The sequence below is a fragment of the Mobula birostris genome, chromosome 19 (assembly GCF_030028105.1).
Source record: "Mobula birostris isolate sMobBir1 chromosome 19, sMobBir1.hap1, whole genome shotgun sequence".
Lineage (NCBI taxonomy): Eukaryota > Metazoa > Chordata > Chondrichthyes > Myliobatiformes > Myliobatidae > Mobula > Mobula birostris.
The window spans coordinates 827358-943174 of NC_092388.1; the positions used below are offsets into that span (position 1 = coordinate 827358).

A 115817-nucleotide genomic window follows, 5' to 3' on the forward strand; every position below is an offset into this window, starting at 1 on the left:
TTTCAAGGTGTTTGGAGGGGAGTATAGGGGGATGTCAGCGGTAGGTTTTTTACACAGAGTGGGGGTGCGTGGAATGTGCTGTCAGAGGTGGTGGTGGAGGCAGGTACTTTAGGGACATTTAAGATACTCTTAGATAGTAAAATGGATGATTGAAAAATGGAGGGTTATGTTCTCTAATTTGAAAGGGAGAAACATAACTCGTGTGTATCAGTATCACAATGGAATAAAGGGAATTACAGAGCTATGAGAGAGGTGGATTGGAGGAGGATACTGGCGGGTACAATGGCAGAGCAGAGATGGCTGAAGTTTCTGGGAATAGTTCACAAGGTGCAGGATAGATATGTCCCACAGAGGAAGAAGTTCTCAAATGGCAGGGGTAGGCAACCATGGCTGACAAGGGAAATTAAGGACTGTATAAAAGCCAAAGAAAGGGCATAGAAGATGTTGGATGATTGAGAAACTTCTAAAATCGAACAAAGGGCAACTAAAAAGCTATAAGAAGGGAAAAGATGAAATATGAGGGCAAACTGGCCAATAATATAAAGCAGGATACCAAAACTTTTTTTTTAATTATGTAAAGAGTAAAAGGGAGGTGAGCATTGATATCGGACCACTGGAAAATGATGTTGGTGAGGTAGTAATTGGGAGCAAAGAAATGGCAAATGAACTTAACGAATACTTTGCACCAGTCTTCACTGTGGAAGACACTAGCAGTGTGCCAGAAGTCTGTGAGTGTCAGGGAGCAGGAGTGAGTGTCATTGCTATGATAAAGGAAAAAGTGCTAGGCAAACTCAAAGGTCTTAAGGTGGATAAGTTACCTGGACCAGATGGACTACATCCCAGAGTCCTGAGAGAGGTTGCTGAAGAGATAACAGATGCATTGGTCATGATCTTTCAAGAATCACTTGATTCTGGCATGGTCCTGGAGGACTGGAAGATTGCAAATGTCACTCCACTCTTTAAGAGGGAGGAAGGCAAAAGAAAGGAAATTATAGGACAGTTAGCCTAACCTCAGTGGTTGGGAAAGTGTTGGAGTCTAGTATTAAGGATGAGGTTTCGAGGTACTTGGAGACTAATGATAAAATAAGTCAAAGTCAGCATGGTTTCTGTAAAGGGAAACCTTGCCTGACAAATCGAGGAAGTAACAAACAAGGTGGACAAAGAAGAGGCAGTGGATGTCATTTACTTGGATTTTCAGAAGCCATTTGATAAGGTGCCAACATAAGTTGCTTAACAAGATAAAGTCCTACTGGCATGGATAGAGGAATGGCTGACAGGCAGGAGGCAGTGAGTGGGAATAAAAAGGCCCTTTTCTGGTTGGCTGCCAGTGACTAGTGGGGTTCCTTAGGGGTGAGTACTGGGACTGCTGCTTTTCACATTGTTTGTCAATGATTTGGGTAATGGAATTGATACATTTTGGTAAAAGGAACAATAGTGTGGACTATTATCTAAATGTGGAGAAGGTTCAAACATCAGAGGTGCAAGGGACTTAGAAGTCCTCATGCCAGACTCCTCGAAGGTTAATTTACAGGTTGAGTCTGTGGTAAAGAAGGCTAAAGTAATGTTGGCATTTATTTCAAGGGGAATGGAATGTAAAAGGAAGGAGATAATGCTCAGCCTTTATAAAACACTGGTCAAGCTGCACTTGGAGTATTGTCAACAGTTTTGGGCCCCATATCTCAGAAAGGATGTGTTGTCATTGGAGAGAGTCCAGAGAAGGTTCTTGGGGATGATTCTGGGAATGAAGGGGTAAAGATAGGATCGTTTGGCAGCTTTTGTCATAGTCCGGTCTGTTAACCACTCATTTCTGTTCATTTCTTTTTCCCCGTGTTCCACCAGGCTCCTTGATTAGAGCACCTGATCTTCATCCGAACCAGCAGAATAAAAACCCCAGCTTACAGCTACTCGGGGTTGGTCTGTCACCGTAGCCAAGGCGGCGATGAATGTTCCGGGCCGCCAAGAATAGGAGACTGTCTTCATGAGCTTCTCTGTGTCAAGATTCGTATTGACTGTTGTTGTTTGTTTTTGTCGTCTCATGTCCGGCTGAGTGTCTCTGGCCACTTTGCCGCTGCTCCGAGCCGGGATGCAAGTGGTCTGTCGTTGTTTGCTGTTTGTCATCTCATTTCCAGCTGAGTAGGTCCGGCCGCTTTGCCACTGCTCTGAGCCGGGATGCAAGTGGTCTGTCGTTGTTTTGTTTTGAAGGCTTCAAGTCCCAGTCCAAGTCAAGGCTTCGTGTCCAGTCAAGTGATTGCCGGCTGTTGGCCACTTCATGAGATTCTTCGTGTCAAGGTATGTATTGTCTGGTTTAGTCATCTCGTTTCCAGCTGAGTAGGTCCAGCCGTGTCCCACTACTCTGAGCTACGCTGGACCTACTCAGAGCAGACTGTTCCAGTCAAGCCCAAGTCCAGGCTCTGAGTCCAAGTCAAGTCTGTCTCCATGCCTGTGTCCTGCACTTGGGTCTGCTCCCAAACACAGCTTTGGGCCTGTACTCACTGGAATTTAGAAACAACCCAGAAGGATCTCATTGAAACCTACCAGTTAAGGTGGATTTGGAGAGGATGTTTCATGAGGTGGGTGTATCCAGATCTAGAGAGCTCCGCCTCAAAATTGAGGTGCGACCTTTTAGAACAGAGTTAAGGAGGAATTATTTTTAGCCAGAAAGTAGTGAATCTGTGGAATGTTCTGCCACAGACTCTAGCAGAGGCCAAGTCCATGGGTATATTTAAAGCGGAAGTTGATTGTTTCCTGATTAGTCAGGGCAACAAAGGATATGGCAAGAATGTAGGTATGTGGGGTTGAGGGGGATCTGGGATCAGCCATGATGGAATGGTGGAGGATACTTGATGGGATACTGACCTAGTTCTGTTCCTACATCTTATAGTCTTTTGGTCTTATGGTTTGGAATTATCTTTGAGTAAGTTAAAAGGTCGGCACAACATTGTGGGCTGAATGGCCTTTACTGTACTGTACTGTCCTAAGTTCTATGTTTTAAACCCTAAAGCCGACCTGACAAGAAAATATTTGCAGTACAAGTTTATCATGCTTCTCCATAATTGGAATTAAAAGGGTGGAAATTTGGTGACACTGTTCATTTCCATGACCACGGCAAATCCAGTTTGACTTCCTAAGGCTCCAAACAGTCCTTCCAGGCGAAGAAACAAACTAACTTGCACTCTAAGTTCCTTGATCCCTGTTTGTCAAATGTCCCACTCAAAAAGACTACACGTTTTTGATTTATTTGGTTTTTGGAAACAAAATCAAAAGCCTCAGCTCCATCTTTCGATGAAGGAGCCCAGTTCTTTCCGCCGGCGCCTTCTGCCGTGATCCATATCCCTGGGGCATGAAGACAAGGCATTCCGTCTTATCAAAAGGTATCAGAGAAAGCATGCGGACAATGACTCAGACCCGGGAGGAGAACTGAGCGCAGTTTTTAATAGGCAGTCAAGTGGTTTTTATTAAACTCATCACATGATTAGGAAAGAGATGATGAGGCAGTGACTGTACGAGGAGTGAATTTTACTGTCTTATTAAGCAGTGGCTTTGCGCGGAGTCCTGAGAAAGTGTTCATCCCTGGACTCGCTATGAAGGGCTGTCTCTTGTTCAGTCTGTTCGCAACCACCTTCCTACTCGTCCTCGAAACAGCTGCCAGCAAGCGTAAGTGTTATTTTTAAACTTGTCAAGACTTAACTCAAAATTCGGTGCTATTACAATGCACACCTTGTATTTAAAAGAAAGCGAAATCAAGCAAGATGAGGTGTGGGTGTGTGTCTGATGGACATGGACCGTCAGTTAATAAGGGATAGCTGCGCTCCGGTAAAAAGTTCGGATCCTGGTTAAACATATTTAAGCCGAAGAATGTGTGAGATACCATAAAACATTTTTTAATAAAATAAAATCAGCAAGAACCATTTTCAGAATGTCTGCAGCTAAACCACTGTGGTTCTGCTATTAATACAAGTCGCCTGCCTTACCGACCCGGACTGGGGATGAGCAGAGAGAACTCCTTGGCATTCTTTATGTCCACTGATGTGGCAGATGGGGTTCCCTTCCTTAGGCGTCTCACTTGAAGCACCTTTGACACAGCACTGCTCCATCAGTATAGCACAAACTTTCTGTTCTAGAGCCTGAAGTCGCGATTGCGTGGGTAGGAGACGATATGATTGATGGTCCAGTCTTGTGCCAGAGTGGATGAATTGCTAGTCTTAAAACTTGATATGGAACTTTTGGAGACAGAGGCTCTTGTTTCTCTGTCTTTGAGTTAATGCTCGGGGTAAAGAGAGGGTAAATGCTACTCCACAAAAACTGGGCATGCTCTCTGCAGCCGTGACTTTCAATAGGATTATATCAACCGGAGATGAGAGAAAGGTGGCCCGAGCAAGCAAGAATTGTCACAGACAGAAATCACAAAGCCTTGATTCTAATGAATTTAATAATTTTGCAGAAGTGAAATAGAGTTTTATACATAACTATTGAATTAGGGTAGAATCTGAAAAATTATGAAGAAACTTTGATAATTGTTTTTATTATATTTTTATTATGGAATAGAGAGAATGCCATTTCACAGTAATAAAACTAAAGATTTTACATTGGTAATTTTGGCCATATGCAAATTTAAAAAAAACTTATAGCTTACCCTTCAGTAAATTTTATACCAAGAACAACGTGCTTAAGGTTGCAATTCATATTATATAATTTGAAATTGCATATACAGTGAGTTTGTCCATGAATATAATTTTAATAGACAGGCTATCCGGGCATTGGAACCTACTTTATGTGCAGCTACAGAGATTAACAACTTTGAAAACATTCAAAGCACCAAATATGCATCATATTTTCAAGCTTCCCTCATAGTTCCATAACAGTTGTATTAGATTCCAATGATCAATATTGACTGATAATTGTTCATTACTGATTCGGATAAGGATTTGAAGATTGAATTGAACTTTCTACATTTATCTCCAACTTTTTGCCCTATTTGTATCCCTTTTGGTTCCTCCTTTTCTGAGATAACAATGTGCTGAGTGGCCTAATTCTGCTCCCATGTCTTTAATGTGATAGGATGTTTAACCTTTATTCTGCTGGTTCACCAACATTCTGGGAGAACCAATGCTGACTTTCACTGGTACTGGCTTCAATTCTTTTCTCTCCTCTCAGCAACAGTGTAACGTCCATAGTCCTAACGAAGGTCTTGTCCTGAAACATCACTGTTTATTCCATTCCATTGATGCTGCCTGACCTGCTAAGTTCCTCCAGCATTTTTTTGGGTTACTCTGGATTTTCAGCATTTGCAAAATCTCTTGTGTTTGTGGAATATCCATGTTCTATTTTTCTCTTAAAAAAACTGATCCCTTACAGTACCATATTGAAACAATAACTGGATTCTGGCTTGTATGGTTGGTTGGTACCATGCCCTGGCAGGCAAATGCAGCTACCTTACTGGTACACTGCAATGGGGCAGAGCTCTACCCACCACCGCTCAACAGCAGCACCAAAGAACAGCATTACCACAGCTGCAGACGTCCTTCAGTGTCACATAGCTGTGGAGCTGTAAAGACTAGCTGAGCTAGTGGAATTCAGAATTGAATCAAACTACATATTGGATAACAACCACCTGATTCACAACATTTCAAATAAACTGGCTGAGCACAACGTCAAGTGTAGTTGAAAGATATTACCATTGGCAGTGCTACAGTGCTAGCTCCCTGCTGTTCTATCCTGTCAACTGATAGTCACATGAATAATGATTACTGTGTTTGCCCTCTCTTAGCTGGGCGGTATCTCATTATCTTTAATTCAATCTTTTTTTAAAAAATCTGTTATTTTTTTTTAGAAGGTTTGTGATATTTTTCAGATGGTCCCCACATTGTTTTAATCAAGTCCTCACAGTACTATTTGAACTTTCTAATCTCTTTTGCGTACATTAAAATTTTTGTGTTCATTATGGACACTAAAACAAATAGAATTACAGGTGATTACAATTATCCAAGTGGGATAAGTAATATACAGGAATGCTAGGAGGGTTTTGAACAGAATAGAATGATTGACATGGTACTTTTGACATCAATAATTTTTACTTAGTCATTGTTAATAAGTACTTGTTAAGATAAAGATGACAAGGAACTGCTTTTTCCAGAGATCAAAGTTAAAAGTTCAAAGTACATTTATTATCAAAGACTATGCAGTATACAACCCTGAGATTTGTCTTCCCACAGACAGCCACGAAACAAGGAAAACCATGGTACCGTTTAAAGAAAAGCATCAAACCTCCAACGCACAAAAGAAAGAAAAAAATTGCACAAACGGCAAGAAAAAATAATAAGCAATGAACACAGAATACAAAACAACAAATCACAAAGGCATTGAAAGAGCCCAGACATATTCAGTTAAGCTCAGTTCAGTCCAATCCTGTGTCACGTCTCTTGCTATCTGCAGGCCGCATCACTAGTTTGCCCTGACCAAAAATGCACAAAACAGCAACAAAAAAAGGAGAGACCAGAGAACAGAAACACATTATAATATGAACTGCAGAGTCCAATCCACAAATCTTGTCGATTAACTCTTGCCCGAGGTCCATGGACTCTGGCACCATCTCCAGCAGCATTGTTGAGAGATAGAGATATATGCCTTCTTAACCATAGAGTCAACCTGCTCTCACCTTACAGCTGGCCCTCTAGTCTTTGACATTTCTACCCTGGTGCTCTGACTATCTGTCTTGTTTAATCATTTTATAATTTTTTATCAAGTTGCCCCTCAGCTTCCAGAGAAAGCATAAATCATGCATTACAGCACAGTACAGGCCTTGGCCCATAATGTTCTGCTCACCTTTGAACCTCCTCCTAACACTACCCGCCCACGTAGCCTTCCATTTTTCTATTCTCCATGTGTTGATCTGAGAGTCTTTTAAATGTTCCAGTGTGTCTGCCCATTCTATGCACCCTGTGTAAAATAGCTGTCTCTGACACCCACCCCCAGATATTTCTCCAAAAGTATGTCCTCTCATTGGACAAATCCAAGTGTGTCTAATCTCGCTTTATAGCTAACACTCTCCAATCCAGACAACAACCTGAATAACTTCTTCTGCACTCTCACCAAAGCCTCCAACTTTTTTTCCATAATGTGGCAATCAGAACTGCACAGCTTACTCCAAAGTTTTATTCTCAACACCCCCATTAATATGCCATTTGTCCTTCTTGCCTATTTGTGTTGCCACTTTTGGGGATCTGGGGCCCTGCACCCCGAGATTCCTCTGGTTATCAACATTCTGCCAGTTACTTTCACCTTTTATTTGACCTCCCAAAGTGCAGCACTTCAAACCTGTGTCCATTAGACTCCATCTGCTATTCCTCTACCTGCATTTCCGGCTGCAACCTATCGACTCACTTTCAAAGACACTTCATCTCATGTTCTCAATATTTATTGTTTATTTATTTATTATTATTTCTTTTTTTTTTTTCTTTTATATTGCACAGTTTGTTGAATTTTACACACTGGTCATTTGTCTACCCTGTTGGGTGCTGTTTTTCAATAATTCTTTTGTGCAGGGTTTCAGATTTCAGGATAATTGGGACCTCTTCTGGGGCAGGTGGGACCTGTACAAGAGAGACGGGTTACACTTGAACTACAGGGGGACCAATATCCTTTCAGGGAGGTTTGTTAATGCTATTGGGGGGGCTTGAAACTAGATTTGCAGGGGGATGGGAACCACAGTACCAGAGCTGACAGTGTGGCTGGGGTGAAAATAAATGATGTTAAAAGTTCAAGCAAATCCACTGATAGAAAGGTTGTGAGTGGTGGTAAAAATCTTCTGAGGTGTATATATTTCAATGCTAGGAGTATTGCGGGGAAGGCGGATGAGTTGAGGGCGTGGATTGACACGTGGAATTATGACGTTGTAGCAATTAGTGAAACTTGGCTACAGGAGGGGCAGGACTGGCAGCTTAATATTCCAGGGTTCCGATGTTTCAGATGTGATCGAGGCAGAGGAATGAAAGGTGGGGGAGCGGCATTGCTTGTTAGGGAAAATATTACAGCAGTGCTCAGGCAGGACAGATTAGAGGGCTTGTCTACTGAGTCCTTGTGGGTGGAGCTGAGAAACAGGAAAGGTATGGCCACATTAGTGGGATTGTATTACAGACCACCCAATAGTCAAAGAGAATTGGAAGTGCAAATCTGCAGAGAGATAGCAGGCAACTGCAGGAAACATAAAGTTGTGGTGGTATGGGACAAGGATAGATCTGGTCCTAGGGTTGAGGTTCTTAACTGGAAGGCCAAATTTGAAGAAATGAGAAAGGATCTAAAAAGCGTGGATTGGGACAGGTTGTTCTCTGGCATGGATGTGATCGGTAGGTGGGAAGCTTTCAAAGCAGAAATTTTGGGAGTGCAGAATTTGTATGTTCCTGTCAGGATTAAAGGCAAGGTGAATAGGAATAAGGAACCTTGGTTCTCAAGGGATATTGCAACTCTGATAAAGAAGAAGAGGGAGTTGTATGACGTGTATAGGAAGCAGGGAGTAAATAAGGTGCTTGAGGAGTATAAGAAGTGCAAGAAAATACTTAAGAAAGAAATCAGGAGAGCTAAAAGAAGACATGAAGTTGCCTTGGCAGTCAAAGTGAAGGATAATCCAAAGAGCTTTTATAGGTATATTAAGAGCAAAAGGATTGTAAGGGATAAAATTGGTCCTCTTGAAGATCAGAGTGGTCGGCTATGTGTGGAACCAAAGGAAATGGGGGAGATCTTAAATAGGTTTTTCGCGTCTGTGTTTACTAAGGAAACTGGCATGAAGTCTATGGAATTAAGGGAAACAAGTAGTGAGATCATGGAAACTGTACAGATTGAAAAGGAGGAGGTGCTTGCTGTCTTGAGGAAAATTAAAATGGATAAATCCCCAGGACTTGACAGGGTGTTCCCTCGGACCTTGAAGGAGACTAGTGTTGAAATTGCAGGGGCCCTGGCAGAAATATTTAAAATGTCGCTGTCTACAGGTGAGGTGCCGGAGGATTGGAGAGTGGCTCATGTTGTTCCGTTGTTTAAAAAAGGATTGAAAAGTAATCTGGGAAATTATAGGCCGGTGAGTTTAACATCAGTAGTAGGTAAGTTATTGGAGGGAGTACGAAGAGACAGAATCTACAAGCATTTGGATAGACAGGGGCTTATTAGGGAGAGTCAACATGGCTTTGTGCGTGGTAGGTCATGTTTGACCAATCTAGTGGAGTTTTTCGAGGAGGTTACCAGGAAAGTGGATGAAGGGAAGGCAGTAGATATTGTCTACATGGATTTCAGTAAGGCCTTTGACAAGGTCCCGCATGGGAGGTTAGTTAGGAAAATTCAGTCGCTAGGTATACATGGAGAGGTGGTAAATTGGATTAGACATTGGCTCGATGGAAGAAGCCAAAGAGTGGTGGTAGAGAATTGCTTCTCTGAGTGGAGGCCTGTGACTAGTGGTTTGCCACAGGGGTCAGTGCTGGGTCCATTGTTATTTGTCATCTATATCAATGATCTGGATGATAATGTGGTAAATTGGATCAGCAAGTTTGCTGATGATACAAAGAGTGGAGGTGTAGTAGACAGTGAGGAAGGTTTTCAGAGCCTGCAGAGGGACTTGGACCAGCTGGAAAAATGGGCTGAAAAATGGCAGATGGAGTTTAATACTGACAAGTGTGAAGTATTGCACGTTGGAAGGACAAACCAAGGTAGAACATACAGGGTTAATGGTAAGGCACTGAGGAGTGCAGTGGAACAGAGGGATCTGGGAATACAGATACAAAATTCCCTAAAAGTGTCGTCACAGGTAGATAGGGTCGTAAAGAGAGCTTTTGGTACATTGGCCTTTATTAATCAAAGTATTGAGTATAAGAGCTGGAATGTTATGATGAGGTTGTATAAGGCATTGGTGAGGCCGAATCTGGAGTATTGTGTTCAGTTTTGGTCACCAAATTACAGGAAGGATATAAATAAGGTTGAAAGAGTGCAGAGAAGGTTTACAAGGATGTTGCCAGGACTTGAGAAACTCAGTTACAGAGAAAGGTTGAATAGGTTAGGACTTTATTCCCTGGAGCGTAGAAGAATGAGGGGAGATTTGATAGAGGTATATAAAATTATGATGGGTATAGATAGAGTAAATGCAAACAGGCTTTTTCCACTGAGGCAAGGGGAGAAAAAAACCAGAGGACATGGGTTAAGGGTGAGGGGGGAAAAGTTTAAAGGGAACCTTAGAGGGGGCTTCTTCACACAGAGAGTGGTGGGAGTATGGAATGAGCTGCCAGACGAGGTGGTAAATGTGGGTTCTTTTTAACATTTAAGAATAAATTGGACAGATACATGGATGGGAAGTGTATGGAGGGATATGGTCCGTGTGCAGGTCAGTGGGACTAGGCAGAAAATGGTTTGGCACAGCCAAGAAGAGCCAAAAGGCCTGTTTCTGTGCTGTAGTTTCTATGGTTTCTATGGTTTCTTGGATTTACTGAATATGTCACAAGAAAAGGAATCTCAGGTTTATATATGGTGACGTATATGTACTTTGATAATAAATTTACTTTGAACTTTGGATCTTTGAAAACCTTGCTCACTATCCACTAAACACCAATTTTTGTCTTGACTGCAAACTTACTAATCAGACCTCTGCATTTTTGTCCAGATCATTAACATACTATATGTCAGAAACAAAGAGGTTTCAGACTCGATCCTTAAGGAACACCATTGGTCACAGACCTCCAGTTCAAATAGCATCCCTCTATCACAATCCTCTCTCTTCTATGGCCAGACTCCCATGTCCTTATTATTCCGGATCAGCCACCATGAGGTATCCTGTTGAATTCTTACTGAAGTCCATGTGGACGGCAGAGAGTTGTGGACACAGCTCAGTTCATCACAGAAACCAACCACCACCCCCCCACGAACTTTGTCAACCTTTCCCACTGGCTTGATAGAGCAACCAGCATGGTCAAAGACACCAGCACTATATGAAACAACTTAAATCTCTAATCATATCTGTCTTACACAAACTTTACAATTTCCAGTTGATTGTTTAGGAGCATTGTTTAGCTTTCAACTGGTGAAATAAGCTTTCCTCCACATTGACTAATAGTGTTCCATGATCTTAGGTTTTCGAGATGTTTTCGCTCATTATCATCCAACTAAATTATCATCCTCATTACATCCAGGCCATCTGGCTGGATGGCTCTCTGACAAGAATGTCTGGAATGAGCAAGTCTACCCCTACTGGAAGAAGAATGACATCCAGTGGAAAAGTTGCTGGAAAGGTAAGTGTGTCTCCTGGTCATTTCTATCCAACCTTCTGTCAGGTCTGTTCGTGACTCTTTCACATGCAGTCTAACAAAACAACGTTTCCAATCGTCGTGGTTTCCATGCCATTGGAATCAGTTGGTTGATTTGTGAAGTATTGTGTGCTTCTTGGAGTGCAACATCAAGTACACGTTAAACAAATACACACACAGGCGTCTGCACTCTGCACGGAACGAAGACCATCATCCTCGACCTTGAGGGATAGCCACGACGATGAACAAAACAACACAGTAATACCTTCCACCTGTGATTCCCTGCATTCATGAAGAATATCCACAGCTTGTGATAAGTGGTGATAGAAACGGGTGCCTCTGTGAAAATGAGCATTGGAGTGACTCATGCTGCATTTTGAAGTTTTTGACAAATCTTTCAGCCATAGAGTCAGAGAACATAGAACATAGAAATCTACAGCACATTACAGACCATGTAACCTACACTAGAACCTGCCTAGAATTTCCCTACTGCATGTACCTATATAAGAGTCTTTTAGAAGACCCTATTGTATCACTTCCACCACCATCATTGGCAGTGCATTCCATGTGCTCACCACTCTCTGTGTGAAAAATTTACCTCTGATATCCCCCTTGTACCTTCTTCCAAGCACCCTAAAACTATACTCCCTTGTGTTAGTCATTTCAGCCCTGGGAAAAAGCCTCTGACTATCCACATGATCAATGCCTCTCATCATCTTATACACCTCTATCAGGTCACCTCTCATCCTCCGTCGTTCCAAGGAGAAAAGGCCAAGTTCACTCAATCTATTTTCATAAGGCATGCTTCCCAATCCAGGTAACATCCTTGTAAATCTCCTCTGCACTCTTTCTATGGTATCCACATCCTTCCTGTAGTGAGGTGACCAGAACTGAACACAATACTCCAAGTGGGGTCTGACCAAGGTCTTATTTAGCTGTAACATTAACTCACGGCTCTTGAACTCAATCCCATGGTTGATGAAGGCCAACACACCATACACCTTCTTAGCAACACTGTCAACCTGCCCAGCAGCTTTGAGTGTCCTAAGGACACAGACTCCAAGATCTCTCTGATCCTCCACACTGCCAAGAGTCTTACCATTAATACTATATCCTGTCTTCAAATTTGACCTACCAAAATGAATCACTTCATATTTATCTGGGTTGAACTCCATCTGCCACTTTTGCATCCTATCGATGTCCCGCTGTGACCTCTGACAACCATCCAGACTATCCACAACACCCTCAACATTTGTGTCATCAGCAAACTTACTAACCCACCCTTCTACTTCCTCATCCAGGTCTTTTATAAAAATCACAAAGAGGAGGAGTCCCTGAACAGATCCCTGCAGGACACCACTGGTCACCGACCTTCATGCAGAATATGATCCATCTACAACCACTCTTTGCCTTCTGTGGGCAAGCCAATTCTGGATCCATAAAGCAAGGTCTCCTTAGATCCCATGCCTCCTTACTTTCTGAATGAGCCTCACATAGGAAACTTTATCAAATGCCTTACTGAAATCCATATACACTACATCCGCTGCTCTACCTTCATCAACGTGTTTTGTTACATTCTCAAAGAATTCAATCAGGCTCGTAAGGCATGACCTGCCCTCCAACCCTCCAATCCTCTGGTACTTTTCCTGCCTCTATTGATGATGCAAAGATCATCGCCAGAGGCTCAGCAATCTCCACCCTGCTTCCCTCAGTAGCCTGGAGTATATCTCGTCCGGTCCTGGTGACTTATATAACTTAATGCTTTTCAAAGCTCCAGCACATCCTCCTTCTTAAAGTCTATATCCTCAAGTATTTCAATCTGCTATAAGTCATCCCCACAGCTGGCAAGGTCACTTTCCTTGGTGAATACTGAAACAAAGTATTCATTAGGCACCAATACTATCTCCTCTGACTCCATGCAGAAGTTTCCACTTTGGCACCTGACTGGTCCTATTCTCACACGGCTCATCCTCTTGCTCTTCACATAGGATGCTACAGCACAGAAACAGCCCCATCGAGTTTACGCCAAAACTGCTTAGTTCCATTGACCTGCACCCAGAACATAGTCCTCCTTACCTCTCCCATCCATGCACCCATCCAAATTTCTCTTAAATAATGAAATTGAATCTGCATCCACCACCTGCGCTGGCGGCTCATTCCACACTCGCACCATCCTCTGAGTGAAGAAGATCCCCTCATGTTCCCCTTAAATGTTTCACCTTTCACTCTTACCCTAAGACCTCTAGTTGTAAGCCTGCTTGCATGTACTCAACCTATACCTATACCTCTCATAATTTTCTATACCTCTATCAAATTTCCCCTCAATCTTTTACGTTCTAGCAAAGGAAATTCTATTCAACCTTTCCCTTTAACCTAGGTCCTCAAGTCCTGGTAACATCCTTATAAATTTTCTTGCCACTCTTACAATCTTATTTACATTTTTCCTGTAGGTAAGTTGCCTACATGGACTTTAGCCTTGGTGAAGTCCTTGAAGACAACATTAACTTGCCTTCATCAGCCTTCCTAGTACATTCCTTGAAAAACTCCATAATATTGGTTAGACATGACTTACCATCCACAAAGCCATGTTGATGATCCCCAATCAGTCCCTGTCTATCCAAATATCCCTGCAGCAATCCACCTCAACAATAAGTACTCCATTTTGAATACTGTTGGGGGAACCTACCTGGGGGAAGAAACAGCGGCCGTGTCTCTGGCACTGAGTCTGGCCTGGTGGCTCGGAAGGGTAGGGAACTGAAGGGGATGGCAGCAGTGATAAGGGTCTCTATAGTCAGGGGTTAGATAGGCGATTCTGCAGATGCAAGAAGGAAACATGGATGGTCGTTTGCCTCCCAGGTGCCGAGGTCCGAGATGTTTCTGGACATGTCCACAATTTCCTGAAAAGCGAGGGAGAGCAGCCAGAAGTTGTGGTACTGGTATTGACGACATAAGAACATAAGGAATAGGAGCAGGAGTCAGCCATCTGGCCCATCGAGCCCGCTCCGCCATTCAATAAGATCATGGCTGATCTGTCCATGGACTCATCTCCACCTACCTGCCTTTTCCCCAAAACCCTTAATTCCCTTACTATGCAAAAATCTATCCAACCTTTTCTTAAGTATATTTATTGAGGTAGTCTCCACTACTTCAATGGGCACAGAATTCCACAGATTCACCACTCTCTGGGAAAAGCAGTTCCTTCTTATTTCCGCCCTAAATCTACTACCTTGAATCTCACGGCTATGTTCTACACTCAGCTACCAGTGGAAGCAAATTTCCTGCCTCTACCTTATCTATCCCTTTCATAATTTAATATAAGATCTCCTCTCATTCTTCTGAGTTCCAGCGAGTACAGTCCCAGGCGACTCAATCTCTCCTCATAGTCTAACCCCCTCATCTCTGGAGTCAAGCTGGTGAACCTGCTCTGCACTGTTTCCAAAGCCAGTATATTCTTCTTCAAGTAAGGAGACCAGAACTGCACGCAGTACTCCAGGTACGACAGAGGCAAAATTCAAAAGGTGGATGAATGCAGGACCAAAGCTGCTGTATTTAAATGCACGTAGCATTCAAAAAAAGATGGACGAACTCATGGCGCAATCAGAGATTGGTCGGTATGACGTTGTGGGCATCACTGAATTGTGGCTGAAAGAAGACCCTACTTGGGAGCTTAACATCAAAGAATAGACTTTGTATCGAAAAGACAGGCAGAAAGGCATAGGCGGTGGTGTGACTCTGTTGGTAAGAGATAGAATTACATCTTTAAAAATAAGTGACATAGGGTCAGAGAATGTTGAGCCTTTGTGGGTGAAATTAAGAAATTGCAAGGGTGAAAAAACCATTATGGAAGTCATATATAGGCCTCCAAATAGTAGCCAAGATATGGGGTTGAGATTGCAAAGGGAGCTGGAAAAGGCATGAAATAAGAGTAATGAAACAAATGTAATGGGGAACTTCAATATGCAAGGGGATTGGAAAAATCAGGTTGGTGTTGGATTGCAACAGAGGGAATTTGTTGAATGCCTACGAGATGGCTTTTTAGAGCAGCTTGTGCTTGAGCCTGCTAGTGGAAAGGCTATCTTGGAGAGACTTGGAAAGACTCTGGGAAAGACTGGGTGTTTTTTAATAACCCAGATCTTATTAAGGAGATTAATGTAAAGGAATGTAAAGGAGGCAGTGATCATAACATGATTGAATTCTTACTGCAATTTGAGAGGGAGAAGCATGTATCAGTATCGCAATGGAATAAAGGTGTCATGGTCCCAACCGTTAATTCCCTATTTTCTCCTAGTTCCCTTTGCTTGTGCCATGGTTCTGACCGTTAATTCCCCATTTGCTCCTAATTCTCTTTGATGACGACACACCTGGTTTCCATCAAGACCTGCAGCATAAGAACCCCAGCTTTACAGCCACTAGTTGCCAGATCATTGGTTTTGCCTGTGTGGTAATTAACGTTTCATAGAACATAGAATAGTACAGCACAGTACAGGCCCTTCGGCCCACAATGTAGTGATGACCCTCAAACTCTGCCTCCCAGCCGCTTAGGACTGTGTGTTCTAAGTTTTGCTCCAGTACCGAGAAATACCTCTGAATCTCTTCAGTTTTTTCTCTTTGTTTTGACCCTCTGTCTACACTAAAGTCTCTTCATGTCAAGATCAGTTTTCTAAGTTCTTATCTGAAGTTCTACTCCAGTTCCGAGGTCTACTTGTGAAACCCAGCCTCTCCGCATCAAGATAAGTCTTCTAAAATTTTACTTCAGCACTGAGGTTTGCCTGCGTAACTCCGTCTCTTCATGCTAAGAAGAGTTTTGTCTGCCGCTACACTCCGTGTCAAGAAAATTCTGCCTGTCTCCTGCCTTCCTGCTCTCCCTTCTGTTTGCCGTTCATATCTGCATCCTAACTAAATCTCCGTGCCTGTGTCCTGCACTTGGGTTCATCTCATTCGTTACAACAAAAGGGAATTACAGAGGCATGAGAGAGAAGCTTGCCCAGGTGGCTTGGTGGAGGATACTGGTGAAGATAATGGCAGAGGAGAGATGGCTGAAGTTTCTGTGAATAGTTCACAAGGCACAGGATAAATGTATCCCACAAAGGAAGAATACTTGAGGAAGGATATACTGGCTTTGGAGGCAGTGCAGAGGAGGTTCAGCAGGTTGATTCCAGGGATGAAGGGGTTAAACTATGAGGAGAGATTTAGTCTTCTGGGACTGTACTCTCTGGAGTTCAGAAGAATGAGAGGGGACCTTATAGAAACATACAAAATTTTGAAAGGGATAGATAAGATAGAAGTAGGAAAGTTGTTTCCATTGGTAGGTGAGACTAGAACTAGGGGACATTGCCTCAAGATTCAGGGGAGAAGATTCAGGACGGAGATGAGGAAAAACTGTTTTTTTTCCCAGAGAGTGTTGAATCTGTGGAATTCTCTGCCCAGGGAAATGGTTGAGGCTTCTTCACTAAATATATTTAAGAAACAGTTAGATAGGTTTTTACATAGTAGGGGAATTAAGGGTTATGGGGAAAAGGCAGGTAGATGGAGCTGAGTTTACAGACAGATCAGGCATGATCTTATTGAATGGTGGGGCAGGCTCGATGGGCCGGATGGCCTACTCCTGCTCCTATTTCTTATGTTCTTATGAAGAAGTTCTCTAATGGCAGGGGTAGGCAAACGTGAGCGACGAAGGAAGTTAAGGACTGCATAAAAGCCAAGGAAAGAGCATATGAGGTAGCAAAAGTGAGTGGGAGGTTGGATGATTGGAAAGCTTTTAAAATCCAACTAAAGGCAACTAAAAAGCTATAAGAAGGGAAACAATGAAATATAAAGGCAGACTAGCTAATAATGTAAAGCAGGACATTAAAAGTTTTTTCAGTTATATGAAAAGGTAGGCGATAGTTGGTATTGGACCACTGGAAAATGGTGAAGTAGTAATGGGGACAAAGAAATGGTAGATGATCTTAATGTGTACTTTTCAGCAGTTTTCACTGTGGAAGACACTAGCAGTGTGCCAGACGTTCATGAGTGTTAGAGAGCAGGAGTGAATGCCATTGCTATTGCAAAGGAAAAGTGCTGGGCAAACTGAAAGGTCTTAGGGTGGATAAGTCACCTGGGCCAGATGGACTACATCCCAGAGTCCTGAGAGAGGTTGCTGAAGAGATAACAGATGCATTGGTCATGATCTTTCAAGAATCACTTCATTCTGGGATAGTTCTGGAGGACTGGAAGATTGCAAATGTCACTCCACTCTTTAAGAAGGGAGGAAGGCAAAAGAAGGCCAGTTAGCTTAACCTCAGTGGTTGGGAAAAGAGTTAGAGTCTATTATTAAGGATGAGGTTTCGAGGTACTTGGAGACTAATGATAAAATAAGTCAAAGTCAGCATGGTTTCTGTAAAGGGAACTTTTGCCTGACAATTCAGTTCTTCGAGGAAGTAACAAGCAGCGTGGACAAAGGAGTGGCAGTGGATGTCATTTACTTGGATTTCCAGAAAGTGTTTGATAAGGTGCCACATGAGGCTACTTAACAAGATAAAATCATATGGCATTACAGGAAAGATATTGGCATAGACACAGGAATGGCTGACAGACTGAAAGCAGCAAGTGGGAATAAAAGGGGCCTTTTCTGGTTGGCTGCCAGTGACTAGTAGTGTTCCTCAGGGGTCAGTATTGTTTGTCAGTGGTTTAGATAATGGAATTGATGGCTTTGTGGCAAAGTTTGCAGATGATACTAAGATAGGTGGAGGAGTAGGTAGTGCTGAGGAAGCAACGCAATTGTGGCAAGACGTACACAAATTGGAAGAATGGGCAAAGAAGTGGCAGATGGAATACAGTGCTGGGAAATGTATGATCATGCATTTTGGTAAAAGGAACAATAGTGCAGACTATTAGCTAAACGGGGAGAATGTCCAAACATCAGAGGTGCAGAGAGACTTAGAAGTCCTTGTGCAAGACGCCCAGAAAGTTAATTTACAGGTTGAGTCTGTGGTAAAGAAGGCAAAAGCAAAGTTGACATTTCTTTTAAGGGGAATAGAATATAAAAGCAAGGAGATAATGTTGAGTATTTATAAGACGCTAGTCAGGCTGCACTTGGAGTATTGTCAACAGTTTTGCGCCCAATATCTCAGAAAGGATGTGTTGTCATTGGAGAGAGTCCAGAGGAGATTCACGAGGATGATACTGGAAATGAAGGGGTTAACATATGAGGAGCATTTAGCAGATGGGAAGAATGCAAGGATTGAAACATACCGAATATTGAAAGGACTAGATAGGGTGGATGTGGAGAGGATGGTTCCTATGGTGGGGGTATCCAGAATTAGAGGGCACAGCCTCAAAATTGAGGGGCGACCTTTTAGAACAGAGTTAAGGAGGAATATTTTTAGCCAGAGAGTAATAAATCTGTGGAATGCTCTGCCACAGACTGCGGTGGAGGCCAAGTCCGTGGGTATATTTAAGGTGGAAGTTGATCGTTTCCTGATTGGCCAGTGCATAAAAGGATATGTCAAGAAGGCAGGTGTGTGGAGTTGAGTGGAATCCAGGCTCAGCCATGATGGAATGGCAGAGCAGATGATGGGCCGAGTGGCCTCATTCTGCTCCTATGTTTTATAATCTTATGGTCTTGTATCCAGTCCCTTAGCATACCTTCCAATAAGTTCCGACTACTGATGTCAGGCTCACCTGTCTATACCAAAACTGCACACATTTCTCCAAATTAGGCCTCACCAACGTCTTATATAATTTCAAAATAACCTCCCAACTCCTGTACTCAATGCATTGACTTATGAAGGCCAATGTACCAAATGCCTTCTTCACCACCCAATCTACTTGTGATGCCACATTAAAGGAATTATGGATCTGAATACCCAGATCCCTCTGTTCTACCACACCCCTCGGTACCCTAGTTCTCACTGTGTAAGACCTACTGTGCCTTGTCCTGCCAAAGTACAACACCTCACATTTGTCTGCATTAAATTCCACCTGCCATTTTTAAGCCCAATTTCCCAGCTGGTACACACCCTGCTGCAAGCTTTGAAAGTCTTCATCACTGTTAATTACACACCTAATCTTGGTGTCATCTGCAAATTTGCTGATATAGATGACAAACAAAAATGGACCCAGCACCGATCTTTGTGGCACACCCCTAGTTACAGGTCTCCAGTCAGAAAGGCAACCACCTAGTACCACACTGTGGCTTCTGAAGCAAAGCCAATGTCTAATCCAATTTACCACCTCATCTTGAATGCCAAGTGACTGACTAATGTCCCACACAGAACTTTGTCAAAGGCTTTGTTAAAGTTCATGTAGACTACATCCAATGCCTTCATCAACTTTCCTGGTACCTTCCTTGGAAAAACTATGAGACTGATTAGACATGACTTACTATGCACAAAGCCATGTTGTTTATCCACAATCAGCTCCTGTCTATCCGAATACTTATATATCTGGTCCCTCAGAATACCTTCCAATAACTTACCCATCGTTGACGTCAGGTTCACTGGCCTATAATTTCCTGGCTTATTCCAATCCGCTGGTACCCCATGTGTAACTAAGGATATTTTGAATATCTTGGTTAGGACCCCAACGATTTCTGCACTTGCCTTCCGCAGGATCTGAGGGAGCACATTGCCAAGCCCTGGGGACTTATCCAGCCTAATTTGCCTTAAGACAGTAAACACCTCCTCCCCTATAAACTGAATAGTGTCCATGAACTCACTGTTGCATTGCCTCACATCTATGGACTCTGTGTCCATCTCTCAAGTAAATACAGATGCAAAAAGTTAAGATCTCTCCCATCTCTTTTGCTCCATATGTAAATTACTACTATGATGCTCATGAGGTCCAATTTTGTCCCTTGCTATCGTTTTGCTTTTAATACTCTGTAGAAGCCCTATGGATTCGCCTTCACCTTGCAACCTCACACCTTCTTTTAGCCCTCTTGATTTACTTGTTACGTATTTTCTTGCATTTCATATATTCCTCAAGAATGTCATTTGTTCCTGCCTGCCAATATCTGCGATGCACCTCCTTCTTTTTCTTAACCAAGGCCTCACTATCTCTCAAAAACCATGGTTCCATAACCCTGTTATCCTTGTCTTTTATTCTGATAGGAACATACAAACCCTGTACTTTCAAAATGTCACTTTTGAAGGCCTCCCACTTGCCAAGTACACCTTTGCCAGAAAACAACTTGTCCCAATCCACAAACAACAGGAATTCTGTAGATGCTGGAAATTCACCTACACTTCTCACGCTCTTAAACTTTTCGATGATTTTAAGTTCCCTGGCCCCCACCGCTTTACTTTCACCATGGATGTCCAGTCCCTATATACTTCCATCCCCCATCAGGAAGGTCTCAAAGCTTTCTGCTTCTTTTTGGATTCCAGACCTAATCAGTTCCCCTCTACCACCACTCTGCTCCGTCTAGCGGAATTAGTCCTTACTCTTAATAATTTCTCCTTTGGCTCCACCCACTTCCTCCAAACTAAAGGTGTAGCTATGGGCACCCGTATGGGTCCTAGCTAAGCCTGCCATTTTGTTGGCTTTGTGGAACAATCTATGTTCCAAACTTATACAACAGGAATTCTGCAGATGCTGGAAATTCAAGCAACACACATCAAAGTTGCTGGTGAGCACAGCAGGCCAAGCAGCATCTGTAGGAAGAGGTACAGTCGACGTTTCAGGCCGAGACCCTTCGTCAGGACTAACTGAAGGAAGAGTGAGTAAGGGATTTGAAAGTTGGAGGGGGAGGGGGAGACCCAAAATGATAGGAGAAGACAGGAGGGGCAGGGATGGAGCCAAGAGCTGGACAGGTGACAGGCAAAAGGGGATACGAGAGGATCATGGGACAGGAGGTCTGGGAAGAAAGACAAGGGGGGGGACCCAGAGGATGGGCAAGAGGCATATTCAGAGGGACAGAGGGAGAAAAAGGAGAGCGAGAGAAAGAATGTGTGCATAAAAATGAGTAACAGATGGGGTATGAGGAGGAGGTGGGGCCCTAGCGGAAGCTAGAGAAGTCGACGTTCATGCCATCAGGTTGGAGGCTACCCAGACGGAATATAAGGTGTTGTTCCTCCAACCTGAGTGTGGCCTCAGCTCTACAGTAGAGGAGGCCGTGGATAGACATGTCAGAATGGGAATGGGATGTGGAATTAAAATGTGTGGCCACTGGGAGATCCTGCTTTCTCTGGCGGACAGAGTGTAGGTGTTCAGCAAAGCGGTCTCCCAGTCTGCATCGGGTCTCGCCAATATATAAAAGGCCACATCGGGAGCACCGGACGCAGTATATCACCCCAGTCGACTCACAGGTGAAGTGTTGCCTCACCTGGAAGGACTGTTTGGGGCCCTGAATGGTGGTAAGGGAGGAAGTGTAAGGGAATGTGTAGCACTTGTTCTGCTTACATGGATAAGTGCCAGGAGGGAGATCAATGGGGAGGGATGGGGGTGACGAATGGACAAGGGAGTTGCGTAGGGAGTGATCCCTGTGGAATGCAGGGGGGGGGGAGGAAAAGATGTGCTTAGTGATGGGATCCCGTTGGAGGTGGCGGAAGTTACGGAGAATAATATGTTGGACCCGGAGGCTGGTGCAGTGGTAGGTGAGGACAAGGGGAACCCTATTCCCGGTGGGGTGGCGGGAGGATGGAGTGAGAGCAGATGTACGTGAAATGGGGGAGATGCGTTTAAGAGCAGAGTTGATGGTGGAGGAAGGGAAGCCCCTTTCTTTCTATTCTGCTGTCTGTCCCCCACTTTTCCTTCGCTACATCGACGACTGCATTGGCGCTGCTTCCTGAACACATGCAGAGCTCGTTGACTTTATTAACTTTGCCTCCAACTTTCACCCTGCCCTCAAGTTTACCTGGTCCATTTCCGACACCTCCCTCCCCTTTCTAGGTCTTTCTGTCTCTGTCTCTGGAGACAGCTTATCTACTGATGTCTACTATAAGCCTACTGACTCTCACAGCTATCTGGACTATTCCTCTTCTCACCCTGTCTCTTGCAAAAACGCCATCCCCTTCTCACAATTCCTCCGTCTCCGCCGCATCTGCTCTCAGGATGAGGCTTTTTATTCCAGGACGAGGGAGATGTCTTCCTTTTTTAAAGATAGGGGCTTCCCTTCCTCCACCATCAACTCTGCTCTTAAACGCATCTCCCCCATTTCACGTACATCTGCTCTCACTCCATCCTCCCAACACCCCACTAGGAATAGTGTTCCCCTGGTCCTCACCTACCACCCCACCAGCCTCCGGGTCCAACATATTATTCTCTGTAACTTCCGCCACCTACAACGGGATCCCACCACTAAGCACATCTTTCCCTCCCCCCCCCCCACTTTCCGCAGGGATCGCTCCCTACGCAACTCCCTTGTCCATTCGTCTCCCCCATCCCTCCCCACTGATCTCCCTCCTGGCACTTATCCTTGTAAGCGGAACAAGTGCTACACATGCCCCTACACTTCCTCCCTCACCACCATTCAGGGCCCCAGACAATCCTTCCAGGTGAGGCGACACTTCACCTGTGAGTCCGCTGGGGTGTCGGGTGCTCCCGATGTGGCCTTCTATATATTGGCGAGACCCGACGCAGACTGGGAGACCGCTTTGCTGAACACCTACGCTCTGTCCGCCAGAGAAAGCAGGATCTCCCAGTGGCCACACATTTTAATTCCACATCCCATTCCCATTCTGACATGTCTATCCACGGCCTCCTCTACTGTAAGGATGAAGCCACACTCAGGTTGGAGGAACAACACCTTATATTCCGTCTGGATAGCCTCCAACCTGATGGCATGAACATTGACTTCTCTAACTTCTGCTAATGCCCCACTTCCCCCTCGTACCCCATCTGTTATTTATTTTTATACACACATTCTTTCTCTCACTCTCCTTTTTCTCCCTCTGTCCCTCTGACTATACCCCTTGTCCATCCTCTGGTTCCCCCCCCCCCCTTGTCTTTCTCCCTGGACCTCCTGTCCCATGATCCTCTCATATCCCTTTTGCCAATCAACTGTCCAGCTCTTGGCTCCATCCCTCCCCCTCCTGTCTTCTCCTATCATTTTGGATCTCCCCCTCCCCCTCCCACTTTCAAATCTCTTACTAACTCTTCCTTCAGTTAGTCCTGACGAAGGGTCTCGGCCTGAAACGTCGACTGTACCTCTTCCTAGAGATGCTGCCTGGCCTGCTGCATTCACCAGCAACTTTGATTTGTGTTGCTTGTCCCAATCCACACTTGCCAGATCCTTTTTGACACCCTCAAAATTGGCCTTTCTCCAATTTAGAATGTCAACCCAAGGATTAGACCTATCCTTTTCCATAATTACCTTGAAACTAATGGCATTATGATCAATAGATGCAAAGTGTTCCCCTGCACAAACTTGTGTCACCTGCCCGCTCTCATTCCGTAGTAGGAGATCTAGTATCACCCTCTCTCTAGATGGGACTTCTATGTACTGATTAAGGAAACTTTCCTCAACACATCTGACAACTTATTTTCCATCCAGCCCTTTTACAGTATGGGAGTTCCAGTTAATACGTAGAAAGTTAAGTTCACCTACTATCACAACCTTTTGTTTCTTGCAGTCCCTCCACAAATTTGCTCCTCTATATCCTGCTGTTGGGTTGTCTGGAATATAAGCACATTACTGCAGTCATGTCTTTCTGAATCCTTAGTTCTACCCATAAAACCTCATTAGATGAGCTCACCAGTCTGTCTTGACTAAGCATTGCTGTGACATTTTCCCTGACTGGTAATGCCACACCTCCTCCTTTAATTCTTCCCTTTCAATCACATCTAAAGCAATAGAGCTCCGGAACACTGAGCTGCCAGTCCAGTCCCTGCAACCAAGCCTCACTAATGGTCATAGTTTCACATGCCATAAAGTCATCCACCTTTCCTGCAATACTCCTTACATTGAGATATACGCAGCTCAGAACTTTAGCCCCAGCATGCTCAAACTTTTAATTCCTGACTTTGTATGTGGGCTTAACAGCATCTGTCTCCACAACCACTCCATGGTCTGTTCTGGTGTTCTGGTTCTCATCCCCCTACAACTCTAGTTTAACCCCATCACCACCCTGCAGTATGAGCAAACCTTTCTGCTAGGAGATTAGTCCCCCTCCAGTTCAGAAGATGCAAACTGTCTCTTCTGTACAGATCCTACCTTTTCTGGAAGAGAGCCCAATGATCCAAAAATCCGACATCATCCCTTCTACATCAACTGTGTACCTACTTGTTAAACTAGGGGATCGGCTGTGCTGGATTGGGTGTTGTGCAATGATCCAGAGGTGATAAGAGAGCTTAAGGTTAAGGAACCCTGAGGGAACAGTGATCACAATATGATTGAGTTCACATTGAAATTTGAGTGGGAAAAATTAAAATCCAATGTGTCAGTATTTCAGTGGAATAAAGGAAATTACATTGGCGTGAGAGGGGAACTGGCCGAAGTTGACTGGAAAGAGACATTTACAGGAAGGACAGCAGAACAGCAATGGCTGGAGTTTCTGCAAAAAATGAGGGAAGTGCAAGATAGATATATTCCAAATAAGAAGAAATTTTCAAAGGGAAGAAGGACACTACCATAGCTGACAAGTGAAGTCAGAGCCAAAGTAACAGCAAAAGAGAGAGCATACAATGAAGCCAGAGCTAGTGCGAAGATAGAGGATTGGGGAGCTTTTAAAAACTTGCAGAAGGAAACTAAGAGGGTCATTAGGAAAGAAAAGATTAATTATGAGAGGAAGCTGGCGACTAATATCAAAGAAGATAGTAAAAGCTTTTTTAAGTATATAAAGGGTAAAAGAGTCAGGGGTAGATATAGGACCAACACAAAATGATGCTGGAGATATTGTAATGAGAGATGCAGAGATGGCAGAGGAACTGAATGCGTACTTTGCATCAGTCTTCACAGTGGAAGATGTCTGCAGTATACCGGACATTCAAGAGTGTCAGGGAAGTGAAGTTTGTGCAATGAAAATTACAACTGAGAAGTTTCTCAGGAAGCTTAATGGTCTGAGGGTGGATAAATCTCCTGGACCTGATGGAATGCACTCTTGGGTTCTGAAGGAAGTAGCTGGAGAGATTGCGGAGGCATTAACAATGATCTTTCAAGAATGGCTGATTCTGGCATTGTACCGGATGACTGGAAAATTGCAACTGCTACTCTGGTATTTAAGAAGGGTGGGAGGCAGCAGAAAGGAAACTAGACCTTTTAGCCTGACATCAGTGGTTGGGAAGTTGTTGGAATCAATTGTTAGGGATGAGATTACAAAGTACCTGGAGGCTCATGAGAAGATAGGCCAAAGCCAACATGGTTTCCTGAAAGGAAAATCAGCCTGATGAACCTACTGCAATTCTTTGAGGAAATTACAAGCAGGGTAGACAAAAGAGATGCAGTAGATGTGGTGTACTTGAATTTTCAAAAGGCCTTTGACAAGGTGCAGCACATGAGGCTGTTTAGCAAGATAAGAATCCATGGAATTACAGGGAAGTTACTAGCATGGGTGGAGCATAGGCTGGTCGGCAGAAAACGGAGAGTGGGAATAAAGGGATCCTATTCTGGCTGGCTGCTGGTTACCAGTGGACTTCCACAGGGGTCGGTGTTGGGACTGCTGCTGTTTACAATGCATGTCAATGATTTAGACCAGGGAAGGCCAACCTTTTACATTCTCTGAGTCAATTTTTTCACTCACGAGTTCAGATGTGCCATACAACTCTTGTACCTCCATTCAATTCTTGTAAAAATATGTTAATATAGAACTCGTGCGTGAAAAAATTGATGCATGGAATGTAAAAAGTTGGCCACCCCTGATTCAGACTATGGTATTAATGGAGAATTCAAAATGCAGAGATGCAAAGGGACTTGGGAGTCCTTGTGCTGGATACCCTAAAGGTTAACCTCCAGGTTGAGTCGGTGGTGAAGAAGGCGAATGCAATGTTAGCATTCATTTCTAGAGGTATAGAATACAAGAGCAGGAATGTGATGTTGAGGCTCTATAAGGCACTCATGAGACCACACTTGGAATATTGTGTGCAGTTTTGGGCTCCTTACTTTAGAAACGATATACCTATATTGGAGAGGGTTCAAAGAAGATACACAAGAATGATTCCAGGAATGAAAAGGTTACTGTATGAGGAACGTCTGGCAGCTCTTGGGCTGTATTCCCTGGGGTTCAGGAGAACGAGGGGGGATCTCATAGAAACATTCTGGATTTCAAAAGACCTGAACAGATTAGATATGGCAAAGTTATTTCCCATGGTAGGGGGTTCTAGGACAAGAGGGCACAACTTCAAGATTGAAGGACATCCATTTAGAACTGATATGCGGAGAAACTACTTTAGTCAGAGGGTGGTAAATCTGTGGAATTTGTTGCTACAAGCGGCTGTGGAGGTCAAGTCATTGGGTGTATTTAAGGCAGAGATAGACAGGTTCTTGATTAGCCAGGGCATCAAAGGGTATGGGGTGAAAGCAGGGAAGTGGAGGTGACTGGAAGAATTGGATCAGCCCATGATTGAATGGCGGAGCAGACTCGATGGGCTGAATGGCCTACTTCTGCTCCTGTATCTTATGGTATTATGATCTTCCTAATTCTGGCCTCACTAGCATGTGACGTGGGTAGCATCCTGAGATCACACTCCTGGAGGTCCTGTCCTTTAACTCAACAACTAACTCCCTGAACTCACTTTGTAGGATCTTGTCACCCAATTCTACCCATGTCATTGGTATTGATATGGACCACGACCTCTGGCTGCTCACCCTCACACTTAGAATGCTGTGGGTTCCATCTGAGATGTCCCAGACCCTGGCACCCAGGAGGTAACAAACTATCCTGGAATCCCATGCACCGCAGAACCTCCTTTCTATTCCCCTAACCAACGAATCCCCATCACTACAGCTTGCCTCTTCTTCTCCTGTCCTTTCTGAGTGACAGAGCCAGACTCAGAGCCATGGACCTGACCTCTGTGGCTTTCTTCTCCTAGGTTCCTTCCCCCCAACAGTATCCAAAGCAGTACAACTGTAGTTGAGGGGAACAGCCACAGCACCGGCTGCCTACCACCTTTCCCCCTCCTAATGCTCACCGAGTTACCTCCATCCTGCAACTTGGGTGTAATTATTTCCCTGTATGTCCTGTCTATCAACCCATCAGCCTCCCAAATTATCTGCAATTCATCCATTTCCATTTCCAGCTCCAACTCCATGCCATGGTCTGTTAGAAGCTGCAGCTGGATGCTCTTCTTGCGGGTGTAGTCTCAGGGACACTGGAGGCCGCCCTGCCTTCCCACATCCTGCAAAAGGAGCATTCCACTGTCCTGCCTGGCATCCTAATGCTCTAAATGTTATGCTGTGCTTAATCTCTACTGTTCTATTTTCCAGATCAAATATCAATCTATAGGAATTAGTTTTATTACATCCTCAAGCAGAATTTTAAAAAAATTGAAAATCTTTGTTAATGGGACAAATAATAATTAGTAGTTTTTAATGTTTTAACCTTTACAGACAATTTTACAAATGATCATGATAAACCAATTATCAGACTTAACTCGTAGAATGAATACGCTTGGTCTGTAGTTTATTTTGCAATGAGAAACATGCAAATTAATACATTTATTTATTTATTTATTTACTTGGATACAGGCAGAACAGACCCTCCGAGCCTCGCCGCCCAGCAATCCCTTGATTTAATCCAAGCCTAATCATGGGACAATTTACAATGACCAAACCCTCATCCTCACAGGGAGAAAGTACAAACTCGTTACAGGCCACGGCAGCAATTGAACCCGGGATGTCTGTACTATCGTGGTGCCCTTGCAGATTGTGCAAGAAACTAGTCACATCCACTCTATTCAAAATATGTTAGTTTTCACAATGCAGGGTGATATCATCTTGTAAATGGAACTATGACGAGTAAATAGAGCCAAAGATTTGGAAACCTTTATAAATATACTTTACCTTATAGTAAACTTAGGTACTAATAGTGTAAAGCAATGTTGTTGAATTTTCTTAATACTGATCTACAGTTTTGTAAAAACAAGCAAGTAAATATATAATTCTGTAACATTTCTGCATAAGCTATTTTCAATGCTGCAGTAACATAGCATGTTAAGGAAAAAGTACATTTTAGAAGATGACTTTGTATTAATTCAATAGTATTATGTACTTTGTCTGGGGCTATTTCAAATGCAGATCAGTGTTACACCAGCAGTCTGACCCCAACCAATATGCTCAAGTCTTCATATTGGACCTTGCACCTTACTTTTCTGTTTCACATGAACGATCACCACCATTTGCTTCTTCACAACTGCTGGTCTGAGTTTTGGACCACTTCCCTCATTTAGCAGACCCCAAAGACACGGGTCCGTAGGGGTTGGCATTAGTCAGTAGGAATGCCGTAGGGCTGGGGGAGTATCACTATTCCTCCTGACTCCAATTCTTACACTTCATCTGTGTCAGGAATGTGAATGGATAAGTTCAAAGTAAATTTATAATCGAAGTACATATATGTCACCATATACAATTCTGAGATTCATTTTCTTGCAGGCATGCTCAGTGAACCCAAGAACCATATTCCAATCAATAAAAGACCACACTCATCAGGGCTGACAAACAACCAATGTGCAAAACACAAGAAAATGTGCTCAGTGTTGGGGAGGGCTTTACCCACGTGGAGTGGGCCACAGCCACGACTTTTTGCAGGATTTTCCATTTAAGGGCATTGGTGTTTGCATGGCAGGCTGTGATGCAGCCAGTCAAAGTACTCTCCACTACACATCTATAGAAGTTTGTCAAAGTATTAGACAATACCTAAGGCTAAACTAGTTTCTTGGAAGTGATCATTTAAGTAGCATTCGACCCCTGCATTACCAAAGCAATCACCTTGAGAATATTTGGAACACAAGACATATGCTTGCAAAATATATCCTCTTGTTTAATATTGCTTAATTTTACAGTTTTGCTTACCTTTAAACTGGATACTCTTGTCAGGATAAAACTGAATGATTTTTGCTATGCAATTCATAACTAATATGCAAATATTTTAGTATTCTCTGGCACGCTGAGTGGATTTCCTCTGCTTGTGAATAAGAGTGAACTTAAAAAAATTTCCTTCTTTTTCTGAGCCAATGCCCACTTCCCTCTTTGATCCTGTTGACTTTTCTTTCAGGAGGAAAGGTTGTGGCTCACTTGGGGAATGATGGACCTGCTCTGGTCAGAGCAAATGTAACGTTCAGTCTGGTGCTAGAACTACCTAGGTGTCAAAAGGAGGATGATAGCGGTGACATCATTTATGATAGAAACTGCAAAAATGGTAAATTTACACTTCACACGTAACGTATACAATAAATGTGCGGTCAGTCAGTGGCTTCAAACAACCTAATGGAATTGTGCAAGGAAAGTGCTCTCAGAGCACTGACCCAGAACTTGGTGCCACATTTTGTAGTTTGTGCAACCCCAATAATTCATCTGAAATACAAGACCAAATATTCTATGTTTCTAGAATATATAAAAATCCAAAAAGGGATGGAATTGTTTCTGAGCAGACATTCTTTAACACTTGAAAATGCAGACTAAAAGCAATTTGAAACATTGTCTTTGAAGGGGTTTTATAATTCTGAATTAAATGTTTAAGCTTCTTGGCCAGTTCTACAAATTACCCTGATTACTAATAATTCAAATATACTACAGAATGGAAATAATACTATTCATGGTGACTAGCAAAATGCAAACTAAAAGCTTCATGTTAGAAGTTAACCAAGTTATATTTGAGGAGTGCAATGAGGCCCAAATCCTTGTGTCTTTTAGTAAGACAGCTATTTGCAAAGCATGAGGAAGAGTGGTTGTGGAACAGATTGATGCTTGCATCACAACAGTCCTCATGCTGGGGACCTGTGGTGTGTCTAGGAAATTGCCACCACCAGATAGGTGTTCCAATCCCCTTCCTTTTCCACGTTTCAAAGGGACTGCAGCCTTTGTGACTTCCTGGCCCTCACTTCCATCCCAGTAGTGCTCCCATCTTGTGGCACTTTTCCATGTAACCCCAGAAAGTGCATACCTGTCCTTTCAACTTTTCCAAGAGCTATTCCTGAACCTGCAACTTCTACCTTCGGAAGTTCAAGGGCAGAAGATGCATGAGATCACCATCACCAGCACAGATTTCAGTCCAATCACACACCATCCTCATTTGGAGTGCCTTCAACCAGGTGGACTGCAGCTACTCCAGAGAACTGAGGATGTGTATAAAGGCAGTCTCTTCTGGTGTCCCCCTCCAATCAAACCCAGACCAATAGATTACTGATCATCAGTGAGAGCTCCATTGAGGATCAGAGCTTATTTATCTATCATATGATGAATAAGTTACAAATGTATAAATGTTCATGTGTGTCCCCTGCTCAATGTGCTCAACTAGTCTGTAGTAAGCCAATACCACAGAAAAAGGTTTCTAGCTAATGTTTTCCCAGTCTAACAGAGATCTTAAATGGTTCAGTTCTAAAGGACTGTTATCTGTACATGCCTGTTACTTTGAGCATAACCCTGGAGTATTGGCTGAGTAAACTAAAGGAGCAACAGAAAATGGAAAACTGTCTCAACACCCTTAGCATAAAGGAGAAATAAAATCATAATGGCTTTCTTTGTCCATACCAACATGTACCTTTCCAAGTACAGGTAAACCAAGTTGCAGGGGAGGACATCGGGCAATTCCTGGCAACAGACAAGGTACTTAAGTTATCAGTTAGTACAAACAAAATCATTAACGTAGATTGAAGCAGATGCTTATACATTTAAAGTGACAGCTGGTGTTGTGGTCATGATTTACGTAGAACCATCAAGGTGGCAAAACGGCAACACGGACAAAATCCAGTCACAGTTCTGCGACAATGACACACGCAGAGTATGACAAGGACTGCACAACATCACAGACTTCAAGAGGAAATGGCGCAATACAGCCAACGTTGCCGCTTCACTCCCAAATGAGCTAAATGTTGTTTACACTCGATTTGAGGTTGGTAGAACTGAACCCGAGGAGAGCCGCCAACAAGACCTGCTCCTTGGTCATCTCCGAGGCTGAGGTACGTTGAACATCCGAACGTGTCAACAGCGCAATGCAGCGGGGCCGAATGGCGTCCCAGGGCACGTAGTCAAAGAGAGTGCGGAACAGCTGGCTGGTGTGTTATGGACAGTTTTAATCATTCCCTGTCCCACTGTGTAGTGCCCTCCTGTTTCAAATCATCCAACATTGTCTTTATATCTAAGAAACCCCAAGTAGCATGCCTGAACGATTGGCGCCCTGTTGTACTCACCTCAATTAGAGGCTGGTTAAAGACTACATCTGCAGTACACTACCCGCCACACAGGACCCCTACAATTTGCCTACTGACAGAACCTGTCTACCAATGAAGCCATAGCCACAGCCCTGCACCGCATCCTCACTCACCTGGAGAAGAGGGAGGCTTATGTTAGAATACTGTTCCTGGACTACAGTTCGGCATTCAACACCATAATTCCCTCCAGACTTGACAGGAAGCTCAGAGACCTCGGCCTGCTCCCACCTTGTGCAGCTGGATCCTGAACCCTATCGGATCGCCAACGGGTGGTAAGGATGTGCTCCCTCACCTCTGCCCCTCTGACCCTCAACACAGGTGACTTCAAGGGTTGTGTTTTGAGTCCCTTTCTCTACTCCCTTTACATCCATGACTTGATCAGCCTTATTTCTAGTGGTGATGAGACAGCCTACAGAGGAGAGATTGACACCCTGACACAGTGGTGCCAAGAAAACAACCTCTCCCTCAATGTCCAAAGAAACAAAAGAGCAGGTTATGGATAACAGGAAGAACAGAGACAGGCTTAGCCCAATCAACATCAATGGGTCTGCAGTCGAGAGGGTGAGTAGTTTCAAATTCCTCTGTATACACATCACCGAAGATCTCACCTGGACTGTACACACCAGCTTTCTGGCAAAAAAAAAGCACAACAGCGTCTCTTCCATCTCAGGCAACTGAAGAAGTTTGGCATGAGCCCCCAAATCCTCAAGAGAGTCTACAGGGGCACCATTGGGAGCACATCTGTGGACGTGAACTTCCCTCAGCTGAGGACATTTATCGCAGCAGATGCAGAAAGAAGGCCTGGAAGATCACTGGGGACACCAGTCACCCCAACGGTTCCAGCTGCTTCTGTCTGGCAAGTATACCGCAGCATTAAAGCCAGGACCAACAGGCTATTGGACAGCTTCTTTCTACAAGCCATTAGACTTTTAAATTCACATGTCTACATTGCGACAAAGTCATAAAACAAAGAATTTTGTTCCCTCATGTTGTGGGATGGATGTAAGATTTAAATAAATTCTACATACTGCAATGTACAATATTGAATAAACTTTCACAATCAGTAGATAACAACTACTCTGATAATGAGAGAAATATGTTCTTATTGGGACCTACTAAAAAGGTCTTTGGTCTTGCAACTACAACTCTCACCATCTTTTTCAGACAAATAGTTTATTTTTTTATAGTTGATCAATTAATTCTAATATCAGGAGGAGCCTTGCTCCATTAGTTAGGCCAACTCTTAACAACTGAGGCAAATAAGATCTTTCCCACACTTGGGAATGAAAAACAAATCTCATCTATTTTCCCTGAAGGACAAATAGGAATCTTAAGGTGACAATGGAACAATGACATGATTTGCCAAGTTAGTTTTATACTCCACATTGTTGATTGGTTTGATGCAAACTATTAACGGAGAATATGATTCGAAAATGATTAATCTGGTAGGTATATTTCTGAGTGTACTGTAATTAGCAGTGACTTTTCCTCAGATGGTTCAGTTCATTCTTTCATATGACAGCATCATCTCGCAGTGACTCCTATTTCTGATTTGACCCGAAATGATAGAGCGGAGGAAGGGGAAAACAGAAATAAATCTAAGATAGTGAGCAGTAAAGATGTCAGGAAAGACAGGCAGGTGATGGGGCAAATTTGTAGACATTGAGATGAGTTGCAGTGCAATAAAGTTGCAGTGAAATCAAAGCAAAAAGTATCAAATACTGGTCTTAAGGTTTTATATTTAAATACATGCAGCATAAGGAATAAGGTGGATGATCTTGTCGTACAGGTACAGATTGGCAGGTATGATATTGTGGCCATCACTGAGACCTGGCTAAAGGATGCATGTCTCTGGGAGCTGAACGTCCAAGGATACACAATGTATCGGAAGGATAGGAAGGTAGGCAGAGGGGGAGGCGTGGCTTTATTGGTAAGAAATGACATTAAATCATTAGAAAGAGGTGATATAGGATCAGAAGGTTCAGAATCTTTATGGGTTGAGCTAAGGAATAGCAGGGGTAAAAAGACCCCGATGGCAGTTATTTATAGGCCTCCAAACAGCTGCAGGGATGTGGACTACAAATTACAACAGGAAATAGAAAAGGCTTGTCAGAAGGACAGTGTTATGATAATTGTGGGGGATTTTAACATGCGAGTGGATTGGGAAAATCAGGTCAGCACTGGATCTCAAGAGAGAGAATTTGTAGAATGTCTGCGAGATGGCTTTTTAGAACAGCTTGTTGTTGGGCCCGCTAGGGGATCGGCTGTACTGGATTGGGTATTGTGTAATGAACCAGAGGTGATTAGAGAGATTGAGGTGAAGGAACCCTTAGAAGTCAGTGATCATAACATGATTGAGTTCACTGTGAAATTAGAAAAAGAGAAGCCGAAATCTGATGTGTCGGTATTTCAGTGGAGTAAAGGAAATTACACTGGCATGAGAGAGGAACTGGCCAAAGTTGACTGGAAAGGGACACTGGCAGGAAAGACAGCAGAGCAGCAGTGGCTGGAGTTTATGCGAGAAATGAGGAATGTGCGAGACAGGTATAATCCAAAAAAGAAGAAATTTTTGAGTGGAAAAAGGATGCAACCGTGGTTGACAAGAGAAGTCAAAGCCAAAGTTAAAGCAAAGGAGAGGGCATAGAAGGAAGCAAAAATTAGTGGGAAGACAGAGGATTGGGAAGTTTTTAAAACCTTACAAAAGGAAACCAAGAAGGTCATTAAGAGAGAAAAGATTAACTATGAAAGGAAGCTAGCAAATAATATCAAAGAGGATACTAAAAGCTTTTTCAAGTATATAAAGAGTAAAAGACAGGTGAGAGTAGATATAGGACCGATAGAAAATGATACTGGAGAAATTATAATGGGAGATGAGGAGATGGCAGAGGAACTGAACGAGTATTTTGCATCAGTCTTCACTGAGGAAGACAGCAGTATACCGGACACTCAAGGGTGGCAGGGAAGAGAAGTGTGCGCAGTCACAATTACGGCAAAGAAAGTACTCAGGAAGCTGAATAGGCTAAAGGTAGATAAATCTCCTGGACCAGATGGAATGCACCCTCGTGTTCTGAAGGAAGTAGCTGTGGAGATTGCGGAGGCATTAGCGATGATCTTTCAAAAGTCGACAGATTCTGGCATGGTTCCGGAAGACTGGAAGATTGCAAATGTCACTCCGCTATTTAAGAAGGGGGCAAGGAAGCAAAAAGGAAATTATAGACCTGTTAGCTTGACATCGGTGGTTGGGAAGTTGTTGGAGTCAATTGTCAAGGATGAGGTTACGGAGTACCTGGAGGTATATGACAAGATAGGCAGAACTCAGCATGGATTCCTTAAAGGAAAATCCTGCCTGACAAACCTATTACAATTTTTTGAGGAAATTACCAGTAGGCTAGACAAGGGAGATGCAGTGGATGTTGTGTATTTGGATTTTCAGAAGGCCTTTGACAAGGTGCCAGACATGAGGCTACTTAACAAGATAAGAGCCCATGGAATTACGGGAAAGTTACATACGTGGATAGAGCGTTGGCTGATTGGCAGGAAACAGAGAGTGGGAATAAAGGTATCCTATTTGGTTGGCTGCCGGTTACCAGTGGTGTTCCACAGGGATCAGTGTCGGGGCCGCTTCTTTTTACATTGTACATCAATGATTTGGATTATGGAATAGATGGCTTTGTGGCTAAGTTTGCTGACGATACGAAGATAGGTGGGGGGGCCGGTAGTGCTGAGGAAATGGAGAGTCTGCAGAGAGACTTGGATAGATTGGAAGAATGGGCAGAGAAGTGGCAAATGAAGTACAATGTTGGAAAGTGTATGGTTATGCACTTTGGCAGAAAAAATAAACGGGCAGACTATTATTTAAATGGGGAAATAATTCAAAGTTCTGAGATGCAACGGGACTTGAGAGTCCTCGTACAGGATATCCTTAAAGTTAACCTCCAGGTTGAGTCAGTAGTGAAGAAGGCGAATGCAATGTTGGCATTCATTTCTAGAGGAATAGAGTATAGGAGCAGGGATGTGATGTTGAAGTTCTATAAGGCGCTGGTGAGACCTCACTTGGAGTACCGTGGGAAGTTTTGGTCTCCTTATTTAAGAAAGAATGTGCTGACATTAGAGACGGTACAGAGAAGATTCAATAGAATGATTCCAGGAATGAGAGGGTTAACATATGAGGAACGTTTGTCTGCTCTTGGACTGTATTCCTTGGAGTTTAGAAGAATGAGGGGAGACCTCATAGAAACATTTCGAATGTTAAAAGGCATGGACAGAGTGGATGTGGCAAAGTTGTTTCCCATGATGGGGGAGCCTAGTACGAGAGGGCATGACTTCAGGATTGAAGGGCGCCCATTCAGAACAGAAATGCGAAGAAATTTTTTTAGTCGGTGGGTGGTGAATCTGTGGAATTTGCTGCCACAGGCAGCAGTGGAGGCCAAGTCATTGGGTGTATTTAAGGGTGTATTGATAGATATCTGAGTAGCCAGGGCATCAAAGGTTATGGTGAGAAGGTGGGGGAGTGGGACTAAATGGGAGAATGGATCAGCTCATGATAAAATGGCACAGCAGACTCGATGGGCCGAATGGCCTACTTCTGCTCCTTTGTCTTATGATCTTATGGTCTTATGGTCACAATGAAAATCAGATGACTTTTAAAATGTTTTATTTTGTAGGTATTCAACAAGATACTTTAATGATAAAATCATGCTGATTTATAACAATTCATAACTTTTCTGTCATGTGGAGATCTAAAGAATAACATTTTGTTTTATTGAAAGACGTGCGTAGATTTCTAAAGATGACACATGAATGGTACTAACAAAACCTTTTATTTTTCAGTATCTATATTCTTTCCGGGTCAATACGTGTATAACTGGACTTCCTGGATTGATGACTATGGTTGGTTTAACTGCACCAAATTTTCCAACTGTAACATCTTCCCAGATGGACAAATCTTTCCCAGACAATTAGACTGGAGACGCAGAAATTTTGTTTATATTTGGCACACGCAAGGTGAGTACAAAAACATTTCCTTCAAGTCTCTAATTATTCCCTTGAGATAACCTCCTAAATAAAACTGTTTGATATTCAGGCCAATACTATCAAAGAACTGGGGGCACCAGTATGACCCTTTCAATCAATACGACCAACATCACTCTTGGTGACCATTTGATGGAGGTGTCTGTTTATCGAAGAGATCATCACAGAAGAAAATACACCCCCATTGCAATGGCAAGTGACCCATACACTGTTACAGGTGAGTTTGAGATGTCCGCCATCGGCCCATCGATGACCCGTTCTTCTGAATTCCAGCGAGTATAGTCTCAGATGACTCAATTTCCTTACTCAAGTACAGAGGCCAGGTCTGCATGCAAGTCAAGTCGTCACTTTTTATTGTTATTTCGACCATAACTGCTAGTACAGTACACAGTAAAAATGAGACAACATTTTTCAGGACCATGGTGCTACATGAACAGTACAAAAACTACACTGAACTACGTAAAACAACACAAAACTACACTAGACTACAGACAAAAGGAATTCTGCAGATGCTGGAAATTCAAGCAACACACATCAAAGTTGCTGGTGAACGCAGCAGGCCAGGCAGCATCTGTAGGAAGAGGTGCAGTCGACGTTTCAGGCCGAGACCCTTCGTCAGGACTGACTACAGACCTACCCAGGACTGCATAAAGTGCACAAAACAGTGCAGGCATTACAATAAATAATTAACAAGACAATAGGCACAGTAGAGGGCAGTAGGTTGGTGTCAGTCCAGGCTCTGGGTGTTAAGGAGTCTGATGGCTTAGGGGAAGAAACTGTTACGTAGTCTGGTCGTGAGAGCTCGAATGCTTCGGTGCCTTTTGCAAGATGGCAGGAGGGAGAAGAGTTTGTATGAGGGGTGTGTGGGGTCCTTCATAATGCTGTTTGCTTTACGGATGCAGTGTGTGGTGTAAATGTCTCTAATGGCGGGAGAAAAGACCCCGATGATCTTCTCTGCTGACCTCACTATCCACTCCAGTTGTGACCTCACCAGTACCCTGTACAGTTGTAGCATTATCTCCCTGCTCTTAAATTCATTCTCTGTAGCAATGAAGGCCATAGCATTCCATTTGCTTTTTTGTTAAACTGTTGCACCTGCAAACCAACCTTTTGTGATTCACACACAAACACTACCGAGTCCCTCTGCACAACAGCATGCTGCAATCTTTCATCATTGAAATAATAATCTGAACTCACATTTACCAGCATTGTATTCTATCTGTTAGACCCTTGCTCACTCACTTAATCTAAATGTATCTCTCTGAAGTCTCTCCACATCCTCTGCACAATTTTCTTTTCCACTCAATTTAGTGTCATTAGCAAACTTTGATACACTACACTCCATCCCCTCTTCCAAATCACTAATGTATATTGTGAACTGTTGCGTAAATTTTAAGTGTATAATTTCACTCATCTCAACTCTGAACTGATTCCACAATCAATGGTCTCACTTTCAAGGACCCTACATCTCATGCTCTCAGTATTACCTATCTTTCTATTGATCTATCTGTCTACCTGTGATCTACAGCATCTACCATCTATCTATCAATTATCTATCTATTTATCTGTCTATTGTTTGATTTTTTTGTGCGTTTGCACAGTCTTTTTCACATTGCGTGTTTGTCAGTCTTTGTGTATAGTTTTTACTGTCTCTCCTGTATTTCTTTATTCTACTGAAATGCCTGCAAGAAAATGAATCTCAGGGTAGCAGATGGCAACATATACATATCTCGATAATAAACTTGCTTTGAACTTTGAAGTGGCAAGGCCAGCATGTATAGTCAGGGCCCAGACTGTGAACTGCCTTCTTAAAACAGTGTAGACTGACTGTTGAAGGAATTCAGCAATAAAGGAGAATAGAGTTAGGTCTGGAGAGTATAATGAAGAATGGAGAGTAACCTGGAGAGAATAATGAAAAATGGAGAATTATCCGGAGAGAATAATGAAGAATGAAGAGTGACCTGGAGAGAATAATGAAGAACAGAGAGTGACCCAGAGAGAATAATGAAGAATGGAGAGTAACCTGGAGAGAATAATGAAGAATGGAGAGTAACCTGGAGAGAATAATGAAGAATGGAGAATTATCCGGAGAGAATAATGAAGAATGGAGAGTGATCTGGAGAGAATAGTGTACGTATGTGCTGTCCCACAATTCTCCTGAAGAGAATCAGAATCCGGTTTGTTATCACCAGCATATGTTGTGAAATTTGTTAACTTAGCAGCAATATATAAAATAGGTAGAAAAAAATAAGTAAATCAATTACAATAAGTATATGTATAGTAAATAGATTAAAAATAGTGCAGAAATAATATAAAAAAAAGATGAGGTAGGGTTTATGGGTTCAATGTCCATTTAGGAATCGGATGGCAGAGGGGAAGAAGTTGTTCCTGAATCACTGAGTGTGTGCCTTTAGGCTTCTGTACCTCCTTCCTGATGGTAACAGTGAGAAGAGGGTATATTCTGGGTGACAGGGGTCTTTAATAATGGATGCTGCCTTTATGAGGCACCACTCCTTGAAGATGTCTTGGATACTACAAAGGCTAATATCCAAGATGGAACTGACTAATTTTACAACTTTCTGTAGCTTTTTTCGGTCCTGTGCAGCAGCCCCCACCCCATACCAGACAGTGATGCAGCTTGTCAGAATGCTCTCCATGGTACTTCTATAGAAGTTTTCAAGTGTTTTAGGTGACAAATCAAATCTCCTCAAACTCCTACTGAAATATGGTGCTATCTTGCCTTCTTTATCGCTGCATTGATATGTTGGGACCAGGTTAGATTCTCAGAGCCTTGATATCCAGGAACTTGAAATTGCTCACTCTCTCCACTTCTGGTCCTTCTATGGGAATTGGTTGGTGTTCCCTTGTCTTACCCTTCCTGAAGTCCACAATCAGTTTTTTCGTCTTACTGACATTGAGTGCCAGGTTGTTGCTGCAACACCACTCAACTAATCGGCATATCTCACTCCTGTACACTCTCCCATCTCCATCTGAAATTCTCCCAGCAAAGGTTGTATCATAAGCAAATTTATAGGTGGTATTTGAGCTATACCGAGCCACGTAGTCATGGGTATAGAAAGAGTAGAGCAGTGGGCTAAGCACACACCGCTGAGGTGCACCAGTGTTGATCATCAGCAAGGAGGAGATATTATCACCAATCCGCACAGATTGTGGTCTTCTGGTCAGGAAGTCGAGGATCCAATTACAGAGAGAGGTACAGAGGCCCAGGTTCTGTAGCTTATCAATCAGGACTGTGGGAATAATGGTGTAAGTCCTTAAGAGTAAGGACTTAAAAGATACTAGTTTAATTGGTTTCTGTAAATTGCTCTTAATTGTAGGTGAGTGATGGGAGAATCAGGATGGCATTAGTTGGCATGTAGAAGAGAATACAGCAAAACAAGTGGGAGAAAGGGTTAACTGGTCTTGCCCTGAAGGCCAATATAGACTCACTGAACAGAATGGCACAAGAAAATATGCCTGAGGTCAAAATATGGCCAACAGAATGACCTGACCCACATTGCCCTGGAAGGCCCCATTCAGATCAGAGGCAAATTGAATAGTGTTAAATGAGAGCTTCCAGGATTCTGACTGTAACACTTGTGCAGCACCAGTCTTATCCTGTGTGACTATTCGCTGAAGTCTTCAGAAAACCAAATTACACCAGGTGCTAGTAGGAATCAGAAGCCTCTAGGTATTGGAAGGAGGCAGTGAATAGAAACCACACACTTTTGGAAATGAGGTTTTGTTTTATAAGAAAAAAACAGTATGTACAAATATTTACATGAGCAAAATAATTCAAAATTCAAACATTCTGTTTAGGTTCCAAATCTTAGATATCAAACCACAACAAATTCTTTGTTAATTAGAATCAGTGATATTCATTAGAATAACCTTTGTTACTCCAGTTTATCTAACTAATTAGATCTGGTGTTATTTCCTATTTAAAAGTTTACAGACTAAACTTTCCTTCTTACTTATCCGTAGTTAGTTAGAAAACCAAATATAATTCCTATTCTTGAATATTATAGTTAACTTCAGTTTCAGTTCCAGGCAGTATACCTACAAGTTTAAATTCAAATTCAAAAATATATACACAGTTTAGCACTTTTCACAACAATTCTCCAACATCACAACTTTTAAACAAAGTAAATCTTATTCAGTAACTTATCAAAGTCTTTGCAAAAATAATCAGTTCTTGCAGAAAATCAAATTCGGATTCTTCCAATGAAGATAAACTTATACATCTAACAGTATGAAATCCTCTGCGTCATTATACCTTTCCTTCCCGCACTCCTCCTTCATCTGAATGGCTCGCCATCGTGTTTCTTGGATTTGTTGGAATGAAATAGTTTATCATCCACAGAAAGTCAATTTACAAACTTGCACAAAGCTTGACCAAATGCCTTGGTATGATTTTGCAGAATTGATTCCCGACTACACAGTAGGGATTTTGGAATTGTCCCTCCAGAGTCTCACCCTGAGGGTTTCAAGTTAGTAGGGTAAAAATACTCACTACTAATTCCACTCTTAACAGTTCATGCCTTCAGTTTCTAATCGTTGCTGCGCTTCTCTCCTGATCTATCCTGTGTCCAACCCACCCCGCCCTCCCAGAGCGTTCTTCCCCAAATTCTTTTTTTATATCAGTAAGCCTCGTTTTCATCCCTCCACAGGTAGAACTTCCTAACAATGCAAATTTGGATTTAATTAACCTGGGTTACATGACCCCAAAACACTGAAGAATAATTAGCATCCAAGAGAGAATGACATGCAATTTGAAGCAGGATTTAGAACTGAGAGTATTGCTGTCTTTGTTTCTCCTGTGGTAAAAATCACTGTGTAGCGCAGTGATGTTGTATTAACATCAGTAAAGATGAACAGTACACTTCCCTATCCTCGCCCTCGATTCCCACACCAATTAAATCTCCACCTATCCCAACTTTAAGCAAACTCAAGGATTCGGTTTCCACAACTTTCTGAGGCCAGGAATTCCAAAGACTCACAATCATTTCAGAAAAGATGTTCTCCCCATCTCAGTCTTAAATAGATATCCCTTTATTCTCAAATGGTCCCTTCTTGTTTTTGACTCCCATATGAGGAGAATGTACCCACAGCACTTACACATTTAGAATCCCCTAAGAAAAAAAATAATATCTTCTCCAATAAATTTCACTTAGTTCAAAGTCAAGTCATTTGACCTTTCCTTATCAGGCAATCTGTCTATAGCTAGATATAAATAACATTGAAAGAGTACAGAGAAAATTTGCAAGGATGTTGCTGGGATTGGAGGACCTGAGTTATAAGGAAAGATTGAATAGGTTAGAATTTTATTCCTTAGAAGAATGACAGGAGATTTGATAGAGATATACAAAATTATGAGGGGTATAGATAGGGTAAATCCATGTAGGCTTTTTCCACTGATGTTGAGTGGGACTACGACTGGAGGTCATGGATTAGGGGTGAAAGGTGAAAAGTTTAAGGGGAATGTGAGGTGAAACTTCCTCATTCGGAGGATCATGAGAGTGTGGAATGAGCTGTCAGCACAACTGGTGCATGCGAGCTCGATTCCATTGTTGAAGAGAGGTTTGGGTAGGGACATGGATGGTAGAGGTATGGAGGGCTATGGTCCGGGTGCAGCTCAATGGGAAGAGGCAGTTTAAATGATTTCAGCATGGACTAGATGGGCCGAAAGGCCTGTTTCTGTGGTGTATTTTTCTATGACTCTATGGCTGCCTTGAAGGATAATAAATCTTTTATTAAAAATAAGGGGACAAAAAATGCTAACCGTGTCTGGCTGTGCACAGTTGGTAAGTTCCTGGCTTTTGTCCTAAATAACCAAGCCTTTCTTTCATAATCATGACCTCCAGTGTTAGACCTTTTAGCCAGGGAAATCATCCACCTTATTAAACCTCCTGAGAATTTTGTATGTTTCAGTGAGGCCAACACTCATTTCTAAACTGAAGGGACTAGTGGCCAGCCTTCTCACTCCTTCATCATATGATAGACTGAGCACCCTAGGATCTAGTGAATTGTTAATGCAAGCCTGACAATACTAGAACATAGAATAGTACAGCACAGTACAGACCCTTCAGCCTACATTGTTGTGCTGACCCTCAAACCCTGCCTCCCATATAACCCCCCACCTTAAATTCCTCCATATACCTGTCTAGTAGTCTCCTAAATTTCACTAGTGTATCTGCCTCCACCACTGACTCAGGCAGTGCATTCCACACACCAACCACTCTCTGAGTAAAAAACCTTCCTCTAATATCCCTCTTGAACTTCCCACCCCTTACCTTAAAGCCATGTCCTCTTGTATTGAGCCGTGGTCACCTGGGGAAGAGGCGCTGGCTATCCACTCTATCTATTCCTCTTAATATCTTGTATATCTCTATCATGTCTCCTCTCATCCTCCTTCTCTCCAAAGAGTAAAGCCCTAGCTCCCTTAATCTCCCATACTCTCTAAACCAGGCAGCATCCTGGTAAATCTCCTCTGTACCCTTTCCAATGCTTCCACATCCTTCCTATAGTGAGGCGACCAGAACTGGACACAATACTCCAAGTATGGCCTAACCAGAGTTTTATAGAGTTGCATCATTACCTCACGACTCTTAAACTCTATCCCTCAATTTTTGAAAGCTAACACCCCATAAGCTTTCTTAACTACCCTATCTACCTGTGAGGCAACTTTCAGGGATCTGTGGACATGTACCCCCATATCCCTCAGCTCCTCCACACAACCAAGTATCCTGCCATTTACTTTGTCCTCTGCCTTGGAGTTTGTCCTTCCAAAGTGTACCACCTCACACTTCTCCAGGTTGAACTCCATCTGCCACTTCTCAGCCCACTACTGCAACCTACCAATGTCTCTCTGCAATCTTCGACAACCCTCTGCACTATCTACAACACCACCAACCTTTGTGTCGTCTGCAAACTTGCCAACCCACCCTTCTATCCCCACATCCAGGTCGTTAATAAAAATCACGAAAAGTAGAGGTCCCAGAACAGATCCTTGTGGGACACCACTAGTCACAACCCTCCAATTTCAATGTACTCCCTCCACCACCACCTTCTGCCTTCTGCAGACAAGCCAATTCTGAATCCACCTGGCCAAACTTCCCTGGATCCCATGCCTTCTAACTTTCTGAATAAGCCTACCACGTGGAACCTTGTCAAATGCCTTACTAAAATCCATATAGATCACATCCACTGCACTACCCTCATCTATATGCCTGGTCACCTCCTCAAAGAACTCTATCAGGCTTGTTAGACACGATCTGCCCTTCACAAAGCCATGCTGACTGTCCCTGATCAAACCATGATTCTCTAAATGCCTATAGATCCTATCCCTAAGAATTTTTTCCAACAGCTTTCCCACCACAGACGTAAGGCTCACTGGTCTATAATTACCCGGACTATCTCTACTACCTTTTTTGAACAAGGGGGCAACATTCGCCTCCCTCTAATCCTTTGGTACCATTCCATTAGACAACGAGGACATAAAGATCCTAGCCAGAGGCTCAGCAATTTCTTCCCTCACCTCGTGGAGCAGCCTGGGGAATATTCCGTCAGGCCCCGGGGACTTATCAGTCCTGATGTATTTTAACAACTCCAACACCTCCTCTCCCTTAATATCAACATGCTCCAGAACATCAACCTCACTCATATTGTCCTCACCGTCATCAAGTTCCCTCTCATTGGTGAATACTGAAGAGAAGTATTCATTGAGGACCTCGTTCACTTCCACAGCCTCCAGGCACATCTTCCCACCTTTATCTCCAATCGGTCCTACCTTCACTCCTGTCATCCTTTTTTTCTTCACATAATTGAAGAATGTCTTGGGGTTTTCCTTTACCCTACTTGCCAAGGTCCCCTTCTTGCTCTCCTCAGCCCCTTCTTAAGCTCCTTTCTTGCTACCCTATATTCCTCAATAGACTCACTTGTCACCCATGGTTCCTTCACCCTACCATTCTTTATCTTCCTTACCGTGTCATGGTCCCGTCTGGCAATCCTCCACCTTGCCATTTGCCTCAAGATTTGGGCCTCGATCACCTCATTTAGATTCCAATCATTCCCAAGTACCACTAACTACACGCACCTGCTTCCCATCAAACGGCAGGATAAAAACCCTGCGACCACAGCAAGAAGCTGCCAGCTCGTTGGTCAACTCTTGTGAGAGTAAACCTTGTTTCCTATTCCTGAGAACTGTCAGTTCTAAGCTTCGCATCGTCTCCTGGATATCGGCTCCCCATTTGCGGAGGTGCTACGCCTAACGACTCTGCCTCAGCCTCTGTGCCCTGCACTTGGGTTCGTTCCCAGCCACGCCCTTGCAACATACCGGGACAAATTTATCCCTAACATCCTGCAAGAGATCTCTAAACATCGACCACATGTCCATAGTACATTTCCCTGCAAAAACATCATCCCAATTCACACCCGCAAGTTCTATCTAGCCTTATAGCCTCATAATTTGCCCTTCCGCAATTAAAAATTTTCCTGTCCTCTCTGCTTCTATCCTTTTCCATGATAATGCTGAAGGTCAGGGAGCAGTGGTCACTGTCCCCCAGATGCTCACCCACTGAGAGATCTGTGACCTGACCTGGTTCGTTACCTAATACTAGATCTAGTATGACATTCTCCCTAGTCGGCCCGTCAACATACTGTGACAGGAATCCATCCTGGACACACTTAACAAACTCTGCCCCGTCCAAACCCTTGGAGCTAATCAGGTGCCAATCAATATTCGGGAAGTTAAAGTCACCCATGATAACAACCCTGTTATTTTTGCACCTTTCCAAAATCTGCCTCCCAATCTACTCCTCTGTGTCTGCTGCTACCAGGGGGCCTATAGAATATCCCCAATAGAGTAACTGCTCCCTTCCTGTTCCTGACTTCCACCCATACTGACTCAAAAGAGGATCCTGCTACATTATCCACCCTTTTTGTAGCTGTAATAATATCCCTGACTAGTAATGCCACCCCTCCTCCCCTTTTCCCCCCTTTCTATCCCTTTTAAAGCACTGAAATCCAGGAATATTGAGAATCCATTCCTACCCTGGTGCCAGCCAAGTCTCTGTAATGGCCACTACATCATAATTCCATGTATGTATCCAAGCTCTCAGTTCATCACCTCTGTTCCTGATGCTTCTTGCATTGAAGTACATACATTTCAGCCCTTCCACCTTACTGTCTTTACACCGTTTATTCTGCTTCTCTTTCCTCAAAGCCTCTCTGTATGTTAGAGCTGGCTTTACTCCATGCACTTCTTTCACTGCTCTATCGCTCCAGATCCCATCCCCCTTGCAAATTAGTTTAAATCCTCCCGATCCATGCTAGCAAACCTACCTGCAAGGATATTGCTCCCCCTCGAGTTCAGGTGCAACCTATCCAATCTGTACAGGTCCCACCTTCCCCAGAAGAGATCCCAATGATCTAAAAATCTAAAACCCTACTTCCTGCACCAACTCCTCAGCCACGCATTCAACTGCCATCTCCTCTAATTCTTACCATCACTGTCACGTAGCACTGGCAGCAATCCTGAGAATGCCACCCTTGAGGTCCTGTTCTTCAGCCTTCTGCCTGATTCCCGAAACTCACACTTCAGGACCTCATCCCTCTTCCTGACTATGTCATTGGTTCCAACATGTATCACGACTTCTGGCTGCTTTCCCTCTCGTACCAGCATGTCGCGCACCCGGTCAGAGACATCCCGGACCCTGGCACCCAGGAGGCAACAAACCGCCCTTCTCACGTCCACAAAATCTCCTGTCTGCTCCCCTGACTATAGAGTCTCCAATGATGACAGCTCTGCTCTTCTCCATCCCACCCTTCTGCACCACACGGACAGACTCAGTGCCAGAGGCCCTGCCACTGTGGCTCACATCTGGTTGGTCGTCCCTGCCAACAGTATCCAGGATGGTAAACTTATTATTCAGGGGAATGGCTACAGGGGTGCTCTGCACTACCTGTCTGCTCACCTTCGTTTTCCCCCCTCTGTACAGTACAGTAAGACACCTTTCATTTTGTACTTCAGTCCTCTGGCAGTGAAAGCCAACCTACCATTTCATTTCTTAATCGCTTACTGCACCTGAACACAAGCTTTAGAAGCGCTCTGTTTCTAGTGAACAATACAAGGATACTCATGCCAATATGGAAAAGGAAGGTGTAACAAAACATAGAACATAGAGTAGTACAGCACAGTACAGGCCCTTCGGCCCACAATGTTGTGCCGACCCTCAAACCTTGCCTCCCATATAAGTCCCCATCTTAAATTCCTCCATATACCTGATTAGTAGTCTCTCAAACTTCACTAGTGTATCTGCCTCCACCACTGACTCAGGCAGTGTATTCCACGCACCAACCACTCTCTGAGTGAAAAACCTTCCTCTAATATCCCCCTTGAACTTCCCACCCCTTACCTTAAAGCCATGTCCTCTTCTATTGAGCAGTGGTGCCCTGGGGAAGAGGCGCTGGTTATCCACTCTATCTATTCCTCTTATTATCTTGTACAGCTCTATCATGTCTCCTCTCATCCTCCTTCTCTCCAGAGAGTAAAGCCCTAGCTCCCTTAATCTCTGATCATAATGCATACTTTCTATTTAACCTCTTTATCACGAAGGATGATTGCATTTCTTACTTTAATAGCTAGAAGGTCCATTTTGTTGAATTGGAAAGAGATCAACCCTCCTACTGTATTTCATTGGTTTTCACAAACTATGGTGTGTTTGAATCTGGAGAAAATTAGAAGTGCAGTTTATGACCCTTCTATTAAGTTTGAAAAAATTTGGAGGCCATCTATTCAGCATTTTCATTTGATGTAATTTGATCATTTCCAAACTTGTTTTATTTCTCTGTACTGTTGTTGGAGGGGAGTGGAATCGTCGACACTGAGGTTTTCTTCTTCTCCATTTTTAAGTTGTTAGCTTTGCCCAAGTCTTTTAGTTTAGTTTAGTTGTTTTTTTTTCCTTTTGGGATGGGTTTTTTTTTCTTTTTCTTTTTCCTTTTTTTTTGCTTTACATTATCCGTGATCAGTTCTACATGTATGGGAGTTTTGGTAATTTCCACTATTTGGTTTTGCAATTACTCTTTTTTAAATGTAACAATGCATCTCATATTATCTGTATTATTGCTATGTTTTGTTTCTATATTTTGAAATTAATAAAAAGATTGAAAAAGAAAGAAAGATACTTTCTAAACCAGGCAACATCCTGGTAAATCTCCTCTGTAGCCTTTCCAATGCTTCCACATCCTTCCTATAGTGAGGTAACCAGGACTGGACACAGTGCTCCAAGTGTGGCCTAACCAGAGTTTTGTAGAGCTGCATCATTACATCGCGACTCTTAAACTCTATCCCTCGACTTATGAAAGCTAACACCCCATAAGCTTTCTTAACTACCCTATCCACCTGTGAGGCAACTTTCAGGGATCTGTGGACATGTACCCCGAGATCCCTCTACTCTGCCACACTACCAAGTATCCTGCCATTTACTTTGTACTCTGCCTTGGAGTTTGTCCTTCCAAAGTGTACCACCTCACACTTCTCCAGGTTGAACTCCATCTGCCAGTTCTCAGCCCACTCCTGCATCCTATCAATGTCTCTCTGCAATCTTTGACAATCCTCTACACTACCTACAACACCACCAACCTTTGTGTTGTCTGCAAACTTGCGAACCCACCCTTCTACCCCTACATCCAGGTCGTTAATAAAAATCACGAAAAGTAGAGGTCCCAGAACAGATCCTTGTGGGACACCACTAGTCACAATTCTCCAATCTGAATGTACTCCCTCCACCACCACCCTCTGCCTTCTGCAGGCAAGCCAATTCTGAATCCACCTGGCCAAACTTCCCTAGATCCCATGCCTTCTAACTTTCTGAATAAGCCTACCGTGTGGAACCTTGTCGAATGCCTTACTAAAATCCATATAGATCACATCCACTGCACTACCCTCATCTATATGCCTGGTCACTTCCTCAAAGAACTCTATCAGGCTTGTTAGGCACGATCTGCCCTTCACAAAGCCATGCTGACTGTCCCTGATCAGACCATGATTCTCTAAATGCCTATAGATCCTATCTCTAAGAAGCTTTTCCAACAGCTTTCCCACCACAGACATAAGGCTCACTGGTCTATAATTACCCGGACTATCCCTACTACCTTTTTTGAACAAGGGGACAACATTCGCCTTCCTCCGATCCTCGGATACCATTCCTGTGGACAACGAGGACATAAAGATCCTAGCCAGAGGCTCAGCAATCTCTTCTCTCGCCTCGTGGAGCAGCCTGGGGAATATTCCGTCAGGCCCTGGGGACTTATCCGTCCTAGTGTATTTTAACAACTCCAACACCTCCTCTCTCTTAATATCAACATACTCCAGAACATCAACCTGACTCATATTGTCCTCACCATCATCAAGTTCCCTCTCATTGGTGAATACTGAAGAGAAGTATTCATTGAGGACCTCGCTCACTTCCACAGCCTCCAGGCACATCTTCCCACCTTTATCTCTAATCGGTCCTACCTTCACTCCTGTCATCCTTTTGTTCTTCACATAATTGAAGAATGCCTTGGGGTTTTCCTTCACCCTACTCGCCAAGGCCTTCTCATGCCCCATTCTTGCTCTTCTCAGCCCCTTCTGAAGCTCCTTTCTTGCTACCCTATATTCCTCAATAGACACCTCTGATCCTTGCTCCTTAAACCTCATGTATGCTGCCTTCTTCCACCTGACTAGATTTTCCACCTCACTTGTCACCCTTGGTTCCTTCACCCTACCATTCTTTATCTTCCTCACCGGGACAAATTTATCCCTTACATTCTGCAAGAGATCTCTAAACATTGACCACATGTCCATAGTACATTTCCCTGCAAAAACATCATCCCAATTCACACCCGCAAGTTTTAGCCTTATAGCCTCATAATTTGCCTTTCCCCAATTAAAAAATTTTCCTGTCCTCTCTGATTCTATCCTTTTCCATGATAATGCTAAAGGCCAGGGAGCGGTGGTCACTGTCCCCCAGATGCTCACCCACTGAGAGATCTGTGACCTGACCCGGTTCATTACCTAGTACTGGATCTAGTATGGCATTACCCCTGGTCGGCCTGTCCACATACTGTGACAGGAATCTGTCCTGGACACACTTAACAAACTCTGCCCCATCTAAACCCTTGGAACTAATCAGGTGCCAATCAATATTAGGGAAGTTAAAGTCACCCATGATATTTTTGCACCTTTCCAAAATCTGCCTCCCAGTCTGATCCTTGGTATCTCTGCTGCTACCAGGGGGCCTATAGAATACCCCCAACAGAGTAACTGCTCCCTTCCTGTTCCTGATTTCCACACATACTGACTCAAAAGAGGATCCTGCTACATTATCCACGCTTTCTGTAGCTGTAATAGTATCCCTGACAGGAACAGGAATCACAGGGCATTCCAATCCATTATAAAAAAAAAATTAACACCTTTAATCAGGCTAAAAACACCTAGAATTAGGGAGTGTCGATATCTGAAATGATTGTCCACAGCCAAACAGAATCATCCCGAGTATAGTTAAATCCCAAAGGACAGACATTTTGGTGAATCTTAATTCTGAAAAATATGTGGTATATGCTGTGATTCCCTTTTTCAGATCGCATTCCAACTTATGTGCAGATTTCACAAAAATACCATCGTAACACCACCGATAAAGTTTACATAAAGGATTTAAATGTTATCTTTGATGTTAAGATCAACGACCCCAGCAATTACTTGAAAAATGCTGCTGTATCCTATAGTTGGAACTTTGGTGATGGGCATAAATCTGCATCAAAAAGCCCAACAATTATCCACAATTTTACCAAAACAGGGCACTTTAATCCCAGCTTGACTGTTAAAGCAACCATACCTGTTTCTTGTGATTCTATACCAACCACACAGAGGAGTACAACCAAACCAACCACTACAACTGAACCAACCACAACCGAACCAACCAGTACAACCAAACCAGCCAGCACAACCGAACCAACCAGTACAACCAAACCAGCCAGCACAACCGAACCAACCAGTACAACCAAACCAGCCACCACAACTGAACCAACTACTACAACAAAACTTACTACAATGACTAAGCTGTCCACTAGCCCTGAAGCTAACACTACAGTAAAATTGACAACCGCTGACCCACCTACGACACCTGAACTGACCACTGCAAATGAATCAGAGGTGACTGCTACCACCCTGAGCCCAACGACCAGTTCAGAGCCCACAAATGGTAAGTTTTGATGTTCATTCTTTTTTGAATAATAAATGTAGTAGTAAATGTTGTTTAGAAAAATTCTGGAATTGTGAACTCTTGTTTATTGGGTACTAATTGAAGGAAGTTATATTACTGTAGAGGTTTCTTTGCTGGTACATGTCGTCTTTGAAAGAAGATTGAAAAAGCTAATGGAATTAAACTAATAGAGAGCTTGGTAGGAAGTTGAAAAGCAGGACCTCGAGGGTGGTAATCTCAGGATTGCTACCTGTGCTAGGTGCCAGTGAGGGTAGGAATAGGATGCTCTGGAGGATAAACAAGTGGCTGAAGAACTGGTGTAGGGGGCAGGGTTTCAGATTTCAGGATCATTGGGACCTCTTCTGGGGCAGGTGGGACCTGTACAAGAGAGACGGGTTACACTTGAACTACAGGGGGACCAATATCCTTTCAGGGAGGTTTGTTAGTGCTATTGGGGAGGCTTTAAACTAGATGTGCAGGGGGATGGGAACCAGAGTGCCAGAGCTGACAGTGTGGCTGGGGTGAAAATAAATGATGTTAAAAGTTCAAGCAAATCCACTGATAGAAAGGTTGTGAGTGGTGGTAAAAATCTTCTGAGGTGTATATATTTCAATGCTAGGAGTATTGCGGGGAAGGCGGATGAGTTGAAGGCGTGGATTGACACGTGGAATTATGATGTTGTAGCAATTAGTGAAACTTGGCTACAGGAGGGGCAGGACTGGCAGCTTAGTATTCCAGGGTTCCGATGTTTCAGATGTGATCGAGGTAGAGGAATGAAAGGTGGGGGAGTAGCATTGCTTGTTAGGGAAAATATTACAGCAGTGCTCAGGCAGGACAGATTAGAGGGCTTGTCTACTGAGTCCTTATGGGTGGAGCTGAGAAACAGGAAAGGTATGGCCACATTAGTGGGATTGTATTACAGACCACCCAATAGTCAACGAGAATTGGAAGTGCAAATCTGCAGAGAGATAGCAGGCAACTGCAGGAAACAAAGTTCTGGTGGTAGGGGATTTTAATTTTCCATACATTGATTGGGACTCCCATACTGTTAGGGGTCTAGATGGGTTAGAGTTTGTAAAATGTGTTCAGGAAAGTTTTCTAAATCAATATATAGAGGGAACAACTAGAGGGGATGCAATATTGGATCTCCTATTAGGAAACGAGTTAGGGCAAGTGACGGAAGTCCGTGTAGGGGAGCACTTTGGTTCCAGTGATCATAACACCATTAGTTTCAACTTGATCATGGACAAGGATAGATCTGGTCCTAGGGTTGAGGTTCTGAACTGGAAGAAGGCCAAATTTGAAGAAATGAGAAAGGATCTAAAAAGCGTGGATTGGGACAGGTTGTTCTCTGGCAAAGATGTGATCGGTAGGTGGGAAGCCTTCAAAGGAGAAATTTTGAGAGTGCAGAGTTTGTCTGTTCCTGTCAGAATTAAAGGCAAAGTGAATAAGAATAAGGAACCTTGGTTCTCAAGGGATATTGCAACTCTGATAAAGAAGAAGAGGGAGTTGTATGACATGTATAGGAAACAGGGAGTAAATAAGGTGCTTGAGGAGTATAAGAAGTGCAAGAAAATACTTAAGAAAGAAATCAGGAGGGCTAAAAGAAGACATGAGGTTGCCTTGGCAGTCAAAGTGAAGGATAATCCAAAGAGCTTTTACAGGTATATTGAGAGCAAAAGGATTGTAAGGGATAAAATTGGTCCTCTTGAAGATCAGAGTGATCGGCTATGTGTGGAACCAAAGGAAATGGGGGAGATCTTAAATAGGTTTTTTGCGTCTGTATTTACTAAGGAAACTGGCATGAAGTCTATGGAATTAAGGGAAACAAGTAGTGAGATCATGGAAACTGTACAGATTGAAAAGGAGGAGGTGCTTGCTGTCTTGAGGAAAATTAAAGTGGATAAATCCCCGGGACCTGTCAAGGTGTTCCCTCGGACCTTGAAGGAGACTAGTGTTGAAATTGCGGGGGCCCTGGCAGAAATATTTAAAATGTCGCTGTCTACAGGTGAGGTGCAGAAGGATTGGAGAGTAGTTCATGTTGTTCCGTTGTTTAAAAAAGGATCGAAAAGTAATCCGGGAAATTATAGGCCGGTAAGTTTAACATCGGTAGTAGGTAAGTTATTGGAGGGAGTACTAAGAGACAGAATCTACAAGCATTTGGATAGACAGGGACTTATTAGGGAGAGTCAACATGGCTTTGTGCGTGGTAGGTCATGTTTGACCAATCTATTGGAGTTTTTCGAGAAGGTTACCAGGAAAGTGGATGAAGGGAAGGCAGTGGATATTGTCTGCATGGACTTCAGTAAGGCCTTTGACAAGGTCCCGCATGGGAGGTTAGTTAGGAAAATTCAGTTGCTAGGTATACATGGAGAGGTGGTAAATTGGATTAGACATTGGCTCAATGGAAGAAGCCAAAGAGTGGTAGTAGAGAATTGCTTCTCCGAGTGGAGGCCTGTGACTAGCGGTGTGCCACAGGGATCAGTGCTGGGTCCATTGTTATTCGTCATCTATATCAATGATCTGGATGATAATGTGGTTAATAAGAGGACATGGGTTAAGGGTGAGGGGGGAAAAGTTTAAAGGGAACATTGGGGGGAGGTCTTCACACAGAGAGTGGTGGGAGTATGGAATGAGCTGCCAGATGAGGTGGTAAATGCGGGTTATTTTTTAACATTTAAGAATAAATTGGACAGATACATGGATGGGAGGTGTATGGAGGGATATGGTCCGTGTGCAGGTCAGTGGGACTAGGCAGAAAATGGTTCGGCACAGCCAAGAAGGGCCAAAAGGCCTGTTTCTGTGCTGTAGTTTTTCTATGGTTTCTATGGAATTGGAATTTATGTTTTTTTTCCACCATAGCAACATGCTTATTATTAAAGTTATGGCAGATAAAGATGATATTTACCACAAGGCTTGAAATTTCCAAATGTTCTCAGCTATTTATGCTATTTCAAAAGAATAATTCTGATTTTTGGGTATTGCTCATGGTGAGTTCAAACCATGCCTAGTCTTCCTGGGTTAGGGAAGGCATAACTGGACTAAGCACATGGATTAAATTCTGTCCTCATTTTAAATTTATGCATTTTGCCATTTAAACTTTCTGTTACTGATTCTTTTATTTACTTAACAGCATCTACCTGTATAAACTCAAAACATATGCGTATACCAAAGCTGCACAGTGAAAAGGCAGTGGGACAATCTTACTTTAGCACTCATGTTAGAAATGTGGACAGACATTTATAAATTTCCAGGTGCATGATTTCATTCTAATGCTAATCACCCTAGTACAAATGTGAGTTGTGTGGAATTGGATGGGTATAGTTAAGAGGAAGAAGGGAGAGGAGACGAAAGAACAGCAGATGAAGAACGTGAAAGCTGAGGATGGATCAGTAAGAGAAGAAAGGGGACATGGAGAAGATTAGAAATGAGGAGGATGGTAGAAGGAGAGTGTTAAGTTTTGTAACTCCTGAAACTAATCGAAAGAAAAACACAGGAGCTGGGGATATGTGTCTACTCTTAGCTTTTCACTTAGTGAGGTGCTCACCTATGACATGGTGGTATAATGACGTATGCCATTCATGTACTTCTTACATATAACCCATATCGTATTATGTAAGCAAACAAAGAATGCTTAATCAAACAATATATTTATAATATTACTCAAATATTAAACACACAACACCTTCCCAGCTTAGCTACAAACTCCAACTCAATGTAGAATGCGTCTCAACTCAAATATGTAATGTATTGCTGTCTAGTCATTATGTATACACACACACGTACACATTATGCTATATAATATAACTACTATATAAACATATATCCACAGCAGAGCAAATTTTAAGTTGTCCCATTCAGGCCTAAAGATTTGATTGCTGTGGAGATTTCTTACTCTTGTGGGATAAAGTCTTTCCTGAAGGGGGGTGAGTCACTCTGCTTGCCAGGTGAGACTTCTGCCTGTGACACAATCTCAGGTTCCAGGGCCTCCTTTGTGGTGGTTGTAGGAGTTGACTTTGAGGACTGCAGGACATGGTTCTGACAGCTTGAGTCACCTTTCTTCCCTAACAATAGACTCTTCTCTCCTCAACTGATCAGTTGTCATCTCCAGACCAGTTTCTTGGCATTCAAGGTGAGGTGGTAAATTGGATTAGACATCAGCTTTGTGGGAGAAGCCAGAGAGTGGTAGTAGATTGTTAGCTCTCTGACTGGAGGCCTGTGACTGGTAGAGTGCTGCAGCGATCAGTGCTGAGTCCATTGTTGTTTGTCATCTATATCAATGATTTGGATGATAATGTGGTTAACTGGATCAGCAAATTTGTGGATGACACCAAGATTGGGTGTGTAGTGGACAATGAGGAAGACCTTAGCCTTCACCCTGCTTTATGTTGCTGGATCCTGGACTTCCTGTCAGATCACTGACAGGTGATAAGAGTGGGCTCCCTCACCTCTGCTCCTCTGACCCTCAACACAGGAGCCCCTCAGGGCTGTGTCCTAAGCCCCCTCCTTTACTCTCTGTATACCCATGACTGTACCGCCACCCACAGCTTCAATCTGCTAATTAAATTTGCTGACGATACTACATCGATTGGCCTTATCTCAAATAACAATGAGGCAGCCTACAGGGAAGAAGTCATCACGCTGACACAGTGGTGTCAAGAAAACAACCTCTTCCTAAATGTCACAAAGGAGCTGGTTGTGTACTACAGGAGGAATGGAGACAGGCTATCCCCTATTGACACCAATGGATCTGGGGATGAGAGGGTGAACAGCTTTAAGTTCCTCGGCATAAACATCACTGAGGATCTCATGTGGTCTGTACACACCAGCTGTGTGGTGAAAAAGGCACAACAGCGCTTCTTTCACATCAGACAGTTGAGGAAGTTTGGTGTGGGCCCCCAAATCCTAAGAACTTTCTACAGGGGCACAACTGAGAGCATCCTGACTGGCTGCATCACTGCCTGGTATGGGAACTGTACTTCCCTCAATCGCAGGACTCTGTAGAGAGTGGTGCGGACAGCCCAGTGCATCTGTAATTGTGAACTTCATATAATTCAGGATATTTACAAAGACAGGTGAGTAAAAAGGGTCCATAGGATTATTGGGACCTGAGTCAACCCAACCACAAACTGTTCCAGCTGCTACCATCTGGGAAACAGTACCGCAGCATAAAAGCCAGGACCAACAGGCTCCAGGACAGCTTCCACCAGGTCATCAGACTGATTAATTCACGCTGATTCAATTGTATTTCTATATTATATAGACTGTCCTGTTGTACATACTATTTATTATAAATTACTATAAATTGCACATTGTGCATTTAGATGGAGACGTAATGTAAAGATTTTTACTCCTCATGTATATGAAGGATGTAAGTAATAAAGTCAATTCAATTCAATTCAATATCAGAGCTTGCAGAGGGATCTGGACTAGCTGGAAAAATGGGTTGAAGAATGGCATTTAGAATTTTGTCCTTAGTTACTGGGTTGAGGATAAGGCTGCATCTTAACTGGGGGTTCTCAGTGATTAGATTGCACCTTCCTTTAGAATTATGGAGTGTAGAGATTCACTTTGTTCACACTATTGAAGAGTAGACTTAGGAGGAGTATTGAGGATTATTAAAGAAACAGTTGTGTTATGCTTGAACTGCAGACCGATTCTGGGTAGAATGAATACAAAATGAATGAATCAAATAATGAAAAACTCTGGCTAAATTAATGAAATTTCCATTTAAAGGGTGTAAAGGAATTTTTAAAAAGACGTGAGTATGAAAATAGATATACAAGATGGTGAGCAGTATTGAAAAAGTTGCACAATATCTCCTCCAAATTGAAGGCTGTTGAAGCACCATTGACATCCAGTAAATATGGTCAAACCTTAAGACCATAAGACATTGGAGCAGAATTAGGCCATTCAACCCATCGAGTCTGCCCCCACCATTCCATCATGGAGGACCCCGGATCCCATTCAATCCCATACACCTGCCTTCTCACCATGTCCTTTGATGCCTGACCAATCGAGAAACAATCAACTTCCTCCTTAAATATACACATGGACTTGGCCTCCACCGCAGTCTGTGGCAGAGCATTCCACAGATACACCACACTCTGGCTAAAAAAAACTCCTCCTTACCTCTGTTCTAAAAGGTCGCCCCTCAATTTTGAGGCTACGTACTCTAGTTCTGGATACCCCACCACAGGATACATCCTCTTCACATCCACCCTATCTAGCCCTTTGAACATTCAGTAGATTTCAATGAGAAACTCCCCCCTCCTCCAACATTCTGCTAAATTCCAGTGAGTACAGGCCCAAAGCTGCCAAATGTTTCTCATATGTTAACCCCTTCATTCCCAGAATCATCCTCGTGAACCTCCTCAGGACTCTCAATGACAACACATCCTTTCTGAGATATGGGACCCAAAACTGTTGACAATGCCTGACTAGTGTTTTATAAAGGCTCAGCATTATCTCCTTGATTTTATATTCTATTTCCCTTAAAATAAATGCCAACATTGCATTTGTCTTCTTTATCACACTCAACCTGTAAATTAACCTTCTGGGAGTCTTGCATGAGGACTACTAAGTCTCTCTGCACCTCCGATGTTTGAACCTTCTTCTCATTTAGATAATAGTCCGCATTTATTGTTCCTTTTATGAAAATGTATGAGGATACATTTCCCAACACTGTTTTCCATCTGCCACTTTTTTGCCCATTCTTCCAATTTGTTTAAGCCCTGCTCGCTGCCCACTCACTGCCTCCTGCCTGTGAGTCATTCCTCTATACATGCCAGTGTCTTTCTTGTAACACCATAGGATTTTACCTTGTTAAGCAGCCTCATGTGTGGCACCTTATCAAATGCCTTCTGAAAATCCAAGTAAATGACATCCACTGCCTCTTCTTTGTCCACCCTGCTTGTTACTTACTCAAAGAGCTCTAACAGATATAGAAACATAGAAAACCTACAGCACAACACAGGCCCTTCAGCCCACAATGCTGTGCTGAACATGTACTTACTTGGAAATTACCTAGGGTTACCCATAGCTCTCTATTTTCTAAGTTCCATGTATCTATCCAGGAGTCTCTTAAAAGACCCTATTGTATCCGCCTCCACCACTCTCGCCTCAGCCCATTCTATACACTCACCACTCCTTGCGTAAAAAACTTACCCCTGACATCTCCTCTGTACCTACTCCCCAGCACCCTAAACTGTGCCTTTCATGTTAGCCTTTACAGACAATTTGTCAGGCAAGATTTCCCTTGACAGAAACTACACTGACTTTGTCTTATTTTATCATTAGTCTCCAAGTACCCCGAAACCCCATCCTTGATAATGGACTCCAACACTTTCCTAACCACTGAGGTTAAGCGAACTGGCCTATAATTTCCTTTCTTTTGCCTTCATCCCTTCTTAAAGAGTTGAGTGGCATTTGCAATTTTCTCATCCTCTGGGACCATGCCAGAATCATGATTCTTGAGAGATCATGATCAATGCATCTGTTATCCCTTCAGCAACCACTCACAGGACTCTGTGAAGCAGTCCATCTGGTCCATGTGACTTATCTACATTAAGACCTTTCAGTTTGCCTAACACTTTTTCCTTTTGTCATAGCAATGGCACTGACTCCTGCTCCCTGACACTCATGGACCTCTGGCACACTGCTAGTGTCTTCCACAGTGAAGACTGATGCAAAGTACCCATTAAGTTCATCTGTTATTTCTTTGTCCCCCATTACTACCTCACCAACATCATTTTCCAGTCATCCAATATCAACTCCCACCTCCCTTTTACTCTTCATATAACTTAAAAAAAATCTTTTGGTATCCTGCTTTATAATATCGGCTAGCTTGCCCTCAAATTTAATCTTTTCCCTTCCTATAGCTTTTTTAGCTGCCTTTTGTTGGATTTTGAAAGTTTCCCAATCATCCAGCTTCCCAGTCACTTTTGCTACCAAGGAAAGCCCTTTCCTTGGCTCTCATGCAGTCATTAACTTCCCTTGTCAGCCACGGTTGCCTACCCCTGCTATCTGAGAATATCTTCTGCGGGACATATCTATCCTGCACCTTGTGAACTATTCCCAGAAACTTCATCCATCTCAGCTCTGCCATTATCCCCGCCAGTATCCTCCTCCAATCCACCTGGCAAGCTCCTCTGTAATGCCTCTGTAATTCCCTTTATTCCATTGCGATACTGATACTTGTGAGTTATGCTTCTTCATCTCAAATTGCAGTATGAATTCAATCATAGTTCAATCAATTGCAGTATTATAATCACTGCCTCCTACTGATTCCTTTAGAACCATAGAACCAAAGAACACTACAGCACAGAAAACAGGCCATTCAGCCCTTCTAGTCTGTGCCAAAACATTATTCCACTAGTCCCATTGACCTGCATCCAGTCCATAACCCTCCAGACCTCTCTCATCCATGTATCTATCCAATTTATTCTTAAAACTTAAGAGTGAGCCCACATTTACCACGTTAGATGGCAGCTCATTTCACACTCCCACCACTCTCTGAGTGAAGAAGATCCCCCTAATGTTCCCCCTAAACCTCTCCCCTTTCACCCTAAAGCCATTTCCTCTCGTATTTATCTCTCCTAATCTAAGTGGAAAGAGCCTATTTACATTTACTCTGTCTATACCCCTCATAATTTTATAAACTTCTATCAAATCTCCCCTCATTCTTCTACACAAGCTTTAGGAAGCTTTACATTAAACTTCCTAAAAATACCTGGGTTATGACACAACATCCAGTCTAGGGTAGCCTTTCCCCAAGTATGCTCAAGCAAGCTGCTCTGAAAAGATAACTCTTAGGCATTCAACAAATTGTGATCTAACACCAACCTGACTTTCTCAATCCCCATGCATATTGAAGCCCCCCCATTACAATTGTAACATTACACATTACATGTCTTTTCTAGCTCCCTTTGCAAACTCAACCCCACATGTTGGCTAGTATTTTGTGGCCTATGTATGATTCCCATAATGTTTTTTTTTTAATCCTTGCAGTTTCTTAACTCCACCCACAAAGATTCAACATTCTCTGACCCTATGTCACCTCTTTCTAAAGATATAATTCATCTCTTACCACAGAGCCACACAACCGCCTATGCCTTCCTGCCTGTCCTTTTGATTCAAAGTATATCCTTTGATGTTTAGCTCCCAACTATGGCCTTCTTTCAGCCATGACTCAGTGATGCCCACAACATCATACAGACCAATCTCTAATTGCGCCACAAGTTCGTCCTCCTTATTCCAAATGCTGTGCACATTTTGCATTCTTCACCCTTTTGAATTTTGGCTCTGTGGTACAATTTAACTCTTTGCCCTGTCTTATTTGTACCCAATATTGGCTTGTCCTTCCTTACATTCATGTTACACCCATAATCTACTTGTAAACCTGCTGGCTCATCCTCAGCTCTATCATACCAGTTCCCATCCCCCTGCCATATTAGTTTAAACCTTTCCCAACAGCTTTAGTAAACCTGCCCGCAAGAATATTGGTCCCCCTCGGATTGAAATGCAACCCGTCCCTTTTGTACAAATTACACCTGCCCCAGAAGAGGTCCCAAGTATCCAGAAATCTGAATCGCAGCCCCCTGCTCCAATTCTTCAGCCACGCATTTATCTGCCACCTCATTCTATTTTATGTCACAGGGTACTTCTGTGTTAGCTATGATTTGGTTGGGATATTAACTCAGGAACAGAAGATCTTGATACAGCAGAACTCAAACAGGTGATGGACTGATAAATAGATGAGGCACCACAGCAGAATGGCAGTTTGCATGACGCAAGTACAGCTTAGGACGTCGGAGTTTGAGTTCCATTCTGACATCGTCTGTAAGGAGTTTATATATCCACTCCGTGAATGCGTGGGCTTCCTCCAGGTGCTCTGGTTTCTTCCCACAGTTCAAATATATATAGGCCAGTAGGGTAATTGGTAATTGCAAATTGTCCTGTGATTAGGCCAGTGTTAAATTGGTGGGTTGCTGAGTGGTGTGGCTTGTTGGCCGGAACGGCATGTTCCATGCTGAATCTCTAAATAAGCAAACAAACAAATAAAGCTAACCTTTAAAAGAAAGTAAACCATGTACAATTTAAACTTAACAAAAGAAAATCTGCAGATTCTCTGCCCAAAGTGTCAAGTATACCCATAGATGCTGCTTAGCCTGCTGAGTTCCTCCAGTATTTTGTGTGTGTTGCTTATAGTTCAAACCTATCAGTTTTCCAATTTTCTACATACAGAGGGAATTAAAATATCACTCATAATCTTCAAACAGCCAAGATTAACAAATGATTTTAAAAATAAACTTACCTTCAAATGTTATGTTTCTGATCATTATTTCCTTGGCAGGTTCCACAACAACCGACGGTCTATTACCACTACTGCTGCTGAGGCGAGAGGCTTCTTCTGTCAGCTGTAACCTCTACAGATACGGCTACTTTGAAACCAACATCACCGTTGTGGGTAAATACCATGTCCAAAATAATATTCATAGACTATATGAGAAATTGGTTGAGTTTCTTAATACATGCTGTTGTGGGTGAACAAGGATGTAATGCTGAGGCTTTAGAAAGCACTGGTGAGATCTCACTTGAAGTATTGTGAGCTGTTTGGGCCACCATCTAAGAAAAGATGTGCTGACATTGGAGAGGGTTCAAAAAGGGTTCACAAGAATGATTCCTGGATTGAAAGGCTTATCATCTGAGGAGTGTTTGATTCTTCTGGACCTGTACTCATTGGAATTCAGAAGAATGGGAGGGGGGGAAATCTAATTGAAACCTATCGAATGTTGAAAGTCTCAATAGAGTGGGTGCGGAGAGGATATCTCTTATGGTGGGGAAGTCAAAGACAAGAGGACACAGCCTCAGAATAGCTTGATGTCCATTTAGAAAAGAGATGAGGAGGAATTTCTTTTGCCATCTGTGGAATTTGTTACCACAAACAGCTGGGGAGGCCAAGTTATAGGGTATATTTAAGGCAGAGGTTGATAGATTCTTGTTTAGTCAGGGCAGAAGATTGGAGCTGAGAGGAAAATTGGTCAGCCATGATCACACTCAATGGCTAAATTACCTAATTCTGCTCCTATAACTTGTGGCCTTGTAACAATGCTGGATTAGATTAGGTTAGATTACGGTAGCTCCAGGATGGAGATTCAGCTGGATGAAGCCACTGGCAAATTATCAAGCTATACATCCAAAGATCAGACCCAGCTAGGACAGAACAATGTGTATGACCAATATCACTGGGCAGCCAGCAACCCTGCATTGATGGATATGTGAGGAAAAAGAGGATGAGTAATAATAATTATTCTAATGTATGAATAGGAGTTTAAACCTGCACTACTGACTGAGATATTGCACTTAGAAGCTGACAAAAAAATTTCAGATTTAAGCATATATAAGTAATCTGAAGTAATAATTTAATGCACAAGGTGTATTAGCTTGAAAGTATAGATATCTTTGAATTACAGTACTACAAGTAGCACAAGTGTGAAATGTGCATTTGTTCCCTGTCAGATGGTCTTTTTGCAGTCAGGATTGCTGGAATGACCAACGTTCACATCTCCACTGGTTTTCATCACAAATCCACGGTGGACTTTGTTGTCACTTGTAAGGGCAGGTATGGACCTTGCTTTGCCATAAATAACACAGGGGAACTCAGCAACCCCCCAGTCTTCTCTGTCATTCAATTAGCTGATGACCAACTAGCCATATCCATTAAACTTGGAGCTACGATGTTGTGACCATTACAGAGACTTGGATGGCTCAGGGGCAGGAATGGTTACTTAGAGAGCCAGGTTTTAGATGTTTCAGAAAGGACAAGGAGGGAGGCAAAAGAGGTGGGGGCATGGCACTGCTGATCAGAGATAGTGTCAGGGCTGCAGAAAAGGAGGAAGTCATGGAGGGATTGTCTACTGAGTCTCTGTGGGTGGAAGTTAGGAAGTTAGGGTCAATAACTCAACTGGGTGTTTTTTATAGACCACCCAGTAGTAACAGGGACATCTAGGAACAAATAGGGAGACAGATTCTGGAAAGATGCAATAATAACAGGGTTTTCATGGTGGGAAATTTTAATTTCCCCATTTTGATTAGAATTTTCCTAGAGCAAGGGGTTCAGATGAGTTGGAGTTTGTTAGGTGTGTTCAGGATGGTTTCCTGATACAATATGTAGATAAGCCTACAAGAGGAGAGGCTGTACTTGATCTGGTATTGGGAAATGAACCTGGTCAAGTGTCAGGTCTCTCAGTGGGAGAGCATTTTGGAGGTAGTGGTCACAATTCTATCTCCTTTACCATAGCATTGGAGAGGGATAGGAACAGACAAGTTAGAAAAGCATTTAATTGGAGTAAGGGGAAATATGAAGCTATCAGGCAGGAACTTGGAAGCATAAATTGGGAACAGATGATCTTAGGGAAACGTACGGTAGAAAAGTGACAAATGTTCAGGGGATATTTGCGTGGCGTTCTGCATAGGTCCGTTCCAGTGAGACAGGGAAAGGATGGTAAGGTACAGGAACCATGATGTACAAAGGCTGTTGTTAATCCAGTCAAGAAGAAAAGAAATGTATGTGAAGAGCAAGAGAATAAGGCATCAGAGAATAGGACCAATTAGTGGAAAAGTTGTAACTGTTGTAACTATATGTTATAGTTATGTGGTTTTGTCAGTTTTTTTAGTCTTGGTCTGTCCTGTGTTTTGTGATATCACACTGGAGGAAATATTGTATCATTTCTTAATGCATGCATTACTAAATGACAATAAAAGAGGACTACGTATCTTCATCATCTAAAAAAAAAGTGTGTGTGGAACTGGAGGAGATAGCTGAGGGACTTAATGAATACTTTGCTTCAGTATTCACTACGGAAAAGGATCTTGGTGATTGTAGGGATGACTTACAGCGGACTGAAAAGCTTGAGCATATAGACAGAGAATATGCTGGAGCTTTTGGAAAGCATCAAGTTGGATAAGTCACTGAGTCCAGACGAGGTGTACCCCAGGCTACTGTGGGAGGCGAGGGAGGAGATTGCTGAGCCTCTGGCAATGATCTTTGCATCATCAGTGGAGACAGGAGAGGTTGCAGAGAATTGGAGGGTTGCAGATGTTGTTCCCTTATTCAAGAAAGGGAGTAGAGATAGCCCAGGAAGTTATAAACCAGTAAGTCTTACTTCAATGGTTGGTGAGTTGATAGAAAAGATCCTGAGAAGCAGGATTTATGAACATTTGGAGAGGCATAATATGATTAGGAATAGCCAGCATGGCTTTGTCAAAGGCAGATCGTGCCTTATGAACCTGACTGAATATTTTGAGGATGTGACTAAACACATTGATGAAGGTAGAGCAGTAGATGTAGTGTACATGGATTTCAGCAAGGCATTTGATAAGGTACCTTATGCAAGGCTTATTGAGAAAGTAAGGAGGCATGGGATCCAAGGAGACATTGCATTGTGGTTCCAGAACTGGCTTGCCCACAGGAGGCAAAGAGTGGTTGTAGACAGGTCATATTCTGCAGGGAGTTCGGTGACCAGTGGTGTGCCTCAGGGATCTGTTCTGGAACCCCTTTTCTTTGTGATTTTTATAAATGACCTGGATGAGAAAGTGGAGGGATGGGTTAGTAAATTTGCTCATGACACAAAGGTTGGGCTGTTGTGGATAGTGTGGAGGGCTGTCAGAGGTTACAGTGGGACCTAGGTCAGACCCACTTGGTGTACTGTGCTCAGTTCTGGTCACCTCACTACAGGAAGGATGTGGAAACTATAGTAAGGGTGCAGAGGAGATTTACAGGGATGTTGCCTGGATTGGGGATCATGCCTCAGGAGAATAGAAACATAGAAAAACTATGGCACAATACAGGCCCTTCGACCCACAATGCTGTGCCAAACATGTACTTACCTTAGAAATTACCTAAGTCTACCCATAGCCCTCTATTTTTCTAAGCTCCATGTATCCAGGAGTCTCTTAAAAGACCCTATCGTATCCACCTCAACCAGCATCACTGGCAGCCCATTCCACACACTCACCACTCTCTACGTAAAAAACTTACTCCTGACATCTCCTCTGTACCTACTTCCAAGCACCTTAAAACTGTGCCCTCTTGTGTTAGCCATTTCAGCCCTGGGAAAAAGCCTCTGACTATCCACATGATCAATGCCTCTCATCATCTTATACACCTCTATCAGATCACCTCTCATCCTCCATCACTCCAAGAAGAAAAGGCTAAATTCACTCAACATATTCTCATAAGACATGCTCCCCAATCCAGGCAACATCCTTGTAAATCTCCTCTGCACCCTCTCTATAGTTTCTACATCTTCCTGTACTGAGGTGACCAGAACTGAACACAGTACTCCAAGTGGAGTCTGACCAGGGTCCTATATAGCTGCAGCATTACCTCTCAGCTCCTAAACTCAATCCCATGGTTGATAAGGGCCAATGTACCGTATGCCTTCTTAACCACAGAGTCAACCTGCACAGCAGCTCTGAGTGTCCTATGGACTTGGACCCCAAGATCCCTCTGATCCTCCACACTGCCAAGAGTCTTACCATTAATACTATATTCTGCCATCATATTTGACCTACCAAAATGAACCACCTCACACTTATCTGGGTTGAACTCCATCTGCCACTTCTCAGCCCAGTTTTGCATCCTATTCATGTCCTGCTGTAACCTCTGACAGCTCTCCACACATTTCACAACACCCCCAACCTTTGTGTCATCAGCAAACTTACTAAACCATCCCTCCACTTCCTCATCCAGGTCATTTATAAAAATCATGAAGAAAAAGGGTCCCAGAACAGATCCCTGAGGCACACCACCGATCACCAACCTCCATGGAGAATATGACCTGTCTACAATCACTCTTTGCCTTCTGTGAGCAAGACAATTCTGTATCCACAAAGCAATGTTCCCTTGGATCCTATGTCTCCTTACTTTCTCAATAAGCTTTGCATGGGGTACCTTATCAAATGCCTTGCTAAAATCTATATACACTACATCTACTGCCCTACCTTCATCAATGTGATAAATCACATCCTCAAAAAATTCAATCAGGCTCGTAAGACACGACCGGCCTTTGACAAAGCCATGCTGACTATTCCTAATCATATTATGCATCTCTTAATGTTCATAAATCTTCCTCTCAGGATCTTTTCCATCAACTTACCAACCACTGAAATAAGACTCACTGGTATATAATTTCCTGAGCTATCTCTACTCCCTTTCTTGAATAAAGGAACAACATCTACAACCCTCCAATTCTCTGCAACCTCCCCCATCCCTATTGATGATGCAATGATCATTGCCATAGACTTAGCAATCTCCTCCCTCACCTCCCACAGTATCCTGAGGTACATCTCGTTCGGTCCTGGAGAGTTATCCAACGATGCTTTCCAAAAGCTCCAGCATATCCTCTTTCTTAATGCCTATATGCTCAAGCTTTTCAATCTGCTGTAAGTCATCACTACGATCGCCAAGATCCTTTTTCTGCAGTGAATACTGAAGCAAAGTGTTCAATAAGTACCTCAGCTATCTCCTCCGGTTCCATACACACTTTCCCACTGTCACACATGATCAGTCCTATTCTCTCACGTCTTACATTCTTGCTCTTCATATACTTGTAGAATGCCTTGGGTTTTTTCCTTAATTCTGCTCGCTAAGGCCTTCTCATGGCCCCTTCTGGCTCTCCTAATATCACTCTTAAGCTCCTTCCTGCTAACCTTATCTGGATCTCTATCATTACCTAGTTTCTTGAACCTTTTGTAAGGTTTTATTTTCTTCTTGACTAGATTTTCAACAGCCTTTATACACCATCGTTCCTGTACCCTACCATCCTTTTCCTGTCTTATTGGAACGTACCTATGCAAATACTCCACGCAAATATCCCCTGAACATTTGCCAGATTTCTGCCGTACATTTCCCTGAGAACATCTGTTGCCAAATTTATGCTTCCAAGTTCCTGCCTGATAGCTTCGTATTTCCCCTTACTCCAATTAAATGCTTTCCAAACTTGTCTGTTCCTATCCCTCTCCAATGCCATGGTAAAGGAGATAGAATTGGGATCACTATCTCCAAAATGCTCTCCCACTGAGAGATCTGACACCTGAGCAGATTCATTTCCCGATACCAAATCAAGAATAGCCTCTCCTCTTGTAGGCTTATCTACATATTACATCTGGAAACCTTCCTGAACACACTTAACAAACTCCACCTAATCTAAACCTCTTGCTCTCGGGAGATGCTAATCACTATTTGGGAAATTAAAATCTCCCAACTCGACAACCCTGTTATTATAACACCTTTCCAGAATCTGTCTCCCTATCTGCTCCTCAATGTCCCTGTTACTATTGGCTGGTCTATAAAAAACACCCAGTAGAGTTATTGACCCAAATAGATTAAGTGAACTCGGCCTTTTTTCCTTGGAGCGACAGAGTATGAGAGGTGACCTGATAGAAGTGTATAAGATGATGAGAATCATTGATCATGTGGATAGTCAGAGGCTTTTTTCCTTGGGCTGAAATGGCTAACACTAGAGAGCACAGTTTTAAGGTGCTTGGAAGTAGGTACAGAGGAGATGTCGGGGTAAGTTTTTTACGCAGAGCATGGTGAGTGTGTGGAATGGGTTGCCAGCGATGGTGGTGGAGGCGGATATGATAGGGTCTTTTAAGAGACTCCTGGATAGGTACATGGAGCTCAGAAAAATAGAGGGCTATGGGTAACCGTAGGTAATTTCTAAAGTATGTACATGTTTGGCACAGCTTTGTGGGTTGAAGGGGCTGTAACGTGCTGTGGGTTTTCTATGTTTCCAATTTACCTCCAGTTCCCCTAATTAGTTATGTGCTCAGGTACTTACTAATGTCAACAATGTGTAACCAGGACTTCTGGACAGAGAATCCCAAAGGGTAACAACTATATGTGACAATTTCTCCACATCTCAGTCCAAAAATGATTTCTCTGTGAACTGTGACTCTAAAAACTGCCTTTTGGTGAACTTAGTTTCCAAATAATGTCATTGCTTTGACTATTAGCAGGACTCGGATAAGAGGGCTGGGAAATTTTCAAGAGTGGACTAGGGAATTTCAGTTGGGAAACATAGAAGTGTGTGCTGTCGCTTTCTTTTTAATTTCACAGTCTGCAGTGCTTTTTCTTTACAGAATTTTCATTTAATCTCTGAAAGGTGGGATGCTCCAGAACAGGCTACAGGTAGATGCCACTTACCCATTAAAAGGATCTATTATCAGTCCTGATGACAACTGCAGGTTCAGACAGACATTAGCTGGTTGATAGATGCCAATAACACAGGAAGCACCACCATTTTATGACCAACTAATATGAGTGTTCTTCATTCCGAAGAAAAATCTGGCTGCATTAGGCTTTATAAAGATATTAAAAACAGCACGTACATTAATCTGGCTGCATTAGGAATATTAAAACAAAACAACACAGACGTTATTATTTTGGGACCAGTCCTGACCCCTGATTTAGAAATTCTGTTTCATGAATTTGGAACAACATCTACCAATCACATGCAACACACAATTGATGTTTTGGGTTGAGACTCTTCATCTGGAGTCCCAATCAGATACCAGGCCCCAAATGAGTAAAACTTCTTTCCTTCTTTCTTTCTTTCTTTCTCTCTTTCTCTCTTTCTCTCTTTCTCTCTCTTTCTCTCTTTCCCTCTCTCTCTCTCCCCCCCCTCTCCCCCTCTCCCCCTCTCCTTCTCTCTCTCTCTCTCTCTCTCTCTCTCTCTCTCACACACACACACACACACACACACACACACACACACACACACACACACACACACACACACACACACACACCTTATGAATGTGGCTGTATCAGTTTTTCAGAAGCAAGACACTGCCCAGGATTAAGAAATACACTTACTAGCTCTGAACTCAATATGTGACTCCTCTAACATCTTTACACCACAGTTATAATATGTCAGCAATTCCCAGTCCAGTAACTTCTACCACATGGAGGGTCAGAAGTAACAATCACAATGAAAACATCATTATTTGTATGCTCCCTTCCAGGTCATACGCTTCAAGTCTGACCACAGCATGAAGTAAAAGCTCAATGATTCAGTGATGCTAGAATTTCTTTGCTCAGTCATAGGGCATGACTAAAATCACAAGTGCTGCTGTACTTGTTCTGGAAGAAGTTCACAACTGCTTTTTCAGGACAATTAGAGATGGAGGGGGTGGGGGAAGAAAGACGCAGCCCCTTGCTACGTTCATCAATCTCTTGTAAATCAAATTTATAGAAATAAAAATAAGGAGGATTACAACAAAGTGAAGTAAAAACAAAAAATGTCAGAAACACTTTGTTAGTCAAGCACTGTGAGTGGGGAGAGAAACAGACATTACATTTCAGGTAAAAGAATCTTCATCAAAGTATTACACAAACATGGTTTGCCCCGACGACATGACTCCCAGGAACAGTAATGGGATAATAAGTGTCATGTATATTTGGGCTGGGGGCTCCAAATGAATACGTATGGGGTTTCCAGGGTATCTCAAGAGATATTTTGATGGAATTAATTGAGAATATTGAAATTGGTTGGAATTGTTTGCTGAATTTGAATAGGAAATAATGAGCAAAAAGGAAAACACAGGCTTAAACACATAACCAATGAAGCAGATTTATTTCCCTGGATTTCTTTTACTTTCATTTAAACTTGCATTTGTGCCTCCACCTTTCAATGAAAGGATGCTGTTTGTGAATATTTTGTGCCTTGCAGTATACCTACTGACGTGTGTAGCATGATTGCGGATCGCTCCTGCATGGTGCCACAGAGTGTAATCTGTGATCCTGTGGAGACTACTGACACTTGTAAACTGACCCTTCGCCGAAGCTTCAATGCACCTGGTGTCTACTGTGTGAATATCACGTTGAAGGATAACACCAGTTTAGCAGTTGCTAGTACTCTTGTATCAATTGGAGGTAAGTACAACCATCAAAACAATCCCGATGCTGGAAACCCAAAACAAAGCAGAGAATGTCATATGTACTCAGCGCATCAGCTAGTATCCATGGGGAGAGACACAGGGGTGATGTTTCTCTTTCTTAGCTGTAAAATGGTAAAAACTTGTATCTGCACTGAGTGACCATGGTTATTCAGTCCCTCTTCAGCTCCGTTTCACACCAGGATGGACTGAGGGCATTTCATTCCTTCCAAGAACAGAGCCACAGCCAGACCCTTTCCACCACATTCCACTTCATCCAGCTGACATTAATCTTACATTAAAGAAATGATGCTTTTAATCCCATCTGTTCACTTGTCTGCTCTCAACTCTCCCTGCCCATGTAGAGCAAAGATAGGGCTTCCCCGGTTCTCACCCCCCATTCAATGCATCTTCTTCCATAGTTTCCACCACCCTCTACAGGATTCCACCATCATCCCTTCTCCTTCACCTCCAGCGTTCTTTCATTTGCACTGCTCTTTTGTCAGCACTTCTCAGGCAAATGCTGGAGATGGGCAAATGCTGGAGATGCAACCCCTGTCCTTTCCATCATTAGAGAAACAAACAGTGGTTTGCTTTACTATTGTCATCACATGTCCCAGGATAGAGTGAAAAGCTTGTCTTGCATACTCTACATACAGATCAAATCATTACACAGTGCACTGAAGCAGAACAAGCTAAAGCAATAACAGAATGCAGAATAAAGTGTTACAGTTACAGAGAAAGTGCAGTGCAGGTAGACAAAGTCACAATGAGATAGATTACGAGGTCAAGCTCAAGTGTCCATCTATTTTACGATGGAAACGTTTGATAGACAGGACAGAAGCTGTCATTGAACCTGGTGGTATGTACTGTACTTTCAAGCTTTTGTATCTCCTGTGCAACGGGAGGGGGAAGAACAGAGTATGCCAGGAGCAGGTGAGGTCTTGAATGATGTTGGCTGCTTTCCTGAGGCACTGAGAAGTGTAGACTGAGTCCTTCGAGGGGTCATGGGCAGAGTACATAGAACAAAGACATGGTGCAGTACGGGCTCCTTGGCCCAGGTGAAGTAGTTGCCATACTGAGCGTTACACATCCTTTTAAAATGCTTTCTATGATGCATCAGTAAAAAATGGTGACGGTCAAAGTGAACATGCTGAATTTCTTTAGTCTCCTTAGGAAAGAGAGACATTGGTGAACTTTCTTGTCTGTGGTATCAACATGTCTGGACTGGGACAGGCTGTTGGTGATGTTCACTCCTAGGAACTGAAATTCTCAGTCCTTTTGACCAGAGCACTGTTGATGTAGACTGACCCCTGTCCTGAAGCCAATGATCATGGCAATATTTTGTTGACATGGAGTGAAAGGTTGTTGTCATGACACCATGTCATTAAACTATCTCCTTCCTATACTCTGACTCATTGTTATTTGAGATACGGCCCGCTATGCCGTATCATCTACAAACTTGTAGATGGAGTAGGAGCAGAATCTGGCCTCATGAGTGTGCAGGGAGTAGGGTAGGGGGCTGAGGGTACAGCTTGTGGAGAACCACTGTTTAGAATAATGATGGTGGAGGTGTTACTGCCCATCCTTACTGACTGTGGTCTGTTGATCAGGAAGTCAGGGATCCAGTTGCAGAGGAAGGTGTTTAGGAGATTGGAGATGAGTTTGCAGAATTGGAATTAGCATTGGAAGCAGAACTGCAGTCAATAAATAATACTCTGACATGACTACTATCCAGAAGCTCCAGAGATGAGTGTAGGACCTGGGAGATGGTATCCACTGCGGATCTGTTTAGGTGGTAGGCGAATTCCTATGCATTGAGACGGTCCAGAAGGCTGGAGTTAATGTGTACCATGATCGGCCTCTTTAAGTACTTCATGATAATGGATGTCAGAGCCACTGTTTTGCCAAATAAATGAAGAGATTTTAGAGTCAACTTTATCAAAAAAAGATTTTGGAACAAAAATCGGTAATGCCTGAAATATATATAAAAATTTTGGCAGAATAAACATCTTAACTGCATTAATACGACCGATCAAAGTTAAATATAATGGAGACCATTTAAATGAAAGTTGAGTAATATGATCAATTAAGGGTAAAAAATTAGTCTTAAATAGATCTTTGTGTTTACAAGTAATTTTAATCCCAAGATATGAAATATAATTATTAATCAATTTAAACGGAAGGTTATGATACAAGGGAAGTTGCTTATCTTGGGAAAAGTTCACTCTTACTGAGATTTAACTTGTAACTGGAAAAGAGACTAAATTGTGCTAATAAATCTAAAACAGCAGGGATGGATTTTTGAGGATTAGAAATATATAAAAGTAAGTCATCAGCATAGAGTGATATTTTATGGGACTTTAAGCCCCGAGTTATCCCAATAATATTTGGAGATTCTCGAATAGCAATTGCAAGAGGTTCTAATGCAATGTCAAATAATAAAGGACTAAGAGGACAACCTTGTCTATTACCTCGAGAAAGAGGGAAAAAGGGTGAACTTAAGGAGTTAGTACGAACTGAGGCCATAGGAGAATGATATAACAATTTAATACAGGATATAAATTTCGAGCTAAAATTAAACATTTTGAGCACCTTAAATAAGTAAGGCCATTCTACTCTGTCAAAGGCTTTTTCAGCATCTAAAGAAATAACACATTCAGGAACATTTTGTGAAGGAGTATAAACAATATTTAAGAGTGTGCGAATGTTATAGAAAGTGTAACGACCTTTAATAAAACCCATTTGGTCTTCCGAAAAAATATAAGGAAATGCTTTTTTTAATCCGTTTGCTAATAATTTAGAAAAAATTTTAGAATCAACATTTAATAAAGATATTGGTCTATAAGATGCACATTGAGCAGGATCTTTATCCTTCTTTAATATTAGAGAAATTGACGCTCTATAGAAGGATTCGGGAAGCTTACCAAGTTTTAATGAAGCCTCCAGAACCCTAAAAAACCAAGGGACTACTGAAGGTGCAAAAAATTTATAAAATTCCGCGGTAAACCCATCAGGGCCAGGAGCTTTCCCCAGGTTCATAGAAAAGATAATATTCTTAATCTCATCAGTGGTAATGGGAGTATCTAGCATAGAGGATATATCCTGTGAAATCTTAGGGAAATCTAGGTTATCTAAAAAGTCATTCATATATTTAGAGTCTTGTAAGGACTCTGATTGATATAAGGAGGAATAAAAATCAAAAAAGGCTTGATTAATCTCAGCATGATCAAGTATCAGTTGATCATTTTGATTATAAATCTGATTAATTTGAAAGTTAGTATAATTAGTCTTCAACTGATTAGCCAACAGTTTACCAACCTTGTCACTATGTACATAAAATTCACTTCTTGTTTTCTTTAATTGATTTACAATCGAGGACGAAAGTAATAAACTGTGTTCCATTTGAAGTTTAGTTCTTTGTTTATACAACTCCTCAGAGGGAGCTGTAACATATTTCTTATCAATTTCCTTAATCCTGTCCACAATAACCAGCTCCTCCTGCTTTAGCTTCTTCCTCAAAGCAGCAGAATACGAGATAATCTGACCACGAATATAAGCTTTAAAAGTATCCCAAAGGATGTTCATAGAAATATCTTCTGTATAGTTGATTGTTAAAAAAAAGATCGATCTGTTCATTCATAAAGTTAACAAAATCCGAGTCCTGAAGCAACAGCGAATTAAAACGCCATTGTCTATTATTTTGTGTATTGGCCTGAATTTTAATAGAAAGCTTAAGTGGAGAATGATCCGAAATAGTTATAGAGTCATAATCACATTTAACCACTGAAGAAATAAGACAAGAGTCAATAAAAAAATAATCAATTCTTGAATAGGAATGGTGAACATGTGGAAAAAAAAGAAAAATCTTTTTCCTGAGGATGCAAAAAATGCCAAATGTCCGTCGACCCAGAATCAGGGAGGAATGAGTTAATCAAAGTTGCAGATTTATTGGATAAGGTCCGTAAAGGAGCCGAACGGTCCAAAACTGGAGATAGACAAGTATTAAGATCTCCACCCCAGATCAGTGAAAACTCATTCAAATTCGGGAACAGATTAAATAGTGATTTATAAAATTCCGGACAGTCCATATTGGGAACATAAATGTTAACCAAAACTACCTTTTTATTAAAGAGTAGACCACTAACCAATAAAAATCTACCATTCGGATCAGAAATAATATCATGTTGTACAAAAATAACTGAGGGGTCTATAAAAATAGAGACACCTCGAATCTTACCGTTCAAGTTCAAATGAAACTGTTGACCGTTCCAAAATTAAAAAAAACGTAGTCTGTCCCCCCTCCACACATGGGTATCTTGTAAAAATAGAACATGTGCTTTAAGTCTCCGGAATACTTTAAAAACTTTTTTCCTTTCAATTGGATGATTAAGACTGTTAGTATTCCAAGAGACAAAATTAATAATAGACTCCATAAACCCTAAAGTCAACCCGCAAAAAATAGGATTGACAATAGGTTCGACCCACGAACCGGAAAGGGAACAGAGTAAACAAGAGATAACGGGAAGGAGAACGCAACCAATGCTTCGGTAATGTAAGTAGCCCAAGAAGAAAAAAACTAAAAAGTGAAGCCCCTCCCACCACCCCCCACCCCATGACCTCAAAGCTAAATCTAAAGCAGACCAGCCAGAAAGGAGCAAGCACTAACACCACCCCCATGACTTCCGATAGATGCTCACTAAAAAAAAGTGTAAGTATAAAAAAAATCAGCTAAAGTTTTAAAACAGTAAAGGAATAAAAAGAAGTAGACCAATTAAGACAAACACGATATAATATGCAATGGCAAGCATTTAAAGGTTGCATGGATGAACTGCAACAAATGTTCATCCCAGTTTGGCAAAATAATAAATCAAGGAAGGTAGTGCACCCATGGCTGACAAGAGAAATTAGGGATAGTATCAATTCCAAAGAAGAAGCATACAAATTAGCCAGAGAAAGTGGCTCACCTGAGGACTGGGAGAAATTCAGAGTTCAGCAGAGGAGGACAAGGGGCTTAATTAGGAAGGGGAAAAAAGATTATGAGAGAAAACTGGCAGGCAACATAAAAACGGACTGTAAAAGCTTTTATAGATATGTAAAAAGGAAAAGACTGGTAAAGACAAATGTAGGTCCCCTGCAGACAGAAACAGGTGAATTGATTATGGGGAGCAAGGACATGGCAGACCAATTGAATAACTACTTTGGTTCTGTCTTCACTAAGGAGGACATAAATAATCTTCCAGAAATAGTAGGGGACAGAGGGTCCAGTGAGATGGAGGAACTGAGCGAAATACATGTTAGTAGGGAAGTGGTGTTAGGTAAATTGAAGGGATTGAAGGCAGATAAATCCCCAGGACCAGATGGTCTGCATCCCAGGGTGCTTAAGGAAGTAGCCCAAGAAATAGTGGATGCATTAGTGATAATTTTTCAAAACTCATTAGATTCTGGACTAGTTCCTGAGGATTGGAGGGTGGCTAATGTAACTCCACTTTTTAAAAAAGGAGGGAGAGAGAAACCGGGGAATTATAGACCGGTTAACCTAACGTCGGTGGTGGGGAAACTGCTGGAGTCAGTTATCAAGGATGTGATAACAGCACATTTGGAAAGCGGTGAAATGATCGGACAAAGTCAGCATGGATTTGTGAAAGGAAAATCATGTCTGATGAATCTCATAGAATTTTTGAGGATGTAACTAGTAGAGTGGATTGGGGGGAATCAGTGGATGTGGTATATTTGGATTTTCAGAAGGCTTTTGACAAGGTCCCACACAGGAGATTAGTGTGCAAACTTAAAGCACACGGTATTGGGGGTAAGGTATTGGTGTGGGTGGAGAATTGGGTAGCAGACAGGAAGCAAAGTGTGGGAATAAATGGGACCTTTTCAGAATGGCAGGCGGTGACTAGTGGGGTACCGCAAGGCTCAGTGCTGGGACCCCAGTTGTTTACAATATATATTAATGACTTGGATGAGGGAATTAAATGCAGCATCTCCAAGTTTGCGGATGACACGAAGCTGGGTGGCAGTCTTAGCTGTGAGGAGGATGCTAAGGGGATGCAGGGTGACTTGGATAGGTTGGGTGAGTGGGCAAATTCATGGCAGATGCAATTTAATGTGGATAAATGTGAAGTTATCCACTTTGGTGGCAAAAATAGGAAAACAGATTATTATCTGAATGGTGGCTGATTAGGAAAAGGGGAGGTGCAACGAGACCTGGGTGTCATTATACACCAGTCATTGAAAGTGGGCATGCAGGTACAGCAGGCGGTGAAAAAGGCGAATGGTATGCTGGCATTTATAGCGAGAGGATTTGAGTACAGGAGCAGGGAGGTACTACTGCAGTTGTACAAGGCCTTGGTGAGACCACACCTGGATTATTGTGTGCAGTTTTGGTCCCCTAATCTGAGGAAAGACATCCTTGCCATAGAAGGAGTACAGAGAAGTTTCACCAGATTGATTCCTGGGATGGCAGGACTTTCATATGAGGAAAGACTGGATGAACTGGGCTTGTACTCGTTGGAATTTAGAAGATTGAGGGGGGATCTGATTGAAACGTATAAGATCCTAAAGGGATTGGACAGGCTAGATGCAGGAAGATTGTTCCCGATGTTGGGGAAGTCCAGAACAAGGGGTCACAGTTTGAGGATAGAGGGGAAGCCTTTTAGGACCGAGATTAGGAAAAACTTCTTAACACAGAGAGTGGTGAATCTGTGGAATTCTCTGCCACAGGAAACAGTTGAGGCCAGTTCATTGGCTATATTTAAGAGGGAGTTAGATATGGCCCTTGTGGCTACGGGGGTCAGGGGGTATGGAGGGAAGGCTGGGGCGGTGTTCTGAGTTGGATGATCAGCCATGATCATAATAAATGGCGGTGCAGGCTCGAAGGGCCGAATGGCCTACTCCTGCACCTATTTTCTATGTTTCTATGTTTCTATAATACAAAGAAAAAGCCAGTAAATATAAAGAAAACTGTAACGAACAACAGACCCTATGATTAAACAAAAAAAAAGAAATGAGATAATTAACATAGACTAGTTAGGAAAAACTACAAAAAGTACATTTGAAAACTACAAAGTTTAAGGCCTCATTTATTTGGCAAAATAAAAACCCGAGACTGGGTAAAATACATTTACAGAAAGCTAAGAGAGATGGAAGTTTAGCATTACCTAACTTTAGATTCTATTATTGGGCAATTAATATTCGACACATGAAATTTTGGTTACTTGACCAGGATACACTATCCATTCCTAAATGGGTAGCATTGGAATTACAATCTGCTCAAGGTTATGCACTTGGCTCTATTTTATGTTCTTCTCTTCCTTTTGATTTGAAACGCTACAAACAGGTCTGTAAACCAATAATTAAATATACCTTACGTATTTGGTTTCAATTCAGAAAATTTTTTGATCTTAACCAAATTGGGCTAGCAATCCCTATTTTAGGTAACATATTTTTTCCTCCCTCTTTCACGGATCGTGCTTTTCAAATTTGGAAGACTAAGGGTATTTCACGGTTTTTGGATTTATTTTTAGATGGTTCCCTTATGTCTTTTGAACAATTATCTAATAAATATAGTTTACCAAGAATACATTTTTTTAGATATCTCCAAGTTAGAAATTTCCTAAGTACTATATTTTCTTCCTTTCCAATGCTCCCTCCTACATATATTTTAGATACTATAATTAACCTTAATCCATGTCAGAAAGGTGCAACAGCTATTATTTATAATATTATTATGAAACTTAGGAAAGCTCCATTTGATAAGATTAGGTCAGATTGGGAACAGAAATTGGGTTTTATTATTTTGGCGGATGACTGGGTGCAGATTTTACAACTAGTCAATACTTCCTCTATCTGTGCTAAACATTCCCTAATTCAATTTAAAGTTGTCCATAGAGCACATATGTCCAAAGATAAATTAGCTCGCTTTTATTCTCATATTAATCCTTTTTGTGATAGATGTCAGGGGCAGATAGCCTCTTTAACTCATATGTTTTGGTCCTGTCCTACTCTGGAAACTTTTTGGAGAGACATTTTTAATATTATCTCAAAGGTATTGAATATAGATATCTCTCCTCATCCTATTACTGCTATCTTTGGATTACCTAAAATTTCCAGTAATCTTTCTCCTTCAGCCCGTAGAATGATTGCATTTCTTACTTTAATGGCGAAAAGATGTATTTTACAACATTGGAAAGAGACTAATGCTCCAACTACGTTTTTTTGGTTTTCCCAGACGATATTATGTTTAAATTTGGAGAAAATTAGACGTAATCTTTATGATTCTTCTGTTGAATTCGATCAGACCTGGAGATCTTTTATTCAACATTTTCATTTAATGTAATTTTTTTTCTCTCGGTCCATATTTATATTCCCTTCTTGTTTTTTTTTTAACTGTTTTTAATGGAGGTCGGGTTTGAGGACGTGATTTTAAGTACTTTAACTCTACTCGTTTCCAAGTTAGCCCATTGCTTTGCTTTGCTTTTAGTTTAGTTGCACGGTGGGTTTTTTTGGGGGGGGCAGTTTGAAGTTTTTTTTTCTTTTTCTATTGATATATATAAAAATTAGTATACTATTATATTACCTTGTTATTTTATGTTTAAATTGCACTGTTTGTATTAATTTTTTTCTGTATTAATATTTCCTTTAATATATTATATTCTAACAGTGTATTAGTGCCTATATGGCTTACCTTCTGTGTACTTATTCAATAAAAAGATTTAAAAAGAAAGTAAAGAGCCACTGTGTGGCAGTCATTAAGGCACAGTGATATCTTATTTTCTCAGGTACCAGGATGATAATGGTCTTCTTAGAACAGGTGGGAACTTCGGATTGAAGCAGAGAGATTAAAAATATCTGCAATACCCTGGAAATCAATAAACAAAACCAATTATCATGTGAACCCTCTATCCCACTCACACACTCACAGGCTGAACCTTTTCATCTAAAAATGTCTGCAAATACCTTGGCCACCAATAAACAAAACCAATTGCCACTTTATCCCCCTGCCCCTCTGTCCCACTCACCCACTCACACATTGAACCCTTTGTTTTTGCCTGCAATGATGCTGAAAATAGGCTCAAAGAACCTTATTTTCTGTCCGAGCATATTTTTGCTTTCCCAGCAAAATTTCACCTAATCATATTTTTCCCTTTTTATAATGTATGGATCTATTTTTCAAGAGCAATGACCACCCCTCCTTTGCACTATGTATTGATCTGTTGTCTGCGCATTGGCATTGTTCTGTCTCTTTTTCGCTCGCTGCAATGTGAACACACCAGTTAAAGCCATCTCCCACATGCTATTTCATTGATAAGTAGTTGTGCACAGACACAACAAATTGGTGACAAACAGGAACCTAAATGTCAGAGAATATCACGAACTGCACCCACAGTTACAGGACAAAACAGTGAGAGTTAAACAGCACGAGAAAGCTGAAAGACAAATGAGTAATAGTGAACCAAGGGCTGAATTTAAAGTGAAAATAACGTGGCAATATCTTCTGTTGGAAAAGTTGTCGAATTTGTTATTGCTCATGAAGACTGGGAGCTGTATATCGAGAGGGTTGAACTGTATTGTAGTGCAAACAACGTGGAGGAGCAAAAGGAACATAGAACATAGAATAGTATAGCACAGTACAGGCCCTTTGGCCCACAATGTTGTGCCAACCCTCAAACCCTGCCTCCCATATAAGCCCCCACCTTAAATTCCTCCATATACCTGTCTAGTAGTCTCTTAAACTTCACTAGTGTACCTGCCTCCACCACTGACTCAGGCAATGCATTCCACGCACCAACCACTCTCTGAGTAAAAAACCTTCCTCTAATATCCCCCTTGAACTTCCCACCCCTTACCTTAAAGCCATGTCCTCTTGTATTGAGCAGTGGTGCCCTGGGGAAGAGGCGCTGGCTATCCACTCTATCTATTCCTCTTATTATCTTGTACACCTCTATCATGTCTCCTCTCATCCTCCTTTTCTCCAAAGAGTAAAGCCCTAGCTCCCTTATTCTCTGATCATAATGCATACTTTCTAAACCAGGCAGCATCCTGGTAAATCTCCTCTGTACCCTTTCCAATGCTTCCATATCCTTCCTATAGTGAGGTGATCAGAACTGGACACAGTACTCCAAGTGTGGCCTAACCAGAGTTTTATAGAGCTGCATCATTACATCGCAACTCTTAAGCTCTATCCCTCGACTTATGAAAGCTAACACTCCATAAGCTTTCTTAACTACCCTATCCACCTGTGAGGCAACTTTCATGGATCTGTGGACATGTACCCTGAGATCCCTCTGCTCCTCCACACTACCAAGTATCCTGCCATTTACTTTGTACTCTGCCTTGGAGTTTGTCCTTCCAAAGTGTACCACCTCACACTTCTCTGGGTTGAACTCCATCTGCCACTTCTTAGCCCACTTCTGCATCCTATCAATGTCTCTCTGCAATCTTTGACAATCCTCTACACTATCTACAACATCACCAACCTTTGTGTCGTCTGCAAACTTGCCAACCCACCCTTCTACCCGCACATCCAGGTCGTTAATAAAAATCACGAAAAGTAGAGGTCCCAGAACAGATCCTTGTGGGACACCACTAGTCACAATCCTCCAATCTGAATGTACTCCCTCCACCACCACCCTCTGCCTTCTGCAGGCAAGCCAATTCTGAATCCACCTGGCCAAACTTCCCTAGATCCCATGCCTTCTAACTTTTTGAATAAGCCTACCATGTGGAACCTTGTCAAATGCCTTACTAAAATCCATATAGATCACATCCACTGCACTACCCTCATCTATATGCCTGGTCATCTCCTCAAAGAACTCTATCAGGCTTGTTAGGCACGATCTGCCCTTCACAAAGCCATGCTGACTGTCCCTGATCAGACCATGATTCTCTAAATGCCTATAGATCCTATCAATAAGAATCTTTTCCAACAGCTTTCCTACCACAGACGTAAGGCTCACTGGTCTATAATTACCTGGACTATCCCTACTACCTTTTTTGAACAAGGGGACAACATTCGCCTCCCTCCAATTCTCCGGTACCATTCCCATGGACAACGAGGACCTAAGGATCCTAGCCAGAGGCTCAGCAATCTCTTCTCTCACCTCGTGGAGCAGCCTGGGGAATATTCAGTCAGGCCCCGGGGGCTCATCTGTCTTAATGTATTTTAACAACTCCAACACTTCCTCTCCCTTAATATCAACATGCTCCAGAACATCAACCTCACTCATATTGTCCTCACCATCGTCAAGTTCTCTCTCATTGGTGAATACCGAAGAGAAGTATTCATTGAGGACCTCGCTCACTTCCACAGCCTCCAGGCACATCTTCCCACCTTTATCTCTAATCGGTCCTACCTTCACTCCTGTCATCCTTTTTTTCTTCACATAATTGAAGAATGCCTTGGGGTTTTCCTTTACCCTACTCGTCAAGGCCTTCTCATGCCCCCTTCTTGCTCTTCTCAGCCCCTTCTTAAGCCCCTTTCTTGTTTCCCTATATTCCTCAATAGACTCATCTGATCCTTGCTTCCTAAACCTCATGTATGCTGCCTTCTTCCACCTGACTAGATTTTCCACCTCACTTGTCACCCATGGTTCCTTCACCCTACCATTCTTTATCTTCCTCACCGGGACAAATTTATCCCTAACATCCCACAAGAGATCTCTAAACATCGACCACATCTCCATAGTACATTTCCCTGCAAAAACATCATTCCAATTCACACCTGCAAGTTCTAGCCTTATAGCCTCATAAGTTGCCTTTCCCCAATTAAAAATTTTCCTGTCCTCTCTGATTCTATCCTTTTCCATGATAATGCTAAAGGCCAGGGAGTAGTGGTCACTGTCCACCAGATGCTCACCCACTGAGAGATCTGTGACCTGACCTGGTTCATTACCTAGTACTAGATCTAGTATGGCATTCCCCCTGGTCGGCCTATCCACATACTGTGACAGGAATCTGTCCTGGACACACTTAACAAACTCTGCCCCATCTAAACCCTTGGAACTTATCAGACTCTGCACTTCTTAGTTTAATGGGCCCAAGGATGTACAGTCTCTTGCACAACCCAGTAACCTCTGAAAAGCCAGCAAGCAAGACATTCAACAAAATTGTTACAATTTTACAAAATAATTTGAGCCCTAAACTGCTGTTGATAGCTGAGAGATTTAGATTTTACGAAAGGGACCAGTCAAAAGATAAATGCCTTTCTGAATACATTGCAGAACTGCGCAAACTTTCCCAGAACTGTGACTTTAGAGATGGACTTTCTGATGCATTAATGGACAGGCTTGTATGTGGCATGCATAGCCGAAGTACTCAAAGGAGACTACTGGCAGAAAGAGACCTAACCTTAGAACGGTCACTGGTCATTGCAATATCATTAGAGATTGCAACAAAGGATGGAGCAGAACTACAGAAAAGGAGGTTAGAATGTGAAATGCACAATATGTCCCAGACTGGTGCAAAAAACCAAAAATCTCTCACAATTAACACTCACAAGGGACTGTTCCAGTATAATCGTCTCATCTTTGGCGTCACATCAGCTCCAGCAATTTGGCGAAGAGCAATGGACCAAGTGCTTCAAGGTATCCCAGGAACACAATGTTACCTTGATGACAAGAATGATGAAGAGCACCTTCAGAACCTTGGTAAAGTGCTGACCAGGCTGAGTGAGTACGGTCTGGACGGAAAGAGAGAGAAATGTGAGTGTTTCAAGAATGAACTCTCATATCATGGACATGTCATTAATAAGCAGGGCCTTGAGTCCATTTTCAATCCCAGGAAGGGAATTCCAGTCATGACTGCTACCCAGTTACTCTGTTGGGCGCTATTCCGAGGAGCCCATTCTTATGACAAGGAGTTCAAACAACACAGCAACGCTGACGGCTTGTAACATCTTTCACTGTTGGCAACTGAAGAAAAAGAGTCTTCATACTGTGACCCAGCAGAAATGTTTCACACTGCATTGGTGAACCAGTTGCCGGTAACAAATTCCAAAAATACAAAGGGAAACTTCCAAAAATTCCATAAAACAAGGAATGACCCACAGTTGTCAAAAGTCTATGAAATATCCATGCAAGGATGGCCAGCTCATGATAACCCTATGTTTCCAGAGTACTCAGTGAGATGAGAACAACTATCTGTGTGTCAATGAACGCTGATGTGTGGATCTCGTGTTGTGGTTGCCTGTAAACTGTGCACCAGAGTGTTAGACAATCTACATGAAGGACACCTGGGTGCAGTCAAGATGAAAAGACGTGCCCAGAGCCACGTGTGGTGGCTGGGAATAGATAAACAAATTGAAGACTTGGCCAAAAGCTGTTTGGGATGCCAAAAAGTTCAAAATGCACCCCCTCAGGCACCGTTGACACCTGTGGGAATGGCCATCATCATCATGTCAAAGAGTACATAATGACTTTACTGGGCCATTCATGGACTCCATGTTTCTGATTGCTGTGGATGCTCTTTCAAATGAAGTCAACCGTCTCAGCAAAGACTGTCTCCATTCTGAGGATCAGCTTCACCAGAAATGGCTTACCAGAACAAGTTGTGAGTGACAACGGACCACAATATATGTCAGAAGAATTCTGACTATTCATGAAGAAAAATGGCATCAGACATTTGAAGTCAGCTCCTCACCACCCAGCAATGAATGGGTTAGCTGAAATGTTTATCCAAACCTTCAAGAAGATCCATTAAAGTGATGGACAAAGATACTAGATGCTCAACCAAAGAACACACCCAAGTCGATTGCATCCAACAATATGGCACATTACAGTCACCAGACTTACCTCTCAGTGATGGCGTCACTGATAGCAACGTGACACTGGAAACTGAGAATGTTGTCTAAGACAAGTCACCTATTAAACCTGATGCCACTCCACAGGTCCAGAGGTGCAATGAGAATGTTATCATTGACAAGACACCTGTCAAACCTGATGCCATGCCACAGGTCCAGAGATGCAATGAGAATGTTATCATTGACAAGACACCTGCCAAACCTGATGCCATGCCACAGGTCCAGAGGTGCAATGAGAATGTTATCATTGACAAGATACCTGCCAAACCTGATGCCACTCCACAGGTCCAGAGGTGCTCTCCTGAAAGAGACAGAGCACTACCTAAAAGACTGAACCTTCAGAACTGTAGGTACTAGTTATAGGTTGTTATTGTGAAAACATGTTTAATAGGAATATGGGTGCTAAAGGAAATTGAATGCTTTGTATATATACAGTTTTATGTTGCATTAATGTAAAGGGGAGGAAGTGTAATGTATGGATCTATTTCTTTTAGAACAATGACCACCTCCCCAACTTTAGCACTACGTATTGATCTATTGTTTGCGTATGCGCTAGTGCCTGACGGAAGACTGCCCAAGGACATCTTGTACGGCCAACTGTCCAGTGGTACTGGAAAACGAGGAGGCCAGCGACTACGGTACAAGGATGTTCTGCACAGGAGCCTCAAGAAAGCTGACATTGCCCCATCAACATGGGAGAATCTGGCTCAAGATCGCTCACAGTGGAGGGACGCCATCAGAAAAGGTGTGGACGCTGCTGAGAACAAGCTCAACGAGGCAACAGAGGAAAGGCACAGGAAGCGCCAAAACAGAGCTTCTGCCCCTGCTGCCCCTCCAGGCCTCACCTGCCAAGTATGTGGTAAGCAGTGCCCGTCAAGGATCAGCCTGTACAGCCACCCCAGGATGCACATATCAAACCCCACTAACTGACTGAAAGGAACCGTCATCATCCTATGGGATGGATAGCCAGAGAGAGATGCGCTGGTGTTTATGCATATGCTTTGCTCTTGCTCTCTTTTGCGGCAATTGGAATACACTAGCTAAAGCCATCTCCCATGTGCGTGCTTTTATTTCATCAATGTGTATTTGTGCACAGACATAACACTTTTTCCACAGATGTGATTGTATATTTCTGTTTTCATTCGTTTCTCTTTCTTCTCTTTCTAAGAGCTTTCTTCGACATTCCCTTCTTTCTCTCCACCCTTCCCCCGCCCGAAATTGAAAGCTTTCCTAACTGTTTAAAAATGCATTAGGTGAAATGATGCCCAAAATTATGTAACTTAATTGAAGTTGGCATTTCACTTTGAATTGGAGTAAAGAAACAAACGGTTGATTGAGTTATACTGCAACTCAATTGAGTCAAGGCTGATTACCTCTGTTTATCTGCTTTTGATCCAGACTTTGTCATACCCGTCCAGAGCATTTTAATGACACAACATTCATAGTACTTTTGGGAGAAAATTAAAAACTTACTTGGAAGGGATTGTTCTGATTTTAGTGCTGGGTCAGTTGTTCTGGATATGTCCATCAAAGGACTCAGATTCAGCTTCAGCTTCATCACGTCGACATTGAAACACACAGTGAAATGTGTTGTTTTCATTAACGGTCAGTGCAAAGAGGATCAGGTCTCCAATTTCCACTTCCTGACCTGCACTTACAGGGCTTGCAAACTTTCATCCTACAGACACTCTAAACCAGCAATTTTGACCTCTAGACTCACGGACCTCCAGATTTGCCAATCCCTGCATCTGAATCTAAATCTGAGATATGTTCTGGAAATGCACGTCAAAGGAAATAGTTGCTTCACTTATAATCTTCCAAATTATTCGACTATTGAAAAAACTTCAGTGAAAACATTCCCCAACTTTACAAAATGAAGGGAACGTAAGTCAGGTGTATGTAAATTGTTTGCAAAAATTAAGTCTTTATGACTTGGTATCATTCTGCTGAATCTGTGCTTATGTTTCCTCACAGATTAATCCTTCTAAAAGTGCAGTACCCAAAAGAGTTGAACTCGAGGCTTGCATTAGGGTTTCTTCTCTTTCCATTCTAACAGCTGGAGATAGAAGTCAATGTCTCATTTAGCTTTCTCATTATTCTATTTCCATTACAAAGATACTCCATTTTTCCTTTCTTACTTCCATAGTGCTGAACTTTGCTTTCACCATCTCTGCCGCTAGTTTGTCCAGTAATTTGATCTAGCAGTGTCCTCAACTTCCTGCTACACTCAATGCAACTTAATTTGACCTCCTAACTCTGCAGATATGCCTATTGCTTCCTCTGCTCACTGATGAGCAACAGAGACATCAATGTCTGTATCTGGAAATCTGATTTAGAAACACCCATCCAGATCCTACAGTGAAGGAAAGGGTATTCCTCATCGCAGGATCCTTGCTCCTGTGTGCCAAATGGCCTAATCCTGTGCCTATATCTTGTGGTCTTATCGTGACAGAGCTTACTTGCTCCAGGATTCAGTCCTCTTGTCTGAAATAGACTTTGGCCTTTTAATACTTCACCAAAATTTGGAAGAACCATGCTATCAGCTTCTGAGGCAGAATGGAGCAGGATTTCCAAGAAAGCCATGGATAAACTCCATGCTGGGGATTAAGAACAGGTTACATGGAAGATCAACCCAATAATTTAACATGCTGCTGCAAAGAATCCCAATATAATTAGGTTCTACACCTTAATTTCTGGCCTTCATCCACTGTAACTCTTGTAGCTTCATTGCTTTTGTTTGTAAGCATGCTTACTGCTTTGTTAAATTTAATCCGCAGTCAGAAATACTAGAGTTTGCATGAGGAAATTCACTTAAAGTTATAAAGTCATAGAATAATGGCAGCCCGTTCCTTATATACCCCTCTGAAAAATGTACCCCTGAGGTCCTTTTCAAATTGGGAATTAATTGACAAGAACAAATGAAGGTAAAGCAGGGGCAAGCAGAGCAGCCATCCTTGGCATGTAAAGAGTTAGAATGGAGACTTTTAGGCTTTCGCTCCACCCCGCCCCCACAGTTATTTATTCTTCTTTCTTTATGTTTGCTCACTTAGGACAGTAGAGATGCCAGGCAGGGTAGTTGAATACTCCTCTTGTGGGATGTGGGAAGGCAGGGAGACCTCCAGTATCCCTGGAGACTACATCTGCAAGAATTGCACCCAGGGGCTGCAGCTTCTAACACTCCACGTTGAGGAGTTGGAGCTGGAACCGGATGAACTCTAGATCATTCGGGGGGCTGAGGAGGCAATAGTTAGAACATATAGAGAGGTAGTTACACCAAGGTGCAGGACACAGTAAACTGGGTGACAGTCAGGAAGGGGAAAGGGGTTAAGAAGCTAGTGCAGAGTAGCCCTGTGTCCATCCCTGTGAACAACGAGTATATCACTTTGGATACTGTTGGTAGGGGGGAAAGTCACAGCGGTTGGGTCTCAGGCACTGAGTCTGGCTCTTTGATTCAGAAGGGAAGCAGGGAGAAGAGGCACACTGTGGTGATAGGGGATTTGTTAGTTAGGGGAATAGAAAGGAGGGTCTGTGGGTGAGAACGAGATTCCCAGATGGTATGTTGCCTCCTGGATGTCAGGGTCCGGGACTCCTCAGATCGAGTCCTCAGCACTCTCAAGTGGGACGGTGAAGAGCCAGAGGTCGTGATCCATGTAGGTACCAATAACAAAGGTAGGAAGAGTGATAAGGGTCTGCATTGGGAATCAGGGAGTTAGGTGCTAAGTTGAAGAGTAGTGAGGCCAGAACTAGGAAGATTATACGGTTTAATACGTGGCTAATAAGTTGGTGTAGGAGGGAGGGTAAGATTTTTGGATCATTGGGCTCTCTTTCAGGGAAGGTGGGACTTGCACGGAAGAGAGAATTTGCACCTGGATTGAAAGGGGTCTAATCCTAATGGGAAGGTTTGCTAGTGCTACATTGGAGGATTTAAACTGGAGTTACAGGGGATGGGAAACAGAGTGCCAGAACAGATAGTGGAGAGTTTGTGGAGACTGATGTTGTTAAGACAAAGTCAGGAATCAAAAGGTTGAGCATGATGCATCTAATGTGATGAGCTGCATGTATTTCAATGCAAGAAGAATCATAGGAAAAGCAGATGAGCTCAGGGTATGAATCAACACCTGGAATTGTGATATTGTAGTCATTAATGAGACTTGGTTACAAGAGGGGCAGGACTGTCAACTCAATATTCTGGGGTTCTGTTGTTTTAGATGTGACAGAGCAGGAGGGATTAAGGGAGAAGTGGTCAGGGAAAATATCAGCAGTGCTCAGTCAGGACAGACTAGAGAACTCATCTAGTGAAGCATTATGGGTGGAACTGAGGAATAAGATAGGTATGACCACGTTAATGGGGCTATATTACAGACCACCCAACAGTCCATGGGATTTAGAGGAACAAATCTGTAGAGAGTGCAGACTGTTGCAAGAAACATAAGGTTGTTAAGGTTGGTGATTTTAACTTTCCAGTTATTGACAGGGATTCCAATACTGTAAAAGGACTAGATGGGTTAGAGTTTGTCAAATGTGTTCAGGAAAGCTTCCTTAATCAGGATGTAAAGTCCCAATGAGATGGTGGGCAATACTTGATCTGCTATTAGGTAATGAGACAGTGTAGGTGACAGAGGTTTGCATAGGGGAACATTTTGCATCTAGTGATTACAATGGCATTAGTTTCAAAGTAAATATGGAAAAAGATAGGTCTGGTCCACGGGTTGAGATTCTAGATTGATGAAAGGACAATTTTGATGGTATCAGAAAGGGGATCTGGCAGGTGTGGATTGGGACAGTTTGTTTTCTGGCAAAGGAGCACTTGGTAAGTGGAAGGCCTACAGAGGAGAAATTTTGAGAGTACAAAGCTTGTATGTGTCTGTCAGAATAAAAGGTAAAGATAACAGGTGTAGGAACCCTGGTTTTCAAGAGGTATTGGGGTCCTGGTTAAGGAAAAGAGGTATAGCAGGTATATGCAAGTAGGAACAAATGAGGTGCTTATGGAATACAAGAAATGCAATAGAACACTTGAGAAAGAAATCAGGAAGGCTAAAAGAAAGCATGAGGTTGCCCTAGTAGACAAGTTGAAGGGGAATCCTGAGAGATTCTGCAGATATGTTAAGAGTGAAAGGATGCAAGGAACAAAATTGTGTGCAGCCAAAAGAGACGGGGGGAGGGGAGATCTTAAATAATTTTTCTTTGCATCTGCATTTACTCAGGAGACGAACACAGAGTCTACAGAAGTGAGGCAAAGTGGCATCAACTTCATGGAACCTATAGAGATTCTAAGGAACTGGTTATATGAGTTTTTCAATAGACATGTACTGATTAAGGATAGTCAGCATGGTTTCGTGCATGGTAGGTCACGTCTAACCAATATTAAAGTGTTTTTCGAGGAAGTTTCCTGGAAAGTGGATGAATACAAGGCAGTTGATGCTGCCTACGGGCCAAAACTTTGGATAGAATTTTAGTATCAACATTAAGTAAGGAAATTGGTCTGTATGAAGAGCATTCAGTTGGGTTCTTATTCTTTTTAAGGATCAGCGAAATAGAAGCTTCATAGAAAGATTGTGCAACTTACCCAACTTAAAGGAATCCAAAAAAAAACCTGAATATAAATGAGGTATAAGCAGTAAGGAAAACGCCTTATAAAATTCTGCAGAAAATCCATCAGGACCCACAGCCTTCCCCAAGTGCAATGAACGTACAGCCTCGGCAATTTCCTCATAAAAAATAGGTTGATTCAAATGCTTACGGTTATCAACGGAAAGTGTAGGAATGTTTAATTGGTCTAAAAAATTATTCATAATAGTATTATCTTTAGGGTCAGAACTATAAAGTTTAGAATAGAATTCTCTAAAGATATCATTTATTTCTGAAACATCAGTTGTCCTATCACCATTAGCTTTATAAATTTCTTTAATTTGCTATTTATCTATAAAGGTTTTTAATTGGTTAGCCAGTAATTTACCTGTTTTGGCTCTATGAATATAAAATTAACTTTTATCTTTTAGGAGTTGAGTTTCAATTGTATAAGTGAAAAGCAGATCATATTTAGTTTGAATTTCAACATGCCTTTTATATAAAGCAGGATCTGGAGCTGAGGCATATTTTTGGTCTAATTGTTTCAACTGATTAGCTAACTCAATTCTCTCTTTATTAGCTTTTCTCTTAACACTTGCAGTATATGAAATAATTTGTCCTCTAATATAGGCCTTAAAAGCATCCCATATAATAAGACTAGAAGTCTCTTCTGGTGTATTCTCTTCAAAAATAAAGAATAATTTGTCTCTCCAGAAACTTTAAAAAATCCTTATCAGATAGCAAAGTTAGATTAAAGTGCCAATATCTGTTTGTTTGAGGAAGACCAGGGAGATTTAAAGATAAAAGCACAGGGACATGATCTGAGCCAGCAATCTCTTTATATTTACAGGATCGAACTAATGGATCGTGTAATTACTATCAATAAAAAAATAATCAATTCTGGAATACATATGGTGGACATGAGAAAAAAACGAGTACTCCCTGTCTAGTGGATTTAAGAAACGCCATACATCAACAATACCACATTTCATTAGAAAAGATTGGATAAACGAAGCTGATTTATTAAGTGTCGCTGGTTTAAAAGATGACCGATCTAAAGCTGGATGTAACCAGCAATTAAAGTCTCCTCCCATCACCAATGAGTAAAGGCTCAAATCCGGCAAAAATGAAAAAAAAAGCTCAAAGAATTCTGGGTCATCTGTATTCGGGGCATACAGATCAGCAAATACCATTAATTTATTATCTAATTTTCCTGACACTATGACAAAATGCCCATTAGTAACAGACACTACTTTATGTTGGACAAAGGGAGCTGTATTATCCATAAAGATCAAAACTTCCCCAGACTTATCCTGAAAAGAGGACTGAAAATAGAGTCCTTTCCATCTACTGGAAAGGCATAAATTGTCACAATTACGTACGTGAGTTTCTTGTAGAAAAATAATTGGAACCTTAAGTTTTTTAATATATGCAAAAATCTTATTCCATTTCACAGGGTGATTTAATCCTTTCACATTAAGACTAGGTCAGTTAATAGTTTGATCCATTTTAATATTATTTAATAGAAAGGTCAAAGTAATAACCACTGGAATGTATATTAGAACCAAACAATAAACCTTGAAATGTGGTAACCAAGCAACAGATTTGGCTAAAAATCCAAAACAGCTTCCAGAAAAAAAGCCATCCCCCCCACCCTCTTCCCAAAGTCAGAAAGTCGGCCAAAAGAAAGCCGACAACTAACTCTAATGATGTCACCCTCCCAAAAAAACCTACTGGTTTAGCTCCTAATTAGTTTCAAGGTTAACTGCATTTTAACCTAGACAAAACAGTAGACAAAAAAAAAACTTAATCCTCATAACAAGAACACATAGATTAATTATTACAGTTTCAAAATGATTAAATGAAAATTACCCAAACTAAGCATTATTGACAGAAAAAAACCTCAAGAAAAATAAGTATAATATAAAATAATAAAAAACCTATCAAAATTCAAAACATATGAATACACAAGATATTAACTCATTAAATTTCTCTAAGTAGAGCATTTAAAATTTCAAAAGGAGAGTTAGCTACAAAGGTTTACCAAAAGTAAAAGAAGCAATTATTCACGTAGAAAGATACTGAACAGTTAACCTTCCGATTTTAAGAATTTCTGAGCTTCTTCACTCGAATGGAACCATTCCTTAGAGCTATCCTTCAGTATAATTCTGAGCCAAGCAGGATAACAAAGAAAAGGTTTGAAACCTTTGTTAAAAAGTTCCGACATAACCTTTTTGAACTTAGCACGCTCATTCATGACCTTGGGTGAAAAATCCTCCACGATCCTGATCTTCTGACCATTATAATCAATCATTCCTCTTCGATGGAATTCACGAATTAAACGATCCTTTGTTTGAAATTCATGAAAGCAGATTATTACTGATCTGGGTCTCGCTCCTGGAATTGATCTAGGCACAGGCAATCTATGAGCTCGATCAATCATAGGTAAAGATGTTAAAGTTTTAGGAAATAATTGTGCCAAAAAGCTTGCAAAGAATTCCTTAGGCTTATCACCTTCCGTTGACTCTTCAAGGCCCAGAATTCGTAGGTTATTTCTTCTGCTTCTATTTTCTAAATCGATAATCTTCTGTCTTAATTTTTCATTAGACTTGGATTGTTTTTCACAAAGCTTTTGCAGGTCATCAATTCTCGCATCCAAAATTGTCAGAGTTCCTTCATTCTCTTCTATTTGTTTATCATATTCAATTAAGGTTTTTTGAATAGAATCCAATTTTGTATCTATTTTTTAAATTTCAGAGCTGAGTTGCTGGAACTCCTTGGAAGATTTTTTCTGTGTTTCCAAAACAGTTCCATAATAGATTCCAAAGTTGCGGGAGGCTCTTCTTCTTTTTTAGTACTTTTGGCACCTCTTTGTAGCCATAGTAAAGCAATATCACGTTTAAAAGTAAGGTTTCAAAGCAGGTTGAAAACAGTAAAGTAAGTAAAATAGGAGCAACTGTAAAAAGCTGCTAATCCATCAATGACCAATAGAAATCTCCAGGAAATTTACAAAGATTTTGCTGGGTCTAAAGGACCTGAGCTACAAGGAAAGATTGAACAGGTTAGGACTCTATTCCTTGGAATGTAGAAGAATAAAAGGAGACTTGATAGTGGTATACAACATTATGAGGTATATAGATAGGGTAAATGCAAGCAGGCTTTTTCCACTGAGGTTGGAGGAGACTACAACTAGAGGTTATTGGTTAAGGGTGAAAGGTGAAAAGTTTAAGGGGAACATGAGGGGAAACATGAGAGTGTGAAACGAGCTGCCAGCACAGGTGCACACCAGCTCAGTTTCAACATTCAGGATAGGTACGTGCATAGTAAGGATATGGAGGGCTATGGTCCCGGTGCAAATTGATGGGAGTAGGCAGTTTAAATGGTTTGGCACAGCCTAGATGGGCTGAAGGGTCTATTTCTGTGCTCTATTTTTGTATGATTCTAAATCACACCTTAAATCTATGCTCTCTAGATTTTAATTTCCTTCCCCTGGGAAAAGGTCTTGTACAGCTCATGGTTTTGTACACCTCCATGAGAGGTAGTCAAGCCTCCTCCACCACCTCCAGGTAGTCAAGTCCTGGCAGCATCTTCATAAATCTTCTTCACACTCTATTTTGAATTTCTAATATCTTCATGTTTGTACTTAGCTTAATTCGTGATCTACATACTTTGCTTTTCTCTTAGGATCAATTTTGTTATGTGTTGTAAAACCTAAAAAACTCAAAATTGTAAAAATTGGTAGAATTGAACACATGTACACTGCAGAAGCCCATTCTCTGCAGTTCTGACTAAGCATCTCTCTTATTTTACCACATAGTCCCGCTGAACATAGATTTTATTTGATGGCACAGTAATAACTTAAGCTTTCAATTGTATTTACAGATTCCATCAGGACTGCTACAGGTGTGCACAGTGTCCTAATATTTGCCTCTTGCCTAGTGGTTTCTATCATTGGTGTGGCCTGTTTCCTTTATAAGTAAGTTTGGAATAATCATCAGGAAAAGTAATGATTAGACATAAGGCTAGACAAATTCTAAAACTTTTCAGAAAATCTTTACTGCCAGTAAGTTTACAGAAGTCAAACTAATTGTATAACAGAAGTTCCCAACTTGGAGCCTACTGACCTGTTGGTTAATAGTTTTATTTCTCTTTCGAAAAATGCCTTCATTTCCCCGGCTGAATTTTATAGGACTGTAGATGCTTTACAGTTAGACAGCACAGAAACTGGCTCTTTGGCACAACTGGTCCATGCTGATTAGAAAATGTGTGCATACATGATTTCCTTAACATTCAGTGCCGATATTTAAATGGAATGAATTTATTGTTGAGGGCAGATACATGGAACTGAAACTGTGCCACATTGAGTTTTGCCCTTGAGTAAAATTCCAATGCAGTGACAAGTCCTTCATCTTTTTTGTAGTCTGCATCAATATAACAACTAGCAGAGAATCCAGGGTTCTTCACAGTTGTGGAGTAGTATAAATCCTAAATGAGACACCACAAATAACCCAATTTTTTTTCCAAAGAAAGCCATAACTTTGCAGAAAATTGATTATCTTCAGAAAAAAAATTAAGCTGTTTTTGATTTTGAGAAGTTGAAGATAGTGAGTGGTTTCTTTTTGTCAGATTGTGGATCTTTTTTCTTCCCACTGGTACTACAAGCAGCATGTGCAAAGCCCAAGCCTGGTTCTACTGAGGTCCATTGGCCAGGTCTTGCAACTGGGCCAATGATCTTCCCAAATGACTATCCAGATGCCGAAGTCAACATAGCTTCAATAAACCTAAAACTTTACAAATGAATCTTGTAAATCACTTTACTTCATAAACATGATTCTTTTACTAAATTTCCCTTTTCCAATACTTGGGACTTTTAATATTCTCATTTTTGTGATTCACCTTTGCATAAAAAGAAATAATGCTTCCTGATAATGAGGTAGGTTATAATTTCTAATTATTTGGGGTGGCATCATGATATTACTGCACCAGCAACTTCCAATTGGGGTTCAGTTCCTGCTGCTCTCATGACTGTGTGGGTTTCCTCAGGATGCTCCAGTTTCTTCCCACATTCCAAAGATGTATGGGTTAGTTTTTGTGGGCATGCTATGTTGGTGCCAGAACCATGGCAGCAGTACAGTGCTGCTGATTTGATTTGGTGCAAAACAATGCATCTCACTAAGTTTTGATGCTTCGAAGTACATGCGACAAATAAAGTTACTTTTTAATGCAAAACTGTAAAGCAGTTTTTCAGAAGGAATATGGGGCATAGAAACTGACAATGATCTGAATATTTGAAATCTGTTTGCCTTACACATGCATACATTTCCAGATATTTCTACGAATTTTTCTCATGTTAATGAATAAAAACAAGTGGGTTGACATCTTTTAATCTTCCACATTTCAAGTTAACATTTTTCTCCAAACCTTATTATTTATTTAAAATCCAGCAATGAATAGTTTCTTGCGGGGCAGGGGGGAGTGTTTAATGTGAGGGCTGTGTAAGATTCGATTTACTAGGAATTTTAAACTTGCCTTACAGGCGCTGCAAGGAGTACTCGCCGATTGTTAAACCAGCAGAGGGTAGAAAAGAGCAACGGATGATGAGCGGCATTAATACCTGTGTGTACTTCCGTAAGCTGAATACCACACTCCTCGGTGGGAATGATGAGAAAAGCCCACTACTGACAAAAACTGCGATCATTTAATCAGCAGCTCATCCAAGCAGATGTATGCTTCAGGAATACTCTGCTTTTGGTATGGTTATGCATAGGGCTTAAGCATTATTAATATAGAATTACTTTACTATCTACTCCTTATGACTAGAGTACAACACAAAGTGCTTGAAATCCAATTGTCAGTCCTTTTCCCACTGCCTGATGATTGAAGACAATTTGTATTTATAAATATTATCAATGTTCATCTCTTAAATCTGAAAGTAATTTTCACTTACTTTTTTTCCTCAAATGAACAGTAAAATTCATTCCATTCTGCTAACTAATAACATTTTACTCCACGTTTTATAGAGATGGCAAAATGACAGTTCCATTATATTACTCACAAAATAATCTGCAGATGCTGGGGTCAAAGCAACACTCACAACACGCTAGAGGAACTCAGCAGGTCAGGCAGCATCCATGGAAAAGATCAGTCGACGTTTCCACGGATGCTGCCCGACCTGCTGAGTTCCTCCAGCGTGTTGTGAGTGTTCCATTATATTACTAATAGCTGTTAGAAATAGATTGCAAAGATCAGGCTTCCAATGACACCATTGTGATCAGAATCTCTATAGCCAAAATGTGTTGAGAAGTCCTTCTACAGTAACAAGGAATGGACTTCTGTGTCTAACTGACTGTATGTAAGGCATCTTCATAATGAGGTTGCTAGTGAACCAACAAGGCTTGCATCTTTCAAGCTGCTGTTCAGATATTTTAGGGAAGATATTGGCAAACACACCAATATAATAATAAATAGTTAAAATATCCTTGTTGTAGTTATGTCTTTTATCATACTTCAGAATGGGTAAAAGGCCACAGATACACTTATTACACATTGGGTGAGTCCACATTTAGAGTGTTTTGTACAAGGTTGGTTACCTACCTACAGGAAAGTCATCCGTAAGACTGACAGAATGTAGAGACAATTTACAAGGATGTTTCTGGGACTCGAGGACCTGAGTTATAGGGAAAGGGTGAACAGGTTAGCACTTTATTTCCTGGACCATAGGAGAATGAGAGGAGATTTGATAGAGAATCACAAAATTAAGAGGGGTATAGATGTGGTAAATGTAAGCAGGCTTTTTCCACTGTGGTCATAGATTAAGGATGTAACAAAGGTTCAAAGGTTCATTTATTATCAAAGTGTGCATCCATATACAGCTCTGAGGTTCATCTTCTCCAGAAAGCCACAAAACAAAGAAAAACCATGAAAGTCATGCAGAGAAACATCAAACCTACCCCTACCCCCACACAAAGAAGAATGGCAACACAATCATCCGCCCCCTCCCCCGCACAAAAGAGCTAACTGAATGCAATAAGAATATCAACCCCCAAACCCTCCTCCTCTCGCACAACGGAACAGAAAGGAATGTGCAAAAACAAACATAGAGACCATTAAGTGTGAAAAAGTCCGCAGTCCATAAACGCAATACTCCAATCCATAAATGTAGAACCTTAGTAACATCCTCCAATATCATCGAAAGAGATAGACACCATACAAATGCAGAGTCCTACCCGCCTGCCACAGCGATAGACCGCTCACAAACTCCTTCTCTGGCAGCAGAGGGATCCCATCAGCGATCAAAAGGCAGACAGTTGGCGCTGAAACCTCGTTGCCTTCCGCATTCGCCTCAAAATCTTAATTGGTGAAATTGGCTTACACCCCATCTCTAAGTTTCTTCGCCTCGGGGCCGTTCAGTATGTACTTGCTTCCTGGAGCCTACTCAGAGATGGCAAAGTGCAGGATCACTCAATCAATCTCCAAACTGTAAATCACAGGCTCTAACAGCTCCAGATTAAGATGAAAAACAGGCATAAAAGAAGTAAAATAAGCAACTTCATGGACTACCTGGAGGATGTCGACCGAGGGAGCGTTGTACACTGGCGCTATCTTGACCAGAAAGGTGAAATTAAAGGGGGAACTTCTTCATTCAGAGAGTGGTGCGAATGTGCAATGAGCTGCCAGAGGAAGCAGTAGATGTCGATTCAATTGCAACACTTAAGAGAAGTTTGGATAGGTACATGGATGAGAGGGGCGTGAAGGGTTATGCTCCAGGCGCAGGTCGATGGGACTAGTAAGAGTAACAGATTGGCATGGACTAGATGGGCAGAAAGGCTTGCTTCTGTGGTGTAGTGCTTTATGGCACTGTGCTAACATTAGCAGAGCTCTCCATAACATTCAATTATCAGTGATCCTGTCCTTTGCCCAGAGGTATAAGCCCCGAAATATTTAATATCTTTTGACTTTCCTTGCAATCTTCCTACTCACTTTGCACTATTATACAATTCCCATTTGTTTCCAATTGATTTTCTTGGCATCAATCAAAGGGAACACAAATATAATGCAGACTTTTGGATTAGGGTTCCCTACCTCCATTCAAATTGTAAAGTCATGCATTCCCAGTCTTTCAGTCTCACAATCTGGAGCTGACTCCTCCAACCCAGGAGCCAGCAGTAGCACACCTTCAGTGGAAAGTGGTCTATGCAGGCTATTAAATTGTTCTGGCAAAATTGCTTCTCTTTAGAGCTTCTATGTGAGATGTTTAGGCAAATTAAAATCGTGATAAGCCCCAAATTTGCAGGCTAAATCTAACATCCATTTAGCACCTACTTTAATCATTTTGTTGAAATAAACTTTTAAGTATTTCAGAAAGATTTAAGTTTCTGTAGAAATCATTTTTATAGGTATTTGGTTTACACGGACCAGCCAACATTGAATTGGACTGGTCTTGACTCCCAATTTGACAATGACCTTTCGATGTTCAGTGTGGACAGGCTAGTAGGCAGACAAATTCCATTCCCAGTAACATTATTGCAATTGCTACCTTTCCACTCAAGGTTCTTTCTGCAAGCTTCTGCGTACATACAGGGTCATCTTTGCCAATGATAGTATGAGGGTCTGAACACTGCATTATCTAATCTTTCCAAAAAAAACTAAAATTTATTTTGACATGAGCTCATCAGGGATGAAAAGCAAGCACTGGAAGATTATGTATATCATTAAACTGTGATGAAATGTATCCACTGCATTCTCCTTCACATCTCAATTTGAAATCCTAACCCTCTCCCAAATGATTACACTTGGACACAGTGTAAAGAATGATCAAAGTTGAATCTTCTGTTCTTGACTGGATATATTCAAGTCAATTACCTGATCAAATGTCTCTGCTCCTGCTCTTGGGAAGATTTCCAGAATCTTATGTATATGTAGATAGGCCTACAAGAGGAGAGGCTGTACCTGTTCTGGTATTGGGAAATGAACCTGGTCAGGTTGTCAGGTCTCTCAGTGGGAGAGCATTTTGGAGATAGTGATCATAATTCTATCTCCTTTACCATAGCATTGGAGAGGGATAGGAACAGACAAGTTAGGGAAACATTTAATTGGGATAAAGGGAAATATGAGGCTATCAGGCAGGAACTTGGAAGCATAAATTGGAAACAGATGTTCTCAGGAAAATGTATGGAAGAAATGTGGCAAACGTTCATGGGATACTTGCGTGGGATTCTGTGTAGATACATTCCAATAAGGCAGGGAAAGGATGGCAGGGTACAAGAACCATGGTGTACAAAAGCTGTTGTAAATCTGGTCAAGAAGAAAAGAAGAACTTATGAAAGGTTCAAAAAACTAGGCAATGATAGAGATCGAGAAGATTATAAAGCTAGCAGGAGGGAGCTTAAGAATGAAATTAGGAGAGCCAGAAGGGGCCATGAGAAGGCCTTGGCAGACAGGATTAAGGAAAACCCCAAGGCATTCTACAAATATGTGAAGAGCAAGAGGATAAGACATAAGAGAATAGGACCAATCAAGTGTGACCGTGGAAAAGTGTGTATGGAACCAGAGAGATGGCAGAGGTAATTAATGAATAGTTTGCTTCAGTCTTCACTATGGAAAAGGATCTTGGCAATTGTAGGGTGACTTGCAGTGGACTGAAAAGCTTGAGCATGTAGATATTAAGGAAGAGGATTTGCTGGAGTTTTTGGAAAGCATCAATTTGGATAAGTCACCGGAACCAGGCAGGATGTACCCCAGGCTACTGTGGGAAGCAAGGGAGGAGATTGCTGAGCCTCTGGCAAAAATCTTTGCATCATCAATGTGGACGGGGGAGGTTCCGGAGGATTGGAGATTTGCGGATGTTGTTCCCTTATTCAAGAAAGGGAGTAGGGATAGCTCAGGAAATTATAGACCAGTGAGTCTTACTTCAGTGGTTGGTAAGTTAATGGAGAAGATCCTGAGAGGCAGGATTTATGAACATTTGGAGAGGCATAATATGATTAGGAATAATCAGCATGGCTTTGTTGAAGGCAGGTTGTGCCTTACGAGCCTGACTGAATTTTTTGAGGAAGTGACTAAACACATTGATGAAGGTAGAGCCATACATGTAGTGTAAATGGATTTTAGCAAGGCATTTGATAAGGTACCCCATGCAAGGTATATTGAGAAAGTAAGGAGACATGGGATCCAAGGGGATATTGCTTTGTGAATCTGGAAATGCTTGCCCACAGAAGGCAAAGAGTGGTTGTAGATGGGTCATATTCTACATGGAGGCCGGTGACCAGTGGTGTGCCTCAGGTATCTGTTCTGGGACCTCTACTCTTTGTGATTTTTATAAATGACCTGGATGAGGAAGTGGAGGGATGGGTTAGTAAACTTGCTGATGACATAAAGGTTGGGGGTGTTGTGGATAGTGTGGAGGGCTGTCAGAGGTTACAGCGGGGCATTGATAGGATGCAAAACTGGGCTGAGACGTGGTAGATGGAGTTCAACCCAGGTAAGATGGCAGAATATAGCATTAATGGCAAGATTCTTGGCAGTGTGGATGATCAGAGAGATCTTGGGGTCCAAGTCCATAGGACACTCAAAGCTGCAATGCAGGTTGACTCTGTGGTTAAGAAGGTATACGGTGCATTGGCCTTCATCAATAGTGGGATTGAGTTTAGGAGCCGAGAGGTAATGTTGCAGGTATATGGGACCCCGGTCAGACCCCACTTGGAGTACTGTGCTCAGTTCTGGTTGCCTCCACTACAGGAAGGACATGGAAACCATAGAAAGGGTGCAGAGGAGACTTACAAGGATGTTGCCTGGATTGGGGAGCATGCCTTATGAGAATAGGTTGAGTGAACTCGGCCTTTTCTCTTTGGAAAGATGGAGGATGAGAGGTGACCTGATAGAGGTGTAAAAGATAATGTGAAGCATTGATCGTGTGGATAGTCAGAGGCTTTTTCCCAGGGCTGAATTGGCTAGCATGAGAGGGCATATTTTTAAGGTGCTTGGAAGGAGGTACAGAGGAGATGTCAGGGGTAAGTTTTTTGCGCAGAGAGTGGTGAGTGTGTGGAATGGGCTGCCGGCGGCGGTGGTGGAGGTGGGAACGATAGGGTCTTTTAAGAGACTCCTGGATGGTTACATGGAGCTTAGAAAAATAGAGGGCTATGGGTAAACCTAGGTAGTTCTAAGGTAAGGACATGTTCGGCACAGCTTTGTGGGGCGAAGGGCCTGTATTGTGATGTGGGTTTTCTATGTTTCTATCTTCAAAACTCAGGACAAGAGATCCTGCTGTATTTTTGCTTGTCCCAGAAGGGAAAAAATTGAATTTGAGAAAGTGACAAATTTAATCTGAATTGTTTTTGTGCATTAAAACATTAATGTATTTAGTGCTATTGCTACAAAAATTGTTGAAAATCAAGCCTGAAACAATAAAGTGATTTCCACCCAGGCACAAGCACTAAATCAGCAGAGGTATGATTCCTGACGGCAACTAACTTGGTTCAGTCCAGACTGATGCAGGCAATAAAATCTCTTCCTCAGGATAATAATGGGATATTCCTGGTAAATGTGCACTTCCAATTGTATCTGTACTTGCTGATGTTGTTGGACATCTCTGATTCTCTCAAGTTCAAGTTTATTGCCATCTGACTGTACATACCACATATACAACCAAACAAAACAACTTTCCTCCAGACCACGATGCACCCACATAACGTATATCACAAACAATTCATAAAGCAAAATATTATACTATAACTAAGTTAATAAAATATAATTCATGTTGTAAAGCACAACACAGGTAAACAGTAAACAGTATAGTAAATAGTTCACTGTCCTAGTAACGAGACCTCAGTGGTGGCAGGGTATACATTAGACCAGAAGACCGTAAGACATAGGAGCAGAAACGGGCCATTTGGCCATCGAGTCTGCTCTGCCATTCAAGCATGGCTGATTCTTTTCTCCACTCCTCAGCCCCACTCCCCGGCCTTCTCCCTGTAACCTTTGATGCCACGTCCAATCAAGAACCTACCAAACTCTGCCTTAAGTACACCCAATGACCTGGCCTCCACAGCTGCCTGTGGTGACAAATTCCACAAATTCACCAACCTCTGGCTGAAGAAATTTCTCTGTATCTCTGTTTTAAATAGATGTCCCTCTATCCTGAGGCTGTGCCCTCTTGTCCTAGACTCCTCCACCAGGGGAAACATCCTTTCCACATCTACTCTGTCTAGGCCTTTCAACATTCGAAAGGTTTCAACAAGATCCCCTCTCATCCTTCCAAATTCCAGCAAGTACAGACCCAGAGGTATCAAAAGTTCCGCATATGATAATCTTTTCATTCTCGGAATCATCCTTATGAAACTCCTCTGAAGCCTCTCTAATACAAGCACATCTTTTCTTATATGAGGAGCCCAAAACTGTTCAGAATACTCAAGATGGGGCTTCACCAGTGCCATGTCACATCCTTGCATTTGTCTTCCTCACCACCGACCATGCATTTTCCAACATTGTATTTCATTTGCCACTTTCTTGCCCATTCTCCTAATCTGTCCAAGTCCTTCTGTATTCTACCTTTTTCCTCAACACTACATGTGCCTCCATCAGTCTTCGTATCATCTGCAAACTTGGCAACAAAGCCAACTATTCCATCATCTAAATCATTGATATACAGCATATAAAGAGGTGATCCCAACACCGAGCCCACCAATAGTCACAGGCAGCCAACCAGAAAAGGATCCTCTTATTTCCACTTACTGCTTCCTACCAATCAGCCAATGCTCTAAACAAACTAGTAACCTTCCTGTAATACTATGAGCTCTTAACTTGGTAAGCAGCCTCATGTGTGGCACCTTGTCAAAGGCCTTCTGAAAGTCTAGATATACAACATCCACTGCACCCTTTTTATCTTGTAATCTTGTAATCTCCTCAAAGAATTCTAACAGGTTTGTCCGACAAAATTTTCCCTTATGGAAACCATGCTGACTTTGTCCTATCTTGTCCTGTGTCACCAAGTACTCCAGAACCTCATCCTTAACAATTGACTCCAACGTCATCCCAGCCACTGAGGTCAGACTAACTGGTCCATAATTTCCTTTCTGCTGTTTCCTCATTTCTTAAAGAGTGGAATTAGTGTCACAAATAAGTGGGGACGGGATGGAAGTGGGAGATGACCAAGGTGATACTGTACTCTCAGGAGCTTTTACTGTCCTCTGAAGGCTCTTGCAGTCTGATGCCTTGCAACTTCCAGACTATACAATGATGCTCCTCCGAAAGTTCTTAGAATGGGGGCAAGGAACCTTACATGTCTCAATATGCTCAGAAGGTGCAGATGCTCTGTGCACTCTTGACTAGAGAGGGGGTGTTGTGGGTGCAGAATTCTCTCCTCTCAGTGGGGAGGGAATTCAGAAATCAAAAGTGCAAAGGGACTTTGGAGTTCTGGTGCAGTATTCCCAAAAGGTTAATTTTCAGGTTATGTCAGTAGTGAGGAAGGCAAATGTATTGTTAGCATTCATTTCAAGAGGACTAGAATATAAAAGCAAGGCTGCATAAGCCATTGGTTAGACTGCATTTAGAATATTGTGAGCAGTTTTGGACCCCATATCTAAGAAAGGATGTGCAAATTTACGAGAGAGCCCAGAAGGGGTTTATGAAAATGATCCCAGCAATTAAAGGACTAATGCATGAACAGGATTTGATGGCTCTGGGCCTGTACTTGGTGGAGTTTAGAAGGATGATGTGGGGGAGGGTGGTTGTTGTAGAACATTACCATGGAGACGATGTATCCAGTAATGAGGGAGTCTAGGTCCAGAGGGCACAGCCTCAGAATAGAAGGATCTTCCTTCAAAACAGAGATGAGGAAGAATTCCTTTAACAAGAAGGTGGTGAATCTGTGGAATTCATTACCATAGATGGCCGTGGAGACTAAGTCATTGTGTACCTTTAAAGCAGAGGTTGGATACAGTTGAATGACCTAATTCTGCTCCTATGTCCTGTGGTCTTATGGAGAGCACACTGCTGTGAGCAGTCACTAAAGCAGAGGGCAGGCCTGATCCACCTGGCATTGCCATCTGCTTGCAATTCCCTCAGCATGAAGATATCGCATGTGCTTCATGTGGTACACTGGTCATAAGGAAAGTCTCACGATTCATGCTGTGGGATTGGAAAACATTCCTGCTAATGAGGAGGAAAACCCTTATTTGGTGTGGAACAAATGGTGGTCCGCAGCAACAGAAGGTAAATCGGCCCTAGCATACAGAAGAGTGGTAGATTATGATGGGAATACAGTATTGGAGAAATAAATTGGGATGAGTATAGAATGTCAGTCCAGACAGATTTAGTCAGCTGAAGAGCCTGTTTATCTGCTAAGATTATTCGATGGGTATCTCAGCCACCAAATTCTGGAGAAAACACTCTCTGCTGCTTTAGAGACAATCTGGAATTTGGAAGGCACTTGACGAGTAGGTAGCTGCAACTGAAGCTACCCAGTCTTGCTTAAAAACCAACAGAAGTCAACTAAAAAAAAAGCATAAGGACAGAAGAGATGAAATATGAAGGTAAGATAGTCAAAATATCGACGAGGGTACCAAAAGTTGTTTCAGATATATACAGAGTAAAAGAGGTAAGAGTGAATATTGGACCACTGGAAAATTATGCTGGAGAAGTACTATTGGGGTTCAAAGAAACAGCGGACAGATTAAATAAGTATTTTGCATCAGTCTTTACTGTGGAAGAGACTAGTAGTATACCAGAAATACGTAGTTTAGCAGGGCAGAAAGTGATTGTAGTTGCTGTTACCGAGGAGAAGGCGCTTGGGAATCTGAAAGGTCTGAAGATAGTTTAGTCACCTAGACCAGATGGACTTACATCCCAGGGTTCTGAAAGAGGTAGCTGAAGAGATTATGGAGGCATTAGTAATAATCTTTCAAGAATCATTAGATTCTGGAATGGTCCAGAGACCTGGAAAGTTGCAAATGTCACTCTATTCTTCAAGAAGGGAAGGAGGCAGAACAAAGAAAATTGTAGGCCAGTTAGCCTGCCTTCAGTGGTTGGGAAGATGTGGGAGTCCATTTATAAAGATGTGGTTTCAGGGTACCTGGAGGCTCACGATAAAATAAGCTAAAGTCAGCATGGTTTCTTTCAAAGAAATCTTGTCTGACAAATCTGATGGAATCATTTGAGGAAATAACAGGCAGAATAGACAAAGGAGAGTCAATGGATGTTGTTTACTTGGAATTTCTGAAGATCTTTGACAAGGTACCACACATAAGGTTATTTAACAACATAAGAGCCTATGGCATTACAGAAAGATACTAGCATTGATAGAAGATTGGCTGACTGGCAGGGGGCAAAATGTGGGAATAAAGGGGCATATTCTGGTTGGCTGCCAATGTTGGAGTAGGGACCCCTTCTTTTCACATTCTATATCAACAATTTGGATGATGGAATTGATGGCTTTGTGGCCAAGATATATGGAGGGGTAGGTAGTGCTGAGGAAGCAGGGAGGCTGCGGAAGGGCGTGGACAGATTGGGAGAATGGGCAAAGAACTGGCAGATGGAATATAGTGTAGAGAAGTGTATGGTCATGCACTTTGGAAGAAGGAATAAAGGTGTAGACTATTTCCTAAGTGGGAAGAAAATTCAAAAATCTGAGTTGCAAAGAGATTTAGAGTCTTTGTGCAGGACTCTCTAAAGTTTAACTTGCAGATTGAGTTGGTGAATCTGTGGAATTCATTGCCATAGATGGCTGTGGAGCCCAGATCATTGAGTATATTTAAAACTGAGGTTGATAAGTTCTTGGTTAGTCAGTGCATCGAAGGTTACAGGGAGAAGGCAAGAAAATGGGGGTTGAGAGGGATAATAAATCAGCCATGATGGAATGGCAAAGCAGATTTAATGGGCCGTAAGGCCTAATTCTGCTCCTATGTCTTATAGTCTTAAAATGCATGTGCCACCTTATTCAATTTTTCAGCTATGGTGCTTACAGGTTATAAGGAAGTGCAGAATTTTCATGCATATTTATATGTACAAACAGATCTGGGTTAGGTTGTAAAGGTTCTTGAGAACTGTCCATAAGCTGATTTATCTGTAAATCAGAAATGACTACATCCACATATACAACAATATATGTCAGTTACAATAAACCTAATTCTGAAACTGTAACTCTTTTATTTCTTTAAATATTCACCGCAACACTACTCTACCCATAATTAACCAAATGGAATACGCACTAAGTAGCCATGTGTTAGGGACAGGAGTGGAATTCGTGTGGTCTTCTGCTGCTGTAGCCCATTCACTTCAAAGTTTGACGTGTTGTGTGTTCAGAAGTGTTCTTCTGTACACCACTGTTGTAACACATGCTCATTTGCGTTACTGTTGCCTTCCTGTCAACTTGAACCAGTCTGACCATTGTTCTCTGACCTCTCTTATTAACAAGGCATTTTGTCTACAGAACTACTGCTCACTGGCTGTTTCTTGTTTTTCACTCTCTGTAAACTCTAGAGACTGTTGTGCATGAAAATCACATGGAGATCAGCAGTTTCTCAGATACTCAAACCACTCCATCTGACACCAACAATTATTCCACAGTCAAAGTCACTTAGATCGCACTTCTTCCCCCTTCTGATATTTGGTCTCAACAACAGTGAATCTCTTGACCATGTCTGCATGTTTTTATGCATTGAGTTGCTGCCATATGATTGGCTGATTAGATAGCTGCATTAACAAACAGGTGTACAGGTGTACCAAATAGAGTGGCCACTGAGTGTATATGAGTGTACCCACTCATTAATGAGTACCACAAAACATTTAATTATTTTTATTATTGTTGTATTTTTATTTTTTCTCAGCTCAGGCTGGTAAAACCTGATGTACTGGCATAGCCAAGCACCCTGCTTTCTCAGAACCATAGAACGATAGAAACTACAGCACAGAAACAGGCCCTTTGGCCCTTCTTGGCTGTGCCGAACCATTTTCTGCCTAGTCCCACTGACCTGCACACGGACCATATCCCTCCATACACCTCCCATCCATGTATCTGTCCAATTTATTCTTAAATGTTAAAACAGAACCCGCATTTACCACCTCGTCTGGCAGCTCATTCCATACTCCCACCACTCTCTGTGTGAAGAAGCCCCCCCCAATGTTCCCTTTAAACTTTTCCCCCCTCAACCTTAACCCATGTCCTCTGGTTTTTTTCTCCCCTTGCCTCAGTGGAAAAAGCCTGCTTGCATTCGCTCTATCAATACCCATCATAATTTTATATACCTCTATCAAATCTCCCCTCATTCTTCTACGCTCCAGGGAATAAAGTCCTAACCTATTCAACCTTTCTCTGTAACTGAGTTTCTCAAGTCCCGGCAACATCCTTGTAAACCTTCTCTGCACCCTTTCAACCTTATTTATATCCTTCCTGTAATTTGGTGACCAAAACTGAACACAATACTCCAGATTCGGCCTGACCAATGCCTTATACAACCTCATCATAACATTCCAGCTCTTATACTCAAAACTTCGATTAATAAAGGCCAATGTACCAAAAGCTCTCTTTACGACCCTATGACAACACTTTTAGGGAATTTTGTATCTGTATTCCCAGATCCCTCTGTTCCACTGCACTCCTCAGTGCCTTACCATTAACCCTGTATGACCAAATATCAGAAGGGGGAAGAAGTGCGATCTAAGTGACTTTGACTGTGGAATAATTGTTGGTGTCAAATGGAGTGGTTTGAGTATCTGAGAAATACCTCACCCTTGTCAGTATTAAACTCCATCTGCCATTTTTCAGCCCATTTTTCCAGCTGGTCCAAGTCCCTCTGCAGGCTCTGAAAACCTTCCTCACTGTCTACTACACCTCCAATCTTTGTATCATCAGCAAACTTGCTGATCCAATTTACCACATTATCATCCAGATCATTGATATAGATGACAAATAACAATGGACCCAGCACTGATCCCTGTGGCACATCAGTTGCTAGGAACTCTCATACATTCGAAAACTTCTACACATGTACCTTGAAGAGTATTCTGACTGGCTACTGGCTGCATCACTGTCTGGTATGGTATGGTGGGGGGTGGGGGCGCAACACACATGATTGAAATAAGTAGCAGAAAGTTGTAAAACTAATCAGCTCCAGCAAGGGTACTAGACTCCGTATTATCCAAGACATCTTCAGGGAGCAGTGCCACTCTCAGGAAGACAGTGTCCATTATTAAGGACCCCCACCACACAGGACCTCCCCTCTTCTCATTGTTACTGTCAGCAAGGAGGTATAGGAGCCTGAAGGCACACACTCAGCAATTCAGGAACAGCTTCTTGCCCTCTACCATCCGATTTCTAAATGGACACTGAACCCATGAACACTACCTCACTACTTTTTAATAAATTTCTGTTTTTGCACCACTTATTTTAACTTACCCATTTAATACACACACACACACATATATATATATATATATATAAAATGACGGTAATTCTTTTTTTTCTATAATTTACCACTTATTGCATTGTACTGCTGCCACAAAGTTAACAGATTTCATGACATATGTGGTGATATTAAACCTCATTCTGATTATTCTTGTGGTATTTAGTATTCTGGCTTCCTGGCAATTTACTTAAACATTGTAGTGTAGGCCTAATTGCTTAATGCTATTGTGTAGTGACTTTGTAGATATTACCACTGTTCATGTTCCATAGTCTTTCAATTTCATCTTTAAATTCAGCATATTTCTGATGTTTTTCACATTGATTTATGTATGTTTGCAATGTCTATATCTATTAGATTATGAAGACACGTAGTCCTCTTTTATTGTCATTTAGTGATGCATGCATTAAGAAATGATACATTATTTCCTCCGGTGTGATATCACAAAACACAGGACAGACCAAGACTGAAAAAACTGACAAAACCACATAATTATAACATATAGTTACAACAGTGCAACAATACCATAACTTGATGAAGAAGTCCATGAGCACAGTAAAGTTCAAAGTTTCTCAAATATCCCACATCTCACACAGACGGGAGAAGGAAGAAAAACTCTCCCTGCCATGCCGACCACAATCCGACTCTGAGTCATCCGAAAACTTCGAGCTCTGATCAGCTCTCCGACACCGAGTACTGAGCACCATCTCTGTCCGAACGATTTGACCTCCTTCTCGGTCGCCAAAAGCAGGCAAGGCCGGGGATTTTGAGGCCTTCCCTCTGAAAGATTCCTGACCACACAGTAACAACAGTAGCAAACGGGCGTTTCAGAAATTTCTCCAGATGTTTCTCTGTGCTTTCATATCCATTCTCCATCAAATCAGAATTGTCCACGGCCCCTATTTAACAGATACGATATCATTTTCACTGGAGAGCTGCGCACACGCAGGCGCGCCACCATCTTCTCTTCCCGCCTTAAGTAAGTTGTTCTTGCTGGTCTATCCAGTAATATTATATCTCGATGGCTATTATGGATTTTCCTATTGGTAATAATGGATTGGTCAGAATATAATTTGTAGGACTGATTATAAGACTGGATCAGGCTTGTATTTATAGTAAGGTATGGTGTCGTTTATAAGTTTGTATTTTAAAGAAGGATTTTGGGAATGATGTTTACCACTTGATTGTGACTGTGTGAGTAATCAGATTGAGTTAAACTGCTACAGAATCCTGTAATGCATTGGATTGTTTCTGGTTTTCCTTGGCATTTTATACATTTATCTTCTTGAACTTGTTGGTGTTTATTAAGTATTTTGGTAATTTTTTGTGTTAGCCACTTGGTCCTGTATTCCATCAAGGAATCTGTTGCTGGGAAGAGGTCTCCATCCCTGACCCAGGCATTTGTCACTTGTCGATATCTAGTTTGTTCAGATCATGGGGATGTCTTCCATGGGGGGTCAAACTCTTCCATTGGTTAACCTTTTCTACAATAATGATAATGTCTTCATTTTTCTGGATTGTGCTTTCATTTAAATTTAGTGGTGTGTACTTCTTATCAGAATTGCATACGCTCACATGGAGTGCTGAATCCTGTTTTTGTTGGTGAAAATATATATTTTTTCAGAGATACAGCACAGAATTTTGGTGTGCCACCTAGCAACCCCCGATTTAACCCAAGCCTAATCACAGGACAATTCATAATGACCAATTGGTACATCTTTGGACTGTGGGAGGAAACTGGAACACCCAGAGGAGACCCATGCAGTCACAGGGAGAACGTACAAAAACTTCTTACAGACAGCAGCAGGCTACCTTAGAGGTTTTATCTAACTGTTGTGCAGTTTAATGTCTTTTATTCCTCTTCCTCCTTCTGTCCCAGGTAATGTTAATATAGGTGCATTTGAGTGCATTTATCCACCTCCTTCCTGTAGTGAGGTGACCAGAACTGGCCACAGTTTTTTAAAATTTGACATTACAGTTCTTATTTTTCTTTGTAAATTTCCCAGATCCGTTTTGGACCAAGATATTATGTCAAAAGAACACATTAACATCAGTATAGCAAAAGTGTTTATTGCCCTTGTTATATTTTTACTATTGAGCTCTGTTTGGCAGATTTTCTTATGCTTGAAGTAAATTCTGTCAAAAGCTTTCCTCTTATTGAACTATGGCCTATTTTCTTTGCTTGTTGATATCCCAGATATTCATGTTTCATGCTCATCCATCAGTTGTATTGTGCTGCTCGTTCCCACTTTTCTTTATGTTTAATGTTCTACACTTAACTAGTCCAAAGTTTGTGTTAATATTTTTAGAAAGCATTTCTACTATTTGAATTAATTGCTTTAGCTTTACTGATGAAGGAATGTATAATTTCAAATCGTCCAGGTATAGAACGTGTGTCAAGACATAATTAATTTTGTTGTTTTTGATTTGATACCCTATTTTCATCTGATTAGGTAAATTAGAGAGTGGGTTTGAAGCTAGACAAAACCATAGAGAGTTGCCCTAGAGAATGCCTCGGTTTGTTTTGATGATGGTTGTGCTTTTGGTTGTTAATAGAGACGGCGAGGTGACTATAACATGCCAATGCTTCATCAGATGTTGAAGGAATTTCACAAGTATTGGGTGTAGTGTATATTGAGAGCTTCTATTAGCTGTGAGTATGAGACATAATCAAATGTTTTTGGGTCATCAACATAACAACATGAAAGATTTCTACTGTACCACTGGGCTTAATTTAGAGATACAGGATCTATTATCAAGAACATAGAACATAGAAATCTACAGCACATTACAGGCCCTTCGACCCACAATGTTGTGCCAACCATATAACCTACTCTAGAAACTGAATAGAATTACCTTACCGCATAGCCCTCTATCTTTCTAAGCTCTATGTACCTGTCTAAGAGCCTCTTAAAAGACCCTATTTTATCTACCTCCATCACTGTCACCAGCAGTGCATTCCACGCATCCAGCACTCTCTGTGTTAAGAACTTACACCCAACGTCCCCTCTGTACCTACTTCCAAGCACCTTAAGACTGTGCCCTCTTGTGTTAGCCATTTCAGCCCTGGAGAAAGGCCTCTGACTATCCACATGATCAATGCTTCTCACCATCTTATACACCTCTATCAGGTCACCTCTCATCTTCCATCCCTCCAAGGAGAAAAGGCCAAGTTCACTCAACCTATTCTCATAAGGCACTGTCCACTCCAGGCAACATCCTTGTAAATCTCCTCTGCACTCTCTCTATAGTATCCACCTCCTTCCTGTAGTGAGGTGACCAGAACTGAACACAATACTCCACGTGGGGTCTGACCAAGGTCTTGTCTAGCTGCAACATTACCTCACGGCTCTTGAACTCAATCCCACAGTAGATGAAGGCCAACACACCATACGCCTTCTTAACAACACTGTCAACCTGCCCAGCAGCTTTGAGTGTCCAATGGACACGGACCCCAAGATCTTTCTGATTCTCCACACTGCCAAGAGTCTTACCATTAATATTATAGTCTGCCTTCAAAATTGACCTACTGAAATGAACCACTTCACACTTATCTGGGTTGAAGTCCATCTGCCACTTCTCAGCCCAATTCTGCATCTTATCGATGTTGCTCTGTAACCTCTGACAACCATTCAGAATATCTTCAACACACCCAACTTTTGTGTCATCAGAAAACTTACTAACCCACTCTTCAACTTCTTCATCCAGGTCATTTATAAAAACCACAAAGAGCAGGAGTCCCAGAACAGATCCCTGCGGAACACCACTGGTCACTGACTTCCAAGCAGAATGCAAACCATTTACAACCACTCTTTGCCTTCTGTGGGCAAGCCAATTCTCGATCCACAAAGCAAGGTCTCCTTGGATCCCATGCCTCCTGACTTTCCAGATGAGCCTTGCATGGGAACCTTATCAAATGCCTTACTGAAATCCATATACACAACATCTACTGTTCTACCTTCATCAACATGTTTTGTTACATCCCCAAATAATTCAATCAGGCTCGTAAGGCACGAACTGGCCTTGACAAAGCCTAATCAGATTATGTCTTTCCAAATGCTCATAATTCCTGCCTCTCAGGATCTCCTCCAACAGCTTGCTCCCCACTGAACTAAGACTCACTGGTCTATAATTTCCTGGGTTATCTCTACTCCCTTTCTTGAATAATGGAACAACATTTGCAACCCTCCAATCCTCCGGAACTTCTCCCGTCCCTATTGATAATGTAAAGATCATCACCAGAGGCTCAGCAATCTCCTCCCTTGCTTCCCACAGTAGCCTGGGGTATACCTCATCCGGTCCTGGTGACTTATCTAACTTAACGCTTTTCAAAACTCCCGCACATCCTCTTTCTTAATGTCTATATGCTCAAACATTTCAGTCCGCTGCAAGTCATCCCCACAATTGCCAAGGTCCTTTACCCTGGTGAATTACCTCTGCCTAGTTTTAGCTGTATAGGACCCTGGTCAGTCCCCACTTGGAGTACTGTGCTCAGTTCTGGTCACCTCACTACAGGAAGGATGTGGAAACCATAGAAAGGATGCAGAGGAGATTTACAAGGATGTAGCCTGGATTGGAAAGCATGCCTTAAGCGAATAGGTTGAGTGAACTTGGCCTTTTCTCCTTGGAGCGACGAAGGATAAGAGGTGACGAGGTAGAGGTGTATAAGATGATGAGAGACATTGATCGTGTGGATAGTCAGAGGCTTTTTCCCAGGGCTGAAATAGCTGCCACAAGAGGGCACAGGTTTAAGGTGCTTAGAAGTAGGTACAGAGGGGATGTCAGCGGTAAGTTTTTTATGCAGAGGGAGGTGAGTGCATGGGATAGGCTGCAATAAGGTGGAGGTGGATACGATAGGGTCTTTTAAGAGACTTCTGGATAAGTACATGGAGCTTAGAAAAATAGAGGGCTTTGGGTAACCTTATATCGTGCAGTAGGTTTTCTGTGTTTTCTATCTCCTCTGACTCCATGCACACATTTCCACTAGCGCACCGGTTTGATCCTATTCTCACACAGCTCATCCTCTTGCTCTTCACATACTTGTAGAATGCCTTGGCACTTTCCTTAATCTTGCTCACCAAGGCCCCTTCTAGCTCTTCTAATTTCATTCTTAAGCTCCTTTCTGGCAACCTTGTAATTTCTAGAACTCTATCTGTACCTAGTTTCATGAACCTTTTATAAGCTTTTCTTTTCTTTTTAACTGATTTTCCCACATCCTTTGTCCACCACGGTTCTCTTACCCTACCATCCTTTCCCTACCTCAATGGAACATACCTTTGCAAGGACACATTTTGTTGTGCGTTCCCCTGCAAATATCTGCTCCCAAGTTCCTGCCTAATAGCATCGTATTTCCTCCTAACCCAATTAAGTGTTTTCCCAAATCGTCTGCTCCTATCCTTCTCCAGCACTATGGTAAAGCCTCCAAAATGCTCTCCCACCGAGAGGTTTGACACCTGACCAGGTTCATTTCCCAATACCAGATCAAGTACAGCATCTCCTCTAGTTGGCTTATCTACATATTGCATCAGGAAACCTTCCTGAACAGACCTGACAAACTCCATCCCATCCAAACTCCCTGCTCTAAGGCAGTGGTTTCCAATCACCGGGCTGCGGACCGGTACTGGGCCACAAAGTATGTGCTACCAGGCTGTGAGGAAATGATATGACTTGGCGATATGAGTCAGCTGCAACTTTCCTCATTCCCTGTCACACAGTGTTGAGCTTGAACATCTCCCCCACCCCCCATTCGGCCAGGCGGCAAGAATATTGTCAATATTAAACCGATCCGCGGTGCAAAAATGGTTGGGACCCCTGCTCTAAGGAGATGCCAGTCAATAATGGGAAAGTTAAAATCTCCCATCAGGTGAAGGGGCTTGTGTCCATTCTGGGGCAGCTCACTCACACTTGGTCCCCAGACACTCAGCTCTCAGCTGTGGCCCCAAGTAGCAGTTTGCATGCGAAAGCAGCCACACCCTAGCAAATTGCTTTGATGGGTGGGCTAAACCAGGTGAGGGTATCCGGTGGCCACATACCCTGTTGAGATAGGGCCATGTTTGTCCTTGAACGTGAAGTCAGCTCTGACCGTCTGGATGGATGAGATCTACAGTGAGATCCAACCGCCAGGCAGGTGGTACTGCAACGCTCTGTAGAGGGCAAAGGGCATGTCAAGGCACGGCAGATGTCATGGTCACCCACTGCAACCAAGTGAAGGCCGCAGTTTGTGACACTTGTTTGTACCACTGGAGGTCAGGGGAGTGAAGCTGCTCCAGTCGATCGGCTTTTCCACTTTGAACACTCTCCCATATAGGGTTATCATACGAAGAACATTTGTAGTCTCTGGGCCTGTACCCACTGGAATTTAGAAGGATGAGGGGGGATCCTATTGAAACCTTTCGAATATAGAAAGGGCTAGACAGAGTCGATGTGGAAAGGGTATTTCCCATGGTGGGGGATTCTAGATAAGAGGCACAGCCTCAGGATAGAGATGCAGAGAAATTTCTTTAGCCAGAGGGTGGTGAATTCGTGGAATTTGTTACCACAGGCAGCTGTGGAGGCCGGGTGGTTGGGTGTATTTAAGACAGAGATTGATAGGTTCTTGATAGGACACGGCATCATAGGTTATGGGGATAATAGACAATAGACAATAGGTGCAGGAGTGGGCCATTTAGCCCTTCGAGCCAGCACCGCCATTCACTGTGATCATGGCTGATCATCCACAATCAGTACCCCGTTCCTGCCTTCTCCCCATATCCTTTGACTCCTCTATCTTTAAGAGCTCTATCTAACTCTTTCTTGAAAGTATCCAGAGAATTGGCCTCCATTGCCTTCTGAGGCAGAGCATTCCACAGAACCACAACCCTCCGTTCTAAATGGTCTACCCCTTATTCTTAAACTGTGACCTCTGGTTCTGGACTCCTCCAACATCGGGAACATGGGGGAGTGGTGCTGAGGAGGGAATGAAAAAGGATCAGCCATGATTGAATGGTGGAGCAGACTCGATGGGCCAAATGACCTAATTCTGCTCCTATGTTTTATGGTCAGTCGAGGCGTCTACGAGAGCTAGGAAAGACCTGATGTTTGATCAATTTACGTGCTGGGCTGAGTTGGAAAGGCCAGTGATGAGCCGAATTGTGGTGGTGGAGTCCAGGCCCCAGAATGTTTTGACAGCCAGGAACAACCCAATGTTCGGACAGTTTAAGTGCTGGATCAGATTGAAAAGGTCAGGGTGTCAGGTCCGGAGGTGAGGGACAGGCCAGTTCTGTTCACTGCTCTGCAACATTTACTCAGCTCTGTGTTGAACTGAGGCTGTGGCCTGCAGTGATGCCTGGCTTCACCTCTTTCGTTAAACTTCAGTTCTGAATGCTCTTTCACCCAGAGAGTGGTGGATATATGGAATGCTCTGCCCCAGAAGGCTGTGGAGGCCAAGTCTCTGGATGCTTTCAAAAAAGAGATGGATAGAGCTCTTAAAGATAGTGGAATCAAAGGTTATGGGGATAAGGCAGGAACTGGATACTGATAGTGGATGATCAGCCATGATCACAGTGAATGGCAGTGCTGGCTCGAAGGGCTGAATGGCCTACTCCTGCACCCTATTTTCTGTTGTCTATTGTCTCTTTGCAGCAACACACAAAATTCAGCAGGAACTCATCAAAGACCTACCAGTCAGTAGGTTAATTGGTCACTGTAAATTGTCCTGTGATTAGGCTAGGATTAGATCGGGAGCTTGCTGGGTAGCGCAGCTCAAAGGGCTGGAAAGCCTTTTCTGTGCTTTATCTCAATTATTAAATCTGAATCACAAACAAGAGAAAATCTGGAGATGCTGTATATCCAAGCAGCCTTGCTGAAGGGTCTCAGCCCACAACGTCAATTGTACTCTCTTCCATAGATGCTGCAGGGCCTGCTGAATTCCTCCAGTGTTAAAAAATCCGAAAGTTGATAAGCTCAGCCACATTTTGAGGCTGGGACCAGTGACCACTAACAAGCATAAGTGGATTTTTTTTGTGCAGGGAAATGGCCCTACTTATTGGAGTGTTTGCCCTTTACCTGTTGAGTTCTGTTTTAGGGTTTCTTGATATCAAGCACGGTCAGTAGTGTCAATGGCAGGCACTGAACCTCTCCTGTTCAGGTCCGAGATGAATAAGGCTCTAATAAAGTCTGAAGTTCCTTCATTTGCCTATCATCATTCTGGTCTCTCCCCCATCCTAATCATCACCCCAGAGATGCAGGACCCTGTCCCGAGACGTCGGCTGTCCTCCCCCCAACTCCTCTCATTCTGATT

At 42.2% G+C, this 115817-nt stretch overlaps 1 protein-coding gene across 1 annotated transcript; it reads left to right on the forward strand.

The window, feature by feature from the left end:
- Positions 1 to 3581: 3581 nt before the first annotated feature.
- On the forward strand, positions 3582 to 93061 carry gpnmb (glycoprotein (transmembrane) nmb; the record flags this gene model as incomplete). The annotated part of the gene is made up of 10 exons (XM_072282985.1): positions 3582 to 3654; positions 11160 to 11258; positions 29402 to 29545; positions 36387 to 36560; positions 36640 to 36804; positions 50210 to 50830; positions 61185 to 61298; positions 62351 to 62453; positions 69571 to 69773; positions 93027 to 93061. Coding segments are annotated over exons 1-10 (1731 nt in total), but the record flags the coding sequence as incomplete, so codon positions are not given.
- Positions 93062 to 115817: the final 22756 nt, after the last annotated feature.